This window comes from Nomascus leucogenys, chromosome 22a (assembly GCF_006542625.1).
Source record: "Nomascus leucogenys isolate Asia chromosome 22a, Asia_NLE_v1, whole genome shotgun sequence".
Taxonomy (NCBI): domain Eukaryota; kingdom Metazoa; phylum Chordata; class Mammalia; order Primates; family Hylobatidae; genus Nomascus; species Nomascus leucogenys.
In genome coordinates, this window is record NC_044402.1 from 49162172 (window position 1) to 49277213 (window position 115042).

General features: G+C 43.7%; 1 long non-coding RNA gene, 10 other non-coding genes and 2 pseudogenes across 12 annotated transcripts; 5 read left to right on the forward strand and 8 right to left on the reverse strand.

Annotated features, from left to right (window-relative positions):
* Positions 1 to 17028: 17028 nt before the first annotated feature.
* Positions 17029 to 17101, reverse strand: TRNAV-AAC. The gene has a single exon. It is a non-coding gene; the product is annotated as a tRNA-Val (tRNA).
* Positions 17102 to 24269: 7168 nt separating this feature from the next.
* TRNAI-AAU lies at positions 24270 to 24343 on the forward strand. Its single transcript has one exon. It is a non-coding gene; the product is annotated as a tRNA-Ile (tRNA).
* Positions 24344 to 26288: 1945 nt separating this feature from the next.
* On the reverse strand, positions 26289 to 26361 carry TRNAR-ACG. Its single transcript has one exon. It is a non-coding gene; the product is annotated as a tRNA-Arg (tRNA).
* Positions 26362 to 28167: 1806 nt separating this feature from the next.
* TRNAS-CGA lies at positions 28168 to 28249 on the reverse strand. The gene has a single exon. It is a non-coding gene; the product is annotated as a tRNA-Ser (tRNA).
* A 9657-nt stretch (positions 28250 to 37906) lies between these two features.
* Positions 37907 to 39009, forward strand: LOC101176726 (annotated as a pseudogene). Its single transcript, XR_177761.3, has one exon. The product of XR_177761.3 is annotated as a succinate dehydrogenase cytochrome b560 subunit, mitochondrial pseudogene (transcript).
* Positions 39010 to 39105: 96 nt separating this feature from the next.
* On the reverse strand, positions 39106 to 39178 carry TRNAV-AAC. The gene has a single exon. It is a non-coding gene; the product is annotated as a tRNA-Val (tRNA).
* Positions 39179 to 43623: 4445 nt separating this feature from the next.
* Positions 43624 to 43697, reverse strand: TRNAT-AGU. The gene has a single exon. It is a non-coding gene; the product is annotated as a tRNA-Thr (tRNA).
* A 3389-nt stretch (positions 43698 to 47086) lies between these two features.
* Positions 47087 to 47160, forward strand: TRNAI-AAU. The gene has a single exon. It is a non-coding gene; the product is annotated as a tRNA-Ile (tRNA).
* Positions 47161 to 52774: 5614 nt separating this feature from the next.
* On the forward strand, positions 52775 to 90659 carry LOC101177381. Its single transcript, XR_004027972.1, has 4 exons — positions 52775 to 53246; positions 60757 to 60860; positions 66097 to 66174; positions 90561 to 90659. It is a non-coding gene; the product is annotated as an uncharacterized LOC101177381 (long non-coding RNA).
* TRNAL-UAA lies at positions 79523 to 79605 on the reverse strand. The gene has a single exon. It is a non-coding gene; the product is annotated as a tRNA-Leu (tRNA).
* Positions 85095 to 85168, forward strand: TRNAT-AGU. Its single transcript has one exon. It is a non-coding gene; the product is annotated as a tRNA-Thr (tRNA).
* On the reverse strand, positions 86951 to 87023 carry TRNAV-CAC. The gene has a single exon. It is a non-coding gene; the product is annotated as a tRNA-Val (tRNA).
* A 4693-nt stretch (positions 90660 to 95352) lies between the features above and the next one.
* On the reverse strand, positions 95353 to 96657 carry LOC100590659 (annotated as a pseudogene).
* Positions 96658 to 115042: the final 18385 nt, after the last annotated feature.

Consider the following 115042-nt stretch of genomic DNA (forward strand, 5'->3'; position numbering starts at 1 on the left):
AGTTTTCATTTCTGTGTTCATCCTTCTTCGTTCAGTCCCGTAGTAACCATGCAAACTGTGGCAGTCTGGGAACTGAGAAGACATGACTCTCTGTTTTTATCAAGTTAGACTTTTGTTCACTTGATCTGGTAGTTCTCTGTTTATACAGATCAAGTAGTTGATTGTCTTACTTGATAATTTGCCCTAGTAACAACTTAATAACTGATGTGTCTCATTCCTAAATTGCATAAATATTGTGAAATTGCTCTGACAAATTAGAAGTGCACCATTGGCATATTTATCTTCCCTTTTATGCATGATGGTAAAATAAAAACATCATTCTGCTAGAAAAACAAAAAGAATTTAGTGTCCTTCCTATCTATTTCACTTCTGAGAACACCACGATCAACTAGCCAATGCCGTAGGTCTATGAGAGTCAGACTATTCTGATTGCTGCTTTGACTCCTCAGTTCATCAGGGTTGCTACACTCACCTTTCCTTTGATGATTCAGTGTTTTAGATTTACTATTTTTCTAGGTAGAGGCGCTCTAATGGCTTCCATTTGGTCTTTCCCACCATAGTAGCCCTCACCCTACCAGTCATGGAGCCAATGTGAGGGTTCTGCCAGCTGCTAAGTGTTTCTATGCCAATTATGCATTCTGGCACTGGGGAAATGACCATAAGATGAGTCGGGGGACCCACTGTAAGTCGGATCTGAGCTAAAACTCCATTAATTACCTGGTCTTCATATGCCCCTACTTTAACTGGAGGACCACAATGACGTTTTGGGTCCCCTGGAATCAACATCAGCTCAGAGCCAGTGTCCAGTAGCCCCCGAAATGTCTGATCATTTTCCTTTCCCCAATGCACAGTTGCCCTGGTAAAAGGCAGGGGGTCTTGTTGGGGAAGGATGGGAGAAAGATTCACTGCAGAAATTGTCAGTAATGTAGTGGGGTCCTTCCTCAAGGGGACCTTCATTCAAAAGGTTCTGGGTCTGTAAACTGGCTCAAGTCTGGAAATTGATTGAGGGGCCATGATTCTAGTTTTTATAATTCAAATTAATCTTTTGTCCATTCGACTTAGAAGTTTTCTGCTTGTATAAATTAAGTAGGAATGCAGTAGGCTTCCTATCAATTTCACTTCTAGGAACACTGTGATTAATTAGCCAGTGCCAGAGCTCTACACGAGTCAGACTATTCTGATTGCTGGTTTGACTCTGCTGTCCATTATGGTAGCTATGTCCACCTTGCCTTTGACAGTTGAGTGCTGCCACTTGGCCCCTGCCACCTCAGGATCCAATTATTCCCATTGTATTTAAGTTTTGTAGTTGAGTGACTGTGGTTCCCACTGTTGGATCTGACATACAGAGAAGAGCTATTACAGGGCTCTTCAAAGATGCAGGTGCTGCCCTCACAAATCTATTTTGCAAAGCATGGTCAAGCAAGGTCAAGTATATCTTCTGGACCTTCCCAGCTGGGATGAGTAGGTCTAAAGTGACTAATTCACTCCACCATCCCAATCTCCCTATGCCTTTGGATCCCTTCCTCTACATTAAATCAAGGGAGATTAGGCATTTCCAGCTTGCTCACAGTGGGCCATATTTGAATCCATATTTCAGCTAACCAAGCAGATAAACTATTAGAACCTTTTTTTTTTTTAACTCCCCGAGCTGCAGCATTAAATGCAGAGTCCCTACTTAGTGGACCCAAGTCAATAAATTCCACCTGATCCAACTCTATATTCCTTCCACCATCATCTTATACCTTTAAATATCCATTCCCATGCGTGTTCTCCAGATTTCTGTTTATATAAATTAGAGAACTCAAACAGTTCTTTTCAAGTGTAGTGCACCTCCTCATGGGTCGCACTCTCAACCTCACCTCCAGGGGCCTACCAGGACTTTAGTCTAGTTATAGGTCTAGAAGCAAACAGGTGTGTTGGGGGTTCTCCTGAGGAGAATCAACATTATTTTGCCTGGCAACTGCTTCAGGTGAGGCCATCACTATTGCCTCAGGCAGCTTAGGGTTTATCTCCTCAGAAAAAGGTGGAAAGGCTGATGGCAGCATGGGTCGGGGAGGGGATGTTGCCACTACTGGGGCTGGGGAAGCTGTTCTTTCTGGCAAAATAGGTTCATCAGAGTTTACAAACTCAGTGCCCCCAGCTTCATCAGGGTCTTCTTACACATCCCCAATTTCAGGGTCCCATTCTTTTCCAGTCAATGCTGTCACTTTAATAACAGACACCTGGTGAGGCTACGCATGCATCTTTCATTGCAGGTCAGCCACTTGCATGGTAAGAGCTTGTGTCTGTTTTTCCACAATGTCAGCTCTTTCTCTACAGGAGATAAGACTCTCACTCAGGGCAATCTTAGCAGATTTGGGGCTTAGTATCTGCTTCTGAAGCTGGGAGATAGAATCCCTGAGTTCGTCATTGTCTTTCATCACTTTGTCCACTGAACTTAGAAGCAACCAACCAGCCTCATTATGTTCCTTGGTTCTCCACATATGATCAAAGGTATTATGTATAAAATCACTAAACTTGCTTCTCAGGAGTGGTGAATCAGGAGTGTCAAATGTATTTATTTTGCATAACTCTCTAAACAGTTCATGCCAAGGACTATCAGTGTTCTCCATACTATTAGAAGTAGAGTCCTTAGCATTTTTGGGCCAAATCATATTAAGCAGCCAACTCCAGAAACCCCAAAACCAATGAAAGAACTCCATCCCCAATATTCTGTTCCTCTAGAACCACTCCTGGTACAAAAATCTGTATTAGTCAGGGTTCTCCAGAGGGACAGAACTTTTTGTTTTCCCCTTTTCTTCTCTTTGTTTGCCTCCATTTCTTCCACTGGTGATCACTTGTTTAAGCTTCAGGTTACGGTGGGAACTTCATATCCGACAATTTGGATCAGACACACTCCTGTGAGCTTCATCTGTTGTGCTAGGTACTTGATATGTTATTTCAGTCTTCTTTTTATTTCACTCTGTCATCTATTGGATCATGAGCTCTTTGGTGGGGAAGAGAAAGATTATATCTTAATTGTGTTTGTTTCTTACGTACCAAGCTCAATTGCTGACTCTGAATGGATTGTAACTCTCAGAATTCTCTCTACCTGTGATATCAGGAAGTGTTTGCACCTTTTATACCAGGCGTCCCCAACCTTGGGTGGTGGAATGGTGCTGGTCCATGGCCTGTTACACAGCAGGAGATGAGTGGCGGTCGAGCATTACTGCCTGAGCTCTGCCTCCTGTCAGGTCATTCGGGGCATTAGATTCTCACAGAAGTGCCAACTCAATTGTGAACTGCACATGCAAGGAATCTAGGTTGCAGGCTCCTTATGCGAATCTCATGCCTGATGATCTGAGGTGGAACAGTTTCATCCCAGAACCAACCCCACCCCGGCCCTCTACAGGCTGTGGAAACATTGTCCTCCACTAAACTGGTCCTTGATGCCAAAAAGGTTGGGGACCACTGCTTTACACCTTTTTTCTCCCCCATTTTCACCTCTTAGGATGAACAATAATTTTATTTATTTTTAGCAAACTAAAGGTTAAGCATAGGTACTGAGAAATGAATATTAAAAGAGAGTGTTGTCTATCGTGTAGGTTCTCACTGAAGAATGTGGAGGTCAAAGGTCAGAGAAGGGGCTTCCTTGTGCAGATAATAAAGTAGCAGTAGCTGCGCTGTCTCAAGTTCTTCTCTGCACCTAGAATGCTCTTCATCTTGTCTACACGACAGATTTCTACTCATTTTTCATAGTCCAGGGGGAAAAAATCAATGATTTCCTGTTTTTTACTATAAGATACTTCAAGTGGCTCACACTTGTAATCCCAGTGCTTTGGGAGGCCTAGATTGGAGGATCCCTTGAGCCCAGGAGTTTGAGACCAGCCTGAGCAACACAGGGAGACCCCATCTCTACAAAAACTAAATTAATTAATTGGGCATGTCTCAGCTACTCAGGAGGCTGAGGTGGAAGGATCCCTCGAGCCCAGTAGGTCAAGGCTGCAGTGAGCCATGATCACTCTCCCTGAATTCCAGCCTGAACAACAAAGTGAGACTCTGTCTCAAAGAAAACAACAACAACAACTTCATAACACTTAATTCACATTTATCTCACTGTAAAAAAAGATATATTTATATATAGAACTGCCTTTCCTACTAGTTTGCTTATCAGGAAGAATGTAACCATATCAGAGTCATTACCCAATGCGTGGCAAATCAATACACTGAGACCTCAGATTGCAGCAGAGGAAGAGGTTTAATCATGGACAGCCCAACAAGGAGATGGAGGGAAACCTCAAATCTGCCTCCCTGAGGAGTTCAAGGTGGGGATTTTAAGGGATTTGGAGTGGATCAAGGAGTGGGGATCGTTGATTGGCCCAAGAGTGTTGGGTGGGACAGGCGTGGTAGTTCAGGCCTGTAATCCTAGCACTCTGGGAGGCTGAGGCAGAAGGATCATTTGAGGTCAGGAGTTCGAAACAAGCCTGGCCAACATGGTAAAACCCCTTCTGTATTAAAAAAAAAAAAATACAAAAAAATTCGCCGGGCATGGTGGCAGGTGCCTGTAATCCTAGCTACCCAGCAGGCTGAGGCAGGAGAATTGCTTGAACCTGGGAGGCAGAGGTTGCAGTAAACCAAGATTGCGCCATTGCACTCCAGCCTGGGTGACAGAGCGAGACTCTGTCTCAAAAAAAAAAAAAAAAAAAAAAGTGTAGGGTAAAGTCATGGGATGAGGAGATGAAAAAACTGCATTTTCTTTTTTTTTTTTTAGAAGGAGTCTCACTCTGTTGTCCAGGCTGGAGTGCAGTGGCGCCATCTTGGTTCACTGCAACCTCTGCTTCCCAGGTTCAAGCGATTCTTCTGCTTCAGCCTCTTGAGTAGCTAGAATTACAGGCGTGTGGCACCATGGCCACCATGCCCAGCTAATTTTTGTATTTTTATTATAGACGGGGTTTCACCATGTTACCCAGGCTGGTCTCAAACTCCTGACCTCGAGTGATCCATCCGCCTCGGCCTCCCAAAGTGCTGGGATTACAAGCATGAGCCACCGCACCTGGCCCTTTTTTGTAAAATTAAAAAATTGTTGTCATTGTTAGAGAAAGGGTCTCACTATGTTGCCCAGGCTGATCTTGAACTCTTGGCCTCAAGTGATCCTCCAATTTTGGCCTCCCAAAGTGCTGGGATTACAGATGTGTACCACTGTGCTCTGCCTGAAACTGCATTTTCACACTGATTCAGTTCCTTTATGAATGTCAGCACTAGTTGGTGTCAGCCTTTCTGCTGGAATTCAGGATTTGAAAAGCATCTTAAAAATGCTTATGATTTTCCGGGTGCAGTGGCTCACGCCTGTAATCCCAGCACTTTGGGAGGCTGAGGCGGGCGAATCACGAGGTCAAGAGATGGGGACCATCCTGGCCAACATGGTGAAACCCCATCTCTATTAAAAAAAAAAAATACAAAAATTAGCTGGGCATGGTGGCACATGCCTGTAGTCCAAGCTACTCGGGAGGCTGAGGCAGGAGAATCACTTGAAGCCGGCAGGCGGAGGTTGCAGTGAGTTGAAATCGGGCCACTGCACCCCAGCCTGGGTGACAGAGTGAGACTCTGTCTCAAAACAAAAACAAAAACAAAAACAAAACAAAACAAAACAAAAAAACTTTCAAATAATTAGTCCAATGTAATGATACTTAGTAGATGCTCAAAAATATTCTTGGAAGGTCAAAACAGTACCGTGGAGTAAAGTCAGAACTATGGGGAGAGGTAATAAAAATAGAAAGGAAAGGAGGAAAAAATAAGGTGATTTGGATGTGGATGATGAGAAGGGGAAAAAAAGGTAAAACGTGTTTCTTTTTGGTTATTCCAGATGAGAATATTGGAAATTTTCAGCATTAAAACTCCAAGGTTCTCCTAGATTTGGCATATACTCCTGCCAAATGAAAGATTGATATATATGCTTGGCTAACAACTAGAATTTGAAGTGAGTTTGTTTTAGTCCCCATGTTGGGTAATATCTACTGTGAGATATCACACCACCACCAAAAGGGGCTAAGTATTCTACTTTTAAAATTTTTATCTTCATGTGAAAATGAGTCCAATAATTTTCTAGATTATTTATGGAATATAATTTCAATAGTAGAAAAATTTTCTTTCTCCCTCTTTTTTTTTTCCATTTTGATCTTCTGGATTTCTTTATTGTTTGTTTACTTTTTTTTCACCCCTATTTCCATTTCTATTTCTGGTATAAACTGAGAAGATCTGTATCCTTAAAATACTCCCCTAAGTGATTTTATCCAGTGCATAAATATAGTCTTTTCCATCTCTTGTCATTTCTAAATTGTATTTCACGTAATAATTTGTTAACTTTTTAAAATTTTGCATAGATAATATACATGGTTTAAAATATTTTTTGTGAGGCTGGGCGTGGTGGCTCACGTCTATAATCCCAGCACTTTGGGAGGCCGAGATGGGCGGATCACGAGGTCAGGAGATCGAGACCATCTTGGCTAACACGGTGAAACCCCGTTTCTAGTAAAAATACAAAAAATTAGCCAGGCGTGGTGGCGGGCGCCTGTAGTCCCAGCTACTCGGGAGGCTGAGGCAGGAGAATGGCGTGAACCCAGAAGGCGGAGCTTGCAGTGAGGTGAGATCGCGCCACTGCACTCCAACCTGGGGGACACAGCGAGACTCCGTCTCAAAAAATAAATAAATTAATTAATTAAATAAAATACTTTTTACGTAAAGCTTACCATTTTTCTTATATCCTAGCCACCCAGTTCTCCTCAGAACAGGCTATTGGTTTCTGTTATTAGTTTCCTAGAAAAGCAGAATTATTTATGTTCTGCTCTGTGTCAGATGTCATTCTAAATTAGTTTCTGAGGAGGAGCCCATCTCTTCCTGTGTAATGAAAAACTGGACCACCTAATAGTAGTGTTTTGTTTGTTTAAGAGATAGCATTTCACTATGTTGCCCAGGCTGGATTCAAGCTCCTAGGCTGAAGGGATCCTTCTGCCTCTGATTCTCAAGTAGCTGGGACTATAAGTGCCCACCACCCCGCTTGGGTATAGTGTATTTTTTTAAGATGAGGCTGGCCACACCCCATAGCCTTATCACAAATACCAATCATGTGATTTGAATCACGCATTATCAGTCAACCTGAAGACTGAGTTCAAGCAAGAACCTGTCTCACCATAAGACAAAAACAGCAACACCAAAAGCATCCAAATTGGAAAGGAAGAAGTAAAATTGGGCCTGTTTGCAGATAACATGACTTTATATAGACACTCCTAAAGACTCCATGAAAAAGAAGTGTTAATACTAATGAACAAATTCAATATATTTGCAGAATGCAAAATCAACATTCAGAAATCACTTTATGTAGTAACAATAAACTACATGAAATAATAAACAATAAACTACATAAAAAGAAAAATTAAAGGACAATCCCATTTATAGTAGCACCCCTCCCCCTTAAAAAAAGAATTAAACTTAATCATGAAGGTGAAATATTGTTAATGTTTGTTAAAATTTTCAGTGATGTACAATTAATGCAATCTGTATCAAAATCTCTCTGGCAGTTTTTACAAAACAGAAAAAAAGACCATAAAATTCATATAAAACTCATATGAAACTATAAAGAACCCAAAGTCACCAAGTCAATCTTGAGAAAGAATAACAAAGCTGAAGACATCACACTTCCTGATTTCAGCATATACTACAGAGCTACAGTTATTAAAACAGTCTGGTACTAGCATAAAGACAGGTATATAAACCAAAATAACAGGATAGAGAGTCCAGAGTTTAATCCATAAATATATGGTCAACTGATCTTTAACAAAGTTGCCAAGAACACGCAATGGGAAAAAAAAAGATCTCTTCAACAAATGATGTTGAGGAAACTAGATATTCACATGAAAAAGAATGAAATTAGACCCTTGTTTACACCATTCACAAAAATTGACTAAAATGGATTAATGACTTAAATCTAAGATCTACAACTATAAAACTCTGGGAGGAAAGCTTTAGGACATCGGTCTTGGCAATGATTTAATGACTATGACATCAAAATCATAGCCAAAAAGAGCAAAAATAGAAAAATGGGATTACATCAAACAAAAGTTTCTTTTTTTTTCTTTTTTGTTTTTTGTTTTTTCTTTTTCTTTTTTTTGAGATGGAGTTTCGTTCTTGTTGTCCTGGCTGGAGTGCAATAGGGCAATCTTGGCTTACCGCAACCTCCACCTCACAGGTTCAAGTGATTCTCCTGCCTCAGGCATGTGCCACCATGCCCAGCTAATTTTGTATTTTTAGTAGTGACGGAGTTTCTCCATGTTGCTCAGGTTGGTCTCAAATTCCCCACCTCAGATGATCCACCCACCTTGGCCTCCCAAAATTCTGGGATTATAGGCCTTCTGCACAGCAAAAAATAAATAAATAAATAAATAAGGCAACCTATTAAATGGGGAAAAAATTTGCAAACCATATATCTGATAAGGGGTTAATTTCCAAGATACGTAACTCTTACAATTCAGTAGTTAATCAAAACAAATAAAAACAAAAACCTGATTAAAAATAAAAATGGGCCCAGCGCGGTGGCTCACGCCTGTATTCCTAGCACTTTGGGAGGCTGAGGCGGGCAGATCACCTGAGATTTGGAGTTTGAGACCAGCCTGACCAACATGGAGAAAACCCGTCTCTACTAAAAATACAAAATTAGCTGGGCGTCGTGGCGTATGCCTGTAATCCGAGCTACTCGGGAGGCTGAGGCAGGAGAATCACTTCAACCCAGGAGGCAGAGGTTGCAGTGAGCCAAGATCGCGCCATTGCACTCCAGCTTGGGAAACAAGAGCGAAATTCCAACTCAAAAAGTAATAATAGTAATAAAAATGTACTAAGGACTTGCATAGACATTTCTCCAAAGACGATATACAAATAGCCAACAAGTATATGAAAAGATGCTCAATGTCACTAATCATCAAGGGAATGAAAATCAAACCGAAAGTGACATATCATCTTATACGTGTTAGGATAGCTATTATTAAAAAAGCAAAAGACAAGTGTTGGTGAGTTCGTAGAGAAATTGGAACCTTTCTGCCCTGTTAATGAGACTGTGAAATGGTGCAGCCACTGTGGAAAACAGTATGAAGGTTTTTCAAAAAATTAAAAATAGAATTACCAGGCCAGGTGCAGTGGCTCATGCCTGTAATCCCAGCACTTTGGAAGGCTGAGGCGCACGGATCACTTGAGGTCAGGAGTTCAACACCAGCCTGAGCAACATGGCGAAACCCCGTCTCTACTAAAAATACAAAATTAGCTGGGTGTGCTGGTGCCCGCCTGTAATCCCAGTCACTCGGGAGGCTGAGGCAGGAGAATCGCTGGAAGCCAGGAGGCGGAGGTTGCAGTGAGCCAAGATTGTGTCACTGCCCTCCAGCCTGGGCGACAGAGCAAGACTCCATCTCGAAAAAAAAAAAAAAAATAGAACTACCATATATGATTCAGCAACCCCACTTCTGGGTATATACCCAAAAAAATTGAATTCAGAGTCTCAAGGACATATTAGCACACCTATATTCATTACAGCATTATTCACAATACCAAAGATGTGGAAGCAACCTAAATGTTCATCAGTGGAGGGATTAATATAGAAAATATGATATATACATACAATAGAATATTATTCAGCCTTTAAAATAAAGGAAGTTCTGGCCAGGCATGGTGGCTCACACCTATAATTCCAGCACTTTGGGAGGCTGAGGTGGGAGGATCGCTTGAGCAATATAGTGAGAGCCTGTCTCTACAAAAAATTAAAATATTAGCTAAGCATGGTGGTGTGCAGTCCTAGCTACTCAGGAGACTGAGGTGGGAGGATCACTTGAGCCCAGGAGGTTGAGGCTGTAGTGAGCCAACATCATACCATTGCACTCAATCCTGAAAGACAAAGCAAGACCCTGTCTCAAAAGAAAAAAAAAGAAAGGAAATTCTGCAACATACAACAGCATGGATCAACTTTGAGGACATTACTGTAAGTGAAATGAGCTTCCCACAAATGAACAAATATTGCTTGATTCCACTTGAGATGTCTAAAATAACCAAACTCGTTGAATCAGAGAGTAAAATGGTGGTTGCCTGTGGTTGGGGGAAGGGGAAAATGGGAATTTCAGTTATGGAAGGTAAGTTCTAGAGATCCGCTGTACAACATTGTGCCTGTAGTTAACAATACTGTATTGTACTCTTAAATTTTTGTTGCTAGGCGTGGTGGCTCACGCCTGTAATCCCAGCACTTTGGGAGGCCGAGGTGGGTGGATCACCTGAGGTCGGGAGTTCAAGACCAGCCTGACCAACATGGAGAAACCCCCGTCTCTACTAAAAATACAAAATTAGCCTGGCGTGGTGGCACATGCCTGTAATCCCAGCTACTGGGGAGGCTGAAGCAGGAGAATAGCTTGAACCTGGGAGGTGGAGGTTGTGGTGAGCTGAGATTGTGCCATTGCACTCCAGCCTGGGCAACAAGAGCAAAACTCCATCTCAAAAAAAAAAATTTTTTTTCTCAAGAGAGTAAATCTCACAGCAAGCTCTTTTTGCCTCAATACTTTTTTTAGTCAAAAGAAAAACGGACTTACCTTTACTCTCTAGCAAAATATGTAATAACACTTGCACATTACATCAAATAACTAAAACTTAAAATCTTTTCTTTCTCAATTCCAATAAATTCTGCTACCAGCCCCACAAATTAGGGCCGCACAAATCCAGTGTGTACAGGTGCCACTGGAACTGCCGGAAAGGTTGGGCTCCCACCTCCACCTCTAGACTGTCTTGAATTTCTGACCCGCCACCTGTGATTGACCTCAATTTCAAGTCCCAGGGGACTTCCCATTGCACCCACTAAGGAAGAGCTTTCTGACAGCATAGGATGGCTCCTAGCAGTGACTGAGTGCCTAACTGATAGGACCTTATGGCTCGAGCACCTAACTGGTAGGCTGTTTTGGCTGAAGAGGCCAATCTGACTCCAGTAGCTCTCCCTTTGTCCCAGAGAGATGCAGCCCACATTGACCCCTAGTAAAACCGTCTGGAGCCGAAGAGATGTAGATCAAATGCAGCTATGAAGTAAGTCTCAGTATTGGAGGAATGGAGCAAACTGAAAAAGAAAGGGAGATCAGCAGAATCACATTAAGCAGAGCTTCTGAAGGGCAGATATTACTGAAAATCCTGAAGGCAGAAACCTTGTCTTATCTCCATCTGCAACCCACCTCAAATCACAATTCCACCCCTCCCCCAGAAAAACACAACCTTCACAGAAGAGTTTTGAAAAGATTTCCGGCAAGAAAATAATGTTACTAGAGACTGTTGAGGTCTTTTGTCTGCTCACCACTGGTTAAAATAAAGAAATCAGCAAACTTTTTATTGCTGTCAAAACATATGCTCATGGGCTCATTGGCCATTAACATATTCTGCTTTGGAAGTGCCTGTTCAGGTTTTTTGCTCATAACTCTACAAGTGAAAGATAAATAAAGTTATGAGGGGGATAAAAAAGAATCGAATATTTATGTGAGCTTGGGGAAAGAAAAATTTCCTAGGGAGACACAAACATAACTAAACCAAAGTTAAATAAATTGGACTTCATAAAAATTAACAATTTCTTCTTCTAATTATTATTTCTGAGAAGGAGTCTTGCTGGGTTGCCCAGGCTGCAGTACAGTAGTGTGATTTCCACTCACTGTAAACTCTACCTCCTAGGTTCAAGCAGTTCTCCCCCCTCAGCCTCCCAAGTAGCTGGGATTATAGACATGTGCCACCAAAATTAACGATTTCATTACAAGAGATCATTAAAGTGTTTCCCAGACTCAAGTGACAAGAAGATATTTGCAATACAAATATCTGGCAAATAACTCTTAAGTGATACATATGGATCAATGATAAAAAGATAGCACAATAAAATGTGTGCAGATGTGATTCAAAGGGAAGCTCTGCCAGGTGTGGCGGCTCACTCCCGTAATCCCAACACTCTGAGAGGCTGAGGCGGGAGGATCTCTTGAGCCCTTGAGTTCGAGACCAGCCTGAGCAATATAGTGAGACACTCCTTCCCCCACCCCCAAAAAAACATTAAAAAATTAGCCTGGTGTGGTGTCATGAGCTTGTGGTCCTAGCTACTCTGGGGGCTGAGGTGGGAGAATCGCTTAAGCCTGGGGCGGGTCCAGGCAGCCATGAGCCCTGATTGTGCCACTGTACTCCAGCTTGGGTGACAGAGTGAGACTCTGACTCAAAAACAAAAAGAAAACAAAGAAAAAACCCAAACAAACAAACAACAAACCTCAAAGGGAGTTCTGTTCCATTTTATAAACCTTGAGAGCCTCACTCCTTCCTGATTGTGAAGAGTGGCGAGGCGCACCAGGTAGGTGGGACCTGTGCCACCTGCGCCTCAGCCCAGGTCAGAAGCTGTGCAAGTGTGGAGACCAAAGTTAAGGCCTCACGGCGATACTAGTTTTGCAACAATGTTCAGTGTTCACCTTTGGCATTGACATTTGCATTGATGACTGGAGTCCAGTTTAGTGAAAGAAGAATTAACTAAGCTAAAGTGGAGAGAGAAGAAAAAAAACAATACTGGCAGGATATATTTCCGTCCAGTTTCAGGAGAGGATTTTTCTTGTGTGTGGCAAACGTGAGAACCACTACTCTATGGAAACTACCGTACACCCAAGAGCCACCTCTAAAAATTAAAATGGAGGTTTCTTGGATGTCCCGTATTTGGTATTGTGAAATGTATTTTTTCCTTTGGAGCATTTTCATGTTTGAGGCAGTTTTTCCTTTCCTTGTATCTTCCATTTATCAAAACCAACAATACCAAAACTCCACAACCCAAGACCCAGGAAGGGGTTTCCCCAGTGACCCAAATACTTCACAAATGCCAGGCCAGGTGAAGAAGGAAAGGTATTTTGAGCAGAGGAATTTTTTTTTTTTTTTTTTGAGACAGAGTCTCGCTCTGTCGCCTAGGCTGGAGTGCAGTGGTGTGATCTCGGCTCACTGCAACCTCCGCCTCCCGGGTTCAAGCAATTCTCCCAGGTTCAAGCAATTCTGCTGCCGCAGCCTCCTGAGTAGCTGGGACTACAGGCACACGCCACCACACCCAGCTAATTTTTGTGGAGTTTTTTTAGTAGAGGCAGTGTTTCGCTATATTGGTCAGGCTGGTCTCGAACTCCTGACCTCAGGCAATCCACCTGCCTCGGCCTCCCAAAGTGCTGGGATTACAGGCATGAGACACCGCGCCCGACTGAGCAGAGGAAACTTTTAAAGTTGACTGACTTCTTTGCTATTAATAAACTTTAAACTATTTTTTTCCTTTATGAAACAACCACTGCAAAATTATAACTGAGACAGTGAAAGAGATCTGATCTAACCATCTTTCTTCTAACCTCCAAGCTGTCCTTGTTCATTCCTGGATGTAGGCTGAACTAACTTTGGGAGGAACTTAGTTTATAGTTTATAGTTTAGAACAAAGACCATAACAGCTTTTTCCCAAAACAAACTCCCTTCTTGCCTGGGGACCAGTCACCTGTGTAGGACTAACAAATTATCTACAAGATTACAAATTATGGTTTAGGGGTCCGTCATGCATCCTCTGCCTGCAAGAATCTGAAGCTCCCCAAATTGCTCCTGGGGAAAACATCACTACTGTAAAACCTAAGATCGGTGCTTGAGATATTTTGCAGACCGTACATTTGATGGATCAGCTACCACCACCTAGTTCTGCAATCCCACCCAGGAACAGAAGGCAGCAAGAAAACCTCACTTCGACCCCTGCTATAATTCCATCTCCAACCTGACCAATCAGCAAGCACCTTACCCGCTAAATTATTTTTTAATTAATTTATTTATTTTTGTTTGTTTGAGACCAACTGTCGCTCTTGTTGCCCAGGCTGGGGTGCAATGGCACAATCTTGGCACACTGAAACCTCCGCCTCCCGGGTTCAAGCGATTCTCCTGCCTCAGCCTCCCAAGTAACTAGGATTATAGGCTCCCCTCCAGCCACTACGCCCAGCTAATTTTTGTATTTTTAGTAGAAATGGGATTTCACCATGTTGGCCAGGCTGGTCTCGAACTCCTGACCTCAGATAATCTGCCCACCTCGGCCTCCCAAAGTCCTGGGATTACAGGTATGAGCCGCCATGCTCGACGCTAAATTATCTTTTAAAATTACCATCCCCCAGTGCTCCAATGCTCAGGGAGACTGATTTGAGTAATAATAAAACTCCAGTCTCCCACACAGCTGGCTCTGCGTGAATTACTTTCTCCACTGCAATTTCCCTGTCTTGATAAATTGGCTCTGTCTAGGCAGCAGGCAAGGTGAACTCGTTGGGCAAGTATATTTAGTGACCTGAAAAAATTTTTTTTAACAATCTCAATATTTTGTGATTTGGTCATTTCAGAGTAATGTAGCATTTCAGAGTAAAGTAGGAAAACCTGTTTCATAGAATCTTATAATAAATTCTTCTGCATGTTAGGAAGATCAGTGAATTTCTCAATAATCTGTTCCTAGAAAAAGCCTGGGCCCCAACTGTGGATGTCCCATTAGTGTAGACTCTTATGCCTTTCTTCTTAGTTTGGCACAGTTTCAGATACAATAGTCCCTTTACTCCTGGGGGATATATTCCAAAACCCCTAATGGATGCTTGAGACTGCTGATAGTACTAAACCCTATACATAACTGTTTTTTTTCTTCTATACACACTGTGAAAGGAAAATAAATCTTAGAACCCTAAAATCACTAAATCAACAGAAAAGTCGAGCTGGGAACCACCCGCAAAACTGCCTCTAGATAGCTAAAAAGATAAAAGAGCTACATACCTCCCTCCCAATTTGCCCACAAGGAAATTCCTTGTGGGCTTTAAGGTATTTATCCTAAAACAATTCTGTTGAATTTCACCCTGGCAATGTAAACTGATAGCTTACCTTCACAGGTGTGGGACAGAACGTCATCCCTCTGGCCGGGTGCAGTTGTTCACGCCTATAATCCCAGCACTTTGGGAAGCCAAGGTGGGTGGATCACCTGAGGTCAGGAGTTCGAGACCAGCCTGTCCAACATGGCAAAACCCTGTCTCTACTAAAAATACAAAAATTAGCCAGGTGTAGTGGCATGCGCCTGTAATCCCAGCTACTGAGGAGGCTGAGACAGGAGAATCACTTGAACCCGGGAGGCAGAGGTTGTTGCAGTGAGCCAAGATCGCACCACTGCACTTTAGCCTGGGTGACAGAGTGAGACTCTGTCTCAAAAAAAAACAAAAAAACAAAAAACTGTCATCCCTCTGCTCACCTGAGACCAATGAATATCTGATTGTTTCCTCTGCCTTATTGTTTATGTAAAAATGCAGATTCACTGAGCCAGACTAAATTGTGTATTCAGTGAAAGGTTGATCAAGGACTCAAAGGAATGCAACCTTTGTCTTTTGTGTCTTTTCTGCCTACGACCTGGAAGACCCCACCACCACTTTGAGTTGTCCAGTCCTACTGGATCAAACCAATGTACATCTTACACATACTGATTGATGTCTCATGTCTCCTTAAAATGTGTAAAAGCAAGCTGTACCCTGACCACTTTGGTCACAGGTCGTCAGGACCTCCTGAGCCTGTGTAACAGGCGTATCCTTAACCTTAGCAAAATAAACTCTCTAAATTGGTTGAGATCTGTCTCAGATATTTTGGGTTTACAACACATACCTATAATGGTTTAATTGATAAAATAGCCAGGGGAAATAACAGCAACTAATAATAAAATATAACAATTATAACAATATACTGTAATGAAAGTTACATGGATGTGGTCCTCCTCTTTTTCCCTATATCAAGCTTTTTTTTTTTATTGTTACTCTTTGTTTTTGTTGTTAAAACAAGTAATTTACAACCATTTGGTTGGAGAATTTATTTAAAAACTCAGTGAGGCACTACAGGTAGATTACAGAAGGTGGATATTAGAAGTTAGGGAATCGTCTGCTTTATTGCAGTGAAATTTACAGTGACAATGCTGGTTTAGCACACTTTTTTTTTTTTTTTGGCAGAGTCTCACTCTGTTGCCCAGGCTGAAGTGCAGTGGCACAATCTTGGCTCACTATAAACTCCTCCTCCCAGATTCAAGCAATTCTCATGCCTCAGCCTCCCAAGTAGCTGGGACTACAGGTGCGTGCCACCATGCCCAGCTAATTTTTGTAATTTTGTGGAGATGGGGTTTTTGCCATGTTGGCCAAGCTGGTCTTGAACTCCTGACCTCAAGTAATCCACCCGCCTTGGCCTCCCAGAGTGATGGGATTGCAGACTTGAGCCGCTGTGGCGTCCAGCCTAGCACACTCTTAAGTTTAAGAAATAAATCAGTTTCTTTGTTACTGATCAGTTCAGTTGATTGGAGCATCTTACCAATAATGCCAATATCTGGTGTTGAGTACCCATAGAGGCCAGGCCAGTATCTAATTTTTTATTATTTATTTATGTATTTATTTATTTTAACACTTGACAGTTTCTAAGTATCCACATGAAATTGCCTCTTACCTATTTTGTGCAAAATTCTCTCTGCACTTAAGGGTAAAGGGCAAACAATAGAATATCAGTTATTCATTTGGCTCAAAGCATGGCCCTGTTTCTTTTTTTATTTTTTTCTCACGGGCCTGTGTCCTAAGCGTTGCTTATTTTTAGAAACCCCTGAGGAAAATCTCTTTGCAAAGAACCTGCGCAAGTGGCTTTGGAAATTTCAAGGAAGCCAACCTCACCTGCACAGTATAGGCGGGGTCCTGCACTACCGAGAGCCTACTTTGGGACCTAGAACCTACAGGCCATGCAGAGCATAAGGGGAGGGAGCTGGGACAGCGACATGCTGGGGCCCGGAAGATGGGGCGATGTGAGCCTCGCCACGGCTCAGGACAAAGGAGGGAGCAAAAATGTTCCTGAGGTGGCTCAAATCAAAAAAAGGAGGATATGAGATCCTTTGATTTAGGTGCCTGATGATATACAAAAGTCCTATCTGGTTCAAATAGAGATTATCAGGATCAGGAACAAAACGTAAAATGGGAAACCGCTTGTTTCCGCCTGGTTTCGAACCAGGGACCTTTCGCGTGTTAGGCGAACGTGATAACCACTACACTACGGAAACAACCCCTTCGGGGGGCATAAGAATTTAAGCACCTACGGCGAGACAATCCAGGTTTGGCTTTAGAAAATCTATATTTTCTACTCATATTTTTTTTTCTGGTAGTTTCTTTCCATATCTTTCAGACTTTCCACTTATTAAAATCAAAGATATCACATCCTGACAGTTGTTATTTGCCTACCACAAATTGGTACATATATTCACAAATATATTTACCAGAATGCCCAGTAACCTATTCAGAATAATAAAAACTACTGGAAACTTCCCAATCGCCCATCAATAGATGCATGAATGAATTCACATGAAATAATCTATTGCAACAAGAATGAACAATCTACAGCTATGTGGATGAATCTCACAGAGATGTCCACTAAAGTAAACCAGACAGAAAAGGACGTACTCTGTGGCTCCACTGATTTAAATTATAAAGCAGGCAACATTCCGCTGTCCAACCAGAAGTCACAATAGTGCTTCCATCTGGGGAGAGTGGGTAGTAACTGAAAAGGAACTGGAAATGCTCTGGTTTCCCAGGTGTGTTCATTTTGTGTGTACTCATCAAGGGGTGTGTCTGTGTGTGTGTGTGTGTGTGTGTGTGTGTGTAAGAGGAGGGGAAGGTGGGAGAGAGAGGCAGAGACAGAGAAGGAGGGAGGGAGAGGGAGAGAGAGGGAGAATTCGGAGAGAGGTGCACAGCAACAGACAGATAAATTGAAGAAGTAATAGGCTTATGCAATTGTGGAGACTGGTTAGAAAGTGCTAAATCCATAGGGCAGGCTGTAATAAAACGCCATCAGAAACGGCCGGCTGAAAACCATACAGACAATTCAATAAAACCAGAAGTTCTTTGAAAAGTTGTCTACATTGTCTACATTGTCAGCAAACTTGACATTTAACTAGATTGACTAAGGAAAAACAAAAAAAAAGACAAGAGACTCAAATTATTAAAATTGGAAGTGAAAGTGGGGATATTATCACTGAATTTACAAAAATAAGAAGAATTATAAGAGTACACTATGAAAAATTGTATGCCAGCAAATTGGATGACCTAGATTAAATGAACAAACTCCTAGTAACACACAATCTACAAAGATTGAATCATAAAGAATTAGAAATCTGAATAGACCTATAACTAGTAAGGATATTGAAACAGTAATCAAAACCTACGATGAAAAAAAGCCCTGGACCGGCTGACTTAACTGATGAATTCTATCAAACACTTAAATACTTCAGCAGTCCTTCTCACACTTTTCCACAAAACTGAAGAGTAGGAAACACTTCCTAACTCATTTTATGAAGCTAGCATTATTCTGATACCAAAGCCAGACAAAGCCATTACAAAAAAGAAAGCTACAGGCCAATTTTTTTTATGAATATCGATACTAAATTCCTCAACAAAATACTGGCAAACTAAATTCAACAACATATTAAAATGATTATACACCATAGCAAAGTAGGATTTATTCCTGAAATGGAAGGATTCAGCATACAAAACAAGTAATTAATATAATGTATACAGAAACAGAATGAAAGAAAAAACACAGTCCTTTGCATTAACGCAAAAAAGCATTTGACAAACTTTAAACACCTTCATGATGATGGAGGGCTTGCCAATGTGCTGGGGGTTGCCACCTTCAAAAGCATGCCCCACAGGGTTCATGGCCACACCCCGTACTCCTGGCCAGCAGTTCCTCTTTGCCTTATATTTGTGGTAGGCCCGGCCAGCCTTCAACATGGATGCCCCTGCTGACCGCGAAGTGGGTCTCATTGCTCCCCGCCGGACTGGACGTCTCTGGGGAACCAAGGCTGTGCAGGAAAAAGAGAGCTAGTGCTGAGGGGCTCAATAAAGTTTGTCTTTATGCAAAAATAAAAGAAAAAAGGAAAAAGAAAAAGAAGAACAAAGTTGGAGGCTTCATACTTCCTGACCTCAACATTTACTTTAAAGCTACAGTCATCAAAACAGTATGGTAGTGGCATAAGGAGAGACATACAGACACAAGTGAATAGAGGGCCCAGAAATAAACTATGGCTTATATGGCCAACTGATTTGTGACAAGCGTGCCAGGACCATTTAATGGAGAAAGAACAGACTTTTCAACAAATGGTGCCGGGAAAACTGGATATCTACATGCAAAAGAATGAAGTTGGATGTTTACCTTATAATACACGTAAAAACTAACTTAAAAACAGATCAAAGACTTAAACATAGGTGCTAAAACCTTAAAATTCTTAGATGAAAACATTGGAGAAAGTCTTCATGACATTTGGCAATGATTTCTTGGATATCATACCAAAAGCACAGAGAACAATGACAAAAATAGATAAATTAGACTTCATCAAATTGATAACATTTGTAGGCTGGGCATGGTGGCTCACTCCTGTAATCTCAGCACTTTGGGAGGCCGACGGGGATAGATCATGAGGTCAGGAGATCGAGACCATCCTGGCTAACACGGTGAAACCCCCGTGGTTAGCCAGGCGTGGTGTGGGCACCTACAGTCTCAGCTACTCGGGAGGCTGAGGCAGGAGAATGGCGTGAACCCGGGAGGCGGAGCTTGCAGTGAGCCGAGATCTCGCCACTGCGCTCCAGACTGGGAGAGTGGGAGAGAGAGCAAGATTCCGTCTCAAAAAAAAAAAAAAGAAAAAAAGGGGAAGGTTGTGTTTGGCTTTGTCAATAACTAAATAGTATAAAGTTTTACATTATGTAGGAGGTAAGGTTTGTCGACTTCAACTATCTCATGCATTTTAATATAGTATATGCTAAATTATTATTCTTTTAATTATCCAAATAATGGCTATTTTCTGAATATAAATATTCTACACAATACAGGAAAAACAGCAAAAATATCTCCTCTCACCTGCAATACCACTCCCTTTCTCAGAAATAATTGCTATTCCTAGATTAGTGTGTTTAGCCTTATATTATGTAGAATTTGCCAAAAAGAAATGTATATTCTTAAGTAAATATATGTGCCTAATCCTTCATTTTCCTAAAACTCAATACTTCCGGCCGGGCGTGGTGGCTCACGCCTGTAATCCAAGCACTTTGGGAGACAGAGGTGGGCGGATCACCTGAGGTCAGGAGTTCGAGACTAGCCTAACCAACATGGAGACACCCCATCTGTACTAAAAATACAAAAAAAAAAAAAAAAAAAAGAAAAACTTGGCGTAGTACCGCATGTCTGTAATCTCAGCTACTTGGGAGGCTGAGGCAGGAGACTCGCTTGAACCTGGGAGGCGGAGGTTGCGGTGAGCCAAGGTCGCGCCGTTGCACTCCAGCCTGGGCAACAAGAGCAAAACTGTCTCAGAAAAAAAAAAAAAAAAAGAAAAGAAAAGAAAAAGAAAAGAAATTATCCCAGATGGTGGTGTCTGGTGGTGTCTTCAATTCTAGGAAGCATCCTATTTCAGCAGGAAGTTTTGAATCACCAAATCCCTATGCCCATCCAATTAATATCCTAAGGAACCATATATGTTTTACTTTCTCTGAAATATAGCACCCAGAAAGGAAACTAGGAGGGTGTTCATGAAGGGCGATTTGAAAGCAACTGACAAAACAAAAAAACAAAAAAAAAAAATAAAAACAAAAACAAAACAAAACAACTCATTCCTTACAGATAGCCGAAACAGCTCAATTGGGAGAGTGTTAGACTGATGATCTGCCGGTCTCTGGCTCAATTCCGGGTTTCGACAGCCATTTCCGGACTCTTTTGTACATGTCGACTCTGCTAAATTAATGCTTGGCCGCGTTAACTGTGTAATACTGGCCCTCCACCAAATGTCAGCCACCTACCAATATGTAAGTCCATATTGACATTTAATTTATATGGTAAGGGAATACATGCACTTGCCCTTATAATGAAAAGGGCTCTTGTAAGTCATTTCAAAAAACGCAGTTCCACTCCCATAAACGTGAGCTCCTCCACAGATTTTAGTAGTTCGTTGAGAGGAAGAAAGCAATCTTATTCAGTACCTCATTCAGTGTGCACTTACATGTTTTTTTGTTTGTTTGTTTTTCAGACGGAGTCTCGCTCCGTCGCCCAGGCTGGAGTGCAGTGGCTTGATCTCGGCTCACTGCAAACTCTGCCTCCCGGATTCAAGCGATTCTCCTGCCTCAGCCTCCCGAGTAACTGGGATTACAGGGGCCCTCCGCCACACCCGGCTAATTTTTGTAATTTTTTAGTAGAGACGGGGTTTCGCCTTGTTGGCCAGGCTGGTCTCAAACTCCTGACCTTAGGTGATCTGCCCGCCTCGGCCTCCCAAAGTGCTGGGATTACAGGCGTGAGTCACAGCGCCTGGCCAAGCACTTTCAATTCTATGCTTAACTCCCTGTGTTTCTACTTTCACTCAGAATTTGGTCTGTTAAATCCTTAAATTATTATCAGCACTTTGAATTTTTTTAGAAGTTTTGCTTGTTTTATACAGCATTTTAGTTGTTTTCAGTTGCAGGGACAGTCTCAGTGCATGACTAGTCATTTTTACTGTGCAGAGACGCAAGAGATGACACATTAAAAATAACCTGAATTTTAGTAATACTAAGGCTATATGTGATTACACACACACACACACACACACATATGCGCATATATATATTCACATTGTAAAATAAATGAGCTGGGCACAGTGGCAGGTGCGGCAGCACAGCGGCCCCAGATACTTGGGAGGCTGAGGCAAGAGGATCACTTGGGTCTATGGCTTCAAGGCCAGCCTGCACAACATGGCGAGGTCATCCACATTTCTTAAAAAAAAAAAATTGTTAGTATTGATTCAGTATTTTTCCTGAGGCAGTCTTAGATTTTAAAAAAAAAAGTATTGATTCAGTATTTTTCCTGAGGCAGTCTTAGATAATTAAAATAACCTAATCTGGAATATAACATAAATATTTTGAAATTATCTTACAAGGCCAAGATCAGTGGCTCATGCCGGTAATCCCAACACTTTGGAAGGTTGAGGCGGCCGGATCACCTGAGGTCAGGAGTTCGATAGCTGCCTGGACAACATGGTGAAACCCGGTCTCTACTAAAAATACAAAAAATAGACGGGTGTGGTGGCAGGCGCCTGTAATCCCCGCTACTTGGGGAGGCTGAGGCAGGAGAATCACTTGAGCCCAGGAGGCGGAGGCTGCAGTGAGCTGAGATCGCGCCACTGCACTCCAGCCTGAGCGACAGAGAGAGACTCCGTCTCAAAAAAAGAAAAAGAAAAAAATATCTCTCTATATATATCTTACAAGACACTTGTGACAGATGTTCCGCTGTGTTGCCAATAATGTAGGTGAAGATAGTAATGACGTGCTTGATTATGCATAGATTATTTTAGGGAAGATAGGAAAGTAAGAAATTAGATAGTCTCTGAGGAGGATATGGAGATAGTTAGGATCTAATATCAACAGAGATTTGATCATCATTTTATACCATGTTTACGGTTAAGGAAGGACAGAAAACCTTGTATTGAACCCTTCTTTTTGTCTGGAATTACTGCTGGTAACGTTAACACATAGTATTTCATTTAAAGCAAAGTAAAGAATAATACGGTTTTTGGATCAGGGAAACACAACTGAAGGTGGGGGGTGGAGTGAGAAGAACAGACTTAAATCTTAGGTGTTACTAGCAAAAAATGTGATTTCTCTAGTCCCAGGTGCAGATCTTCTCCAATAGTATTTGGTTTTGGTTACAAAAGAAAGAATAAGTACCCAGGCTGGTGCTGTTAGTGTCAGGACAGCATGAAGAGCTCTGCCTGCCAACAAGCCTCAGGGCAGGGTACAGGAATGTTAGAAGATTAGCTCCCATTTATCTGAAGGAGAAAAAAAGGGTAATCCTTCCGGTGTTGATGTCATATATGACAAGTTCATTCCCTTGCTATGGCTTTACATGCGAACCTCGGAGGTCTATAAACACCAGTCGGAATGTGCAAGAGGGATCCTCAAAAACCAGAATGTAATTCTTTGCGACGTGTGAAGAGGATGTGTTACTGCAGGAACTGTATCAGAGAGTTTCCTTTCAGGTGATTTTTGAGCAAGTAGAAGCCTCAGTTCTTGACCCCTAGGATAAAACTCTTGAGGACTAGAAGAATAAAAACATCGAAGCTCCTGGTGGTACTTCGGTCTTTAACCGTTGAATATATTAAGAGTAACACTAGAATTCCAACACTTCCTCGCGCCAGCGTCAGTTTTAGAATCAACAAAATCGTTACTTGCTGATTCATTTAACTGCTAATATATTCGTTAAAAGTTTATTAGGCGTCAGTGATCCTGAAGGTTCCAAAAACACGAAGGAAACCCCAGGCACATGTAGAGAGACAGTTCCTGACGCTGCAGGAGGTTTCTTTCAACTTGTATCCGGGTGATGAAACCAGTAGCCTGACCAAGGATGAAAGAGCGTATCTCACTTATTCTGGCCTCTCCAACTCGGGTTGAAATCCTTCGGTTCCCAAGTTGGAATTTGAGTGACACATAACAATTGCTGTTAAATGAGACTTAATACCTAGCGGGGTGCCACCACAATCTTGCCCTTCTGCAAACCTCTGTAGCCCTTTTCTACCACCCTCAAAAAGCATACCAGATTTACTATGTAATTCCGGTACTGCCGGGCTACCTCAGTTTCCACCCCTGAATATCTTCGCCGATTACATCAATGCTTATGTTTGTGACTTCAGAGACACTGAGAAGGCGCGGCTCCTTCCCTCAACCCCATTAGCCTTCCTTTCGGCGGCGCTGTCTTGAACCAACTTGAAAATAATAAGTCCTTAAGTTACAAGTCACTAAAGGGAAGTTTGCAACTTGCGATCCAGCACACTGACATGCCTCTAAAAAGAGAAGGCTGCCGACTCTGGGCGTACTGCCTTTGAATTAGCCACACTCCGCAAGGAGCAGTGACGTTCAAAAAAAAAAAAAATTTGTTGTCTAACAATAACAAAAATAAAATAAAAAGAGGAGGTTCCCGTCACTCACCATTGAAAATCCTATTACAGAGCTTTTTCCACATCCTCTGTCAAAAATTTCCTCCGTGAATTTTCTAGTCTGGCTTAGAGTTAAAATAGTTTGGACTTCCTTGCTAAAGTCTGTGAATATAGTCTCAAAGGTCTCTTTTGAAAGGAGTAAGAAAAAAGATCTGTTTTATTTAGAAAAACAAAAATGTCAACGAATTTATATATGGTTTCCTTTAAAACACTGATGTAGTTCCGTGGCCGGTTAGCTCAGTTGGTTAGAGCGTGGTGCTAATAACGCCAAGGTCGCGGGTTCGATCCCCGTACGGGCCACTGGATGTTGTGGTTGGGCCGTTCGTTTATCTGAATGGAGGTCTTTTAATTTAAGCCTGTCGAATCACAGCTGTCTGAATCGAATCACAGCTGCTCTGAATTCGAAACTAAGACGCTCTCTTATTCGTCAAGCGAGGAAGGCTACTTACGTCCCTTTCCCTTTATTGTAAAAAATAAAAAGAACAGGTCGGGCACGGTGGCTCGAACCTGTAATCCCAGCACTTTGGGAAGCCGAGGCGGGGTGAGCATTTGAGGTCAGGAGTTGGATACCAGCCTGACCAATATGGTGAAACCCCGTCTCTATTAAAAATACAAAATAAGCTGGGCTCATGCCTGTAATCCCAGCTACTAGGGAGGCTGAAGCATGAGAATCACTTGAGCCCGGGAGGCGGAGCTTGCGGTGAGCTGAGACCGTGCCATAGTACTCCAGCCTGGGCAACAAGAGCGAAACTCCGTCTCAAAACAAACAAAGAACAACAAAAAAGATGCAAGCATTAGGAAGAATGTATTGAAGAAAATTGGGTTGGGGCATTGCGGCAGCTAGGTGGGCGTGTTTTAGGGAATGGGGAATTAAGAGGAGGTATGACATTTGCCTGTTTAGTTTTTAGTGAAACGTTAGGAAGCAATATATACTTTTTTCAATGTTTTTTTCATTCTCAATATCGAAAGGGAGACAATGTTATTTTGACGCTTTAAACGAGTTTCGATAGGGAAAGGAAAGCAGGCTCAGCGTGGCCAGTGACTTGGTGAGAGTGTGGTACTAATAGCAGCAAGATACGAGGTTTTGTTCCTCATAACGGCTGTGCTTCATTCTTTTTTTCTGATCCCAGGCAGTTTCCAAGGCAAATAAATGCCCACACCACGTGAGGCTGCCACTGGCTTTCATGGAAAATTTCTCCCCCTTAGCTTGAAGAGTATGTAAGTGAATGCGGTGTTTTAAGAATCGCCAGTTCTCCGTTCAACCCGTCCACAACCCAACGCATTTGGACTACCAGGTTTGTGGTTTCATTCGTTTACCCGCAGTGCCCCCGACAGCGCATACTGGTAAGTAACTTCGGTAAACTCACCTGAGACGCAGAGCGAAGATCCAAGCTATACGTTCGGGAACCGAGCCACATATTAAGATGCTCTTTTGGTTTAGTTTGAGGAATTTTCCCCCGCTTGACTGTGGTTGCCTCCCAGCCTCTCTCTCCTCCACCATCTTCCTGGTCGCTGAGAAAGGAGGTCCGTCTGTTCAGACACGGCCCCAAAGCTGCCACCTTCCACATTCATCTTCTTCTGGGATATCTATCTATTATCTATCTATCTATCTATCTATCTATCTATCTATCTATCTATCTATCTATCATCTATCATCTATGTATCTCTGTCCGTGCCGATTCTCCTGTCTTCTATTTCTCGAGGATCTCAGGGCGGAGGAAAAGTGATGGGAACCTGAGAGGGAAAGAAGAGGCCCGTGGCGGGAGTGGTGGATGGGGGCGATGTTGAGGCTGAGTTGGGTCCACCGACTTCAGGGTTGAGCTCTGTGTAGGGGGCCCAGCTGATGCAAGGAGCAGCTTGCATCCCGCATCCCACAGCCCTGCCTTAATGATTCAACGTTTCTTCGGATGTCCCCTTTCTTTTTGACAACAGTCATGCCCACGGAAAGAGCTGTGCCTCAGAGACGCCAGGAATGTGGACTTCTTCCAATGGAAAAAAATACTTATGAAGAAGATTTACGTGAAAATAAATTTTTTTTAAGCTTCTTTGATTTTTAAGCTTTCTAATGGTCTTTTTCTCCTTTCTCCTTTCTCCAGTTGAGAAAGAGATGAAAGGTAGAAACAAAATCCTGTAGGTTGGCTCGTTCGACGCTTGTCTCTTTCACATTCGTAACAGTACCACTCTGGAAAAGGACATTCACCGGATTGTTGATAAGGCTTTGAAGAAGGAAAAAGGTGAGCACAAGCGAGCCAGCCAGGAGTCGAACCTAGAATCTTCTGATCCGTAGTCAGACGCGTTATCCATTGCGCCACTGGCCCGTGCCTGTAAAGCCTTTTTAACTGTTGCTCTTTTCATAATTACATTGTATTATACTATTGGGGCCAGAAAAAAAAATGATTGTTTATTTAGGTAGGGATTAAAACCCCAAACCGCACTGATTCAAGGAAAGCATGTTTTCTTTTGTGGTTTGTTGGCATCATAGACACTCACATAAAGTGTCTTTATTGAAAATAATGACCAATTTTCATCTTGAAACATTATATATGTGCTAAGATGAATGTCTTTCCTTCAAAGCAATGTTGGTGTTTCTATCTTTTCTTTTATGTGTGTGCCTACTTTTTAGCTTTTTGTCACTTGTGTTTCAGGCCAATCAGCTGCTTTTACCTGAATTTGATTTTTTTCCTTTTTTTTTTCCTTTTTTTTTGAGTCGGAGTTTCGCTCTTGTTGCCCAGGCTGGAGGGCAGCGGCGCGATCTCGGCTCACTGCAACCACTGCTTCCTGAGTTCGAGTGATTCTCGTGCCTCAGCCTCCCAAGTAGCTGGGATTACAGGCATGTGCCTCCATGCCCGGGTAATTTTGTATTTTTAGTAGAGACGGGGTTTCTCCATGTTGGTCAGGCTGATCTCGAACTTCCTACCTCAGGTGGTCCGCCCGCCTCGGCCTCCCGAAGTGCTGGGATTACAGGCGTGAGCCACCGCGCCCGGCCTGAATTTCATTTGTAATATACTTACATTGGGCACTAATGATGTATGTGGATCAGTAATGATCAATCTGTATTATTTTAAATTTAGATATTGCAAAAGGTAAAGCGCTTTGTAATACATTTCTGGAGGCATTAATCATAGTTTTTCCCTCTTCTCGTCCAAAAGGAAAAAACAAGTACCCACTCACTAGGGAGAAGTTTATTGTAAAATGGTATTACAACTCAAAGTAGCAGATGAAGACACTCAAATTTAACAAGGAGTCAAGAATTCGGGAAAGTACACATTTTTCAGAATCGCATTTGACATAGAGACTTAGAAACAAGGAACTTTACTTGCATAGCTGTTCAAAGTAAGCAACATAGTGGAAAATGAAGAAATGCTTATAAGGAGATGAAGTTTCGTATGGGTTTAAGAAGGTGGTCAGAAGCCAAAATGTATCCTCTTTGTGTCTCTGTTTCCTCGTTTATACAAAACACTTTGAAGAGCAACTAATGCATATGACGGATTGTTATCATCCTAAATTTTTTGGCTCCCACCAGCTGTGAGATCAGGACAAATATAAAGATTGCTGCCTGAGAATGCTTTAAGAAAACTGTCATACTAGTAATCTAAACGGGAAATTGTATTCCTAATATTTTCAACGTTGCACCTGTGTTGTATTTGCCATTATGATTAGATGTAAGACAACCAATATTTTCTTTTTCTTTGAGACAGTCTCACTCTGTCTCCCAGGCTGGAGTGCAGTGGCGCGATCTCGGCTCACTGCAACCTTCGCCTCCCAGGTTCAAGCGATTCTCCTGCCTCAGGCTCCCAAGTAGCTGGGACTACAGGCGTGCGCCAGTAAGCCGGGCTAATTTTTCTGCATTTTTAGTAGAGACGGGCTCTCACCGTGTTGGTCAGGCTGGTCTCCAACTCCTGACCTCAAATGATCCGCCTGTTTCGGCCTCCCGAAGTGCGGAGATTGCAGGAGTGAGCCACCGCGCCCGGCCTTCAAATGTACATATTTCTTGATGTACATTTCCACAAGTGTGCGCGCGCTGTAAAAGCCACAACGATAACATTGACAACTTTCCATCCTAGTGAACTAATGAAAGCTAGCTGATGAAGTAGCATGTTGGAAATCTAACCAGAAAATAGCGACGCTGTGAGCAGGATTTGAACCTGCGTGGCGAACCCCCATTGGATTTCGAGTCCAACGCCTTAACCACTCGGCCATCACAGCCCCGGGGGCAATTCTTGTCTCATAGGAAGTCGTGTTAGGCTCTTTGACTCTCTCACTCTTTAATGTTCCCACGGCAGGTTAATGCTTCCGTGTTTGTGTTTGTCACTTTCTATATATTTGTCTCTCTCTTTCAACAAGAAGTTCCTGGGAAACATGATAGTGTCCTAATCTTTACTTGTTATCTGACTCTCTATGCATCAGAAACTTATTTGGTGCTTAGTGGCTGCTTATGTTGCTGGAACAAATCCTCGGAGACTCAATTGTCTGTTCCCTATTCCTCCCTCCGGTTCATGAATTTTCTTCTCTCTTTACCCAGCACATATTAGAGTCACGCTCTTGCTGCACTCTCAATTTCCCTGCCTCTCCCACTTCGTACTCCTTTGGCAAAGCCACAACCAGGGCAGCTAAACATGGCGGAAGGAAAACACACAATCAGTTGACAGAGCTCACTTTAAATTCGTGACAAAGAATCTCAAGTAGGTGCTGAAGGCTACTAGGCAAATTGTACCCTACGCGTTTAGATTAGTCCACTCCCAATCCTCTTGCTCTAAGTCACTATTTCAGCCGGATGCAGTGGCCCAAGCCTGTAATCCCAGCACTTTGGAGGCCGAGGCGGGGGATTACCTGAGGTTAGGAATTCGAGACCAGCCTGGCCAACATGGCGAAACCCCATCTCTACTAAAAATACAAAAAAAAAAAAAAAAAAAAAAAATAGCCAGATGTGATGGCGCGCGCCTGTAATCCCAGCTACTCGGGAGGCTGAGGCAGGAGAATAACTTGAACCCGGGGGGCGGAGGTTGCAGTGAGCTGAGATGGCGCCACTGCCCTCCAGCCTGGGCGACAGACAGCGAGACTCCGTCTCAAAAAAAAAAAAAAAATTAAGTCACTATTTCATATCTCTCATCCCAATGCTCCAACACCTCCTCTCCCATCCTTGTGTTCAATTGATGACTTTACTTCCTACTTCACAATCAGAAGAGACCTTCCAAGCACATCTATCAACACATTCATCCACCTACCAGCCTCTGAAGGACTGTCAGTGATCCTATAATGCCTTGACAGGGTCGCCAATTATCTCCACATGGCTAAAATCATTTCCCACCCCTCACCTTACTTGGGATACCTGCAGCTTTTAATACATTCTCCTTCTTACAACACTTTCTTCAATTGACTTTAGGGTAACAATTTTCCTGGTTGTCTTCCATTTAGTGATAAGCATTTAAGTTTCCTCCATGTCTTTTCATGCTTTAATAACTCATTTATTTTTAGGGCTGAATAATATTCCATTGTCTGATGTACCGTAGTATATTTATTCATTTACCTACTGAAAGACATATTGGTTACTTCCAACTTTTGGCAATTATGAATAAAGCTTCTAAAAACATTTATGTGCAGTTTTTTGTGTAGACATGTTTTCAGCTCCTTTGGATAGCTGCCAAGGGGTGTGATTGCTGGATCATATAATAAAAGTATGTCTAGTGTTGTAAGAAACCACCAAACTGTCTTCCAAAGTAGCTGTACCATTTTTCATTCCCACCAGCAATGAATAAGAGTTTCTGTTGCTCCATATCCTCACCAGCGTAGGTGTGGTCAGTGTTCCAGATTTTGGCCATTCTAATAGCTGGGTAGTGAGTAGTATAATACAATTAAAACAATAATACATTTCTGTTTACATATAATGTGGAGCATCTTTTCTTATGCTCATTGACCATCTGTATATCTTCTTTAGCAAGATATCTGTTAGGGTCTTTAGCCTATTTTTTGATTGGGTTGTGTTCCTGCTGTTTAGTTTTAGGAGTCCTTTGCATATTTTGAATAAGTTGTTCATTACATATGCTTTTTGCAAATATTTTCTTTAATCCGTGTCTTCTCACTCTTTTGATATTATCTCTAGCAGAGTAGAATTTTAAATTTTAATGAAGTTTGTTACTTCTTTCACGGGACATATCTTTGATGTTTTATCTAAAATGTGATTGCTTAGTCATGTGTGGTGGAACACATCTGTAGCCCCAGCTACTTGGGAGGCTGATGTGGAAGGATTGCTTGAGCCTGGGAGGCAGAGGCTGCAGTGAGCCATAATCACACCATTGCACTAGGATGACAGAGTGAAACCTTGTCTTTAAACCAAACAAAAAACCAGAGGTGACAATGACACTCTTTGGAACATTGCGTAGCTTCTGTACATTCTGGAGCACATAGATTTCTATCGAATTGTGTGATACGCATTTGCAGTAAATTTCTATCGAGTTGGATGATGTGCATTTATAGTAAACTATGAACTATAACTGTCTTTTCCTCCAAAACTGTGTATATATGCATGTTTGTATGCACACAAGAAAAAGGTTAATAAAGTAAAGATATCAATTAGTTATTTTCTAGAATAGTATCACATCGTAATTATTATAGTTCTTTTCTGAAAGATTGTATATAAAAATAAGAATTATTCGAGTTGCCCAACAGAACATCTGTTTATACGTTTCTGTCAACTGGGACCCAAGCTAGGCTCCATGGGAGTCCTCCTTTTGGCCTGCCCCCAGCGAGAGGAAGTACTGCCCACTCTCTGAGTGGGAGTCTTAGCTTTGTTGCTTTCTTGCTTTCTTTATGAGCAACTGTCTTAGGTTTTTTTTTTTGAGACGGAGTCTCTCGCTCTGTTGCCCAGGCTGAAGTGCAGTGGCAAGATCTCAGCTCACTGCAACCTCCACCTCCCGGGTTCAAGCAATTCTCCTACCTCAGCCTCCTGAGTAGCTGGGACTACAGGCGCGTGCCACCTCGCCCAGCTAATTTTTTGCATTTTTAGTAGAGACGAGGTTTCACCATGTTAGCCAGGATAGTCTCGATCTCCTGAACTCGTGATCCGCCCACCTTGGCCTCCCAAAGTGCTGAGATTACAGGCGTAAGCCACCGTGCCCGGCCTTTTGTAGGTCTTTTGTCTTATTTCTTCCTCCATATGTTACTTCTGGCAATCCTAAGATTATTAGAATCCTCTCATGGGTGCCCACGTAGTTAATAACAAAAACAAAATAGGTATGTGTCACTTTAATTATTTCTGATTTTAAAAATATCTTTTATTGATACTGATGTAGTTTATGCTAATATTGGGCCTGACCCTTCATTTTATGTTTAAAAAATGGGTTGGTCTCTAATGACAAACCCATTCATTAGTGATCAACCCATTTTCATGATCATATCTTAATAGTTGTAAATTTGCAGCAAAAGAATTATTCACTCACATTGTTTCAATAAAATTTTCTAATTGAGTAATAAAATAAAATGTCATCGCCATATCCATGGTCATCTAGGTTTTCTCCTGTTATATTTTAGTTTAACAGTTTTGCATTTTACATTTAGGGCTATGATCCATTTTGAGTTAATATTTGTGAATGGTGTATCTGTGTCTAGGTTCACTGTTTTGCATGTGGAAGTTCAGTTGTTCAATTGTTTCCATTTGTTGAAAAGACGATCTTTGCTTTATTGTGTTGCCTTTGCTTCTTCGTCAAAGATTGACTACTTGACTACTATGTTTGTACGGGTCTATTTCTGGTCTCTCTAGATCTATTTGTCATTATTGTTTGTCATTGATCTATTTGCCTATTTTTTCACCACTTCTTGTCTTTCTCCTTCAATTTCTCTTTTGCCGGTTCCTCCTGCTCTCCTCCATCCTTCTACGAGGATATCTCAGCGCTTAGTCTTTTTTTTTTTTTTTTAGACAGAGTCTCGCTCTGTTCGCCAGGCTGGAATGCAGTGGCATGACCTCGGCTCACTGCAACCTCTGTCTCCTGGGCTCAAGCAAGTATCCTGCCTCAGCCTCCCGAGTAGCTGGGATTACAGGCGTGTGCTACCACGCCCTGCTAAGTTTTGTATTTTTAATAGAGACGGGTTTTCGCCATGTTGGCCAGGCTCGTCTTGAACTCCTGATCTCAGGTGATCCACCCGCCTTGGCCTCCCAAAGTGCTGGGATTACAGACATGAGCCACGACGCCCGCCCACTTATGATCATTTTAAAAACACACTAGATAACTTATTTATTCTGTATATTGTCTGTCTTCCCTATGAGAATGCAAACTCCATGAGGGCAAGATATTTGTTTACTGTCAGATTACTAATACCTAGAAGAGATATGGGTGACATTCAATAAATATTTGTTGAAAATACGTTAGAATACAGGTTTCATTATCCCATTTCACAATTAGAAAATAAAATTCAGAGAGGTCATTGAGTTTCCCAAGGACACAACATAAATAACACCAAGACTGAAGCTCAGATATTCAGATTTCCTGCCTAGAGATCTTTCTAGTCTTCCAGGGAGACTTAGAGGAAGACAGTGTAGTTGAGGAGGGCAAGGAGGCAAATTCAGCTGAAGTGTGGAAAGAGAAAGGACTCTAAAGGAAGTGGGATGGTTCTTGCTACCAAAACAAACAGCTTTCACCAAAAGAACCATGTATCTGAATAGAATGAATTTCTTTTCTTTTCTTTTTTTTTTTTTTTTTTTTTTTTTTGAGACAGAGTCTCAACCTGTTGCCCAGGCTGGAGTGCAGTGGTGTGATCTCCGTCCATTTCAACCTCTGCCTCTTGGGTTGAAACAATTCTCCTGCCTCAGCCTCCTGAGTAGCTGGAATTAGTGCCACCAAGCCTGGCTAATTTGTTTTTGTATTTTTAGTAGAGACCAGGTTTTGCCATGTTGGCCAGGCTGATCTCGAACTCCTGACCTCAGGTGATCTGCCCGACTCAGCCTCTCAAAGTGCTGGGATTACAGGCATGAGCCACCGCACCTGGCAGACTAGAATTTCTCTAATGCCCGCATCCAAGGGTAGCAATACATTTAATTTGCATTAGGGAATATTTCCTGGGCCATTGTTCATACCCATTCTCTTAAATGAAAAAACGTCCTCCTTTTACTCTGAAATATGCACTTCCCATTTTCTCCAGGAAGTAGTACCAGTTACAAGCATAATATTTGTACGAGTTATCTCTGGCAACTCTCCATGTCATCAGAGTGTCTCTATATTGAGCTTTTTCTGCCTCTCCCTATACTGTAAAAATCGTTTTCATATTATATGCTCAGTTTCACCCTCTTAATACTAGTGTCTTTTCATAGACCCTTCCTTTTTCCAGAAAACTGCAATAGTGAGGAATACTTTTTTTTTTTTGAGACAGAGTCTCATTCTGTTGTCTGAGCTGGAGTGCAGTGGCACAATCTCGGCTCACTGCAACCTCTGCTTCCTGGGTTCAATTAATTCTCCTGCCTCAGCCTCCCAAATAGCTGGGATTACAGGTGCCCGCCACTACTCCCAGTTAATTTTTTGTATTTTTAGTAGAGATGGGGTTTCATCATGTTGGCCAGGCTGGTCTCAAACTCCTGACCTCGTGATTCGCCCGCCTCGGCCTCCTAAAGTGCTGGGATTACAGGTATGAGCCACCTTGCCCGGCCATGAGGAATACTTTGATCTCAGACACACACGGATAGAAATACTGCTTCCAAGTTCTATAACTTGTGTGAGCTTGAGGAAGTTATTTACATTATTTAACCTCCCCACTCCTCAACTTCTGCATCTATAAGACAGGCAAATGATTTTAAGTAACAATTGCATCTACACCCTAGGCTTGCTTTGTTTGTTTACATATGAAAACTCATTAAATACTTTATTTAATGGCTGGTAATAAATTGTAGCTATTACTATTGTTCTAGTGATTTCTTTTCCGTTATCAGTTTCTAGGAAAATACAAAGATCAGAACTTTGGGGATTTGTTAAAAATATACCCACATCCAATCGTATATTAAGGAATGAGCAAGACTGTAAAGCCAGGAATATCCTTGTGTGAGCTGTAACTCACACACTAGTTCCACACTTAGGCAAGACAGATGATCGCTGCAAGCCTCGGTGCTTCAACTTAAAATTAGGAAAATAATACTTTACTCAGAGAATTATGGTAAAGGTCCAGTCTTACATTCAAAGGTATTCATTGAGTGCAAGGCAGTACGGATTCATTGATGAGCAAGAACAGACACTGTTCCTGTCCAAATGCAACTTATATTCCAGGGAGACAGACATCAATCTAGTTATTATACTCATAAATGTAAAGTTGGTAAGGGAAGAAAGTTCATGGCACTACGAGGAATGTAGGACTTTCACTGATGTAGTTTAAGGAAGTCTTTCCTAAAGAAAAAAGTTTCCCTGAGATCCAATCACGAGCTAAAGATAACTAACTAGGCAAAGCCAAGCGCAAAGCTTTTCAGCTAGAGGGAACCTCAGGTGAAAAGTCCAGTCGTGAGAGAGAGACTGATTGCGTGGAGTTCACGGAGTATGAGGCATAGACTGCAGAAGACAGCAAACCATGACTTGCAGATGAAGAAGCATTTTAAAAGTTAGACAAACACGGCACTTCAGGAAGTTATATATAAGGAGTGTTATGGAAGATAACACCTCTAAAATGTGTATAGTATATATATCAGGGTTTTTGTTTTTTTTTTTTTTTTTTTTTTGAGACAGAGTTTTGCTCTTGTTGCCTAGACTGGAGTGCAATGGCGTGATCTCGGCTCACTGCAAACTCTTCCTCCAGGGTTCAAGCGATTCTCCTGCCTCAGCCTCCCAAGTAGCTGGGATTGCAGGCGTGTGCCAACACGCCCGGCTATTTTTTGTATTTTTAGTAGAGATGGGGTTTTGCCATGCTGGCCAGGCTGGTCTCAAACTGCTGACCTCAGGTGATCAGCCCGCCTCGGCCTCCCAAAGTGCTGGGATTGCAGGTGTGAGCAAATGCGCCCGGCTAATTTTTGTATTTTTAGTAGAGACAGGGTTTCGCCATGTTCGAATTTCTGACCTCAGGTGATCTGCCCACCTCGGTCTCCCAGAGTGCTGAGATTACAGGCGTAAGCCACCACGCGCAGCCCAGATTCTGAAAATGTTAGTTTCTGCCTCCTCTTTCCTTTATCTTGTCAAATTAACCAGGATCTGAGGGGTGGGTTCTGAGGGGTGGGCGCGGTGGCTCGCGCTGTAATACGAGCACTTTGGGAGGCTGAGGCGGGTGGATCACCTGAGGTCAGGAGTTCGAGACCAGCGTAACACGGTGAAACCCCGTCTCTTCTAAAAATTAGTGGGGCGTGGTGGCACATTCCTGTCAATCCCAGCTACTTGGGAGGCTAAGGCAGGAGAATCGCTTGAATCCGAGAGGCGGAGGTTGCAATGAGCCAAGAAGGTGCCATTGCACTCCAGCATGGGCAACAAGAGTGAAATTCCGACTCACAAAATAAAACAACCAGAATCTGAGATCTGGTGTGAGTTAACCTCTAAGGAAGCCAATTAAATTTCTTTCAATAAGTTTGAAAGAATTCACGTATCAGCATGATCATGAGAGTTCTCTTAGTGCACTGGGGGTAGGGGTTGGCGATCGACCATCAGGAGAGCCCAGTCTTTGCCACTTGCGGGGAGTCACTTTTTGCAGGCAGGGTGTGAAGGGGGTAGGTTGCCCTCCACACCTGTGGGTGTTTCTCGTTAGGTGGAACGAGAGACTTGGAAAAGAAAAAGACACAGAGACAAATTATAGAGAAAGAAATAAGGGGGCCCAGGGTACCAGCGTTCAGCAAATGGAGGATCCCGCCAGCTTCTGAGTTCCCTTAGTATTTATTGATCATTCTTGGGTGTTTCTCGGAGAGAGGGATGTGGCAGGGTCATAGGATAATAGTGGAGAGAAGTTCAGCAGATAAACACATGAACAAAGGTCTCTGCATCATAGACAAGGTAAAGAATTAAGTGCTGTGCTTTAGATATGCATACACATAAACATCTCAATGCCTTACAGAGCAGTATTTTTGCCCGCATGTCCCACCTCCAGCCCTAAGGCGGTTTTCCCCTATCTCAGTAGATGGAACATACAATCGGGTTTTATACCGAGACTTCCATTGCCCAGGGACGGGCAGGAGACAGATGCCTTTCTCTTGTCTCAACTGCAAAGAGGCATTCCTTCCTCTTATACTAATCCTCCTCAGCACAGACCCTTTACGGGTGTCGGGCTGGGGGACGGTCAGGTCTTTCCCTTCCCACGAGGCCATATTTCAGACTATCACACGGAGAGAAACCTTGGACAATACCTGGCTTTCCTAGGCAGAAGTCCCTGTGGCCTTCCGCAGTGTTTTGTGTCCCTGGGTACTTGAGATTAGGGAGTGGTGATGACTCTTAAGGAGCATGCTGCCTTCAAGCATCTGTTTAACAAAGCACATCTTGCACAGCCCTTAATCCATTTAACCTTGAGTTTGACACAGCACATGTTTCAGAGAGCACGGGGTTGGGGGTAAGGTTATAGATTAACAGCATCTCAAGGCAGAAGAATTTCTCTTAGTACAGAACAAAATGGAGTCTCCTATGTCTACTTCTTTCTACACAGACACAGAAACAATCTGATCTCTCTTTCTTTTCCCCACAGGGTGTTAACTGAGTTTAACACTAGGAGACAAAATGAGGAAATAATCTCTCAGAATGCAGGTTAGGAAAGTAGAAACGCCCTCAGAATGTATGTCTATCCCAGAAGAAAAACTGTCCTAAAGTTGGCGATTTTTACCAAAATAGGCCACGAAACACACAAAGTCGCTAAACGTTTTAACCCTTTCCTCTTTTTCTTTCTTATTTCCGAGAAATCTCGCAAACGGCGTGAACACTACGCTGATTGCAGAAATGGTCGGGTTCCCTTCCTTCACTCAGGACGGTCGCCTGCTGGGAGCTCACTTCGAACCGAGGTGAACGCTCATTGCTGAGTCCTGGGAGAAGGTCGCGTTTGTACAGAAGGCTCCTGGCAGCGAGCGAGGCCGGGAGTCCGCCCAGTGCGCAAGAAGTCACGCCCCGAATTCCCACTGGGAGGAACGCACTGGAATTGAAATATCTAAGATCAAACCCCGCTGAGAATCAAGTCCCAGAGGATCTTCTCGGGTGGTGGAAATGTGGAAGGGAAAGGCGGTCACGAAAATTCAAGTCTCCTAGTCCAATACAGATTATCCAGGCCGTTGACGGCAGGAATATCTTATTTATTCCTTTACCCTTCTCTCCTCACAGCTCTTCCTCCTCGTCCACGCTTGATGGGTTTTAGAAATATTGTGTGGCACTAACAGTACCGATAGTACTACTACTAATAATTGCCCGAGACGTCTGCTATCCTTTAACTGACACTCGGTAGCGGCCGCTGCGGAATTTCGAATTGCGGGAAACCTGCAAACTTAGTAAGATAAAAGCGCAGTAACACGAGGTTTCCGTAGTGTAGTAGTTGTCACGTTCGCCTAACACGCGAAAGGCATCTGTTATTTTTCGTTGCTGCTGGGTTTCTATTCCCTCTTACGCACAAATCCGTTTGCGGTTCTGGACTTTAAAAATACACAATTCTGAGTTCAATTTGTGGTCCAGAAATCTAAGATGGAATTCCAAGGAAGCCAGTCTCACCTGAGCGGCGTAGGCCGAGTCCTGGGCCGTGGGCGTCTCCTGGGATTGACACCTCCTAGGGTTCTGAAGCCCAGAAGAGGAGGAAAAGGGACAGGAAACTTACTGGGGCGAGAGGAGGTGGGGTGACACGGGCTTCAGTATCAGCAGGGTCAGAAATCTTTCATCTTAGACTTCTGGACCACAAATTGAGCTCAGAATTGCGTTTTTTTAAAGTCCAGAACCGAGACCGGAACCCAAGATGGCTGCGCTCTTGCTGAGACACGTTGGTCGTCATTGACTCCGAGCCCACTTTAGCCCTCAGCTCTGTATCAGAAATGCTGTTCCTTTGGGAAACACGGCCAAAGAAGAGATGGAGCGGTTCTGGAATAAGAATATAGGTTCAAACTGTCCTCTATCACCCCACATCACTATCTACAGTTGGTCTCTTCCCATGGCGATGTCCATCTGCCACCGTGGCACTGGTATTGCTTTGAGTGCAGATGTGGGACCTAGAAAAAAAGCCCGAAGATTCCCCAGCTGTACCAGTCTGGAGTGGTTGTCCTGGTTCTTACTGTGTTGTCCTTTATGGGGCTGGCAGCCATGTGAAGGACGGAGGCTCCCAGCATCGTCTTCCTACACATTATTACATTCACTCATCTTTCTGTTTGTCATTCTTATTTCCAGCCTGGGAAAAGTTCTCCTTATTTGTTTAGATACTTTTGTACTTTCAGATCCCCTTGGAGCAGTAGAGTACCTTGTAGACCATAATAGTGGAAAAGGGTCTAGTTTTCCCCTTGTTTCTAAAGATGAGGTGGCTGCAAAAACTCCCCTTTTTTGCCCACAGCTTGCCCACTCTCGGCCTAGAAGCAGTTATTCTCTCTCCATATTGGGCTTTGATTTGTGCTGAGGATAAGCTTTTGGCTCCTTCTTCCTGAGACAGTGGAAACAATGCCAGCTCTGTGGCTTCTGCCCTGGGGACGGGCGGCGGGGGGTGGGTGGTTGGTGAGGCTTTGGGTGCCACTGACTGTGGGTTGCTGGCTTAAAGGACAATTCTCTTCATTGGTAAGAGCCCAGGCCGTTAACACCTACACAGTGTTATTGAAAGAAGAGAGGTGGGGGTGGAGGGGAATTAGTCTGTCCCAGCTAGAGGGAGATAAAGAGGGCTAGTTAGTTCTTGGAGCAGCTGCTTTTGAGGAGAAAATATATACCTTTTGACACAAGAGGAAGATCCAGAAAATTATCATTAAACATATTAATGGTTATTTCTTTTTCTTGGATTTCCAGAAAAGCCTCTTAATTTTACGCTTTCTCATCGAAGTAATGTACCCTTTTTGTCTGAAACTGAATTAAAATACTCATTTTAAAAAAATAAATAAATAAAGTTCCAGAACCGCAAACCCGTTCGTGCGTAAGAAGGAATAGAAACTAAGCAGCAACGAAAAATGTTGTAAACCTGAGTGTTTCCCCGCGGCTTCGCACCGGGGATCTTTCGCGTGTTAGGCGAACGTGATAACCACTACACTACGGAAACATCCTCTTGCTACGGGAACATCCTCTTGCTACTTTTTTTTTTTTTTTTTTTTTTTTTTTTTTTTTTTTGAGACGGAGTCTCGCTCTGTCGCCCAGGCTGGAGTGCAGTGGCGCAATCTCGGCTCACTGCAAGCTCCGCCTCCCGGGTTCACGCCATTCTCCTGCCTCAGCCTCTCCGAGTAGCTGGGACTACAGGTGCCCGCCACCACGCCCGGCTAATTTTTTTGTATTTTTAGTAGAGACGGGGTTTCACCGTGGTCTAGGATCTCCTGACCTCGTGATCCACCCGCCTCGGCCTCCCAAAGTGCTGGGATTACAAGCGTGAGCCACCGGGCCCGGCACTGCTTCTTTATCTTGAAACATGGAAGTATATATTCCCTGATTCCCCAACTTTAGAAATTTTGGATTTGTTCTTTCCTTGTAGAAAATTTTCCGATTGTAGTATTGTTCTCACCCTCACTTTTCCCATTAATTGGAATCACCAATATCACATACCGATGACAGATACGAGCAGAAATGCGTTCGCCAAATATATCGACTACATTGTTCGGAGTGTTCAGAGCAGCCTGTTGACAACAGTCAAAAAACTGGGGGCCGGGCGCTGTGGCTCACGCCCGCAATCCCAGCACTTTGGGAGGCCAAGGAGGGGCGGATCAGCTGAGGTCAGGAGTTCGAGATCAGCCTGACCAACATGCAGAAACCTCGTCTCTACTAAAAAAAAAAAAAAAAAGCCGGGCGCGGTGGCTCACGCTTGTAATCCCAGCACTTTGGGAGGCCGAGGCGGGTGGATCACGAGGTCAGGAGATCGAGACCACGGTGAAACCCCGTCTCTACTAAAAATACAAAAAATTAGCCGGGCGTGGTGGCGGGCGCCTGTAGTCCCAGCTACTCGGAGAGGCTGAGGCAGGAGAATGGCGTGAACCCGGGAGGCGGAGCTTGCAGTGAGCCGAGATCGCGCCACTGCACTCCAGCCTGGGTGAGAGAGCGAGACTCCGTCTCAAAAAAAAAAAAAAAAAAAAAAAAAAAAAAAAAAAAAAATTAGCCAGGCGTGGTGGCACATGCCTGTAGTCCCAGCTATTCGGGAGGCTGAGGCAGGAGAATCGCTTGAACCCGGGAGGCGGAGGTTGCGGTGAGCCTAGATCGCGCCATTGCACTCCAGCCCGGGCAACAAGAACCAAATTCCGTCTCAAAACAAACAAACAAACAAACAAACAAAAAACTAAAAAATGCCCCAGTGCCCATCAAGGAAGACCTCCTAGAGGCCGGGCGCGGTGGCTCACGCTTGTAATCCCAGCACTTTGGGAGGCCGAGGCGGGTGGATCACGAGGTCAGGAGATCGAGACCACGGTGAAACCCCGTCTCTACTAAAAATACAAAAAATTAGCCGGGCGTGGTGGCGGGCGCCTGTAGTCCCAGCTACTCGGAGAGGCTGAGGCAGGAGAATGGCGTGAACCCGGGAGGCGGAGCTTGCAGTGAGCCGAGATCGCGCCACTGCACTCCAGCCTGGGTGAAAGAGCAAGACTCCGTCTAAAAAAAAGGAAGACCTCCTAGAGAAAACGATGCCAGACCTGAGACTTGATCGAGGAAAAGAATGATGGTTGTAGATAGGTTAGAAAGGAGCTTTTTTTTTTTTTTTTTTTTTTGCTCTCCCTGGAGATCTTAGACGAAGAAAGTGATTTTTTGTCATTAGAAACTGAATGGAGTGGTCATAATCTTAGGGAGAAAATCCAAGGATTTGAAGCAGGGCTTGGAAAGAAATTAGACTAAATGAGAATATATGGGCTGGATCAGGGAAGAAGGAAATGTCTCCAAAAGAGGGGAAGATATATTTTAATCTGAATGTGATGAGAGAAATTGGAGAGATTGGGAACTAATCTTTAATTCTTGGCATGTAGATGTCGTCCAGTGAAGAGTTTTGGTTTCTTGGTTTTCTAAAAAATTTATTAATGTGTACTAGTCAATGAACACATATGACATCAACTCACAAATTTAATTCCATCAACAAATGCCAACAAAGGCAAACATAAAGAAAACTATAACTTTTCAAATTATATGAAAATGGTTGAAACCAAAAATTAAAAAAATCTTAGGGAGGCAGAGGCAGGCGGATCACTTCAGGTCAGGAGTTGGGGACCAGCCTGGCCAGCGTGGTGAGACCCTGTCTCTACTAAATTACAATGATTGACTCCATAATCCAGTCAAGATGTAAATGTCAGTCCTGAAAAGTGGCAAGATTCTTGAGATGTTTTCATGTGTGATCACGGTTTAGATTTTAATCAAGGTTCAGGGAACTTAATCTGTGAGTGTTGGACATTCCTAAGTTTGGTGTGCTGCTTATGTGGAATTGTGGACACAGCGTTAGCATTAAACAGTCTTAACAAAGAGAAGAAAGTACTATAGAATGTAGTAAGAAGAGTGGACTCCAGAAAAATCCGTGCTGAGTCTGCCGGATAACAATATTTGGAAGTTGTTTTCTGTAGTGTAGTTGTTAACACGTTCGCCTCACACGCTCAAAGTTCTCTGGTTGGTTAACAGACGGAATGCCTCCTGAGACTATTTCTCCTTCCCAACATTTTCCGTCATCGCGATGCCATACCTTTCACCTTTTCAGGAATATTCAAATCAATTTACTGAAGTTTATTCAGTGCCCCGCCGGGCATGGTGGCTCACGCCTGTAATCCCAGCACTTTGGGAGGCCGAGACGGGAGGATCACCTGAGATCAGGAGTTTGAGACCAGCCTGGCCAACATGGTGAAACACCGTCTCTACTAAAAACACAAAAATTAGCCGGGCGTGGTGACGGGTGCCTGTAATCCCAGCTATTGGGGAGGCTGAGGCAGGAGAATCGCTCGAACCGGGGAGGCGGATTTTGCAGTGAGCTGAGACCGCCACTGCATTCCAGCCTGGGCTACAGAGTGAGATTCCGTCTCAAAAAAATAAATAAATAAAATAAAGTAAAGTTTATGTGGTGCTCAATGTCAGGATTTAACACCTGGACGTGAAGAAGAACCACATAGTTAGCTCAAGCCAACACAAGGCTTGAGTTAAGAGGACACACACACACACACACACACACACAGAGCTGTCCATTTGAGGATCCTAGGAAAAGTGGCATTTTGCCCTTGAAGAAGGAAAGTCTTTTTGAATAAAGAATATGTACCTGTATATGTGAGTAAAGATTGCAATATAGTTAATAAGTCTTAGAATACCCAAAGAAACAGAGCAGATAAGACAGAAACACCTTATTCTTGACGGTTTGGTGTTTTTCTTAGATCTTTTATGTGAAAATCTGCCTAGAAAAGGCTTCAGATATTAAAATGCATTTTTCATTCGCCTCTAGTCTATTGTTAATAATTTATCAGTTTTGTCATGAATAATTCTTTAAGATTATATCACAGTCTCTTCTTTTCAGAAACTGTGGTGATATCCTAAGTCCAGAATCATTCAAAGAGGAAGAATAGCTATTACAGTAACCAATTTAAAGTTTAAGGCAGGGCGCAGTGGCTCACACCTGTAATCCCAGCACTTTGGAAGCCCGAGGTGGGCAGATCAACCAAGGTCGGGAGTTCGAGACTAGCCTGACCAACATGGAGAAACCCCAAAATTAGCCAGGCGTGGTGGCGCATGCCTGTAATCCCAGCTACTCCGGAGGCTGAGGCAGGAGAATCGCTTGAACCCGGGAGGCGGAGGTTGCTGTGAGCCGAGATGGAGCCGTTGCACTCCAGCCTGGGCAACAAGAACCAAACTCCGTCTCAAAAAAAAAATTAGAAAAGCCATTAGTGGTCTATTGTAAAAAAGTTTTTGGGTGCCATCTCTATTCCAATTGCGTTCAGGGTTTTTTTTGTTTTTTTTTTTTTTTTTGTCTGTTTGTTTTTTTGAGACGGGGTCTCTCTGTCGCCCAAGCTGGAGTGCAGTGGAGCCGTCTCGTCACACTGCAAGCTTCGCCTCCCGGGTTCAAGCGATTCTCCTGCCTCAATCTGGAGTAGCTGGGATTATAGGGGCCTGCCACCAAGGGCGGCTGTTGTATTTTTAGTAGAGGCGGGGTTTCCTATTGGCCAGGGTGGTCTGGAACTCCTGACCTCAGGTGATCCGCAAGCCTCGGCCTCCCAAAGTGCTGGGGTTACAGGGGACAGCCACCTAGCCCGGCCAAAAGGGCCTATTTCTAAAGCTGTTGAATCTGCATCACTTGCTCTCAAACAGTAGGACAATGGAACAAACCACAGCTATGCTAGGCTACCTAGCCTTACAATAGGACAAATATTGTGTTTTAAAAGTTACCATGAATTAGGAATGCTTGTCATGAAACTGTTGGCATTTCCCGCTTTTCGCCTAATGTACCTCCTATTTTCTAGCACAGCTTTTGAAAGCCTGAGTATTACAGGATTTATTGGGTGTAAATTCAGTTGCACAGGATGAAATTACAAAACGCAGGAACTACAGAAAGCAAGGCCCCGCTGGGATTCGAACCCAGGATCTCCTGTTTACTAGACAGGCGCTTTAACCAGCTAAGCCACGGAGCCATCGCCAAACAAGATCTCAATTGTGTATTATTTGAAAACTATTTCAGATTTCTATAATTTGCAACAATCTCAGCAACTAGTTTATTAGATGACTTCAAAACAAAAATAGACATTTAGGTCTCAGTGAAAACCAAATAATTTTATTTTGAAAGGATTAATTATGGGCTGGATTGAAATGACTATTTCCCCTTGAAAAGTTGTCCCGGCCGGGCGCGGTGGCTCACACCTGTAATCCCAGCACTTTGGGAGGCCGAGGCGGGCGGATCACCTGAGGTCAGGAGTTCCAGAACAGACTGGCCAACATGGCGAAACCCTGTCTCTACTAAAAGTACAAAAATCTGCTGGCGTGGTGGCGAGCGCCTGTAATCCCAGCTACTCAGGATGCTGAGGCAGGAGAATCTCTTGAACCTGGGAGGCAGAGGTTGCAGTGAGCCGAGATCATGCCACTGCACTCCCACTGCAGGCTGGGAGACAGAGCGAGACTCCGTCTCAAGAAAAAGAAAAGAAAAGAAAAGCTGTTCCAACATGGATACCGCTAGACTCACTACAGGCTCTGGTGGTCACGTAGGGGCTTTTGCTGAACCTCAAAGGAAAAATGAATAGACTCTTTATTAACCATCATTTTGTTTTAACCACACCTGTTCTCTTCTCTGTTAGTGTGGAGAAGCAGGGGTTATTGGTGGAAGATTAGCACATGTCTGACACATGGTTGCTGTAGGAAAAGAACTATGAGGATATGTGGTGCATCTATCAGATCCCCCCCTTCTATCGCTTCTCGGCCTTTTGGCTAAGGTCAAGTGTAGATTCCCCACCCGGGCCCCCCACGCCCAGGTGGTGGCACTCATTCTTCAACTACAGGAATATTAACTACTGATGGCTCATGTCTGGGTCCGACTCTGGGACCTACCTTCAGTGGAAGGGAAGTCACTTGCTCCAAATCACACTCCACCACTGGAGCAGCTCAAATCCCATGACTGTTGATGGAGGAATACATAGGTCTGCCCTTCCCGCCTCCCCACTATAATTAAGGACATCTGTGAAGGACCATTCCAGATTTATATATACCTGTGAGAGGGGCTGGACGTATGTTGCACCTGTATTGAATTCAGCATCTGTCTTTTCTCAATCCCGCTCACCTCACTCTCACAGATGCTGATTTTGAGAGCGTCCCCAATAACTTCCCGCACACAAATCTCCATCTCAGTGTCTGTTTCCTAGGGAACTGACCGATGACAAAAAGCAAGTGACTGATGCCTACGGTGGTCTCTTGAGGTCAAAGTAAGTCTAAATGTGGCCCAGTCTTCCAGGAATCATTTACCATAACAAGTGTCCTAGTAAAACAGCAATGATAATAATAATCTGTACCACAAACTTTGAGCATTTTCACTACAGAACAAAACAAACGAAGACATCTACTAGTTGATTAAACAGATGTACAGGCCGGGCACGGTAGCTCACGCCTGTAATCGCGGCACTTTGAGAGGCCGAGGCGGGCGGATCACTTGAGATCAGGAGTTCAAGACCAGCCTGGCCAACATGAAACACCGTCTCTACTAAAAATACAAAAATTAGCCTGGCGTGGTGGCTCACACTTGTAATCTTAGCTACTCGGGAGGCTGAGGAAAGAGAATCGCTAGACACGGGAGGCGGAGGTTGCAGTGAGCCAAGATCACACCACTGCAATCTAGCCTGGGCAACAGAGCGACACTCTGTCAAAAAAATAAATAAATAAATAAAATAAAAATAAAGTAGGGCCGGGCGCGGTGGCTCACGCCTGTAATCCCAGCACTTTGGGAGGCCAAGACGGGTGGATCACGAGGTCAGGAAATCGAAACCATCCTGACTAACACGGTGAAACCCCGTCTCTACTAAAAATACAAAAAATTAGCTGGGCATGGTGGCGGGCGCCTGTAGTCCCAGCTACTCTGGAGGCTGAGGCAGGAGAATGGCGTGAACCTGGGAGTCGGAGCTTGCAGTGAGCCAAGATCGCACCACTGCACTCCAGCCTGGGCGACAGAGCGAGACTCCGTCTCAAAAAAAAAAAAAAAAAAAAAAAAAGTGCAACGTTAGTGAAAGGAGCTGAAGGACAAGAAAAGGTGATTTATTATTTATGATGTTAAACTAGTTTTAATTTTTCATATTCAAAGAGTTGAAATGTAAAGTTAGAAAATAAATGGCAAATTTGGCTAGTCAAAGGATATGATTCTCATTTCTAAGGCAAAGACACGAATATAAAGCATTAAACACATTATATACTAATAGTGCATATCCAAGATAAGACTTTACAATTTATATGTATAAATAAGTATATTCATGAACGTCTAAATAGAGAGGGAGGGCATAAGGAGGGCATTTAAAATGTACATAGGCCAATTAACTTTTGAAAATATTATTACCCTTAACTGACAGAAACAGTTGTTGTAGGAAGAGGGGGAAAGTAGAATCTTGTCAAGAAAACAGACAGTAAATCACGAATTAGCTGCTCCAGTGGCCCCTTCCTGGGTTGTCACCTGCCAGCAGGAGGATCAGGCTCCGTCTGGAAGCGGGGCACTCGCAGGGGCAAATGTTTCACGCCTGCTTCCTCTGAGTTGACGAATCCAGGCCTCGCCTTCTCCTCCCCTTTCAGATCATAGAATTTCTTTCCCCCGCAGATAATGGCCCTTACTCCGGAAACACGCTGGCTCCGTAATCCCTATTATTGTTTTGGGGGTTTGGTTCTGTCCGGGGACGAGGTGAGGTCAGATGCTCAAGAGAGGCTGTCCCCACCGTCCTTTTGTCTCAGCGGACCCCAGTCCGCGCCCGAGCGCCACTAGCTGTCCTGTGACGGGAACTGCAGCGGCAACTGTGTGACTTTCTTGAGCCCGGAGCCACAGGCCTGGGAAGCGCCGCTGAGACGTCAGGATCGTAGTGACAGAGGAACCACCCGAGGCTAGGCGGGGAGAGGGTGCAGTTCCCGGATCCCGAAGTCTTCGAGAAGAGCCGACCTATCTGGAAGGGTCTCCAAGAACAGAGAGGACTCTGCACCCATCACTCGGGAGCCGCGTCCTTTCAACCATGAGACAGCTCCGTGGTCCAATGGTTCCCTGATCCGCTGGCCAAGATCTCAAGCTTGGATGCAACTTCGGATTCGCACCAGGCAGGAGGAAGGAAGCCCCGATTGGAAACGTTAACTTGAATCTTCTCGGATCAGAATTAGCAGGTTAAGAAAAATTGTTTCCCCGTAAGAAGCAGGGTTCTTCAGTGTTCAATGTGGAGCTTCGTCACTCCCAGCCCGGGTGAAGGAAAAGTGGGAAACAGAATGAATGTAATTATCTATTCGAAGATAAATTTCCATAAAGCATGCCGTTTGATAGTAGTTTATAACATGGAAATAAAGCACTCTGTCGTCCGGCCGGTTAGCTCAGTTGGTTAGAGCGTGGTGCTAATAACGCCAAGGTCGCGGGTTCGATCCCCGTACTGGCCAAGTGTTCGCTGTGGTTTTTATCACCAGAATGGACGGTATCCCAGACGTCTACCCAAACGTGTACCTGTGCGTTTCTCCAGGCTTAACTTTGCACCGCCTCCAAGGTATACCCACATCCCACCCGGAAAACAAAATGGCAACAGGCACCTTACAGTGACAGAGGTACAGTACAGGTGGAGGCTTTTGTGATTCTTGTCCTCCTCTGCCCCGGGGGAATTTTCTTGGAGTAAAATGCTGAATTATTTGATTACTTCAAAAAAAAAAAAAAAAAAACGCATGTAAAACCACCCACCGTTTGTATCACTCATGCTGGGTCATTCCGTTTCCTTCATTTCAGTCCAAGAGAAAACAAGATTATAAAGTGAGAAAGAAAAATTTTCCAAAACTTCAATGATAACAGTGACAAAGATCTTTGTTTTATATACTCTGAATGCTTATTCCAACGTGAACAGGATATATACCTTTAAAAATATTTTTCTAACTTAAGAGTTTTTAAAAAAACAAATAACACATTATTATACAAAGCAGAAACATTTTAAAGAAAACTTCAAAAAGATATAGATATATTAAAAAGTTTTCTTTTTTTTTTTTTTTGAGACAGAGTCTTGCTCTGTAGCCCAGGCTGGAGCGCAGTGGCCCCATCTTGGCTCACTGCAGCCCCTGTCTCCTAGGTTCAAGCGATTCTCCTGTCTCAGCCTCACGAGTAGCTGGGATTATAGGCATGCAGCACCACGCCTGGCTAATTTTTGTATTTTTAGTAGAGACGGGGTTTCGCCATGTTGGCCAGACTGGTCTCGAACTCCTAAGCTCAGGCGATCCACCCACCTCGGCCTCACAAACTGCTGGGATTACAGGCGTGAGCCACGCTGCCAGGCCTTTCCTTCCATTTTTATTCTTCATCAGCTGAATTCTCACCACCACCTTCTATAGGTAAACTCTGTCCTTAATTTCTCCTATATCCCTACTAGGTTTCTTTATTTAAATACTGCATTTATATTGATTATTTTTTCTTCTTTTTCACACAAAAGAGAGCTTAGTTATTTACTCGTTGTTTTGCATTTACACTTTTTCTTAATGTATCTTAGATGTTTTAACTTGCACTTTTCAACTTTGTACACTGTTAAAAGCAGAGCTTGTTTGGGAGGCCGAGGCTGGCGGATCACGAGGTCAGGAGATCAAGACCATCCAGCCAACATGGTGAAACCCTGTCTCTACTAAAAATACAAAAATTAACCAGGTGTGGCAGCGCTTGCCTGTAGTCCCAGCTACTCGGGAGGCTGAGGCAGGAGAATTGCTTGAACCAGGGAGGTCGAGGCTCCAGTGAGTCAAGATCATGCCACTGCATTCCAGCCTAGGCGACAGAGCGAGACTCCATCTGAAAAAAAAAATCAGCTTATTTTCAAATGAGTTGATCCTACTAGGCAGGAATTGAATACAGATACTTCTTGTCCACTGTACAAAGTACAGGCTTTTTCATCGTAGGAAAGAGGGTGGTGAAGACGATATCCTTAATTTTCTCTTATAAGTTGAACTAAGCACTTTCTTTCCTAGACCATATGATCATCAAAGAGGTTTGAATATGGGCTCCCAAGCTGTACAATAATCAAAGGAAATTACATATAATTTCAACAAACATGTGTGCGTGCATGAATATTATATATATGTATATATGTGTGTGTGCATGTGTGTGTGTGTGTATATATATATATATATTTTTTTTTTTTTTAGACAGTCTAGCTGTATTGCCCAGGCTGGAGTGCAGTGGCATGATCTTGGCCAACTGCAACTGTGCCCAGCTGAAAGCCACTCCATCTTGGATGGTAATCCAACATGTTGACTTCTGATTAACCCCAGTTCTGGAAATGCCTCTAAGATTTCTACTTTAAGGTACAATAAATCCTGAAATTCGGTGAAAACAACCTTGATGTTACTGTAACCACATACTTACCGTACATAAATCCTGCCCTTAGGCTGGGTGTAGTATGTCACGCCTATAATCCCAACACTTTGGGAGGCCGAGGTGGGCGGATCACTTGAGGTCCAGAGTTTGAGACGTGCCTGGCCAACATGGTGAAATGCCGTCTCTACCAAAAACACAAAAATTAGTTGGGCATGGTGGGGCGTGCCTGTAGTCCCAGCTACTCCAGAGGCTGAGGAATGAGAATCGCTTGACCTGGGAGGCGGAGGTTGCAGTGAGCCAAGATCTGGCCACTCCAGCCTGGGTGACAGAAAGAGACCCTGTCTCAAAAAAAAAGAAAAGAAAAGAAAAATCCTACCCTTAGGCAAATTCCCTGTGGTTCATAAGCCCTGGGTTTGGCTGGTGACAATGTGGGGATCCATCATCTTGTCTTGCTACCACTCAAGACATGGCTCCTGTTATTAAATGTTTCTTTCTGAGAAACTGAATTTGTCAGCCTCTTTCTTTGGCCTCTCAGCTTCCTCAGCCTTTAGGAGTAGACTCGTATACACCTGCTCACGGTGGAATAAGACTGAAAGCAAACTACATCAGATTCTAACAGCTTTCAGAGGTAATGGTGGTGGGCAAGAGAAAGATACTCTTTCTGCATCAGACGTCTCATCAGCAACCTCGAATGAATGTTAGGAGAAAACAGAATAATGCCTCAAAATCTGGAGGAAAAATGTTTTAATACAGAATTCCATAGCTATGTATAGCATCAAATGTGAAGTTGGAATAAAGACATTTATAAACCTATGACAACTCAAAAAGCTGACCTACATTTTAAGAAGCAAACTGAATATATATACTACAGGGAAAATAGGGAGGAAGAGAGAGAAAGACACAGAACTCAGGAAATGATGAATCTGATCTAGGAGCTCAAAAATGAAAAACCACAGGATGACAGCTATTCAAGAAACCTAGAATGCAACTAATCCATACGGGAGCAGGAAGCTAAAGGACTCAGAGAAGATTTACCAGATTTACCAGACAGGAGGGGATCATGCAGAATAGATTTAATTGAGAACTTGGTAAGTGTTAAGGATGTTGCATTAGAATGTATCATTCAGCTGCAAAATAAAAAATAAAAATGGGAAAAAGGAAGAATAATCCAACTGGCTTAGGACAGAAATACATCTCATGTGACAGGGAGTACAGAGGTACTCTGACTCTCTATGATTGGCACTGTTCTACCACATCTGGTGTTGGTATTACCCTTAAGCTGTCTAATCTTACAACTATAGTTAATACTGCTGCCACAAGCAACAAAGTGATTTTTTCCCCATGCATTGAAGGAAAGTCATAACCCCTCCTCCCAAGTATGAAAATATTATTATGCCAATTTAGGTCCCTTAAAGATTACATTGAACGTTAAACTTTTCTGTGTAACAAACAAAATGCAGGTACTTTTATAGTGGTCATAGAACCAATTTATATATAATTTTTAAAGAATGATTAATAAGCAAGGTCATGAGATGGATGTCTATATTACACAAGAGATACAATTAAATTTTTTGGAATTCTGAATTTAACAGGTGGTTGTTTCCTTTTGTTTTACAGATAGTCCTTTGAGATATTACAGTTAGTTAGAGAATTAAGAACAGGAGCTTTCTTAAAGATAACACAGGGACAACTGTGTCTTTTCTCTCCATATGAATAAAAATTTACATTCTTCCTATCTTCTATTTTATGGCCAGAGAAAACTCTCTGAATATTCAGATTTATCCCAAAAGTTTCTAAAATGACTAAACTGTTCAGAATCATGCCTGTTTTTTTCCTTTTCTTTCTTTTTTTTTCTTTTTTTTTTGAGATGGAGTCTTGCTCTGTCACCCAGGCTGGAGTGCAGTGGTGGGATCTCAGCTCACTGCAACCTCCGCTATCTTGGTTCAAGAGATTCTCTTGCCTCAGCCTCTCCAGTAACTAGGATTACAGGCACCTGCTACCACACTCAGCTAATTTTTGTATTTTTAGTAGAGTTGGGGTTTCACCATGTTGGCCAGGCTGGTCTCGAAGTCCTGACCTCAAGTGATCTGCCTGCCTCGGCCTCCCAGAGTGCTGGGATTACAGGCGCGAGCCACCATGCCTGAGCAGAATCATGCTCTTAATTGTACTTGAAAAACAAACCTTTATCTGAAAAAACTTTCTGAGTTTTTGTTTGTTATGTTTTTGTTTTTGCTAAAGCTCAAAGTTTCTGACCCTAGGCAAGTTTTTATTAGTCATAGTGCATTAATAACAAATAAATACAAATAGGGCTAATAGGAAAAAAAGGACTAAGAAACTAAGAGGCAAGAAACAGAAGAACGACAGGTTTTGCTTTAAGGAAAAATGCAGTGGGCTGGGCTCGGTGGCTCATGCCTATAATCCCAGCACTTTGGGAGGCCGAGGCGGGTGGATCACAAGGTCAGGAGTTTGAGACCAGCCTGGCCAAGATGGTGAAACCTCGTCTCTACTAAAAATACAAAAATTAGCCAGGTGCGGTGGTGGGCGCCTGTAATCCCAGCTACTCGGGAGGCTGAGGAGGCTGAGGCAGGAGAATCGCTTGAACCTGTGAGGCAGAGGTTGCAGTGAGCCGAGTTCGCGCCACTGCCCTCTAGCCTGGGCGACAGAGCAAGACTCCACCAAAAAAAAAAAAAAAAAAAGATAAAAAGATTTGCTTCCAACAACATAAGGGGAGGAGGTGGGTTATAGATAAATAAAATTGCCACGAGTTGGTAATTCTTTTCTTTCTTTTTTCTTGTTTTCTTTTTTTTTTTTGAGGCGCAGTTTCGCTCTTGTTGCCCAGGCTGGAGTGCAATGGCGCGATCTCGGCTAACCATAACCACAACCTTCGACTCCTGGGTTCAAGCGATTCTCCTGCCTCCGCCTCCCTAGTAGCTGGGATTGCAGGCATGCAACACCACGCCCGGCTAATTTTTTTTTATTTTTACTAGAGACAAGGTTTCTCCATTTTGGTCAGGCTGGTCTCAAACTCCCAACCTCAGGTGATCCGCCCACCTCGGCCTCCCAAAGTGCTGGGATTACAGGCGTGAGCCACCGTGCCAGGCCTCCTTCTTCTTCTCCTTCTCCTTCTCCTTCTCCTTCTCCTTCTCCTTCTCCTTCTCCTTCTCCTTCTCCTTCTTCTTCTTCTTCTTCTTCTTCTTCTTTTTGAGAGGAGTCTTGCACTGTCGCCCGGGCTGGTGTGCAGTGGTGTCATCTCGGCTCGCTGCAACCTCCTCCTCCAAAGTTCAAGCGATTCTCCTGCCTCAGCCTCCTGAGTAGTAGGGGCCCACCACCACCCCCAACTAGTTTTTTTGTATTTTTAGTACAGACGGGGTTTTACTATGTTGGCCAGGTTGGTTTCGAACTCCTGACCTTGTGATCCGCCCGTCTCGGCCTCCCCAAATGCTGGGATTACAGGCGTGAGCCACCGCGCCCGGCCGAGTTAGTAATTCTTGAAGGTGTGTCAGGTACATTGGATGCACTGTACTATTCTGTCTACCTTTGTATATATACTTTTAAGGTTTTTCCACACAATTTCTCTGGGAAACCTGAACCTTTCTTCCTCGTATGTTTAGAAGGGAAGATGAGGAGAGTCAAAGGCACATGGAGCATTAACAGTTGGAATAAACGACAGAGACACGGAAGCCTCCGAGGTTTCCAGAGCGGACCCGGAAATGACGCCAGGGGATGCAAATCCTTCTACCCCTTTTTGCGACCCCTGAAGCTTACTGTTAGTGGTCGAGTTTTTCTGGAAGTGGGCTTCTGCGATCGCGGGGACCAACGCCCTGAGCTCTTGTGCCCAAACGGGATCGCCAGGTTTTTTGATGCGGATCGAAAGGGGCTGGCCCCGGAGCCTACAACCTGACGCAGGTGGGACTTGGGGAAATGTCGAGAAACCTAGGTCTGGGACTTGAGTTGGCTTCCAGGGCACACATTCTTGTTCAGAAGAAACACACTGCAAAAATCGGGAGGTGACGGGTAGATGAAGTGTCGGCGCTTCGCCTCGGGACTCCAATGCAACCTACGGGGCTTTTGGAAAGGAGGAAGTCAATGACTCTGCAGGGACTCCTCTGGCCCAGGAGCAGATGGCGCTCGTCTGGGCACTCCCCAGCAGAAAAGGTGCATCGGGAAGCAGCCTGGCTTGCGGATGGTAATAAGTCACTGTTGATGGGTTGGGTGCAGGGAGGGATTTAAGTTCTTGAGCGACAGGCGCTAGGGAGTTTACCTGCTCTGGATAACAGTATCTTGTGGAAGATAGTCAACTGGAAAACAGAAATGGCGTGACTGTGTTGAATACACTGTTTGATGATTCTGGGCATCAGGTGAATAGGAAATGTGTAAGGTTATGGATGAGTGTGTGCTCATCGGACAGTAGCAGTGCATCTTAACAGTCGGCCTCTCAGTCCTCCTCTTCCTTAGAATCACCTATAGAGCTTTAAAATTTCCTGGATAATGTTAATGTGCAGCCAGCGATGATGACCATTGGGCTACAGTCAAATCCAAGAGGCGCATCTCATCCTTTGTTCTGATGGACAGAAACCATTATTCTGACACCGTGCCTGTTGGAGACATTGTACCTTAACTAGCACTTAATTCATGTGTGCTAGATTCGCTGAGTGAAACTTACCAGCAGGGTACTGAATCTTGAATAATAAAAGGAACGAGTAGAGTAAGATAGTTCTCATTTTATCCTTATCTAATCTAAGAAATCCAGCAATATTTCTCTAAGAAGGTTTTTTCTTCAACAAAAAACAAAATCCATCTAAGAGGATTTTCTGACACTGCTGGGGGCTCATAGAATTCTAGTGTCTAGTGTCTTTTCTGTCAGTTAATGTTACAAAGTTCAGTGGTGCTCTTTTTTTGAGATGGTGTCTAGCTCTGTCACTCAGGCTGGAGTGCAGTGGTGCCAACTCGGCTCACGGCATCCTCTGCTTCCCGGGTTCAAATGATTCTCCTGCCTCAGCCTCCCAAGTAGTTGGGATTTCAGGTGTGTGCCACCACGCCTAGCTACTTAGTAGAGCCGAGGTTTCACCATGTTGGCCAGGCTGGTCTCGAACTCCTGACCTCAAGTGATCCACACATCTCGGCCTCCCATAGTGCTGGGATTAGAGTTGTGATGATCTTAAAACCTCTAACGATTTGGAAATACCCCTCCAGTGATCTTTGTTCTGTCGCAGTGATTGTAATAACACTTATTGAGGAGTTATATGCCCAGTACTATTAAATAGGTTTACAAATTTTGTTATTTAATCCTCACAACTCTGTTAGAGAGATTGGATATTGTTATATCCATTTAACCACAGTAAAGCTGAGGCTCAGAGGGTTTAACCTGGTAATAAGTCCAAGATCTCACAACTAGTAAGTGACAGAACCAAGGATTTGCATTCATGTCTGCATAACATAAAAGCCTGTGTTTTTTACTTTTTTTTTTTTTTTTTTTTTTTGAGATGAAGTCTCACTCTTGTCTCCCAGTCTGGAGTACAATGGCACGATCTTGGCTCACTGTAACCTCCACCTCCCGGGTTCAAGCGATTCTCCTGCCTCAGCCTCCCCAGTAACTGGGATTACAGGTGTGTACCACCACGCTCAGCTGATTTTTTGTATTTTAAGTAGAGACGGGGTTTCACCATGTTGGCCATGCTGGTCTCAAACTCTTGACCTCAGGTGATCCATCCACCTGGGCCTCCCAAAGTGCTGGGATTACTGGCGTGAGCTACCGCGCCCGGCCATGTGTTTTTTACTTTTAAGTCAATGGGGCACTTCAGATTACAAGATCTGTGACCCCCCACAACCATTCCATGAACTATTGGTTCAGCATATAAGAGGATTCATTTTCTGCCATTTCCTGCATGATGCCGCTAGCAAGCATTGCAATCACAAAGACCTGGGTTTTTTAAATTATTACAAAGAAAAGGAAAGCTTCAGTAGCATGTTGATTAAAGGAATGTCTAGAAAAGGGGAATGGGATATGAGAACCAGGTTGCACCAAATTGACAGTTTATGAAAAAATAGTAACTAAGAATATGATACTAGTTTTGACTAATTGGTTTTGAATAGACATGGCTTTATTCATTTAAGACAAACATCTCCATGTTTGTGCACTTTATTCTAGAGGAAAATACAGTTTCTCAGGTGATGGTATTGTGGAGAAAAAGAAATCAGAGAAGGGCAATATGGAGTAGGGTAGAGTGAGGGATGGGTGTTGAGTTTTAAATAGGATGAATGCGGAAGGCTTTACCATTATTTAAGTAAAGACTAAGGAATGAGGAGTGAATCACGAGGATTCCAGAGAAGGAACATTCTAGGAAGGAAATATGCCTTGTTTTGGAAGCCATGAAGAGCTCTATACTGTTGACTAGAGATTTGTATTTTGGGTCTGTGACAAATACACCAGGATGATCAGAATCTAGCCAGGAAGGGGTACAGTTCATGAGAGGAAGGAAGTTGACATTGGCTGGTAAAAACCGACTCTTAAAAGAAACCTCTTTCAGGCGGTGGCTGCCGCCTGTAATCCCAGCACTTTGGGAGGCCAAGGTGGGGGCGGATCATGAGGTCAGGAGTTCGAGACCATCCTGGTTAACATGGTGAAATCCTGTCTCTACTAAAAACACAAAAATTAGCCAGGCATGGTGGCCGGCACCTGTAATCCCAGGTACTCAGGAGGCTGAGTCAGGAGAATCACTTGAACCCGGGAGGCAGAGGTTGCAGTGAGCCGAGATCACGCCACTGCACTCCAGCCTGGGTGACAGAGTGAGACCCTGTCTCGAAAAAAAAAAAAGAAAAAAAGAAACCTCTTTCAAAATAGGCTTTTGCCGGGTGCGGTGGCCCACGCCTGTAATCTCAGCACTTTGGGAGGCCGAGGCGGGCAGATCACGAGGTCAGGAGATCCAGACCATCCTGGCTAACACGTGATCCGCCCCTGCTTGGCCTCCCAAAGTGCTGTCTCTATTAAAAATACAAAAAATTAGCCGGGCGTGGTGGCGGGCGCCTGTAGTCCCAGCTACTCGGGAGGCTGAGGCAGGAGAATGTTGTGAACCCGGGAGATGGAGCTTGCAGTGAGCCGAGATCGTGCCACTGCACTCCAGCCTGGGTGACAGAGTGAGACTCCGTCTCAAAAAAAAAAAAAAAAAAAAAAATTGCTTTTAAAAGAATATTTTTACTGACATTGAAAGTAATCTTGTATGTATGTGCTTATGGTAGAGGGAAGAAGAGAAAAGCTAGTGAAAGGAGAAGAAAGCTGACTTCCTGGAATCTGCTGCAAAAAAAATTTTTTTTTTTTTTTGAGAGGGAGTCTGGCTCTGTTACTCAGGCTGGAGTGCAGTGGTGCAATCTCGGCTCACTGCAACCTCTGTTTCCAGAGATCAAGCGATTCTCCTGCCTCAGCCTCCTGAGTAGCTGGTATTACAGGCGTGCGCCACTGGGCCCGGCTAATTTTTGTATTTTCAGTAGAGACTGGGTTTTGCCATGTTGGCCAGGCTGGTCTTGAACTCCTGACCTCAGGTGATCTGCCCACCTTGGCCTCCCAAAGTGCTGGGATTATAGGTGTGAGCCACCACACCCGGCTATTTTCACTCTTAGTTATTTGTTAGGTGGCATACTTTCCAACTTTTTTTCACTTAACACTATATCTTAAGAGATTTCTATATTAGTATACAGTGTCTTCATTTGTATATGGATATACTGTAATATGTTTAAGCCATTTCATGGTGATGAACACTTGGGCTTTACTCATTTCCTGGTGATAGACATTAGGTTGTTTCTAATCTTTCACCATCACAAACAATGCAGTGAATAACTGTGTGTATGTATCATATATATATACACATATATATACACACACAATTATATATGTACAGTTAACTATATATAGCTTTATATATAAATATATACACACATAATTATATATATGTACAGTTAAACATATAACTGAAGAAACATATTTTTCCTTCATTCCCTGTATATAACACTATTACACAGAAAAATTTTGTTTTATTAAATAGCTAATGTCTGTTTTTTCCTAAAGTGTCACATTTCTTTAGGTTAGATGAACATAGATTAACGATCACATTTTAGCTGGGCACCATGGTTTACACTTGTAATCCCAACGCTGGAAGGCCAAGGCAGGTGGATTACTTGAGCTCAGGAGTTTGATACCAGCCTGGGCAACCTGGGGAAACCCTGTCTCTACAAAAAAATTTAAAAATTAGCTGGGTGGCTGGGCGCAGTGGCTCACGCCTGTAATCCCAGCACTTTGGGAGGCCGAGGTGGGCGGATCACGAGGTCAGGAGTTTGAGACCAGTCTGGCCAATATAGTGAAACCCCATCTCTACTAAAAATACAAAAAATTAGGTGGGCGTGGTCGCAGGCGCCTGTAATCCCAGCTACTCAGGGGCCTGAGGAAGGAGAACTGCTGGAACCCGGGAGGCAGAGGTTGCAGTGAGCCGAGATCACACCATTGCACTCCAACTGGGACGACAGTGCGAGACTCCATCTCAAAAGAAAAGGAAAAAAAAATTAGCTGGGCGTGGTGGTGTGTGCCTGCAGTCTCAGCTACCCAGGAGGCTGAAGCGGGAGGATTGCTAGAGCCCAGGAGGTTGAGGCTGCAGTGTGCTGTGACTGCGACAGAGCCTAGATGGGGTGACAGAGCAAGACCCTGTCTCAGAAAAGAAAAATTGTTTTTGTATTGTATGATGAGCTAACATATTGTAAACATATCCACTCTTCCATTCATGTTTAACTTTATATTGGTCCTGCCACCTTGTTGAGCATTTTGCCTTTACTCTACTTTGTATCGGGTGGTGGATTTGGATGGTGCTTATATATTGAGAGAAGGTTTATTTGCAGCTGAATTGTGCAGAACTGACTTTCATGGGAGTTGGCCTGGGTGAGCAGAACTAGCACTAGGTTATTCCTGATAACTTCTTTCTCTTTTTATAGGCCTGCTTTGCTCAGAAAGGGAGATCAGGAGACCAGGTGATGCTGTAGCAAAATGTCAGAGCCGAGTCCTAGGTAATATCCTGCCTTTCCAGGATCTGCCTGCTCCATGGCAGCTGCCCCAATCTCCGTCACTTGGGCTAGAGCCTGCCTAGCACACCACTAGTCACGTGCATCCACTCAGGAATTGCAAGACCCTTCTATAGATGAATGAGATGAGATGTTTCTTGCCCAGCAGATTTTTCTCTTAACCACCACTTTACACTTACCCTTCCTTCCATTTCTCTTCAGCCTTATTTAAACAAGCATAACCACCTTTTTATGAATCTTCTCACACTTTTGTTGTTGTTTTTTTTTTTGAGGTGGAGTCTCACTCTGTCACCCAGGCTGGAGTGCAGTGTTGCGATCTCAGCTCACTACAACCTCTGCCTCCTGGATTTAAGTGATTCTCCTGCCTCAGCCTCCCGAGTAGCTGGGACTATAGGTGCATGCCACCACACTCAGCTAATTTTTGTATTTTTAGTAGAGATGGAGTTTCGCCATGTTGGCCAGGCTGGTCATTCCTTGCATGCATTTTTGTGCATGTGTGGTCTTCTCTTTAGAAAAGCAGGATCATGGGGTACGTTTTAAGAATATGGGATAGGTCAGGCTCGGTGGCTTATGCCTTTAATTCCAGCACTTTGGGGGAGACTGAGGTGGGAGGATCACTTGAAGCCAGGAGTTGGAGACCAGTCTGGGCAACAAAGCAAGAACACCCACCCCATCCCTCTTTCCCCCAATTACAAAAAATAAAACAAAATTAGTGGAGTGTGATGGCTTGCACCTATAGTCCTAGATACTCCAGAGGCTGAGGTGGAAGGTTGCTTGAGCCCAGGAGTCCGAGGTTACAGTGAGCTAAGATTGTGCCACTGTGCTCCAGCTGGAGTGACAGAGCAAGACTCTGTCTCTTCAAAAAAAAAAAAAGAATGTGGGATGTTTGAGGATATGGTTGTGAACTGGGTTCTGGTAGAGTCAGGGCTTGCTCAAGACTTACCTTTTTCGGAATGAGATTTAAATATGGATCTTTTTAAAACAATTGTAATAAAATTCACATAAAATTTAGCATCTTAATCTTTTGTTTGTTTGTTTTTTTGAGATGGAGTCTCGCTGTGTCACCAGGCTGGAGTGCAGTGGCACGATCTCTGCCTCCTGGGTTCAAGCAATTCTCCTGCCTCAGCCTCCCGTGTAGCTGGGATTACAGGCACATGCCACCACGTCCAGCGAATTTTTTTTTGTATTTTTAGTAGAGACGAGGTTTCACCATGTTGGCCAGGATGGTCTCGATCTCTTGACCTCGGGATCCGCCCACCTCAGCCTCCCAAAGTGCAGGGATTACAGGTGTGAGCCACCGCTCCTGGCCTATCTTGTTTTTAAGTGTTCAGTTGTGTTAGGTACATTCACATTGTTGTGCGACCATCACTGCCATCTACCTGCAAAACTCTTTTCATCTTATAAAACTGAAACTCTGTACTTATTAAGCTATAACTCCCCATTCCCCTCTCCCTTCAGCCTCTGGACATCACCATTCTGCTTTTTGTCTCTATGAATTTGACTATTCTAGGTACCTCAAATAAATGGAATCATACAGTATTTGTCTTTTTGTGACTGGCTTGTTTCACTTAGCATAGTGCTCTCAAGGTTCATTCATGTTGTAGCATGTCAATTTCCTTACTTTTTAGAGTTGAATAATATTTCACTATACGTATATACCACATTTTGTTTATCCATTCATCTGTCAATAGTCACTTGGGTTGCTTTCACCTTTTGGCTATTGTGAATAACGCTGCTATGAACATGGGGTTTATAAATATCTCTTTGAGATCCTGCCTTCAATTCTCTCTCTTTTTTTTTTTTTGAGACAGAGTCTCGCTCTGTCGCCCAGGCTGGAGTGCAGTGGCGCAATCTCGGCTCACTGCAAGGTCCACCTCCCAGGTTCACGCCATTCTCCTGCCTCAGCCTCCCGAGTAGCTGGGACTACAGGCACCCACCACCACGCCCAGCTCATTTTTTGTATTTTTAGTAGAGATGGGGTTTCACCGTGTTAGCCAGGATGGTCTTGATCTCCTGACCTCATGATCTGCCCGCCTCAGCCTCCCAAAGTGCTGGGATTACAGGCGTGAGCCACCCATGCCTGGCCTACATGCCTTCAATTCTTTACAGTATACCCAGAAAAGGAATTACTGGGTTATATGGTAATTCTATTTTTCATTTTTTGAGGAATTGCATACTGTTTTCCATAGCAGCTATATTATTTTGCATTCTCACCAACAGTGCACAAGGATTCCAATTTCTCTTCATCCTTGCCAACATTTGTTATTTTCTGCTTGGGGTTTTTTGTTTTTAAAGGTAGGTGACCTAGCGGGTGTGAAGTGGTATCTCTTTGTGGTTTTTGTTTACATTTCCCTAGTGATTAGTGATGTTGTATATCTCTTTGCATTTGCATATCTTTGGAGACATGCCTATTCAAGTTTTTTGTCTGGTTTTTAATTGGATTTTTTTTTTGTTAAGTTATAAATCTTTTATTTTTAAAGTGAAGACTCTTCTCTGGATCTGCTAATCTTTGTAGGGATAGTAGATAAAAGGGAAGATGTATTCAAAATTAATTCTTGAACTACTCAATGCTTCTGGGGTTTTTTGGGTGTGTGTGTAAATAAGGTAATACTTAAAAAAAATGAATTGTTTTCTAGGTGGACAAGGTGGAGGAGAGAGAATTCCTTGGCAGCAGCATTATGAACAAATGCAGAGCTGAGAAACAGCATGGTGGCCTTGACTAAGTGTATGGCGACAGCAGGTAAGTCTGGAGAGAAAGCTTTACAGGACATGTGGGGGGCTTGGACATGCATCTCCTAGCCCAATGCTGTCCAATAGAACTTTATCCTGTATCTATGTTGTCCAACACAGTAATCGCTAGCTACGTGTGGCTATTAAACTCTTGAGGGTGGGCATAGTGGCTCATGCTTGTCATCTCAGCACTTTTGGAGGCCGAGGTGGGCATATCCCTTGAGCTCAGGAGTTTGAGACTAGCCTGGACAAAATGATGAAACCCTGTCTTCACAAAAAATACAAAAACTTATCAGGCATGGTGGCATGCCCCTGTAGTCCCAGCTACTTGGGAGGCTGAGGTGGGAGGATCACTTGAGCCTGGGAGGTCGAGGCATCAGTGAGCTCTATTTGCGCCACTGCACTCCACTCTGGGTGACAGAAAGAGACCCTACCTCAAAAAAAAAAGAACAACAAAAAAAAAACCACCTGAAATGTGGCTAGTACTACTGAATTTTTATTTTATTTATTTATTTATTTATTTTTTTGAGATGGAGTCTCGCTCTTTCACCCAGGCTGGAGTGCAGTGGCGCGATCTCGGCTCACTGCAGGCTCCGCCCCCGGGGGTTCACGCCATTCTCCTGCCTCAGCCTCCCGCGTAGCTGGGACTACAGGCGCCTGCCACCTCGCCCGGCTAATTTTTTTTTTTTTTGTATTTTTAGTAGAGATGGGGTTTCACCGTGTTAGCCAAGATGGTCTCGATCTCCTGACCTCGTGATCCGCCCGCCTCAGCCTCCCAAATTGCTGGGATTACAGGCGTGAGCCACCGCGCCCGGCCAGTACTACTGAATTTTTATTGAATTTTAATGGCTACTGTATTAGACAATACAACTCAACTCTAGGCAGTGGTTTCTTAACAGGCAGGTAGCATAACCAGATTATATCTTAGATTATAGTTATAATGTGGAGAATGCATTGAACAGGGACAAGACCAAAAACAGTTAGATCAGTCAAAAGACTCGGAATAATCTAGGTAGGTGTGTGTAAACTTTGGCCCCCCTTTAGTTATCAGTCCTTAATTCTACTCTGATTTCTTTCAGTTAGGATGTTTATTTGATTAGTACCATAAAGACCAAGTAACAATGATTAAGCAAGATAGAAAATTTTCTTTGTCATATAAATGTGCTGTTGAGGGGCAAACCAGAGACTTCTGGAAGCCCTTCTCCACAAAGTTCTCCAGGGGTCTATGTTCTTCTAGCTGCTTTTGGACCTCCTGAGGATTGCCTTGTTCACATGGGTGAAACAGAATCACAGCCTGCAGGAAGGAGAAAGAAAATATTGTGACTTAGCAGCTTCCTTTTAAGCAGTAACAGAATGAAAGTTGCATACAACACTTTGGCTCACATTCTATGTTAAGCTAAAACTTGGGAGATTCTGACATCAAAGACGCCACGTATTTAGGAAAGAGTTTATAAGCATAAAGAGTGGGAAATTTTTCAGCTACGGCTCAGCCTTTCTTGTACATCAGTGTCCTTGCATGGGGAAAGAAGAGAGTAGTGCTTGACTGGGAGGAGTGAAAGAAAACTTGTACAACATCAGAGAATCCCTGCTGTACTAGTTTGTTAATGCTGCCGTAACAAAATATCACAACTGAGTGACTTAAACAACAAAAGTGTGTTTGTCTCACAGTTCTGGAGGCTAGAAATCCAAAATCAAGGTTTCAGTAGAATTGATTCCTTCTGAGGGCAATGAGGGAAAGATCTGTTCCAGCTTCTCTCCTTGGCTTGTAGATAGCCATTCTTTCCTACGCCCTTTCACATTGTCTTCTCTCTGTGTATGTCTGTATCCAAATTTCCCTTTTTAAAACGACACCGGCCATATTAGGATGGGTTAGGTCACATCCTAATGACCTACTTTCAGTTGACCTCACTGTAACTCTCTAAAGGCGCTGTCTCCAAATAAGGGTCACATTCTGAGGTACCAAGTTTTCGGACTTCAACATATGAATTTTGGTGGAACACAGTTCAACCCATGATATCTGCTGGTAAGGGAGCTTGCAAATATGACTAATTTCTAACCAATTTCTAACATCCCATTTGACACCAGGGAACTCCATATTTAAGAAAACCATTCATATTAACATTTAACATGGTTTTATGGCCACCCAAAATCAATTTGTCACACTTCTCTTTTTTGATGTTTAAAGAACAGAGACACCAAAAGCTAGGACTCTGAACTTGATCAGTGTATTTTCACATTTCAAGAATTCTTCTCATCAGAGAGCCTAACTTGGAAATGACCATTTACCTTTTCCAAATTTTCTTAACCCATAAAGAGGTTAAGGCCAACCTAAGGGAGCTAATACATCTGCTGATTGAAAGTCAGGTTATCTCAACTGCAAAAAAAAGTGGGGGCTTGAGTTAGATGTTAAAAAAATAAAAATGATTCACTGTGAAAAGTGGTACAAAACTATGTTAAACATAACATTGTTGGGACAAAAAAATTAATTTTATTGAAATACTCACTTTTTACAGTTTTTTAGCTTGTTATTTTATTTCTTTTTTGTTGTTGTTTCTTTGAGATAGTGTCTCGGTCTGTCCCGCAGGCTGGAGTGCAGTGGCACGATCTTGGCTTACTGCAACCTCCACCTCCTGGGTTCAAGTGATTCTTGTACCTCAGCCTCTCAAGGAGCTGGAATTACAGACATGCACCACCACACCCTGCTACATTTTTTTTTTTGTATGTATTTTTAGTAGAGATGGAGTTTTACCATGTTGCCCAGGCTGGTCTCAAACTCCTGGGCTCAAGCGATCCTCCCGCCTCGGCCTCCCAAAGTGCTGGGATTACAGGCTTGAGCACTGCGCCCAGCCTAGCTCCTTATTTTAAAAAGTATTCCCCATTTCTTGTAAATCGCTTGTTCTCTGCACAGTGGAACATTCTCCTGGCTGATTTATAAATGGGAAGGTTCTTTCTACCAAACTCAGACTCATTACTGTCAGGAGTAGCAAACGTTAACTTTCTAAATGCGTTTTACCCAGAATATAAACCTATGTGCTATTGTTAAGTAGATTTAAACTTTCTCAATTCTAACATTTTAATAATTTTAGAACTCATTTCCAACCTGTTTTATATACCGTTCAGCTGATACTTCACAATTAGTACTTTTGATCTACGTGTTTTCAGGGTGAGATTCCAGATGATCCCAGTAGTTTTGTTGATAAGTCTTCCATCTTCCCATTAAGTGAAAGTCATATGTTGAAGAATGCAAATCCTTCAGTGTTTAGGTTTTACTCCTGAATTAGTCAGTCTTTCAGACACCCCAGAAATAAATCCAGTTACTGCCTCTCATCTTTAAAAACCCTTCTGGTTTCTTCGGTCAGAGAACACAAATCTCCAAGTATTATTGCCAGGCTGAAATTCAGGACACAGCAACTTATTTCGGATGTTAATGGTCCTTGCTCCCCAACTTTATGCAAATGACAAAGGAAGAAAAGGACATGCTTTGGGAGTCCAAGGTGGGAGGATCGCTTGAGCCCAGGAGTTCAAGACCAGCCTGGTCAACATAGTGAAACTTCATCTGTATAAAAAAAATTGAACTTAGCTATGTGTAGTGGCACATGCCTGTAGTCCCAGCTACTCAGGTTACTGAGGTGGGAGATTGGCTTGAGCCTAGGAATTTGAAGGTGTAGTGAGCCATTATGGTGCGATTGCACTCCAGCCTGGGTGACAGAGGAAGACTCTGTCTCAAAAAAAAAAAAAAAAAAAAGTATGTTATCTGTTTGGGAAATCACATTAAAAACCTACACACACCAGGCCAGGCGCGGTGGCTCACGCATGTAGTCCCAGCACTTTGGGAGGTGGAGGCGGGCGGATCACGAGGTGAGGAGATCGAGACCATCCTGGCTAACACGGTGAAACCCCGTCTCTACTAAAAATACAAAAAATTAGCCGGGCGAGGTGGGGGGCGCCTGTAGTCCCAGCTACTCAGGAGACTGAGGCAGGAGAATGGCGTGAACTTGGGAGGCGGAGCTTGCAGTGAGCAGAGATCGCGCCACTGCACTCCAGCCTGGGTGACAGAGCGAGACTCTATCTCAAAAAAAAAACACACACACACCAAAGAATATACTGTAGGACAAATTATAGACAAGTATATAATAGTATAAGCAAAATTTACAATGAATTCGGAATCTTTTTTTAGAAAAAAAGAAAGGATACAGCAATTAAGAAAGTTCCATGCCCTCAGGTTTTATGATTTAATGTGATGGCAGACAGAGGGGATGAAAAAGAGCAGACATCCTTTTTGTGAAAATATTTAGGCCCTCAAGTCAAGAAACTAGGGCTTGAAAGCCCTTGTTTTTGGACTCTAAGGATCTCATGAAAGCTGTGGACTGACTCTTCAGAAAAATACACATACACTTGATATTTTGCATGAGTTTCTTGGTGTTCATGGGTACCCTTCAGGCAAGTGAAATATATTATGTCTCAAACTGCATTCTCCGTTGATTTCCTCCACCACAGTAGCTGGAGAACTAAAAATTCTTTCTTTTTCTGATTTCTTTGTAGTTGGGGTAACATGTGACCTGGATCTGATCACTGTGATTCAAGTCAGCGTCACTGTGGGGGTTTCGGGAAACATTTTTTGAAAGGGAGCAACTTGGCTGGAACACTCCATCAATTCTTTGCCCTGTGCATTTTTGCCCTTCTTTCTGCCTCTCAGGAATGCACACAGAATTCCTGGAGGAACAGCAGCTATCACACATCCGTGATGATGAAAGCCATGGGACAAAGGCAATTGAGCAAGAAGACAGGAGCTGGGGACATTCTTGACAGTAGTGCCACCTCTGGATGATTTACCTTGGGACCTCTTATTAAATGAGATAGGACTCCTTCCTGTTTAATCCACTGGAGTAGAATTTTCTGTTACAGTGAATCCAGTCCTAATTGATGATATTGGCTAATACATATTAGCATCTGCTATGTCCCAGTACAGTTTAAGCATTTTATCTACTAATGTTTTAAATTTTCTCAATGACCTTATGAGATAGGCCAAAGGTTCTCAGAGTGTGGTTCCTGGACCAGCAGCATCAGCATCACCTGGAAACTTATTAGAAATACAAATTTTAGGGACTGGCCCTAGACCCGCTGAATCAGAAACTCTAGGGGTGAGGACCTAGCAGTCTGTTTAAAAAGCCCTCCATGCTATTTTGATGAATGCCAAAGTTGGACAGCTACTGAGATAGGGTATTGTTACTATCCCCATTTTACAGATAAGGAAACAGCTGAATTTATGTCACTTGCCCAATGTCACACAACTAGCAAGACTGACTCCATGAAGCTCATCACATGTAAGAACTGCTTTAGAGCAGTGGTCTTCAAACTTTGAAAGCATATCCTGTTGAAAAATTATGTATCCATTTCTACATTTTTAAGTTGACATCTAAAAATTTCACATCATAAGTTTAAACAGTTGTAAAAAATGTGATTTCTGGTATATTGTGAATTATGACATTTTAAAATGTGTTCCATCACTCCTCTAAATGTATCCAGTGGTTTCTAAATACCATAGTGATTTAAATCTATCATCAAATTAAAAAAAAAAAAAACAAGCTTTTTTTTAACATTAGATATTTTACATCTTTTTCTCTTTTTTTTTTTCTTTTTGAGACAGAATCTCTCTGTGTCACCCAGGCTGGAGTGCAGTGGCACAATCTTGGCTCATTGCAACTTCTACTTCCCAGGTCCAAGCGATTCTTCTGCCTCAGCTTTCCGAGTAGCTGGGATTACAGGCGTACGCCACCATGCCCAGTTAATTTTTGTATTTTTAGTAGAGAGGGGGTTTCATCATGTTGGCTAGGCTGGTCTTGAACTCCTGACCTCAAGTGATCTACCCACCTTGGCCTTCCAAAGCACTGGGACTACAGGCATGAGACACCAAGCCTGGCCATCTTTCTCTTTTTTACTTGAACTCAGTCTTCTTATTCTTCCTCCATTCCTCTCTCTCTCTCTCTTTTTTTTTTTTTTTTTGAGACAGTCTCACTCTGTCACCCAGGCTGGAGTGCAGTGGCGCTATCTCGGCTCACTGCAGCCTCCACCTCCCAGATTCAAGCGATTCTCCTGCCTCAGCCTCCTGAGTAGCTAGGACTACAGGTGCGTGCCACCATGCCCGGCTAATTTTTTTGTATTTTTAGTAGAGATGGGGTTTCACCATGTTGGCCAGGATGGTCTCGATCTCCTGACCTCGTGATCTGCCTGCCTTGGCCTCCCAAAGCGCTGGGATCACAGGCATGAACCACTGCTCCTGGCCTCTTTCTTTCTTTTCTATTCTTTTCCATCTGCCCTCCCCAAACATCTCCCTCCCTCCCTCCCTTTCTCCCTTCCTCCCTGCCTTCCTCCCTTCCTCCCTACTTTCCTTCCTTCCTCTTTCTCTCTCTCTATTTTCCTTTCCTTCTTTTTTGTTTTTTTTCTTGAGACGGAGTCTCACTCTGTTGCCCAGGCTGGAGTGCAGTGGTGTGATCTCAGCTCACAGCAAGCTCCACCTCCTGGGTTCACGCCATTCTCCTGCCTGAGCCTCCCGAGTAGCTGGGACTACAGGCGCCCGCCACCACACCCAGCTAATTTTTTTGTATTTTTAGTAGAGACGGGGTTTCACCGTGTTAGCCAGGATGGTCTCGATCTCCTGACCTTATGATCCGCCTGCCTCAGCCTCCCAAAGTGCTGGGATTACAGGCTTGAGCCACCGCGCCCAGCCTCCTTTTTTTCCTTCTTGAGACCATCTCACTCTGTTGCCCAGGATGGAATGCAGTGGCACAATCTTAGCACACTACAACCTCTGCCTCCCAGGTTCAAGCAATTCTCCTGCCTCAGCCTCCCAAGTAGCTGGGACCACAGGCAGATGCCACCACGCCCAGCTAAAGTTTTTTTTTTATTTTTCATAGAGACAGGGGATCTCATTATGTTGCCCAAACTGGTCGTGAATTCCCGGGCCTAAGCGCTCTGCCTGCCTCGGCCTCCCAAAGTGTTGGGATCACAGGCGTGAGCCACTGCGCACATTGGGACTGATATTTTCTTTTTTTTTTTTTTTTTTATTTATTTTTTTGCACACAAAAACAATAAACATTTTCTAAAAATACATACAAACAAAAAGATGCGTATCAAACATATTAGGAGGGTTGCACATGGGAAGTCGGGGAATAGAAATGGGGGGTGGGAGTTAAAGTAGAGAGGGACTTTATGTGGATCAGTGATAATAACTCAATCCTCTATTTGATAAAGAAGAGGGAGAAGGAAGAGGAAGAAAAAGAAAGTGGGATAAAGGATCAGAAAGGGAGGAAAATAGAAAAAATTAGAGTATGACTCCAGGGTAGACCTGTTTTGTTGTCACTGAGTTGGTTGGTTGGTTTGTCTGTTGTATTTTTCATGTTTCGCCAAGTTGGCCAGACTGGTCTCAAACTCCTAGCCCGAAGTGATCAACCCGCCTCGCCCCCCAGAGTGCCGGGACCACAGGCGTGAGCCACCACGTCCATCCCCCACATTGCTTCTGGCCTCCATGGTAGACCTCCCAGACGGAGCGGCCGGGCAGAGGCGCTCCTCACTTCCCAGACGGGGCGGCCGGGCAGAGGCGCTCCTCACCTCCCAGACGATGGGTGGCCGGGCAGAGGCGCTCCTCACCTCCCAGACGATGGGTGGCCGGGCAGAGACGCTCCCCACCTCCCAGACGGGGCGGCGGCCGGGCAGGGGCTGCAATCCCAGCACCCTGGTAGGCCAAGGCAGGCGGCTGGGAGGCGGAGGCTGCCGCGAGCCCAGACCACGCCACCGCACTCCAGCCCGGGCAACACCGAGCACCGGGTGAGCGAGACTCCGTCTGCAGTCCCAGTACCTCGGGAGGCTGAGGCGGGCAGAGCACTCGGCGTCAGGAGCTGGTGAGCAGCGTGGCCAACATGGCGACCGCGCGCCTGCAGCCAAAAGAGAAAAAGCAGGCAGCGTTGGCGCGCCGCGGCAGTCCCAGGCAGTCCGCGGCGCGGGCAGCAGCGAGCTAAGTAGATTGCAGCCTGGGCCACAGAGGGGGGGGGAAGGAAGGAAGGAAGGAAGGAAGGAAGGAAGGAAGGAAGGAAGGAAGGAAGGAGGGAGGGAGGGAGGGAGGGAGGGAGGGAGGGAGGGAGGGAAGGAAGGAAGGAACTGATATTTTCTAATTCATGTTTCCATGGCAGAATATTCCTCACTGCTAGAATGAGACCAGAGGTCAAAATCAGCTGTATGTCTGTTTGTCATTCTTATGGATATAAGAAATTGTGTTCACACAAGTAGATAGGAATGAAAGGAATTTTGAAATAGAAATGCAGTTCTAATTTTTCTAACTTCCATATTACCTGCCAAAAATCACGTAATAATCTATCGTAAGATTCTCTAGTCTGCTCTCATCTGGTGATCTTCTTTTCCATGCTTTCTTTGCAACCCGCTCATGTGGCCAACATTTAGAGTAATGTTTTCCAACTTCTTTTTCTTCAGCTCACAGTAATAAATACATTTTACACCTTGACTCCTGAATATATGAATTTATAACTGGTTTTATAATTCACTCCTTTCCCTTGCTACTTATAAGTAAAAGTAAAAAGTTAGTATTAAATATGCATTTAATCATATTTAAAGAGTTGTGCATTGTTTAATGACACGGATACATTCTGAGAAATGTGTTGTTAGGTGATTTCATCCTTGTGCAGACTCACAGAGTGCACTTATACAAACCTAGATGGGACAGCCTACTACACACCTAGGCTGTTTGCTATAGCCTATTGCTCCTACGCTATAAACCTGTGCAGCATGTTACTGTACTGAGTATTGTAGGCAATTATAACACAATGATAAGTATTCGTGTACCTAAACATATCACAACATAGAAAAGGCACAGTAAAAATACAATATAAAAGATTTTTTTAAATGGTACACTTGGCCGGGTGCAGTGGCTCACACCTGTAATACTAACACTTTGGGTGGCCAAGGCAGGTGGATCACTTGAGGTCAGGAGTTTGAAACCAGCCTGGCCAACGGGGTGAAACTCCATCTTTACTAAAATACAAAAAAATTAGCCAGTGTGGTGGCGGGCACCTGTAATCCCAGATACTTGGGAGATTGAGGCAGGAGAATCACTTGAACCTGGGAGGCGGAGGTTGCAGTGAGCCAAGATCATGCCACTGCACTCCAGCCTGGGTGACAGAGTGATACTGTCTCAAAAAACAAATGAACAATAAAAAACAAACAAAAAAGAAATAAATGTCTAGGGCTAGGTGCCATGGCTCATGCCTATAATCCCAGCACTTAGAGAGACATAGTTGGGCAGATCACTTGAGGTCAGGAGTTCGAGACCAGCTGAACAACATGGCGAAACCCTGTCTCTATTAAAAATACAAAAATTAGCCAGGTTTGGTGGTTCACACCCATTGGGAGGCTGAGGCATGAAAGTCACTTGAACCTGTGGAACCTGGGAGGTGGAGGTTGCAGTGAGCCAAGATCATGTCACTGCAGGTGAGCCTGGGTGACAGAGCAAGACTCTGTCTCAAAAAAAAAAAGACAGCGAGAAAGAAATGAGTGTCTAGAATATTTTAAAGGCTATGGAAATAAAGCAGGAACATTTTCATGAAAGGCAGCTTATAAAGGATGAGGATGATTTTCTCTTTAGGGGTAAAGGAACTAATATTTATTAAGCACTTTCTATTTATCAGGTACTATGTGACATACAGTGTATGTGGGTGTGTGTGGGTGTGTCTTTCCTCACAATTATTTTATAGGGTAGGGGTTAGTACAATGAAGATGTTGTAGCTTAGAGAGAGGAAGTGGCAAAACTAGAATTGGAAGACAAGACTGTTGGGCTCCAAGGTCCATGCACTTTTCCCTTTTAAAGGTCTTAGGTAAAGAGTAGACCCATTTGGATAGGCCCAAATTAACAGTCTATCTTCAGAGCCCTTGTCCTAAATTCTTTACCCCACTGCCTTCTAAGAGGAAGTTCATCTTTTTACCAGGGAGTTAGCCACCTTCAGAAGAATTCTCCTGTCTATATAACCAAATTAATAGAATCCTGGTAAATCAACTAGAATGTTAACTGTTCTGATTTTCAACTGTTTTTACCTTCATCATTAATACTGAATATGGACTGTAGGTTGGATAACTGCTGTTCCAGGTAAGGAACTCCGAGCAGCAGCCTTGAGCTACCAAGGCATTATATAGGATTTTTGCTTAAAAATATTAAAAATATGACTGAGTATATGTATATATTCCCCCCCACATTCCAAAGATAAACACTGTTAAGCATGTTAGGCACATTTTACTGTATATATATGGGTGGCATGTGTGTGTGTGTGTGTGTGTGTATACATGTATACACATACACTTCTAGATATTTATATACATGTGTTGTGTGTATATGTTGTGTATGTTTTTAAAAAGGAATTGTCTTTGGCTGGGCACAGTGGCTCACGCCTGTAATCCCAGCACTCTGGGAGGCAGAGGCAGGAGGATTCCTTGAGCTCAGGGTTTCAAGAGCAGCCTGGCCAACATGGCGAAACCCCATCTCTACTAAAAATACAAAAATTTAAAAAAAAATTTATCTGGACGTGGTGGCGCTGCCTGTAATCTCAGCTACTTGGGAGGCTGAGGCAGGAGAATTGCTTGAAGCTGGGAGGCAGAGGTTGCAGTAAGCTGAGATTAATCCACTGCATTCCAGCCTGGGTGACAGAGTGAGACCCCATCTCAAAAAAAAAATAGTTGGGGTGAGGGGGGGGAATTGTTATCCTATTAAGCTTTTTTGTATCTTTATTTTTTAAACTTAATGCTATTTCTTGAATGGCTTTACTTAAAGAAAATAGATAGCTAAATATTGCATTATGAAGAAAAAGTTCAATAAATATTTGTTGAATTAATGTAACTTTTCCTTTGATCACCAGCTGCTTCTAATTCCTTACTTCAGGTATTGTTGAATACTACATTGCTTTAGGCAAAAAGTGTTTTATTTCTCACTGGATCAAAAACAATTAAGGATGTCATTTTCTCTTCTTCCTTTGAGTTCCAATAAATCTACACTTGTTCTTGTTCCCTTGTTTAGAGGTGCAATGGAAAAGAAGTTTGCAGATTGTACTCCTGCCTGGTTGGATAAACGCATTTGGAAATAAGCTCCTATTTTGTGCAGATGCAAATTTAAATGTGCTATTTGTAACTGACCACTGATAAAATAGAGATTTCCAAAATATATTGAGAAAAGGAGCTGCAGAATAATGAGTAAATATTTTACCTTTTATGTAAAACGTTAGGTAAAATAAGAGGGTTCATATGTGCCAGTTTCATAAAATCAGGAAGAATCCATTTAAAAACTAAAGTAAGCCAGGAGGGATGGCTCATGCCAGTAATCCTAGCACTTTTGGAGACTGAGGTGGGAGGATCACTTGAGCCCAGGAGTTTAAGGCCAGCCTGTGCAACATAGACCTCATCTCTACAAAAAAATTAAAAAATTAGCTAGGTGGGTGGCATATACCTATAGTTCCAGCTACTCGGGAGGCTGAGATGGGAGGATCACTTGAGCCTAGGAGGCTGAGCCTGCAGTGAGTCATGATTGCACCACTGCATTCTAGCTTGGGTGACACAGTGAGACCCTGTCTCAAAATAAACAAAACAAAAAAGAAAAGAAAAACTATGGTAGAGGTGGTAGGGGGAATTGAGGGAATGGGGGAAAGGAGAGGCCAAAGACTTTTTCTATGCCTTTTAATACTTTCTCATTTTTGAACCACCTGAATATATATGACTTGTGCAAAAATAATTTAAGCAAAAAATATTGTATCTGTTTCTTTCATTGTAACTATGCTAAGTTTGGTGAAAACTGTTCTTTATTTTTAAATTTTGTTTTCTCTTACACTAAACTGTTGTGATGGTTAATTTTATGTATCAATTTGACTGGGCCAAGATATGCCCAGATATTTGGCCGATCAATATTCTGGGTGTTCTGTGAGTGTATTTTTGGAGGAGTTTGACTTATTAATATTATTATTAATATTATTTTTTAGACAGGGTCTCTCTCTGTCACCCAGGCTGGAGTGCAGTGGTACAATCTTGGCTCACTGCAGCCTCAACCTCCTGGGCTCAAGTGATCCTCTCCCCTCAGCCGCCTGAGTAGCTGGGACTACAAGCATGTGCTACCACACCTGGCCAATTTTTCCATTTTTTGTAGAGACAGGGTTTCACCACGTTGCCCAAGCAGGTCTTGAACTCCTGGTCTCAAGCAATCCCTCTACTTCTACTTCCCAAAGTGCTGGAATTACAGGTGTAAGCCACCATGCCTGGCTGAGTTTAACATTTTTAAATTTAAATTTTAATTTTTATTTTTTTGAGACGGAGTTTCACTCTTGTCGCCATGGCTGGAGTACAATGGCGCAATCTCGGCTCACCACAACCTCTGCCTCCCGGGTTCAAGCGATTCTCCTGCCTCAGCCTCCCAAGTAGCTGGGATTACAGGCACCTGCCACTATGCCTAGTTAATTTTTGTATTTTTAGTGGAGATTGGGTTTCACCATGTTGGCTAGGCTGGTCTCAAACTCCTGACCTCAGGTGATCCACCTGCCTCGGCCTCCTAAAGTGTTGGAATTACAGACATGAGCCACCACGCCCGGCCTTAAATTTTTATTTATATTTTGAGGGGGTCTCATTGTGTCGCCCAGACTGGAGTGCAATGGCACGATCATGGCTCACTGCGATCTCCACCTCCTAAGCTTGATTCTCCTGCCTCTGCCTCCTGAGTAGCTGGAACCACAGGTCTGCACCACCATACCAGGCTAATTTTTTGTATTTTTGGTAGAGATGGGGTTTCACCATGGTGCTCAGGCTGGTCTCTAACTTGTGAGCTCAAGTGATCTGCCCACCTTGGCCTCCCAAAGTGCTGAGATTACAGGTGTGACCCATGGCACCTAGCCGAGCCCAGGCTGGAGTGCGGTGGCGCGATCTCGGCTCACTGCAGGCTCCGCCCCCCTTTAATTCTTAAATAAACTGTGCCAGGCGTGGTGGCTTGCACCTGTAATCCCAGCAATTCGGGACATGGAGGTGGGAGAATTGCTTGAACCCAGGAGTTTGAGACCAGCATGGACAACATAGTGAGACCTTGTCTCTAAAAATATAAAATTTTAATTAAAAAAACACTGAATAAAGCAGATTACCCTCCCCAATGTGGGTGGGCCTCATCCCATCAGTTGCAAGCCTGACTAGAACAAAAGACTGGCCTCCCAGGAAGAAGAGGGAATTCCTCCTGCCCGACTGCCTTTTAGCTGGGACGTTGGTTTTATTTCTGACTTTGAACTCAACCTGAAACATTGGCTGTTCCTGGATTTTGAGACTGCTGGCCTTCAAACTGGATCTATACCACTGGCTCTCCTGGGTCTCCAGTTTCCTGACTGCAGATCTTGGGATTTGTTGGTCTCATAAGTATTATATATGTATATGTAAAATATTGATTCTGTTTCTCTTTAAAAAGAAAAGATACCTGGCCAGGCACAGTGGCTCACACCTGTAATCCCAGCACTTTGGGAGGCTGAGGCGGGCGCATCACCTGAGGTGGGCGCATCGCCTGAGGTCAGGAGTCCGAGACCAGACTGACCAACATGGCAAAACCCCGTCTCTACTAAAAATACAAAATTAGCTGAGTATGGTGGCGCACACCTGTAATCCCAGCAACTGGAGAGGCTGAGGCAGGAGAATGGCTTGAACCCGGGAGGTGGAGCTTACAGTGAGCCGCCGAGATGGCGCCGTTGCACTCCAGCCTGGGCAACAAGAGCAAATCTCCATCTCAAAGAAAGGAAAAGACAAGACACCTTTGAGGTCCTCTTCTGGTCCTCTGCACCAGAAAGCTTGGGGGAGTGGGGACTTATTTTTCCCCCATTGCTGCATTCCTAGTAACTAGATGTGTGCTGCAAAAAAAAAAAAATAGTTTAAGGAATGAATTGGCAGCTATTGTTATATGTTAAATGTGAAATTAATATCTACAAATACATATCTGTATTTATAAATTGTACTTATATAAAGAAATACATATCTGTATGTATAAATTGTACTTACACACTTAGGGAATATATGCTTCTATTAATCTAAAATTTAATTATTAGCTTCTTTTTTTTTTTTTTTGAGACAGAGTTTCGCTCTTGTTGCCCAGGCTGGATTGCAATGGCACAATTTTCGGCTTACCACAACCTCCGCCTCCCAGGTTCAAGCGATTCTCCTGCCTCAGCCTCCCGAGTAGCTGGGATTACAGGCATGCGCCACCATGCCCAGCCAATTTTGTATTTTTAGTAGAGACGGGGTTTCTCCATGTTGGTCAGGCTGGTCTCGAACTCCTGACCTCAGGTGATCCGCCCACCTTGGCCTCCCAAAGTGCTGGTAATACAGGTGTGAGCCACTGCGCCTGGCCCAATTAGGAGCTTCTAGGTATCCATTGAGGAAGCGTTTGAGGGTCCTTCAGGCAGTCAGTTTCAGGACCCCAAGAAAGGGACAGAGAAAGCAAGGTGCTTAGATGGACAGTGGCTCTTAGAGGCACTTGACACCCTATCCTATACAACCCAATTTTCTGCTGTAACACTTCCATCTTAGCATTCTGCTGTTTGCTTTAACAAACAACCAAATAGAAATCTATTAGTTTTAGGCTGGGTGCAGTGGCTCACACCTGTAATCCCAGCAGTTTGGGAGGCCGAGGTGGGCGTATCACGAGGTCAGGAGATCAAGACCAACCTGGCTAACACAGTGAAACCCCGTCTCTACTGAAAATACAAAAAAAAAGTTAGCCGGGAGTGGTGGCAGGTGCCTGTAGTCCCAGCTACTGGGGAGGCTGAGGCAGGAAAATGGCGTGAACCCGGGAGGCAGAGCTTGCAGTGAGCCGAGATCCCACCACTGCACTCCAGCCTGGGCAACAGAGCGAGACTCCATCTCAAAAAAAAAAAAAAAAAAAAAAGAAAAGAAAGAAAGAAATCTATGAGTTTTACGTTGCTGTGTAACACATTATCACACTCAGCAGCTTATAACAATGCCCATTTATCCACTCACAGTTCTGTAGGTAGGAAGTCTGGGCACTGGGTATCTGGGTTCTCCGCTCAGGATCTAGCAAGACTAACTTCATTGGCTGGCTGGATTTTTTTTTTTTCTTTGTTACAGAGTTTCGCTCTTGTTGCCCAGGCTGGAGTGCAGTGGTGTGACCTTGCCTCACCGCAACCTCGCCTCACTGCAACCTCCAACTCCCGGTTCAAGCAATTCTCCTGCCTCAGCCTCCCGAGTAGCTGGGATTACAGGCATGCAGCACCACGCCCGGCTAATTTTGTATTTTTAGTAGAGATGGGGTTTCACCATGTTGATCAGGCTGGTCTCGAACTCCCAACCTCAGGTGATCTGTCCACTTTGGGGATCAAAGTGCTGGGATTACAGGCGTGAGCCACCGCACCCGGCTAGCCAGATTCTTTTTTGGATCTCGCGATCCTCTTCCAAGCTCTCATGGTTATACGAGAATCCCTATTTCCTTGCTGTCAGCTGGGTGCCCTCAGCAGCTAGAGGCCATCTTCACGCGGGTGGCCCTTTCATCTTCAAAGCCAGCCCCACTTCAAACTCTTCAATTTCTTTCACATTTCTAATCTCTGACTCTGGGAAGAGCCCATTCTTTTCTTTTTTTTAAGAGATGGGGTCTCACTCTCATCTAGGCCAGAGTACAGTGGTATAGTCATAGCTCACTATGATCTCAAGCCTCTGGGCTCAAGCAATCCTCCCACCTCGACAAGCTGGGACTACAGGATGCCCAGTTTCTTTTAAGGACTTACCTGATTAAGCCAGGCTCATCCCTGATGATTTCCCTTGCTTAAAGTCAACTGTGCTGTGTAACATACCCTAATCATATTCACAGTTCAGCGTATTATGCAGGTTTGTAATATCCAGATGGAGGGGGAATTCTTGGGGGCTATCTTAGAATTCTGCCTATCTCAGGAAACAACAATTGGCCAGGCAGGGTGGCTCATGCCTCGTAATTCCAGCACTTTGGGAGGCCATGGTGGGTGAATCACTTGAGGCCAGGAGTTCCAGACCAGCCTGGCCAACATGGTGAAACCTTACATCTACTACAAATACAAAAATTAGCCGGGCGTGGTAACAGATGCCTGTAGTCTCAGCTACTCAGGAGACTGAGGCACGAGAATGGCTTGAACCCAGGAGGCGGAGGTTGCAGTGAGCTGAGATCGCATCACCCACTGCCAGCCTGGGCGACTGAGCAAGACTGTCTAAAAACAACAACAACAACGACAAACAAACAACAGAAATTAGAGTTGAGTAGAAATTTTCAGCATCACTAATGATCAGACAAATATAATAAAACCAAGTGACAGATACAATAGATTCAAATCTCTTGTGGCAGAGGTGTGCATTGGGTGGTGACTTTAGGTTGCAGTTGGCCCTCCCATTAGAAAAAGTTACATAAATTAACTTCTGTAGGGATCATTCCCTAATATTAATGTTGTCAGCACTACACTCTAAACAACTGAGCTAACTGACCACACAGAAAACAGACTGCTGTGTTTTCAGAAAGATCTGATTCAGGTAAAATCTATGTCATCTGGTGTATTAGTCCATTTTCATGCTGCTGATAAAGACATACCCAAGACTGGGTAATTAATAAAGAAAAAGAGGTTTAATGGACTCACAGTTCCACGTGGCTGGGGAGGCCTCACAATCATGGTGGAAGGCGAAAGGCACGTCTTAGGTGGTAGCAGACAAGAGAGCATGAGAGCCAAGTGAAAGGGGAAACCCCTTATGAAATCATCAGATCCTGTGAGACTTATTCACTACCACAGATTGGGGGAAACTGCCGCCGTGATTCAATTATCTCCCACAACACATGGGAATTACGGGAACTACAATTCAAGATGAGATTTAGGTGGGGACACAGCCAAACCATATCATCTGGAGTTTCATTTCAAAACATAACAAAACCTCTCATCCTCTTTTTCCTACCCCATCCACGTGACAGAAATAAAAGTAAGAAAACCGACCTTTGCTGGGGATGAATTATTCTCCTCTGTGTGAACTTAGTCTTTCTCAAACCTGAGTATTCTGGCTGTGAGGTTGCAAATAAGCACCTTCTCAGAAGGTGCTTCCTTCCCTGCGCCCCAACATCCCCAACCCTCTCAAGGCCAGTAACAAACTCAAAGCACTGAGGCCGCTCATGAAAATGACCCAATTTGTGCTGCTGCCTGGATCAGAGAAATTTCAAGTGTGGAATCTCGGTGTCTGATCTCAACATAGAAACATAACTATCAGGACAATAATCATCCAACATAGAAACAAATTAACTACCAGAACAATATCTAATTTCTGAGTTTCTCTGAAGGATGGCTTTAAAGGAAAGTGTGAGTTTCTTCTAAGAGAAAAGGGTACTAACCTATATAGTGGGAAAGGGTACTTTTAACTTTGCCAGGCATTTTCTTAGATACTCTCTCTCTATGTATATTTCTTTTAATCCTTACAACTCCCTTCCATGAAGTAGGGATTATTATCTTTATTTAATAAATGAGGAAATCAAGATTCAGAGATTCAATGGGAAAGCCAGAATTAGGACATCTGATTGCTGAGTTCCAAAGTCCACTCTTTCGAATCTTCTTAGAGACACAAGGTCCTATGAATTCTAAAGGGAACAGAATTTAGTATGCTGTCATTACAATCACTCTGGGAAATATGAGTATTCACTAATGGTGTTGGGATTAGTGGTAGTCTGCTGGAACTAATGCAGAGTTGGATCTATACCTCACATATTACACCAGAGGAAAAATGAGATCAAATAATTAAATATAAAAAAGAATATTCTAGAAGATATAAAGTTATTTTGTGAAATGACCTCGTAATGGAGAAAGGCATATCTAAGTAAAACATAAAACTTGAAGAAAAGACTGATAACTTTGGTGGTTGCATAGATACCCATTTTCACATGTCCCAAGCCACCCCAAAGTTCAAAGACAACAAACTAGACTACTTGTGATTCATGTCAAAACAAAGTTTAATCAAGCCATATTTAAAGAGACCCTACAAATCATAAGAGAAAGACCTAACAACTAAGTAGAAAAATTAGCACAGAATACTATGCATGTAACAGAAAAGGAAATACAGATGGCTTTCAAACATATAAAAAGGTGCTCAAGAACAATATAACAGTTAAATGCAAAATAAAACTCCCTGAGGGATCATTTTCACATTTCAAACTGGAAAAAACAAGATAAACACTGTTGAGAAGGACTCAACCATGCTCTCCAGAGTGTGTGAGAGACAGCCCTAGCTAAGAGTTGGGCTTTTCTTGTACAATCATTTGGAAACTATGAGAATCCTGGGGAGTGGCTCTTATTTCCTGGGAGGTACCCAGATCTACAGTTTCTTACCTGTGGCCTTACGGTCAAATAGCCTCAGAGGTTCAATTCCTGGTGGAATTGAAAGTCCTGGAGCAGACCATGGATGTGAGCTGTGGATATGAGCAGTTTTTCCTTCTATTGGCAATCTGATAGGTTGTGGTAGAGAATCATTCACACACTACTGCCTATTGAGGTGATCAGAAAACTTTAGAGTTAATGCAAAGGGGTAGAAAAACAATGAAATTACCTTCACGTACTTTTAAAATGCTGGTATTGAAAGGAGTTTGGAGATGAAAACTTAATCTACCGAGAGTGGGGTTCGAACCCACGTGGGCACTAGCCCATTGGATCTTAAGTCCAACGCCTTAACCACTCGGCCATCCCGGTGACTGGGGCTGGCTGTATGGCAATCACTTTTTTTATAACAACAAAGGCATTTGCACTGAGTATTAAGGAAGTACCGAGTTATTCCTGTTTTTACTGAATTGTATTAAAATATGAGGAGGATATAATAGGAAAACACAGCATGTGTTCATCAATCACTTCTCCTGAGCCTCCTCACTTGGTCAAAAATTTCCAGAGAAATTTTTGTTTTTACTTGATTTGAAAAGAAAAACAAGGGAGCGGGCAGTGGGGGAAGGGTGGAGAGAGGAGGGGAGGGAGTGCCCTAGTGGAAACCACAGTATTAACACTACCTACTACTTCTACTTCACTAAAGGCACTGTCCCAATTTTTTCTTCAGAGATCACTGTTTTTCCTGCTGAATTCAAACCTCCACTCCAGACACACTGATGTCATTGGAGGCATCAGGATTGGGGGCCCAAAGTTTATTATATTAAAACGAGTTCATCCTGGGGTAAATTTTAAGATCTTTAGTGGACACAAAGGCAGTTCAAATTATTTGATTTTAATGACAAAATGCTTTAAACTGACAATGCAACCTATCTACAAAAGGAACATATTGAGCTGTGTGTGGGCTGCACAGAAATACACCGCCCCAGAACTCAAAGTGCTCCCGGAAAAGGTCGCAATTGTTACAACAGAGAATCCAGTCCTTGTGGCTAAAGTATGTCCTGGGAGACTTATTACAAATGTGGATTCTAGAACCCCTCGTGCAGTGATCCTGACTAAAGCGATTTACTATGGGTCCCAAGAATCTTAATCTTACCAAGCACCCTCAAGTAATTCTAACTTCAATAGTCTGGTAAACGGCACTCAGTGAAGGGTGCTAAAGCTGTCATGGGGAATTTAAGAACTCATGAAATAAGCTCTTAGAAAGGAAGTTTAGGGTCTGGAGGACACAGAGCTGAAATGAAATCCTGAAGTAGGGTTGGAATATAATTAATTTATGCAACAATACTGAACACCTAGTGTGTGGCATGCCCCTTTGTTTTTCAGGTAATCAGAGGAAAGCACCACAATATGCAAAGGTTGTGTGGTCTGCAGCAGACAAGCAAAGAAAGTCAGAGGACATCTCCTCAGAATCTCATCAGCTGAGGAAACAGGAATCAAGGCCTTATTTGTGATGCTCAGGACTGCCTGGGTCCACATCAGGATCTTTCTCTGCCTGATGAAGCCATGGAAAAGGAATGGACCCCTGAAGTCGTTTGGCTGTTGGGCTCTGGGTTCTGCCTCTGGCCAGATCAAGGTTCCATTCCTAGAAGAGGAGATACGGCCTGAGAGATTCCTGCTTCTACCAAACACTGAAGGAAATTCAGGTCTCTCGCTGCTGGGGCAAGAACTGACTTGAGGATGGGGATGGAGGTGACTGAAAGGTTCCATGAAAAGCATATGAGAGAAAGAAACCATCATATATAGATAGACATAAAAATGTTCAGAATATTCTATTGCTGTTAGCTCTTGACACGAACTACAGAGCAGAATCAATCAGCTGTGAAGTTTTTTAAAAGTACACTTATCTAGAGGGTTTAAATACGTGTGACAGTAAAAAAGAAAACTATTCGAAGTATATGAAGGATGGTCGGCCACGGTGGCTCCAGCTGTAATCCCAGCACTTTGGCAGGCCGAGGCAGGCAGATCACCTGAGGTCAAAAGTTGGAGACCAGCCTGGCTGACATGGCGAAACCCTGTCTCTAGTAAAAATACAAAATTAGCTGGGCATGGTGGTGCATGCCTGTAATTCCAGCTACTCGGAACGGTGAGGCAGGAGAGTCGCCTGAGCTGGGGAGGTGGAGGTTGCAGTGAGCCCAGATTGTGCCACTGCACTCCAGCCCAGCCTAGGCGACAGAGCAAGACTCCGTCTCAAAAAAAAAAAAAAAAAAAAAAGTATATGAAGGAGAACATCCTTATACCCAGGAGCAGAAAACTTTTGAAAACTTCAAAAGCACAAACAATAAGGCAAAAAACAAAGAAGACATATTTGCTTACATTAAAATCAAGAATATAACCACTGTAGTCCAGCTACCGGGGAGACTGAGGCAGGAGGGTTGCTTGAGCCTAGGAGTTCAATGCCAGTCTGGCCAACATAGCAAAACCCCCACCTTTAAAAAAATCTTTTTTTTTTTTTTTTTTGAGACGTAGTTTCGCTCTTGTTGCCCGGGCTGGAGTGCAATGGCGCGATCTCAGCTCACCGCAACCTCCGCCTCCCAGGTTCAAGTGATTATCCTGCCTCAGCCTCCTGAGTAGCTGGGGATTACAGGCATGTACCACCACGCCCAGCAAATTTTGTATTTTTAGTAGAGACGGGGGTTTCTCCATGTTGGTCAGGCTGGTCTCCAACTCCTGACCTCAGGTGATTCCCCCCGCTTGGCCTCCCAATGTGCTGGGATTACATGCGTGAGCCACTGCACCCGGCTAAAAAAATCTTAAATTAAAAAATCAAGAATATGTAAGATAAAGGACACAGTAGAAATATAAATATGTAGATAGATGCACTAATGGGAGTATATGTTTGAATTGTCTCCAAAAATGGCAAGGGCATAATATATATCAAGAAGCCATGAAAATCTGCAAGAGAAGGACAGCAAGATCAAAAGGAAATGAACAAAAGATAGGACAGGCAATTAGAGGAGAGAAATATGTCAAGACTAACAAAGATTGTACAAAATCTTTAGTAATCACAGAAATAAAAAGTAAAAAGATATATCGCATTTACTGTCATTACATTGGCAAAACTAGAAGCTGAATAAAATCAATTTTTGCAGGACTAGTGATAAAAGAACCCTCCTGTCCTGCTAGTCGAAGTTTAAATTAATGAAGCCATTCTGGAGTTCTTCTTATTCAAATTAAGTATATTCACATTCTATGATGTAACTGCTCTGCTCCTAGGCATAAATCTTCCCCCAGACTATCCACTGCCTCAAATGTTAACTACCAAGAGTACACATGTGATAAAGTTAATCACAGCCTTATTTTAGTCTTTTGAAATTGAAAATTTAATACTTATTATTGGAAAGTGGACAGGTAAACTGTTAAAAATGCACACCATAGGCTATTAAGCAATATAAAAAGTAACAGAGTAGATATACATGCAATAATGTGGATGGAACTTGAAATTATAATACTATTGAAAAAGAACACCAACAAAAGAGATATGGGTTTCTGCTTCTGCCTGTGAAGAAGTCACTGTTAGGAAAATTGCAAACAACAAGAAAAATATACTGGACATAAGTATGTGAAATAACTGTTTTCAGGCATCGCCTGCTGTTAGTTTGGGACTGTGATACCCGAAAGAAGAGAAATAAATGAGGTGAGTCTTACAAATGTTTTAGCTTATTGTCTAGAGCACGATCAGAAAATGTGGTCTAAAGATGAAGCCAAGGGTGTTATTGTAAGTCCTTTATTAATACCACAGAGAGGCATAAGGTGGTATCTAAACAAACCCCTAAGGTTCTTAAGGACCTACCTTAAGGATCCTATAGTTTAAACAATAATTCTACAACTCTTAAGAATGTGGCCCTACTGCAGTTTTATGGGAAGCCAAAGGGAGACAAGACATTATTTTCATGAATGTGGCTTTTGTTTTAAAAGAAATTGGCGAACTTTAAAAAAATTTTTTTTTATTGAGACAGAGTCCCGCTCTGTTACCCAGGCTGGAGGGCAGTGAGTGGTCCGATCTTGGCTCACTGCACCCTGCACCTCCCAGGTTCAAGTGATTCTCCTGCCTCAGCCTCCCAAGTAGCTGGGACTACCACCATACCAGGCTAATTTTTTTTGTATTTTTAGTAGGGAGGGGGTTTCACCAGGTTGGCCAGGCTGGTCTCAAACTCCTGGGCTCAAGTGATCCTCCTGCCTTGGCCTCCCAAAGTGCTGGAATTATGGGGGTGAACCACTGCTTCTGGCCTGGAAAACTTTTTCTTTAAAGACCCAGATAGTAAATATTTTAGGCTTTGTGGGCCATTCAGTTGATGTGGCAATTACACAAATCAGCTGTTGCAGGAAAGCAGCTAAAGATAATGCTAAATGAATGAATGTGGTTGTGTTCCAATAAAGCTTTATAAAAACAGATATAAGGCCAGATTTGGCCTGTGGGCTATAGTTTGTGAACCCCTGGTCTAAAGGAATAAACTTCAGTAACTTTCATAACATCACATCTTTTGAAGAAAATTATGGTATATGAACATTGACAGTCTGGACTGAAAGGAATAAAGGACAGCATAAAATGAAAATACTTTGGACCTCACCCCTCTTCCTCCCAGACTACTATGGGAAGGAAGTAGGCTAAGAAAACCATTCAGCTGCAAGTAAATGATATTTCTTATTAAAAGAATGGATGAATTTGACTGTGGAATAAGAACCCAGGAGATGGACCCAAGAGCCTAGGGAATCATTCTCAGACGGCATTACTGAGTTCCAATCAATGCACTAGCATTATGTGCCCACTGAATTCTACAGTTGCTACAGACCAGTGTGCCTCTTGTTTTTTGTTTTTTCTTTTTCTTTTTCCTCTTGTTTTTGTTCTTTTTGAATAGGATTGTGTATCGAGATTATCCTATGTCTCCTCTGCCTGTAGTTGGGAGACAGGTAACTTGTATCTTAAGTACATAGATGTTCAAACTAAGTAGAACCTTATTTGAAAAAAAAATTTTTTTTTTTTTGAGACGGAGTCTCGCTCTGTCACCCAGGCTGGAGTGCAATGGCGCGATCTTGGCTCACTGCAAGCTCCACCTCCCGGGTTCAAGCAATTCTCCTGCCTCAGCCTCCCGAGTAGCTGGGACTAACAGGCGCCCGTCACCACCCCCAGCTAATTTTTTGTATTTTTAGTAGAGACGGGGTTTCACCACGTTAGCCAGGATGGTGTCGATCTTCTGACCTCGTGATCCGCCCGCCACGGCCTCCCAAAGTGCTGGGATTACAGGCCTGAGCCACCACGCCCGGCCAAAAAAATTTACCCAAGGAATTTAATCTGCACCTTTACCTGATTTTGATAACGCCATCCTAGATATCGAGTTCATGTTGCAAAGAAGTCAGACGTGTCCAGGGTGACGATATTTTGCATGCTGGACAGGCAGAATCATTGGGGGCCAAGTTACAGAAAAATGTAGAGAGAGTGTTTTTCCTGATACCACTTACCAACTGAATGAACAAATGAAATGAGAGTTCATCAGAAGGCAAATTCACTGGTAGGCATAAGAGATGTAATTGTTCTAAAAACCAAGCAAGTTTTCTACTTGGCCACCAGAGCTTATCGTCTGGAGGTGTTCTTGACATTTAGAGCAGTTTCCTAAAGGAAAACAGTCTTCTTAATTCAAGACCTATTCTTATTCTACAGCAAGAACATTATTCTTTGGTTTTGACTGAGATCCAGAAATGTGGTATTGTGTTACTACAAAGAAAGTCACTGAGGTAGAAACATTGACAGGCTGAGGTGTAAATTCTTATAAAATAATAAATTACCCCCCCCACAATACAGGTGTGGCTTCGTGGCTTAGCTGGTTAAAGCGCCTGTCTAGTAAACAGGAAATCCTGGGTTCGAATCCCAGCGAGGCCTCTTTATTTCTTCCCCTAAACTTAGGCAAATTCTTGTCACTAGTTAAACCTGACTTGGATTTATACCTAATAAAGCAGCAAACCTTGAATCTCGATGTCCGAGGCACTTTGTAGAGGAACATGGTGATGGGTTGGAAATACTTACGATGAACTAGCTAAATCTATGCCAGAGACCAACCATCTAGAACCGTCTAGAATTGAGCTGCAATTTTCTACGTTTAAATTTTTGTAGCTACTTTTCATATTTCTAAGGAACTTAGAGCTTCACGTAACATTTTTGCTTTTAATACAATTCAAAAGGAAGGCAAGGAAGGAGATAAGACATACGTATTGTATAAATTGAGTGTTGTGATAACTTCCTCCTTGCATGATTCTGAACTCTAGAATTTCACTGAATATATTGAAAAGTGGAGTAACATGACAACGTCTTGAGAGGATAAGAAGAATGATTAGTGAAACACCAAAAGAAAACACAAACAAAAACAAAAAACCTAACAAGAGGCTGGAAGCAAATGGGACCTGAAGTTGTGGATCATTTATTAGACAGATAAAAATAAAAGGATGGAAAAATTAATCAAACTCTGGATACAGTGTTATGTTTTAGCTGCTCTTTAAAGAAAAAGAAAATTATCAGTTATATCTGCAAAGTATCACATTCTACAAATGCCTTCCCTCATAACATTCCTTGTTGCAGTATTGCGCTCAGCTTTTTGCATCTCACTGTAAGGAATGATTACATTGGGTGATTACTCCTTTGTGAGCATTTAGGAGAAAAACCAGTTACATAATTTATGAGTGCAGTGCAAAATGGAAATGTTCCTTGTTTAAGAAAATTAGCAATTTCAAACCAGCAATAGCAGAGCATTAAATCAAGTGCCTGGCTTTGTGCAAATGCGTAGGTCGCATGCCCATGAAGACAGTCGTGACTGGGAAGACGGTCCTGATTGGGAATGTGGTCATTTGTCAAAAGACTGGATTTTAAAGACAACTAGAAATGGAGTGAAATCTAAAGTGATAGATAGTCAATGATATCAACTACAGCTAGAAGGCTTGAGCACCTAAAAGTACTAAACAGGGGCGAGGCGCAGTGGCTCACGCCTGTAATCCCAGCACTTCGAGAGGCTGAGGTGGGCGGATCACAAGGTCAGGAGTGTGAGACCAGCCTGGCCAATATAGTGAAACCCCGTCTCTACTAAAAATACAAAAAAGTAGCCAGGCGTGGTGGCACACGCCTGTAGTCTCAGCTACCTGGGAGGCTGAGGCAGGAGAATCGCTTGAACCCAGGAGGTGGAGGTTACAACCACTGCACCCCAGCCTGGGCAACAGAGCGAGACTCTGTCTCAAAAAAAAAAGTACTAAGCAGGGAAATGTTCCAGTATAAAAAGAATTCTTAAAGTCATGCTTTTGTTAGTCTTCTCTAACAAAGTAACATTTCTTATACAATTCAAGTTACTCTTTTCTCAGACAACTCGACCTCCTTCCAAATCCCATCAAATGGCACCAGGCTGGGATCTTTCAACATAAATATATGCTCCTTCTTCCTTTAGCCTCCTGTTGTCTTTGGGCTCCCACGGGGCTCCCTCTTCTCTAAATCCGGTGTAGGAAGAGCACAAGTCGTATTCGTAGTACTGAGTTACACAGTGTAAACAACTTACAGGGTTATAATAATTTATTCGAATGGACGGGGTCCTAAGAGCGGGAGTCCTAAAAACGGTCGCTGTAAATTTTAGGAAGACAAGCGGTCGCTATAAGTTTTAGGAAGACAAAAGTGAGTACAGGATAGTGTTCCCGTCTGGTTTCGAACAGGGGACCTTTTGTGTGTGAGGCGAACGTGATAACCACTACACTACGGAAACGCCTGCTTAACACCATGGAAACCCCTACTGAACACCCCGGAAACCCCTACTTAACACCCCGGAAACCCCTACTTAACACCACGGAAACCCCTGCTTAACACCACGGAAACCCCTGCTTAACACTCCGGAAGCCCCTGCTTAACACCACGGAAGCCCCTGCTTAAAACCACGGAAACCCCTGCTTAACACCACGGAAACCCCTGCTTAACACCACGGAAACCCCTACTTAACACCCCGGAAACCCCTACTTAACACCACCGAAACCCCTACTAAGAGAAGGAACTACCCTGCTGGACCTAATCAGGAATTCACTGTTAATCATCCCTCCTTCCTAGAAATTTGTTTTCTTTCTATTCAAGTCAGTGTCTACAATCGCATTTTAAAACTGCTACAAAAACCACATCGAGATTAGGAAATATCCAAAACCCAGAAATTGCTAGGTATTTGAGTTCTATGAGCCTTGCATTAAAACTATAACCTCCATAAGATAAATCTCAAACATCTTGGCGCTGACCAGATTTGACGTTTACTTACTTGACGCGATGACTGCAATTTGTCCTTCTGCTTATCTCAGAATTCCTTCTCACTCTCTCACCCAGCGTCAAAATCGTTGCAAAATTCTGCTGAGCTTACATTCAGACTCTATGAAATGTCCTTCTCCTCTGTTGTTGATAGGTCCCTCGTTCAGGCCCTTCATATCTGTTCTTCAGGACTGTCCGTACCGATTCTTGGGTTGACTCTCTGAATCAATTCTCCACCGAGCTTAAAGTCCCAAGCTTCATTTCCCTTCATAAAGTTCCACAAACATAAACCTTTATTCTTTCTTACATATGCATTTTGTATACTTTTTTTTTTAAAGAGAGGTTCTAGATTCACAGCAAAACTTTGAGCAGAAGGTACAGAGATTTCCCATATACCCCCTGCTCCCGCACATGCGTAACTCCCTCACTTATCAACATGCCCCGCTAGAATAGTACATTCATTACAATTGTTGACCTATCTTGACATACCATCATCACCCACAGACCGGAGTTTACATTAGGCTTCACTCTTGGTGTTATACATTCTATCCATTTGCACAGAAGTATGATATATACCCACCAATATAGTATCATGCAGAGTAGTTTCACTGCCTTAAAAATTCTCTGTGCTTGGGCTGTTCATCCCTCCATCCTCACAAACCCTGGCAACGACTGATCTTTCTACTGTGTTCATAGTTTTGCCTTTCCAGAATGTCATATAATTACAATTATACAGTATTTGCTTTTTCAGATTGGCTTATTAGTAATGTGCATTTAAGTTTCCTCCATGTCTTTTCATGGGTTGATATGTCATTTCTTTTTAATGCTGAATAATATTCCATTGTCTACATATATCACAGTTAATCCATTCACTTACTGAATAATATTTTGGTTGCTTCCAAATTTTGGCAATTATTAATAAAGGTGCTATAAACATCTGTGTACAGATTTTCGTGTGGACATAATTTTTCAACTCTTTTGGGTTAGATACCAAGGAGTACAACTGGATTGTGTGAAAAGAATAAGTTTACTTTTGCAAGAAACCATCAAACTGTCTTTTAAAGTAGCTGTATCATTTGTGATTCCACCAGGAATGAATCAGAGTTCCTGTTAGTCCAAAGCTTCACCAAAATTTGCTGTTGTCAGTGTTCTGGACTTTAGCTGTTCTGATAGGTGTGTAGTGATATCTCATTGTTGTTTTAATGTGCATTTCCCTGATGACATATGATGTGGAACATCTTTCCATATGCTTATTTTTCATCTGTATATCTTCTTTGGTGACATGATTGTTAAGGTCTTTGGCCATTTTTTTTTTCATGAGGTTGTGTTCTTACTGTTGAATTTTAAGAGCTCTTTGTAGATTTTGAATAAGAGTACTTTATCTGGTATATCTTTAGCAAATATTTTCTCCCACTGTGTGGCTTGTCTTTTCATTATCTTGATGTTATAGTGTTTTTGATCACTAGCACGTCTTTTTGGCTCTTTCTCAGAATTTCCATCTCTCTGCTTACATTGCCCATCTGTTCTTGCATGCTATCTTTTTTATACATTAGAGCCTTTCGCATCTTTTTTTTTTCTTTTTTTTTGAGACAGAGCCTCGCTTTGTCACCCAGGCTGCAGTGCAGTGGCTCACTGCAATCTCTGCTTCACGGGTTCAATCAATTCTCGTGCCTTAGCCTCCTGAGTAGCTGGGATTGCAGACATGTATCACCAGGCCCGGCTAATTTCTTTTGTATTTTTAGTAGAGACGGGGTTTCATCATGTTGGTCAGGCTGGTCTGGAAGTCCTAGCCTTACGTGATCCGCCCACCTGAGCCTCCCAAAGTGCTGGGATTACAGGTGTGAGCCACCTCGCCTAGCCAAAGCCCCTAGCATCTTAATCAGTTGTTTCAAATTCCTGGTCTGAGAATTCCAACATCCCTGTCATATCTGAGTCTGATTCTGATGCTTGCTCTGTCTCTTCTGTGTATTTTGCTTTTTATTGTGCCTTGTTATTTTTTCTTGATAGCAGGACATGCTCCACTGGGTAAAGTGAGGTGCTATAAGCAGGCCTTTAGTAATGTGGTGGGAAGGTGTGGGGGGAAAAAAGCATTCTGTAGTCCCACAAGTAGGTCTCAGTCTGTTAGTGAGCCTGTGTCTCTGGATTGTCAACTTTAAACATGCTTCCTAGGTTTTCCCCCACTTTACGTGGGACTGGATGGCTAGAGTGGGCTGGAGTTGGTTATTTCCCTTCCCACAGATCAGCTGGGCTCTGATAAAACCCCAGCAGGTTAGGCTGAGGTTAAATGGTTTCTCCTGAGGGCAGACCTATTAAGAGAACAAAATGCTCTGGCCTATTGCAAACTGGTTCTTGCCCCACCTGCTACCAGAGGTAGAGGGGATTTTTCTCCCACATTCACTATGACAATCTGGTCAAGCTCCTGAGGTAAAATTAACAAAATTGTGGGGTGCAGATGACTGAGTTCTGGAGTTTTTATCTCCTAGACTCGCCAATGTTGAGCCACCAACAATTTGCTAATTAGAGTTCAGGTTTCCCTGCTCCAGCACTAGTTCACATGGGGTCTATTCTGTGGGTTTCTGCTCTGGTAAGTTGTGATTCTTTGTATTTGTCTTTTTCAATTTTGGGAGCAGTGGCTTGCCCTGTGACCTCATTTTTTCTGACAGACCTAAGAAGACTTGGGTTTTCAGTTTGTTCAGGTTTTGCTTGTTTTTAGGACTTAGTGATGACTTGTAGCTTCTTACATGCCCGACTGGATAATCTATGTATATAAATTTATAGCTTTCTCTCCAAGAACAGTGTTAGCAGCTATCAATAAGTTTGGATATGTTGTACTTTATTATTTTTAGTTCAAACTATTTTCTAATTTCTCTTGTAACCTATCTTTAACCCATAGGTTGTTTGGGAGTGTGATATTATTTCCCCAAGCATTTGGGGATATTTTCCTTTGTTTCTGTTACTGATTTCTAGTTTAATTCTATATTGATTAGACAACATTCTTATTACTTTTTTTTTTGAGATGGAGTCTCGCTGTATTGCCCAGGCTAAAGTACAGTGGTGCGATCTCAACTCACTGTAGCCTCTGCCTCCCAGGTTCAAGTGATTCTCCTGCCTCAGCCTCCTGAGTAGCTGGGATTACCGGTGTGGGCCACCATGCCCCACTACCATCAGGTTTTTAAAATTTTAATTTTGAAATAATTATAGATTTACAGGCAATTACAAAGACAGCACAGAGAAGTCCCCTGTACCCTTAATTTAGTTCCCCCCAAAGGCTGCATCTTATAGAACTATAGTACAATATCAAACCCAAGAATCTGACATTGGTACAATGTTTGTATATCATTCTAGGTCATTTTATCATGTGTAGATTTGTGTAACTATCACTGGAAACCAGAAAAAAAAGCTTCATCACCACAAACATTTCCCTGTGGGTGCCACCACTTAATTAGTTACACTCACTTCCCATGCCACCCACCCCCTCACAACTACTAATATGTTCTTTTTTTTTGAGACAGTCTCACTCTGTTGCCCAGGCTGGAGTGGAGTGGCGCAACCTCGGCTCACTGCAACCTCTGCCTCCCGGGTTCAAGCCATTCTCGTGCCTCAGACTCCCAGGTAGCTGGGATTACAGGCATGTGCCACCACACCTGACTATTTTTTTGTATTTTTAGTAGGCACAGGGTTTCACCATGTTGGCCAGGCTGTTCTTGAACTCCTGACTTCAGGTGATCCGCCCACCTTGGCCTCCCAAAGTGCTGGGATTATAGGCGTGAACTACCGGGCCAGGCCTAATGTGTTCTTAATCTCTGTTTTTTATTTTGTTTTTAGAATGTTATAGAAATAGGCCAGGTGCGGTGGCTCACGCCTGTAATCCCTGCACTCTGGAAGGCCAAGGCAGGTGGATCACATGAGGCCAGGAGTTCAAGACCAGCCTGGCCAACATGGTGAAACCACATCTCTACTAAAAATAAAAACATTAGCTGGACATGGTGGCTCACGCCTGTAGTCCCAGCTTCTCGGGAGGGTAAAGCATGAGAACTGCTTGAACCCAGGAGGTGGAGGTTGCAGTGAGGGGAGATGGCGCCACTGCACTCCAGCGTGGGTGACAGAGCAAGACTCTGTCTTTAAAAAAAAAAAAAAAGGATGGCCTTTTTCACAGCCTAATGCCCTTGAGATCCATCCAATTTGTTGTATCAACAGTTCTTGCCTTTTAATTTTTGAGTAGTTGTTTATAGTATGGATGTACCACAGTTTCTTTAACCATCTACCTATTGAGGTACATTTTAGTAGTTTTCTAGTGTTTTGCTATTATAAATAAAGGATTGCAAATAATTGTGATAGATTTTTGTATAGACATAAGTTTTCATGTCATTTTTTATTATTGTTATATATTATTGAATATATACAATATATATTGAATGCTACACATGCAGCATTCACATGTTTCTGTTTTATAAAATGTCTCTGTTTTATTACTATGAAATGCCTCCTTTTCTTTTTTATTATGTCACGTCTCTGTCTATGGTAATACTCCTTGTCTTAAAATCTACACTTTATGTTAATACATACATTTGATGTTAATTTTTTTATGGTTAGCCTTTGTGGGTTTTTTTTTTTTTTTTTGGTTGTTGTTGTTGTTTTTAACTTTATTTAATTTATTTTATTTATTTTTTGAGACTCATTCTGTCACCCAGGCTGGAGTGCAGTGGCGCGATTTTGGCTCACTACAACCTCTGCCTCTTGGGTTCAAGTGATTGTCATGCCTCAGCCTCCTGAGTAGCTGGGACTATAGGGGTGGGCCACCATACCTGGCTAAGTTTTGTATTTTTAGTAGAGACAGGGTTTCACCATTTTGGCCAAGCCAGTCTTGAACTCCCGGCCTCAAGTGATCTACCTGCCTCAGCCTTGCAATGTTCTGGAATTACAGGTATGAGCTACCACACCCAGCCTAACCTTTGTGTTATATATCTTTATCCCTTTACTTTTCTTTTTTTTTTTTTTTTTTTTGAGACAGAGTCTCACTCTGTCACCCAAGCTGGAGTGCAGTGGCGTGATCTCAGCTCACTGCAACTTTGCCTCCTGGGTTCAAGTGATTCTTCTGCTTCAGCCTCCCAAGCAGCTGGGACTACAGGCGTGCGCCACCATGCCTGGCTAATTTTTGTATTTTTAGTAGAGATGTGGTTTCACCATATTGGCCAGGCTGGTCTCTAACTCCTGACCTCGTGATCCACCTGCCTCGGCCTCCCAAAATGCTGGGAATACAGGCACGAGCCATTGCGCCTGGCCTATCCCTTTACTTTTCTAAACCACTTAATTTACATCCTTACCTATTTTTAGGGCCTTTTAAAAATTGTGGCAACATATGCATAATATAAAATTTGTTATTTGAATTAGTTTTAAGTGTACATTTCAGTAGAATTAAGTACATTCACATCATCTTGCAACCATCCCCGTTATCTATCTCCAGAACTTTTTATCATCCAAAATTGAAACTCTGTATCCTTTAAATAATAACTCCCCATTTCTCTCCACTTCCCCAGCTCTTGGTAACTACTCTTTCTGTCTCTATGAATTTTAGTATTGTGGAAATCATATATTTGTCCTGTATGTTTGGCTTATTTCACTTTGAATAATGTTCTCACTCTTTATTCATATTACAGCATGTATCAAAATTTTTACTCCTTTTTAGACTTTCTGAATAGTCAAAAGGTGGAATCAACCCAAATCAATAATGTTGCTGTGAAATATTGGCATACGAGTTTCTTTTTTAAATTTAAAAATTTTAAATTTATTTTATTTATTTATTTTTTGAGACAGGAGATTACCCACGCTGGAGTGCAGTGGCGCAATCATGGCTCCTCGCAGCCTCGACTTCCCGGGCTCCAGCGATGCTCCCACCCACACCCAGCTAATTTTTGCATTCTTGGTAGAGACGGGGTTTGGCCATATTGCCTGCACTGGTCTCGAACTACTTGGCTCAAGCGATCCTCCTGCCTCAGCCTCCCAAAGTGTTGTGATTATAGGCATGAGCCACAGAGCCAGCTGGGATGCTTTTTATTTCATTTTCTTGCCTACTTTCTGTGGCTAGAACTGCCAACACTATGCCGAATAGAGTGGTGAATGTGGCATTTTTGTCTTTTGCTGATCTTGGAAAAAAAGCTTTCAGTCTTTCACTATTTTTTTTTTTTTTAATTGAGACGGTGTCTCACTCTGTTGCCTAGGCTGGAGTACAGTGGTGAGATCTCAGCTCACTGCAACCTCTGCCTCCCAGGTTCAAGTGATTCTCGTGCCTCAGTCTCCTGAGTAGCTGGGACTACAGGCGCATGCCATGCCCGGCTAATTTTTTTGTATTTTCAGTAGAGATGGGGTTTTGCCATGTTGTCCAGGCTGGTTTCAACTCCTGACCTCAGGTAATCCGCCTGCTTCCGCCTCCCAAAGTGCTGGGATTACAGGCATGAGCCACTGCGCCCAGCCAGCCTTTCACTATTGAATATGATGTTAGTTGAAGGTTAATCGTAAGTAGCCTTTATGATGTTAAGGAAGTTTTCTTCTATTTCTAGTTCATTGGGTGGGTTTTTTTGTTTGTTTGTTTTTCACAAAAGGGTGTGGGATTTTGTCAAATGCTTTTTCTGTATCAATGGAGGTGATTATGTAATTTTTTTCTATTCTGTTAATGTGGTATATATTACATTGACTGATATTTGTATCTTGAATTATCCTCACATTCCAGGAATAAATCCTACTTTTTCGTAGTGTATAATCTTCTTAACATATTGCTAGCCGGGCATGGTGGCTCATGCCTGTAATCCTAGCAATTTGGGAGGCCAAGGCAGAGGATTGCCTGAGCTCAGGAGTTCGCGACCAGCCTGGGCAACACAGTGAAACCCCGTCTCTACTAAAATACAAAAAATCAGCCGAGTGTGGCGGTGTGTGCCTTTAGTCCCAGCTACTTGAGAGGCCGAGGCAGAAGAATTGCTTAAATCTGGGAGGTGGAGGTTACAGTAAGCCGAGATCCCGCCACTATACTCCAGCCTGGGCGGTAGAGCAAGACTCCATCTCAAAAACAAAAACAAAAACAAACCCAAAAACATATTGCTAACTTTAGGTTGCTAGTAATTTGTGGATAAATTTTGTATCGTACTGCTTCGGTATCCTTACTAGTTATAGGTCTATTCAGATTTTTTATTTCTTTTTAATTAAATTTTAATAGATTGTTTCTAGGAGCTTATCCACTTCATCTAGGTTATCCAATTTGCTGGCATACAATTGTTCACAGTATTCTTTTATAATCCTTTTGATTTCTGTAAATTCGTAATGTTTCTTCCCTTCCTTCCTTCCTTCCTTCCTTCCTTCCTTCCTTTCCTTTTCTTCCGTTTATTCTTTTCATTACAATCTCTGATTTTAATGACAGTCAATCTCAAGGGAAAGTTATGACCACCTCCATGTGAACCTTAAAATGGATATCCTATGTGTTTGGCTCAGCTACCATAGACATCTCTTGCCCCGGAGTTCCAGTGTATTTTTCCCTTTTAGTTTTTTGGTTCCTCTCGGCCATTGCACCAGCCTCAGGTCCACATAGGATGCTCTCTGCTGAGTATTGCCTTGAGTTACTGCTCCCTCTCATCTTGTAGCTGATGCTACTCATGATCACAGTATCACTTGAGTAGGAAAGAGGATGCTAGAAGTAAAAAATGCTACCACAACATTTTGTTTGTTTATAAAATGTTAGACCCTGGTCCCCTCCATTTTTTCCCCTTTCATATCTAAATTTTGAGACCACTGGCCTCTGACAGTCTGTAGTAGGCCTAAGTTCAAAGTGTCATATGCTTCTCTGGTGCCTGTTTGTGAGCCAAATAGAGAAACACTATGCTAGAGAGAGTGCTCACCAGGAAGATCACATCAAACCAATGGTGACAGAAATTGAACTGCAGTTCTCCAAGGACTTCGGTAATTATGGTGCAGTATTCTAGAGGCATACTCATTTCAGATCAGCAGTGCAGAGGAGACAAAGTGCAGGCCCATTATCTATGCTAATAGCAGGACATTGACACTGGAGGACTTACTGCTAGAGATGGCATAAAAGAACTTGGTATGAGTGATCAGCAATCTTCTGATGGTTGTGGCGATGATTATTCCAACAAGAATGGAGGAAATCTGTTGGGACCAAAATTTCACATCACATTGGATTCCCAGATAATTCACAGTGATCTCAATGCCTCTTGTGACAGGATCCATTTTCCCAACTCGATCAAAAGCAATATTGATGGTGCCATGAAAAATTTTTCAAACACAGAAAATAGAGAAAAAGTAACCCAGAAAATTGAAATATTTCCCTTTGAAGGTTTTGGAGTATTCTGTTCTCTCCTTGGTAGCATACAGATCAGCTGTTTTCAGAAAAAGCTGCCTGCTTAGTTCTTCCAAAGCATCCACTTCCTGTTGAAGAAGGTAATACTTTTTATCATTCCCCAGAATCCTGATGGTTTGTTATGCACCTCCCCCTTCTGGAACATCGTTCTCTGTGCCATTGCCATCCTTTTCTTTTTGGTTATGATGATATCCATGGTTTGGAGCAGTCGCTGTTCCAGGGCTAGAATATCTGTGTCAGTCACATTCCTGAGGAAGTAAGACATCAAAGTGTATGGGCAGTAGACAGCACCAAATCCAGAAAGGAGAGCCATGAGAGTAACTCCAATCACACCAACCCAGCTGATGAGCTGTTCTATGGATAAGATCCCATGTTTTGGGCTGAGAATGGGAAAGCAATCTCCTAGTTTCCAGAAGAAACAGATAAAGGTCAACCACAAGAGACAGGAAGCAGGAAAAAAGCAGTCGTTGTTTATGCACAAAGACAGAGGAGACAAAAGTAGTCGGATGTTGCTCACAATAAAATAGCCAGTGTAAAAACGCACCATGAAAACCAGGATCAGCAGAATTACACCCAGGTTCATTTTCCAGTGAAAATAACGAGAGCTGCTACTCAATACTCCTAAGATTTCAAAGATGATAAGCTCAAACATAGTGCAAGAAAATGCAAACGTCACAGAGAAGATCACCTGTACAACATACTGACGCACCCCATAGTTCTTAAACAATTGGCACATGAAGAAAAGCCACCCAAATTAAAAAAAAAAAAAGTATCTGGGAGGTAATCGTGATGCTGGAATCAATCAGGAAGCCTATGGTGAAGTGTAGGGAGGGCTCCTGCCTCCATTTCCCACTTCCAAGGCCACGGCACGCTGGGGCCACCGGCCTCTCACACAGGCAGCCTTCGCCCAGGTGCAGCCGTAGGGACTGCGGGCTCGTCAGCCTGACGCCATCAAGCTGCGCCCCAGCCAGCCAGTCAACGGCTGTGTCCAGAGCTTCCCCGCCTCGGGCTCAGCGTAGGTAGAGCGGACGCCTCCACTTTCGTTTCTGATTTTAGTCTTCTGAGTCTCCTCTTTTGTTTGTTTGTTTGTTTTTTGAGACAGTCTCACTCTATTGCCCAGACTTAAGTGGCGCCATTTCGGCTCACTGCAACCTCCGCCTCCTGGGTTCAGACGATTCTCCTGCCTCAGTCTCCTGAGTAGCTGGGATTACAGACGCCGCCACAACGCTAGGCTAACTTTTGTATTTTTAGTAGAGACGGGGATCTCGCCATGTTGGCCAGGCTGGTCTCGAACTCCTGACCTCAGGTGATCTGCCCACCTCGGCCTCCGAAAGTGCTACGGTTACAGGCATGAGCCACCGCGCCTGGCCCTCTCTTCTTTTTTCTTGGTTCATTTAGCTAAATGTTTGTCAATTTTGGTGAACTTTTCAAAGAACCAACTTTTGGTTTCATTGATTTTCTATATTGTTTCCAGCCTGACCTTTCCGATGGCCTGCCTTTTCTGACAGCCTGCCCTATGGATTTAGCAATTACTAGCCAGGTCCACAGTTGCATAAACCAATTCCTTAAAAAAAAAAAAAAACCTCTCACATATAAATATTCATCTGGATGATTCTCCACAAACCGAATAAACCCCGCCTACCAGCATGCAGCTCAAGAGCACTCTAAGTTCCTTTCCAGTCACTATGCAGAGGGAACCACTATTGTGACTCGCCCGCCACCCACTGGCGCAAAGGCAGGGTCTTGCTTTGTAGTCCAGGCTGGAGGGCAGGGCGTAATCAGCTCACTTGAACTCCTGGGCTAAAGTGATCTTCCCGCCTCAGCATAAGCGACTAAAGGCTGGCTAATTTTTAAAATTTTTTTGTAGAGACGGGGTCTTACTATGTTGCCAAGGCCGGCTTCTAACTCCTGGGCTCAAGTGATCCATCCGCCTCAACCAACTAAAGTGATGGGATTGCAGGCGTGAGCCAATGCGCACCGCATCACTGAAGCTGGATTGCATAGACATAGCTCCTTTTTTTTTTTTTTTTTGAGACATAGTTTCCCTCTTTGTTGCCCAGGTTGGAGTGCAGTGGCGCGATCACAGCTCACTGCAGCCTCCATCTCCCGGGCTCAAGCGATTCTCCTGTCTCAGCCTCCCGAGTAGCTGGGATTACAGGCGCCCGGCACCACTCCCGGCTAATTTTTGTATTTTTAGTAGAGACGGAGTTTTACCATGTTGACCAGGCTGTTCTTGAACTCCTGACCTCAGGTGATCCACCTGCCTCGGCCTCCCAAAGTGCTAGGATTACAGGCGTGAGCCAACGCGCCCGGCCAGCTCCTTCTATTCTGACATCTTCCAGGGTATTTTTTTCTGTCGTGTAGCGGTTACTATTTTGCCTAACAAGCAAAAGGTTTTTGGATCAAAAATATGATGCCTTTTCTTCATGTTACTTCTGTGAGTCTCTGTTTGAACCGATAGAATCTTTGCATATTATTAAGCGTAAACATTGAAAGACTTTTTGTACTCTCTCCTTGATCTTGAGCCATTTCAGGAACCTTTGTCCCTTCTTTGTCCTGAGCTATGTTGTTGAACCCCGAATCCATTACCCTCTCTCCTTTTTTTTTTTTTGAGACAGGTCTCACTGTGTGGCCAAGGCTGGAGTGCAGTGGAGCGATCTCAGCCTACTGCACCCTTCACCTCCCGGGTTCAAGCGATTTTCCTGCCTCAGCCTCCTGGGATTACAGGCGCGTACCACCACGCCCGGATAATTAGTAGAGACCGGCTTTCGCCATGTTGGCCAGGCTCCTCTAGAACTCCTGACCTCAGATGATTCGCCCGCCTCAGCCTCCCAAAGTGTTGAGATTACAGGCGTGAGCCACCGCACGCGGCCGCTCCCTTTCTTTTAACTCTGCGTTTGTCTGCAGGCTTTGAGAGGCCCAGGTGGTGCCTTATCCGAGTAGGTGCCAATGTGCAGGATCCCATCTGTGCAATGCAGGTGAATCTGGCTTCCTTGGAGTCTGGAGAGCAGACCTTTGTCAACACTTTTCTGCAAACAGAGTTTCCTTGGGGATGTCGAAAAAGGAACAGGGCTCCGTTTTGAGCAAAATGAGGAACTGGACATTCTTTACCCTGAAGGACAGAGAGGAGTTTTCAAGAAATAGATAAGTGGCAACCTCATGTGGACATGTGAATCAATACTTAGAAACTGTCAAGGGTTTAAAGAAATTATACTCCAGCCGGGCGCGGTGGCTCACGCCTATAATCCCAGCACTTTGGGAGGCCGAGGCAAGCGGATCACAAGGTCAGGAGTTCAAGACCAGCCTGGCCAATATGGTGAAACCCCGTCTCTACCAAAAATACAAAAACAATTGGCTGGGCGTGGTGGCAGTCTCCTGTAGTCCCAGCTACTCAGGAGGCTGAGGCAGGAGAATCGCTTGAACCTGGGAGGCGGAGGTTACAGTGAGCCAAGATCGTGTTATTGCACTCCAGCCTGGGTGACAGAGGGAGACTGCCTCAGAAAAAAAAAAGAAAACAAGAAAAAAAATTATGTCTTGGCCTGGCCTCTATGGGGCCCCTAATATTGGCATTATTAGCATGATGCTCTAATCAAGTAAGCTGATCAATAACTAAGAAAGTTTTCATTTTCTTTTTTCTTTCTTTTTTTTTTTGAGACGAAGTGTCGCTCTTGTCCCCCAGGCTGGAGTGCAATGGCATGATCTCGGCTCACTGCAACCTCCGCCTCCCAGGTTCAAGCTCTTCTCCTGCCTCAGCCTCCTGAGTAGCTGGGATTACAGGTGCCTGCCACCACGCCGGGCTAATGTTTGTATTTTTAGTAGAGCCAGGGTTTCACCATGTTGGCCAGGCTGGTCTCAAACTCCTGACCTCAAGTGATCCGCCTGCTTCGGCCTTCCAAACTGCTGGGATTACGGGCGTGAGCCACGAAACCCGGCTCCATTTTCTTTTAAGACTGCGTTAAACCATCATCGTCATGTAAAGTTTCACTATAATAAAGGAAACAATTCTCTCTATACCCACCTTCCATAATCCCCAGGTCACACCTCACCTGTTTCAATAAAGTCTATCCAAATGATTGTAAGTTACTTGTTTAATAAGGAAATACAAAACAACAAAAACCTATTTTGTTTGCAGCTCCCTCACAGAAAATCCAATCTCTAAATCTAAAACTCACAGACTTGAAGGAGCAAGTTTCTGTTGTTTCACTTGTGTGAATTTGGCCCAGAAAATTCATAGAGAAGGTGCTAGCTAGGGTGAGAGAATTTCCTCTGCATCCCTTATGAAGTCCTGGAGCTAATCAAGGCTGCTACCTTTGATTCCAAGGGCTGGAATCAGAGCATGAGTGTCTTGTGGATCTGACTCCCTGAGTCATGTATGCACCCTGGATTCACAGGTCCAGGTCACTATTGATAGATCCAATTAACATGGAAAGACATTCCATGTGGGTCTTTTTTTTTTTTCTTTGAGACAGAGTTTCGCTCTTGTTGTCCAGGCTGAAGTGCAATGGCGCGATCTTGGCTCCCTGCAACCAGTGCCTCCCAGGTTCAAGCAATTCTCCTGCCTCAGCCTCTTGAGTAGCTGGGATTACAGTCACGCACCACGCTGGGCTAAATTTGTATTTTTTTTTTTTTTTTTTAGTAGAGACAGGTTTCTCCATGTTGAGGCTGGTCTCGAACTCCTGACCTCAGGTGATCGGCCCGTCTCGGCCTCCCAAAGTGTTGGGATTATAGGTGTGAGCCACGGCGCCCTGCTTTTTTTTTTTTTTTTTTTTTTTTTAGACAGAGTCTTGCTCTGTCGCCCAGGCTGTGCAGTGGCACGATCTTGGCTCACTACAACCTCCGCCTCCCGGGTTCAAGCAATTCTCTGCCTCAGCCTCCCAAGTAGCTAGGATTACAGGCGACTGCCACCACACCCGGCTAATTTTTGTATTTGTAGGAGAGATGGGGTTTCACCATCTTGGCCAGGCTGGTCTTGAACTCCTGACTGCGTGATGCACCCTCCTCGGCCTCCCAAAGTGCTGGGATTACAGGCTTGGCCAGGCGAGAGTACAGTGGCACAATCAGGGCCCAATGCAGCCTTGACCTCCCAACTTCCTGGGCTCAGGCAATCCTCCCCTCTGCCTCCCAAGTATCTGGGACTATAGGCACTGTCCACCACTCCCAGCTAATATTTCGGTATTTTTTGTAGATACAGGGTTTCACCATGTTGCCCAAGTTGGTCTCGAACTCCTGGGCTCAAGTGGTCTGCCTGCCTCAGCCTCCCAAAGTGCTGGGATTACAGCGTGAGCCACCGCACCCAGCCTGGGTCTAATTTTTGGTCAACCCAATGATTCTCCTAAAATTCCCAGGTCTCAGGCCGGGTGCGATGGCTCACGCCTGTAATCCCAGCACTTTGGGAGGCCTAGGCAGGTGGATCACGAGGTCAGGAGTTAGAGACCAGCCTGGCAAATGATGAAACCCCATCTCTACTAAAAATAAAAAAAATTAGCCAGTCGTGGTGGCAGGCGCCTGTAGTCCCAGCTACTTGGGAGGCTGAGGCAGGAGAATCCCTTGAACCCGGGAGGTGGAGATTGCAGTGAGCCCAGATTGCGCCACTGCACTCCAGCCTAGGAGACGAGAGCCAGACTCCGTCTTAAAATAAAATAAAATAAAATAATAAAATACCCAGGTCTCACTAGGCTGTCTAAAGCCAGTCTTGGATGCCATTAGGGAGACTCCTACCCTTTTTGCCTTAACTTTCTTTCATGTCAAAGTAATTCTGTGAATCATTGTTCTCTAGCTTTTCAAGTGGAGTCTCCTTCCTAGTTGGAGAATAGTGGCTCCTTGTCACTATTGCAGACACCCTTAGGGAGGACACCCGTGGTTTCCTGCCTTGCTTATTAGATGTCTACAATTTTTTCTTAGATTATTTTTTAAATAAATAACTTGGCTTCATTTTCCATTGCAGATACTATTATTGCCACTTTACTATATGCTTACAGTATTTGTTAAATTATTTAATTTTGTTAATTAAAAAAAGTTTTTTGAGACAAGGTCTCGCTAGGTTACCCAGGCTAGTCTCGAACTCCTAAGCTCAAGCTACACTCCTATCTCAGGCTCCCAAGTAGCTAGAATTATAGGTACATGCCACCCTGCCTGGCTTAATTTTTATAATAAGTAACACGTTCACTTGGCTCAAACATCTTGAGTACAGAAAAAAAATGCAGCTAATATCACCTTCCTCTTTCTCATCCACCCAGTTCCCAGCTTTTTAATTTAATTTATTTATTTTTCTTACGTGCTATCATGTCAAAGTACAGTTACTAGCATTTTAAACAGGCTACCATTGTCATGAACTTCCTGCTATCTTTCCAGAGATTTTTAAAAGTGCAAATACAATCTAATACAAATACATATTCTCTTCCACCCTGGCCGAGTCTGTATATTTAAAAGAGCATAAGGAGGCCGGGCGCGGTGGCTCACACCTGTAATCCCAGCACTTTGGGAGGCCGAAGCGGGCGGATCACGAGGTCAGGAGATTGAGACCATCCTGGCTAACACGGTGAAACCCCATCTCTACTAAAATATACAAAAAATTAGCCGGGCGTGGTGGCGGGCGCCTGTAGTCCCAGCTACTCAGGAGGCTGAGACAGGAGAATGGCGTGAACCCGGGAGGCGGAGCTTGCAGTGAGCCGAGATGGCGCCACTGCACTCCAGCCTGGGCGACAGAGCGAGACTCCGTCTCAAAAAAAAAAAAGCAAAAAGCATAAGGAGCGGCCAGGCCCAGTAGCTCACGCCTGTAATTCCAGCACTTTGAGACGTCGAGGCGGGCGGATCACTTGAGGTCAGGAGTTTGAGACCAGCCTGGCCAACATGGTAAAACCCCGTCTCTACTAATAATACAAAAATTAGTCAGGCTTAGTGGCCTGTAGTACCAGCTACTCAGGAGGCCGAGGCAGGAGAATCTCTTGAAACAGGGAGGCAGAGGTTACTGTGAGCCGAGATTGTGCCACTTATAAATAAATAAATGAAAACTGTTATATTTCGTATATATGGGATAATTTATTTAACTGATTATATACTTAAGATAAATAGCTTTTTCTTTATCTTTATATTACAAATAATATGAAGTGAATAATTAGAACATAATCGTTATGCCTGCAAGCATCCTTTGTACACTTGTGAAATGCACATCAAGGGAAATATGATATATGCATTTGAAATGTTGATGGATTCTGCCAAATTGCCCTCTGCCGGAGGCTGAGCATGATTTATTTCTTTGTGGTGAGCACAATAAAACAGGATCCTGGCCATACTCAATATCACACTTGCACAATATTAGATTATCTGTTACAACTATGAAGCAAAATCAGGCAATCCATGAAGACTGTAGAAGAATAAAAAGTGGCTGGGTGCGGTGGCTCACGCTTGTAATCCCAGCACTTTGGGAGGCCGAGGCCGGTGGATCACCTGAATCGGGAGTTCGAGACCAGTCTGGCCAACATGGTGGAACCCTGCCTCTACTAAAAATACAAAAATTAGCTTCCTTCCTTCCTTCCTTCCTTCCTTCCTTCCTTCCTTCCTTCCTTCCTTCCTTCCTTCCCTCCCTCCCTCCCTCTCTCCCTCCTTTCTTTCTTTCTCTTTCTTTCTTTCTTCTTTCTTTCCTTCCTTCCTTCTCCCCTACCCTACCCTACCCTACCCTACCCTCTTCTCTTCTTTCTCACGGGTCTCCCTCTCTTGCCCAGGCTGGAGTGAAGCGGCATGGTCTCGGCTCGCTGTAGACTCCCTGCCTCGGGCTCCCATGATTCTCCTGCCTCGGCCTGCCGGGTGGCTGCGATTGCGGGCGCGCGCCACCACGCCTGGCTGGTTTTGGTATTTTTGGTGGAGGCGGGGTTTCGCCATGTTGGCCAGGCTGGTCTCCAACTCCTGGCCTCGAGTGGTCTACCCACCTCGGCCTCCCGAGGTGCTGGGACTGCAAACGGAGTCTCGCTCACTCGGTGCTCTGTGTTGCCCCGGCTGGAGTGCGGTGGCGTGGTCTCGGCTCGCTGCAGCCTCCGCCTCCCAGCCGCCTGTCTTGGCCTCCCAGGGTGCTAGGATTGCAGCCTCTGCCCGGCCGCCGCCCCGTCTGGGAGGTGGGGAGCGTCTCTGCTTGGCCGCCCATCGTCTGGCATGTGAGGAGCGCCTCTGCCCAACCGCCGCCCCGTCTAGGAAGTGAGGAGCGTCTCTGCCCGGCCGCCCATCGTCTGGGATGTGAGGAGGGCCTCTGCCCAGCCGCCCCATCTGGGAAGTGAGGAGCCCCTCTGCCCGGCCGCCCCGTCTGGGATGTGAGGAGCGCCTCTGCCCGGCCGCCCTGTCTGGGAAGTGAGGAGCGCCTCTGCCCGGCCGCCCATCTTCTGGGATGTGAGGAGGGCCTCTGCCCGGCCGCCCCCTCTGGGAAGTGAGGGGCGCCTCCGCCCGGCTGCCCCGTCTGGGAAGTGAGGAGAGCCTCTGCCCGACCGCCCCGTCTGGGATGTGGGGAGCGCCTCTGCCCGGCCACCCCGTCTGGGAGGCCTACCACGGAGGCCAGACTCAGTGTGGGGGCTGGACGTGGTGGCTCACGCCTGTAGTCCCAGCACTCTGGGAGGCCGAGGCGGGTTGATCACTTGAGGCTAGGAATTCGAGACCAGCTTGGCCAACACGGCGAAACATATGAAAAATACAACAAACAAACCAACCAACCAACCCAGCAACAACAAAACAGGTCTACCCTGGAGTCATACTCTAATTTTTTCTATTTTCCTCCCTTTCTGATCCTTTACCCCACTTTCTTTTTCTTCCTCTTCCTTCTCTTTCTTCTTTGTCAAAGACATAGAGGATTGAGTTATTATCATTGATCCATACAAAGTCCCTCTCTCATTTATTTTCTTTCATTCCCACCCCCCATTTCTATTCCCAGTCTTCTCATGTGCAGCCTTGCTAATATGTTTGATATGCATCTTTTTGTTTGTATGTATTTTTAGAAAATGTTTATTGTTTTGTGTGCAAAAAAAGAAAAAAATTAATAAAAAAAGAAAAAAATACAAAAATTAGCTGGGCGTGGTGGCAGTCACCTGTAATCCCAGCTATTTGGGAGGCCAAAGCAGGAGAATCGCTTGAACCCTTGAGGTGAAGGTTGCAGTGAGCCAAGACCACACCAATGAATTCCACCCTGACCAACAAGAGCGAAACTCCATCTCAAAAAATAAATAAATAAAATAAATAAATAAAAAATAACGTATTCTACCCATGAAGAATGCTTGAAAGATCATGCTATACAAATAAAAAACTCTCATCTTGGATTGACCTAGATGAGTTTGTAGGCCAAGGCAAAAATTACACTTCTACTGCAGAGATTGAACCCTGCTTCATACAAAACAAAGGATACTTGAAACTGTACTAATGCTAGGAAGAAAGACATGATGACAAGCTAAGTGTCAATTGGCAGGACAGGCATAGTTGGGGTTCTAGGGTTTTTCTGGGGACAGAATTACTGGGAAATTCACTCATCTCCCCCACATGCAGAATAATCTGCCATCAGATTCTATAAAACAAGTTTTTCTACTTTACTTTGAAACTCTGAAGAAGATAGCCCCACAAAATATTATCATATTGCAGAAAATTCTCCTAGATCATTAAAGTAAAAGAAATGTTAATTAACAGTAAATAACTTGTTAAACTTAAATTTTCCCTCTGCTCAAAATACCTTCCCTTCTTCTTCACCACAAGTTTACTCAAATTTTAGATATACCTCAAGAATCATCTTCCCTTGGGAGGTTTCCTCAGACCAACGTGAGTTAGATGTCCTTCCTCCGTTTTGATTTGTCACGACAAAAATATTATATGTATGAATTTCTACATGGAATAAAAGTAGGATTTTATTCTTAAAAATATAGATCTTAGATTTTGCTGTACAGGCATTAAGTGAGTTTTTATTTTTGCATGGCTTTTTGTCTAACACCCAGCAATCCCACTTCTAGGAATATCCCTCAGTGACATTTCAGTTTATCATTCTAGTGGATTAAATGAGACTAATCATTGTAGTGATATGTGGTAACAGAGTTGAAGCAACCTGCATGTCTGTCATCAGAGTAGGTGGGTATAAACTTCATGCTGTGCAGAGTCACAACTAATGAAGCAGCTGCGTATGTACTGACAGGCAGATTTTTCAAAGTGAAGTAAAATCTAAGAAACAAAAAACAAAAGATCAAAACAAACAAAAACAAAAAGCACAATGCCAAGGTTAAAATCATAGCAATACGCAAAAAGCAGATTAAGTGAGAGGATAGCTGAATGGGAATGGCAGGGAATTGTGTGAGAATCGGAAGAAGCTAAGTCAAATGGTCCTAATTTTACCTTTTGTAAGACAGCTGTGTAGCACTGTCTCCTGCCTTCTTGCTGGCCTGGAAGACAACCAGTCACAGTCAGCCCCCTGGCCCCATCTCATTCGACAGTCTCTCCCTGTGAGTATTTCTCTGCAGAAAAGTGCTGGAGGTCTCCTGGGCTCCTTCCTTACAAAGTGGGTTTTAAAAGTCGTTCTCTGTAATCAAGAAGTGAATGTCTGTGTGCATTGAAAGGACAGAGAAACAGTCATAGGACTGTATAACAGTTTTGAAATTTAAATCAGATTTCTTTTTTTTTTTTTGAGACGGAGTCTCGCTCTGTCGCCCAGGCTGGAGTGCAGTGGCGCAATCTCGGCTCACTGCAAGCTCCGCCTCCCGGGTTCACGTCATTCTCCTGCCTCAGCCTCTCCGAGTAGCTGGGACTACAGGCGCCCGCCACCACGCCCGGCTAATTTTTTTGTATTTTTTAGTAGAGACGGGGTTTCACCGTGGTCTCGATCTCCTGACCCGCCCGTCTCGGCATCCCAAAGTGCTGGGATTACAAGCGTGAGCCACCGCGCCCGGCCGAAATTTAAATCAAATTTCTGTGTGTTCTGCCCGAGGTTTATTGGCCTGGGGTTTGTGAGATTTTGTGTCCCTGCGGAAAGCCTTCCTGGATCTTGAGTCTAGAGTTTTGGTATTTTCGGTTTTGATACGTGGAATGTATAAGGAAAGGGAAAAAGCGCCGCAAATATGACAATGGTTGTTACAGTAGTTTCTCTAGAGTAGTAGTTCTCACGTTCACTTCACCCTGGAAGGACCCTCCGTCTGAAACTGGGCGGAAATACCTCCCGGATTCTTCCCACTCCCCTCTCCATTTCAGCTTGGGTAACTTGTTTCATTGAACTGCACCCCAGCTGAAGGAGCCAATGCTGTCCCAAGAGAATGATCGCTGTGGGGCCCTAACTAACCTCAGTCTCTATGCTGATGTGACCCAGGTTAGTAGCCTAAGGCACTGCCACATTACAGGTCCCACCTGCTGGTGAGCCTGGTCACCCTTCTCAATTAGGAAATAGTGAGGCTCTCAAGGTTTTTGTTGTTGTTTGTTTGTTTTTGTTTTTGTTTATTTTTGGTGGGGGTGGGTGCGGCAGTTAGACAGGGTCTCTCTCTGTCCCTAGGCTGGAGTGCAATGCCACGATCTTGGATCACTGCAGCCTCTGCCTCCCGGGCTCAAGCGATTCTCCCATCTGCGCTTTCCCAGTAGCTGGGACTACATACGTCCGCCAATTTTTGTATTTTTAGTAGAGACGGGGGTTTCGCCATGTTGCCCAGGCGGCTCTCGAACTCCTGAGCTCAAGGGATCCTCCCGTCTCGGCTTCTCAAAGTGCCAGGATTACAGGTGTGAGCCACTGTGCCCAGCCTCTCACGGTTTATAAAATGGAACAGAGTTCCCTTTTGAATCACAACAGCATATTTTATTGGGGTTTGTATTATTGATTTTGTATATATCACGTAAGAGTTTTTTGCTGGATACTTGTAGTGTGAATATCTTCTTCCTACCTGTGTTTGAGAAACAGCTTAATGGTGTCTTGTGATAAAATTGTTAATTTTCACGAAGTCAATTTTATTTCAATTTTGTTTACTTATTTTTGTATCTCCCTATGAAATCTTTGTTTCCCCAAGGTCATGGAAATAGCCCATGCTCCACGCTCGCCCCCACCCACTTACATAATCATTTACCTTTTATTTATTTATTTTTATTTTATTTATTTTTTTGAGCCATCTTGGCTCACCGCAACCGCCATCTCCCAGGTTCAAGCAATTCTCCTACCTCAGCCTCCCGAGTAGCTGGGATTACAGGCTCCCGCCACCACACCCTGCTAATTTTGTATTTTTAGTAGAGACCGGGTTACTCCATGTTGGTCAGGCTGGTCTCGAACTCCCGACCTCAGGTGATCCCCCTGCCTCAGCCTCCCAAAGTGCTGGGATTACAGGCGTGAGCCACTGTGCCTGGCCACATCATTTACCTTTTATTTTTAGGAATATGATCAAAAGACCTGAACAGGCACTTCCAAAATAGACTGTCAATGGCCAGTAAGCACATAAGCAGATGTCGTGATATCAATAAAAAGTTTGCTTATTTATTTTAACCAGTGGCGACCAGACAAAAGACCTCAACTGTCTCTGGAAATTTTATTTTCTTGCCAGAAATCTTTTCAAAACTCTTCCGTGAAGATTGTGTTTGTCTCGGGGAGGGGTGAAGGTGTGGTTTGGGATGAGTTGCAGATGAAGGAGATAAGACGAGGTTTCTGCCTTCAGGATCTTCAGGAAGGAATATCTGTTCTTTAATCAGACTGCTTAACTTGAATTGGCTGATCCCGCTTTCTTTTGCAGTTCCCTCTGTCCTTCTAATCTCCATCACCTAAAAAGACCTCCAGAGACTTAGTTCACAGCTGGGCTTGATCTACATCTCTTTGCTCCAGACATTTCTACTCTGTGTCAATGCCAGCCTGCACCTATCTGGGATGTTGGGTGGGGTAGTAGAGTGGGATGGGTCACTCTAGCCATAAGGTCTCTTAGGGTGGGCACTCAGCAGTTGCCATCGGTGTCCAATGATTATGGGGAGACTATTCTTCAGTGGGTTAAATGGGCAGTCACACAGTTCTGTAAATTCAGGCCAACATGAGGTGGAGTTCAGAAATTCAAGACAGTCAGGAGCTGGGGGAGAGAGCTCAGCCTTTCCTGGAGTTGCAGTGGTGCGGGTATGTACTAGATTTGTGAGGCCCCAGATTTGCTGGGACAGTGGCAGGATTTATCAGAATTGAGGAATGAGAGAAATAAAATATTTTAAGTTTTAGTTATTTGATGTGGATTTTATTATACATTTTGCTAGAAAGAGTAAAGGTCAATTTTTCTTTTGATTTAAGAAATGTATTTTATTGTAGTAAGAGCACTTGACAGGAGATTTATGTTTTTATGTTCTTTTTTTTTTTTTTTTTGAGACGGAGTCTCGCTCTGTCGCCCAGGCTGGAGTGCAGTGGTGCGATCTCAGCTCACTGCAAGCTCCGCCTTCGGGTTCACGCCATTCTCCTGCCTCAGCCTCCCGAGTAGCTGGGACTACAGGGGCCCACCACCACGCCTGGCTAATTTTTTTGTATTTTTAGTAAAGACGGGGTTTCACCATGTTAGCCAGGATGGTCTCAATCTCCTGACCTCGTGATCCGCCCGGCTCAGCCTCCCAAAAAAATAAAATTTTTTAAAAAATGTGAAACAAACTGAATGTCCACCATCAGATGAGTGGATGAAGAAAATGAACCTTGACTGGGAGTGGTGGCTCACGCCTGTAATTCCAGCACTTTGGGAGGCCAAGGCAGGCAGATCACCTGAGATCAGGAGTTTGAGACCACCCTGGCCAACATGGTGAAACCCTGTCTCTACTAAAAATACAAAATTAGCTGGGTGTGGTGGTGCATGTCTGTAGTCCCAAGTACTCAGGAGGCTGAGGCACGAGAATCCCTTGAACCAGGGAGGCAGAGGTTGCAGTGAGCTGAGACTGCACCATTGCACTCCAGCCTGGGTGACAAGAGTGAAATTCCATCTCAAAATAAAATAAAATAAAATAATAATAAAAAAGAAAATGAACCTGGAGGATAATATGCAAAGTGAAATAAGCCATTAAAAGAACAAATTAATTCTATTTTAGATTAACCTTTATTAATCTTAATTTGTTATATTAACAAATTTAATTTGTTAACTACTTAATTCTACATGAGATATCTAAAATGATCAAACTTAGAATCAGGGAGAATGGTGGTTGCCAGGGGCTTGGGAGAAGGGGAAACAGGAAGTTGCTAATCAACAAAGTTGCAGTTATACATTGTATTAGTCTGTTCTCACACTGCTAATAAAGACATACCTGAGAGTGGGTAATTTATAAAGGAAAGAGGTTTTATGGACTCACATGTGGGGAAAAGAAAGAGAGATCAGATTGTTTCTGTGTCTGTGTAGAAAGAAGTAGACATAGCAGACTCCATTTTGTTCTGTACTAAGAGAAATTCTTCTGCCTTGAGATGCTGTTATCTATAACCTTACCCCCAATCCCGTGCTCTCTGAAACATGTGCTGTGTCAAACTCAGGGTTAAATGGATTAAGGGCTGTGCAAGATGTGCTTTGTTAAACAGATGCTTGAAGGCAGCATGCTCCTTAAGAGTCATCACCACTCCCTAATCTCAAGTACCCAGGGACACAAAAACTGAGGAAGGCCACAGGGACTTCTGTCTAGGAAAGCCAGGTATTGTCCAAGGTTTCTCTCCATGTGATAGTCTGAAATATGGCCTCGTGGGAAGGGAAAGACCTGACCGTCCCCCAGCCCGACACCCGCAAAGGGTCTGTGCTGAGGAGGATTAGTACAAGAGGAAGGAATGCCTCTTTGCAGTTGAGACAAGAGAAAGGCATCTGTCTCCTGCCCCTCCCTGGGCAATGGAAGTCTCGGTATAAAACCCGATTGTATGTTCCACCTACCGAGATAGGGGAAAACCGCCTTAGGGCTGGAGGTGGGACATGCGGGCAACAATACTGCTCTGTAAGGCATTGAGATGTTTATGTGTATGCATATCCAAAGCACAGCACTTAATTCTTTACCTTGTCTATGATGCAGAGACCTTTGTTCATGTGTTTATCTGCTGAACTTCTCTCCACTATTATCCTATGACCCTGCCACATCCCCCTCTCCGAGAAACACCCAAGAATGATCAATAAATACTAAGAGAACTCAGAAGCCGGCGGGATCCTCCAAATGCTGAACGCTGGTCCCCTGGGCCCCCTTATTTCTTTCTCTATACCTTGTCTCTGTGTCTTTTTCTTTTCCGAGTCTCTCGTTCCACCTAACGAGAAACACCCACAGGTGTGGAGGGGCAACCCACCCCTTCACTCACAGTATCACATGTCTGGGGAGGCCTCACAACCACCGCAGAAGGCAAAGAAGAAGCAAAGACGTGTCTTACATAGCCACAGGCAAGAGAGCTTGTGCAGAGGAACTCCCGTTTATAAAACCATCAGACTTATTCACTACCACAGGAACAGTATGGGGGAAACCACCCCCTTGATTCAATATATCCACCTGGCCCCACGCTTTACACGTGGGGATTATTACAATTCAAGGTGAGATTTGGGTGGGGACACAATCAAACCATATCATACATGATGGAAAAGTTCTCGAAATCTCTGTACAACATTGTGCCTATAGTTAACGATACTACAGTTGACTCTTGAACAATACAGGTTTGAACTGCATTGGTCCACCTATACATGGATTTTTTTTCAACCAAACTAGCAGATCAAAAATACACTATTGGCAAGGTGTGAAACCTGCACAAAGAGAGAGCTGACTTTTTATGCAGGTGAGGCAGGTTTCAGAGGGCCAACTGCAGGACTTGATTATGCGGGGATTTTGGTATCTGCCTGAGGTCCTGGAATCAATCTCTGCCACAAAGCAAGGGACAACTGTATATTATACATTTAAATTTGTTAAGAACATAAATCTCATGTCAAGTGTTCTTACGATAATAAAATACATATTTTAAATCACAAGAAAAATTGACCTTTACTATTCCTAGCAAAATGTATAATAAAACCCACATCAAGTAACTAAAACTTAAAATTTTTTCTCGTTTCTCAAACTCCTGATCTCCTGCCTCAGCTTTTGAAAATGCTGGGATTATAGGTGTGAGCCACTGTGCCAGGCCTGTTTCCACTTTTTCTTTTTTGAGACAGTCTTGCTCTGTCGCCCAGGCTAGAGTGCAGTGGCACTATCTTGGTTCATTGCAGCCTCCACCTCCTGGGTTCAAGCGTATTGTGCCCCAGCCTCCCAAGTATCTGGGATTACAAGCATGCGCCACTATGCCTGGCTAATTTTTACATTTTTAGTAGAGATGGGGTTTCGTCATGTTGGCCAGGCTGGCCTCAAGAGATCCACCCGACTCAGCCTCCCAAAGTGCTGGGATTACAAGCGTGCGCAACTGCACGCCCAGCCTCCACATTTTGACAGTTGTGAATTCATTGGTTGCAATGAATACAGAAGTGGTGTCTTCCAGATTCTTATTTCAGTTCTTTTGGATAAATAGCCAGCACAGTCGTAGGTTAGTTACATTTTAAATTGTTTGGAGGAACTGCCCTACTGCTTCCTAGTGACTATCATTTTGCATTGCTACCTACAGTGTAGAAACAAGAATTCCCATTTTGCACGTTGCCTTTTATTTTCATTTGTTTTTATTAAACTTCGCGGTGAGTGTTACGGCTCATAAAAGCAGTATGGACCTAAAGAGTGAGCAATAGCAAAATTTATTGCAAAGAGCAAACAAACAAAGCTCCCACAGCATGGAAGGACACCGGAGTGGGTTGCCACTGCTAGCTCGGGCAGCGTGCTTTTAGTCTCTTATCTGGCCCCACCCACCTCCTGCTGATTGGTAGAGCCGAGTGGTCTGTTCTGACAGGGCGCTGATTGGTGCGTTTACCATCCCTGAGCTAGACATAAAGGCTCTCCACCTCCCCATCAGATCAGTTAGATACAGAGCATGGACACCCTGAGGTAGACACAGGGTGCTGATCGGTGTGTTTACAAATCTTGAGCTAGATACAGAGTGCCCATTGGTGTATTTACAATCCTTGAGTTAGACACAAAGATTCTCCAAGGCCCCAGCAGAGCAGCTAGATACAGAGTGTCGATTGGTGCACTCACAAACCCTGAGCTAGACACAGAGTGCTGATTGGTGTGTTTGCAAACCTTGAGCTAGACAAAGGTTCTCCAAGGTCCCACCAGAGCAGCTAGATACAGAGTGTCGATTGGTGCATTCACAGACCCTGAGCTAGACACAGGGTGCTGATTGGTGTATTTACAATCCCTGAGCTAGACATAAAGGTTCTCCATATCTCCACCAGACTCAGGATCCCAGCTGGCTTCACCCAGTGGATCCTGCACCGGGGCTGCAGGTGGAGCTGCCTGCCAGTCCTGCGTCGTGCACTCGCACTCCTCAGCCCTTGGGTGGTTGATGGGACTGGGCACTGGAGCAGGGGGTGGCACTCGTCGGGGAGGCCTGGGCCGCACAGGAGCCCATGGAGGGGGTGGGAGGCTCAGGCTTGGCGGGCTGCAGCTCCCGAGCCCTGCCCCGTGGGAAGGCAGCTAAGGCCCGGTGAGAAATCCAGCACAGCGCCGGTGGGCTGGCACTGCTGGGGGACCCAGTACACCCTCCGCAGCTGCTGGCCCGGGTGCCAAGCCCCTCATTGCCCGGGGCCGGCAGGGCTGGCCAGCTGCTCCGAGTGCGGGGCCGCCAAGCCCACGCCCACCTGGAACTCCAGCTGGCTCGCAAGCGCCGCACGCAGCCCCGGTTCCCGCTGGCGCCTCTCCCTCCACACCTCCCCGCAAGCCGAGGGAGCCGGCTCCTGCCTTGGCCAGCCCAGAAAGGGGCTCCCACAGTGCAGCAGTGGGCTGAAGGGCTCCTCAAGTGCCACCAAAGTGGGAGCCCAGGCAGAGGACGCTCCGAGAGCGAGTGAGGGCTGTGAGGACTGCCAGCACGCTGTCACCTCTCAATAGCTATCCTAACAGGTGTGATGTGAATCTCATTGTCAGGTTGATTTGCATTTTTTTGATGATTAGTGACATTGAACATTGTTGCTCATTTGCATGTCTTCTTTGGATAAATGTCTATTAGCCCTTCTTAAATCAGATTGTTAGAGGTTTGTTTGTTTTGCTGCTGAGTTGTAGCAGTTCTGTATTTTGGAAATTAACTCCTTAACAGGTATATGGTTTGCAAATACTTTCTCCCATTCTACAGGTTGCCTTTTCACTCGATTGTTTCCTTTGCTGTGTGGAGCCTCCTTCATTTGGAATAGTCCAATTTTTCTATTTTTGCCTGTGCTTTTGGTGTCTTATCCATGAAGTAATTGCCAAGACCAGTGTTCTAAAGCTTTTCCCCTATGTTTGCCCTGTTGCCCGACCTGGAATGCAGCTGCGCAATCTCTGCTCACTGCAACCTCCGCCTCCTGGGCTCAAGTGATCCTCCCACCTCAGCCTCCCAAGTAGCTGAGACTACAGGGGCAGGCCACGAGGCCTGGCTAATTTTCTGTAATTTTTGTAGAGAGAGGATTTTACCATGTTGCCCAGTCTGGTCTCGAACTCCTGGGCTCAAGCAATCCACCCCCGTCAGCATCCCAAAGTGCTGGAATTACAGGTGTGAGACACTGAGCCCTGCCTGAGACCTTGTCTTAAACAACAGCAGCAGCAGCAGCAACAACAACAACAAAAACAACAAACCAAACCAAACAACAACAACAACAAAAAAAACAGTATGATACTGGTACAAAGACAAACATAGAGACCAAGGGAACAGAAGAGAGGGCTGGAGAATTGTAATGCCTCATGCTTTATTGTTTTTTTTCTCAAGATTATTTAGTGATTCAGGCTCCTGTGTAGTTTCATATAATATTAGAATTGTTTTCTCTTTATCTGTACAAATGCCAGTGGGATTTTGATAGAGATTGCATTAAATCTGTAAATCACTTTGGGTAGTATGGAAACTTTAAGTCTTCCAATCTAGGCACATGGGATGTCTTTCCATTTGTTTGTGTCTTTTTGATGGATGTTTTATAGTTTTCAGTGCACAAGAGTTTCAATTTCTTAGTTAAGTTTAACTAAGTATTTTATTATTTTTGGTGCCACTGTATTAGGAGATTATCTTCCTAATTTTCTCTTCAGCTAGTTTGTTGCTAGTGCATAGAAACACAATTGCTTTTTAATGCTGATTTCATATCCTGCAACTTAACTGACAG